Below are 111,043 nucleotides of genomic sequence, written 5' to 3' on the forward strand. Positions count from 1 at the left end.
TTCTTTCTTTCTTTCTTTCTTTCTTTCTTTCTTCTTTACCAATCGCTTGAAAACATGGCAGGTATGAATGGCATTATTTTTTCCTATTTGTAGCTACACTTCACAATGTTCACATACACCTTAAAGGAAGGATGAAAAATCTGTCCACCCTGGTGTGTATTTGTAAGTTAGCACCTAAATGTTTTCATCACAAGTTTGAGCAAGTCTAGTTCTTGGCAATAAATAAGACAAATGCACAATATTCTATAAGGTGAAGTAAGATGATGATTGATTATGATTAGAATACATGTTATGTATGTGGCTTAGTAAGTTTTAACTATTTTATTAAAGAAAGCCCACCAACTGTAACAGGAATCTCATAAAAATTTTCTCTGCACATTTTATGTAATGTAGCTTGAAGAATTTGCTCATTCCACAAAGTGTTCTGCTTACATCTAAGAATAAGTGACGATGACCTGAACTGCTTTGGCTGTTCTGTATTCAGAATATCACAATATAAGTCAAAATATGCCATTTTTAATGCCACGCTTCACCATTAACAGAAATATCAGACAGGGAAAGACAGGAAGCCCTATGGCTCAATGGTGTTCGTTTAATCATTGAAATATTCCTTTTCTATGATGCCATAGCTATATTTCAGCTGAGGGCAATGAGCCACAGTAATATTTGAAGTGGGTGAGGGACACTAATTTTTACAGGGGGAAAGACTCTTCAAATGAAGATTCACTCTCAGATAAATCTTAGGAAAGCGTACCATGTTAGCATACGTACTTTGGAACAGCTCAGAGAGCTGGATGGAGAAGCTGACTGGAGAGTGTTCTGGAGGAAATCTACATCTAAGGAAGTGAGGAAGACACCAGTGAGCAGAGGGAGAGGCTGATACTCAATGGCTATCATTGAACTGACGCGTGTTGTCCCCTTTATCCACTGCCCGGTCTAGATTCCCTCCTCCTCGGCTACAGCTCTGCTGGTATAGACAGATCGCCTGATAGAATGACCCAGATTCTCATCTCTGACGAATCTGAGTCCCTGTGTACCATACCCATTTAGGTCATGGTTTCTGTTCTTTTATCATTGGAACTGAGAGGACGAGCACTGAGAGATGCCCTACTTTGTTACCCAAGTGCCAAGCCTTTTTTTTCTATGCCCGCTGTGTAGCAGCAGCCTATCATTTCTTAAAGATCAGGACTTACCCTTGGCAGTATGACATCCCCTTTCTTTGCCTGCTCGTCCCTCGGCATAAGGAGCCTGACGTTACTTGATGGCAGCCGTAGCTTAAGTTTCAGCGAGGTTCTTCATATCCCCTGTGAAGCATTTCCCAACTCTGGGAACTTGGACCTCTAGACCCAGAAATCTTCAAACCATATGGACTTCAAAGTGCAAATTCCTTAAATGGCTCATCGGCAGTGATGGTGGGAGCAGGGCCATTTGACTCCCAACCTCTGATTCCCAGACTCAGATGTTGGACCTGTTTCAGACAGAGCACCATAGGACGGTCATTAGTTGGTGTACCACATCCTGCATGATGGCACCCTATCCCTGCCACGTGTCATCTGTACGTCAGCGGCTCAACTTTAGGAGACCATTCCACTGTCTTCCAGGCCAGTAGCTTCTGGGTGGGCGCTGTGTAGGATAGACAGCACTGCTTTTGTTTGTGATTCCTGATTTGTGGATCAAACATTCTAGAAGTACCCAGATAGTGGGTTTGGCTGGGATCCTGTGGACAAGAAAGGTGAGCCCACACTTGCAACATATATGTATGTCTAAAAAATAAATGATTGCTCATGTGCAAATATCTCCTGGAAATTTTCCCCTCTGGTTGGTTTCACCATATGGGCATGTTGCTTAAGTTCAGGCCCCTGGCTGCCTGTGGTTTTCCCAAGAGTGAGCCAGAGAAGGTTCTGGAATAGTCAATGAGGTTAATGTCTTAGATTAGCCTGCTTTCAAACGGGAGCATTTTTACTCCCAGGGCACAGAGCCCTCAACTGAGGCAACGCGAAACCACAGGGCACATTTTTTTGAAGGTCTGGGCAATCTCTAATTCTATATTTAATATAAAATAGACATCAGTATATTATGGAGTGGGACATAAAACTCCCATCAATTGTTAAGATAAATACAAGACTTCAAAGACATTCCATGATCATTATGGGGCTACTCCAAGCTATCCCTCCAGTCCCGGGTTGTCCTTTATAGTTGGAGGTACTCAGAAAATTCTGAGAAGTGCTGCCCTGTATACACCAAGGGCATTGCAAAACTTGGCCTACTGCCTGTGGTCCCTGGCTTACCCAAGTCACAGGTAGCTGGACTTATGGTGAGGTAGACATTTGGGGCACCATGGAGAGTCAGTTCAAAGTGGGGTGCAGAGTCACAGATTCTAGAACTCCTGGAGCCACCTGGGGCCCCCCGGGGGGACTTGGTCTCCAGAACCATCTGTGTTATGTAGGAGACCACTCCAGGCAAACCCTTGGTATGGACTTGCCCCTGAGGCTGAGCTCGGTGGTGGGCCTAACCTCCTGTCTGCCCGGCACCTGCCTGTGGCCCCCCGCACAGTGTGAGCACATGACCTAGGACTTCACTTTTGGCCCTCGCTACTCTAGCTGGGTCCTGAGCTCAAGCACATTTTATGCTACACACATCATCTGAATATAGTCGCAATTAGACACCTAAGCCACAACCTTAGGACAAGAGCCTGCATGAGATTTACATACGTAAAGATCTCCAAGTATGGGAAAGCGTTCCCTGACTGAGTGTTCCCTGCCAAGGCTATTTGAAAGCCAGGGCTCATGGAAGGCTGACATTGACTCATGGATCCTGCAGTGCAAACCCAAAGTTTGGCAGAGAGAAGGGAGGAGGAGACTGAGCTCAGAGATTTCAGTCGTCCAGTCTCTTTGGACAAGGAACCCCCACTTTCACACCAACCTGTCTGCCAGTGAAAACGAGAAGGCAGCAAAGAATCGGGATTGGGCTGGTATTTCCTTGAGCTCTCTTTCTGGACTTCTGGAGTCACCGCTTCCTGACTGTGTGATCTTGTGCAATCTTCCCATGTTCCCATCACCCACCCGGAGACTCCAGTGCTGCATTTGTAAAGCGGGGAACCATGAACACAAATAGCACACACCCTATATACAAGGTATCTAAGAGCTGTCATCAGAATTAATAAAACGGGTGTGTGTAAGTCCTTCTCAGGGAGTGCAGCACCTTGGAAGCGCTTAATAAATCTGAGATTTCACGTTTCACTTAGTCACATCACAGCTTCCGGCTGCTGGGATCAGAAGGTTGGCGAAAGCAAAGAAACAAGTAAGAACAAGTCCCCGACACAGGTGAGTGCCTGTGCCCACTGGCCCCTGGGGCTGCGTGGGTGCCTGGGGAGGCTGTTGGACGGGGTAGGGCCCCAAAGAAGCTTGGGTGGAAGGAAGATGAATGGTAGTTCCTGCCCTCGGGATCTCAGGTCGTGGGAGGAAAGAAACACGTTTTAAACAAGGAGCGACCGTGGCTTTGGGCATAGTCTAAGCCAGAGGCCTGTGAAAGGCACTAAGAGAGGCTGGGAGAGGAATTCGCCGCACAACCTAGGAGGCAGAAGATGACTTTGAGCGCCCGGTGAGCGAAAGCTCGGGACGGGAGAGCGGGAGGGAGGAGGGGCAGGGATGTGAGGAAAGGAAGCGAGTCACAAGAGGCACCCGAAGGGTGAGGCTGGTATGTGAAGGGGGGGCGGAGCTCTCAGCGGGCAGCCGGCTCCTTCGTGGGAGGGAGGGGCGGGAAGGGGGTGGCTGGCACAGGCAGGTGACAGAGGTGCAGGCAGCCTGGTGAGCTGACTGCTTAGGCTTTGAGCACGTGGCAGGGTTAGGACACAGCTAGAACAAAGGGCCCGATTGATTCCAGGCCCAGGGACTCAATAACATAACATAGATTATCCTAGGACCAAGGTCCTGCTGGGAGGCCCCCAGTGGCTTCATGAACCCCTGTACCCTACTTTGAACTAATCTCCATAGACCCCACGTTGCCTCCATCCAAATACTCTGTCTCGTAAATCAAGCTCTCTGGGACTTGACTAAAGCACGAAAGCTTGAGGGTGACTTTGTGATTGATAATGGTAATCCCTGGACCCAGGGAAGCAGAGTGCAAGTCACGAGCTTGGTGTAGGAGTTGAGGTGTGACGGCGATCCTGCTTGAGATGTCAGGACAGTCCACCTCCAGGAATGACACCTCACGAGCATATTGAAGTCTGGGCATGACGTTAGAGCAGATCCGCGAGCTGGAAGGCTGAACAAATAGGGCACCGACCAAGAGGGCCTTACAGCCTCACTGCCCAAAGGTAACCTGTGCCCCAGCAGCACATCCGTGGCTGGGGACTTTCAGAAACGCAGAGCTTCGGGCCAGGTTGCTGTGTCGCAGCTCTGAGAGTCTCCTCATGGTTGAAAGACGCTTCCTCTGGCTTCGAGCATCGTGTCCTCAAGGGCTCTTATAGGAGCCAGGGGGCAGGGGTTGGGGTATAGCATCCTTCGGCTGCCATGGCAAAGTTCCGCAGACTGGGGGCCGGGGCGGGGGGCGCTTAAGCAACAGAAACTTACGGTCTCACAACTCAGGGGCTGGAGGTCTGAGATCAAGAGGTCAGCAGGCAGGTTGGTTTCTGCTGAGTCTTCTCTCCTTGGCTCATCATGTTCCCTTCTCTACGTCTCATATCATCTTCTCTTTGTGTGTGTCTGCGTCCTAATCTCCTCTTAGAAGGACAGCAGTCATATTAGTCTAGGGCCACCCCAATGTCCTCATTTTAACTCGATTACCACTTTAAAGACTATACCTCCAAATGCTGTCACCTTCCATGGTAGGAGGGGGGGGGTGGGGTGGGTGGGTAGGACTACAGCATAAGAATTTGGGGGGTGGGCACGATTCAGCCCCAGACAGGTGAGCAGGGAAGGGAAAGAGTTCTCTTTGCTTCCCTCTTTTCTTCTATCAGGGAGGAAAATTCTCTCCCGGATTCCCTCGGCAGATTCCCTCGTGATACGTCTGCGTCGAATGGTCACCCTAACCGCAAGGGACTTCGAAAAAGAGCACAACTGCCTTCTTTGACCTCTATAGCGGGAGGGCTCACAGGAGGAGGGGGTCGGTAAAGGGTCTAAGAAAGGGATTCAAGCAGGTCCTGCCCTGACTCAGTTTGTGGCCTTGAGGATACCACTCAAGCTTTGTTTCTTTAACTGGGCAACGAAGGGGCCGGATTGGATGAGATTTAAGATCCCTTTCAATGCTAAGGAATTTATTCTAGAAATCCAAGCCCCGTTGGCATGCCCAACATGCATGTGCAGAAGAGTGACTGATTCGGGGCAATCTTTGGCTTGGGACTTTGCAACACCTGGGAGCTGGTTGATCTGCTTGGACGATTTCTCTTCCCCAGGGCAGTATAATCAGAAGTGCGTCCAGAGCAGTTGGGCTTGTAGGCATGCATTTCAGGGGCCAGTGATTAAAGTACCAGGTTGCACATCTGAAGTGAGTCTGGCTGCTAACGGTCAGTGGGGCTGTATTATTAACCCAGCTGCCTTGGGGAAGGTTGTGTGGGACTGGAAAAGTCAAATCGTGGGTGAGCAGAGGAAGAGACTGTGTTTAAATGGAGCTTTATGGCTTTTGGGGGAGGGTAGCATGTGGTGTATTTGCTCATGTTTTCTTTCTTTCTTTCTTTCTTTCTTTCTTTCTTTCTTCTTTCTTTCTTCTTTCTTTCTCGTCCCCTCTCCCAGTCCATTCCTAAGGTGGACGATTACATCTGCCCTGGAAGCAATGGTTTATGGGGTCAGGCTCCGGGATTAACAAACAGATTTGAATGCCAGCTCAGCTGCTTACCAGCTGGCTAACACTGGACACTTTGCTAAGTTTCAGATCCACCGTCTGTAAAATGGTGATATTTTGTAGGAGTGTTTTGATGATGCAGTTACTTGAAGTGTGTGTGGCCTAAGGCCTAAAATTAAGGCTTAATGTCATGTGCTGCCTTAAATCTGTTCAGGGGCGCCTGGGTGGCTCAATTGGTTAAAATGTCCAACTTTGGCTCAGGTCGTGATCTCACGGCTTGTGGATTCAAGCCTCGCATCGGGCTTGATCTCATGGCTTGTGGGTTCGAGCCCCGCGTCGGGCTCTGTGCTGACAGCTCGGAGCCTGGAGCCCGCTTCGGATTCTGTGTCTCCTTCTCTCTCTGCCCCTCCCCTGCTCACGGTCTGTCTCTGTCTGTCTCTCAAAAATAAAATAAACATTTAAAAAATCAGTTCAAATCAGGAGAGCCCCAAACGGCCCAATGCCTCATCATTCCTCCATTCTGTTCCTGCTGATAGGGTCGTCCTAAGCAGGTAATATTTCTTATCAAGTGGACCAGATGCAGTTTTTGCCTATCCATGAGTAGTAGGTTTCATTCAGTCGTCCACCAGCCCACCGAATTATTCAAGGAAGCCAATCACATCCTGGAGCCTTATCCACTGATGAAGGTGGGGTATAAAAGTCCCCGTTATTGTCAATTTCTTCCTTTAGGTCTGTTAATAGTTGCTTCCACGTAAGCCTCATGGTAACCACAAAGCCAAAATCTGTAGTAAATATACAGAACGTAGAGAGAAAGGAATATAAGAATACCATTAAAGAAAGTCATCAAACCACAAATGAAGAAAGCAAGAAAAAAAGGAACAGGGAGAAACTATTAAACACACACCCACACCCAGCCACCCACACACACACACACACACACACATACACACAAACACTCTTCTCTCTTGTCTTTTTAGTCTCTATTTCATTTTCTTCTGCTCTTATCATCGTTATTTACTTCCTTCTACTAACTTTGGGCTTCATTTATTCTTCTTTTTCTAGTTCCTTGAGGTGTAAAATTAGGTTGCTTATTTGAGACTTTTCTTGTTTCTATGAGCTTCCCTCTCAGAACTGCTTTTGCTGCATCTAACAAATTCTACTATGTTATGTTCCCATTTTCACTTGCGTGGAGGTATTTTTCGATTTCCTTTTTGAATTCTTCTTTGACCCTTTGTTGTTGGGTAGCATGTGGTTTCATCTCTACCTATTTGTGATTTTTCAAGTTTTCTTTGTGTAATTAATTTCTGGTTTCATATCGTTGTTGGCAGAAAAGATGTTTGATATGATTTCAATCCTCTTAAATTTATTAAGACTTACCTTGTGGCCCAACATCTGATCTATCCTGGAGTATGTCCTGTGTGCACTTGAGAAGGGTATGTATTCTGTTGCTTTGGGGTGGAACGTTCTGTATATATCTGTTAAGTCCATCTGGTCTAGTGTGCATTTAAGGCCATGTTTCCTTACTGCTTTTCTCTTTGGATGATGTCTACATTGATGTAAGTGGGGTATTAAAGTGCATAAATATTTATAAATGTTACACACTGGTGTTCGATTGACCCCTTTATCACTGTGTAACACCTAACCTTCGTCTCTTATTACAAGCTTTATTTTAAAATCTATGTAGTCTATTCAGCCTTCTTTTGGTTTCCATTTGCATGGAAAATCTTTTCCCATTCTTTCACTTTCAGACTGTGTGTCCTTTGGAGGAACATTCAGGACATTACGTTGACTGAAATAAGTTAGACAGGGAAACACAAAGACTGTACGATATCTCTCAGATGTAGAACTTTTCAAAACAAACCAAATCAAAACAAATAACAAACTCATAGATATAGAGAACAGATTGGTGGTTTCCAGAGGCAGAAACAGAGTATAGAGTGTGAGAAACAGGTGAAGAAATTAAAAAAGTATAAAACAAAACAAAACTCAGTTGATTGAAAACAGACATAGACATTTTAAATCATATTCAAAATACTGGCTTTACACACATACACATTTACATAATGAAAAAAGGAAAAGAAATTATAAGCAAGCAAACAAACAAATAAAACAAAATCTTCCCTCAACAACCTGTCCAATTCTCACCTGTTCAGCTTTCTCCGGTCTTCTTTATAGCATTAACCTCTTGAAAGTATCTACATTCATTGGTTTCATTTCCTAATCTTAACTTTCTATTCAACCCACCCCACCCATTATTTACTTTATCAAAACCGTTCTCCGGGGATCATCAGTGAGTTCCAAGAGAGTGAAGTCAATGGAAACTGTTTGACCCTCATTTTCTTGGCTTTTCAGTGGCATTTGAGACTGTTGACAGTGACCTTGGCTTCTGTGACACCACACTCTGTTTTTTTCTCCTCTTGATATTCAAACAAACAAACAAACAAACAAACAAACAAACAGTGTCTTTTTCAAGCTAAAATAAAACTGTAACTCTAATCGGGATGTCTTACTTCATCAGTTTGGTGTCTCACACTCTAGCCACGAGGGCTACCCGTGCCCAGATGAGAAAGTTCATTTTTCCCTGGCTCTTTATCTGTCTGTTTCTAGAAGGAGGGCACCAAACTCCACTCTTATCCCTTGAGGCTGAAGGACTTCACAACCTCACTAATGGCAGCTCAGAAGGAGTGCTGAAATGGTCCCAGAGCCTGACGTTAGTGCCTAATCTGGCAGGGGGCAGGGGGGATCTAAAGAGATAGCCCTTTCTTGTGGCTACCAGTAGCTCCCAGGGCCTGGCAGACTAATGGAGCATAGCCAGCTTGACCACACTCACCAGCTGTCTCCAGTGGTTGCTTTCTATGGCTGCCGAAGCAGAGTATGGTATCTGGCTGCTGAAACGCCATCAGCCTGAGAAGGTGTGGCTTGACTGTGCCTTCATCTCTGGCCTTTGCCCCAACTTTGGGTGCAGATCCCACAGTGGGCTCAGCCAAGGACGGGCCACAACAGAAGTGGATTAAATCCCAATGTGATCCCTATGTAGGCACTCACCACCCTTTCCCCAGCGTGCAAGCCTGCAACCAGTTTGCCCAGGATGATGAAGTGTCTGACACCAGCAACCTAACAGACGTAGAACATTCTCTTCCAGGATGAGTGCTGTGCCATTCAATGAACAAAAGAATATTCAGCAAAGTGCTCATTACGTAAGGCATACTTCCATAGACCCTGTGGATATAGGAGGAAAGGTAGAAGATGGAGCTAGTATTTCCAGTGTTGGTGCTATTTCCTGCCATTTGGCTTAAGCCAAGGCCAGCTTCACCTGCCCGCCATGTTTTGTGCAGAAGGAAGACTTTCCTCCTATTCTATCTATCCTATTCTCTTCCTCCCATGCAGACTCCCGGAGTTTGGACCAGCAAGCGGCAGGCTGTACCACACCAGGCAAACCGGGAAGGTTGGCGGTGGTAGTTATGTCAGAGGGATGCTGCCCCTCTACCTGCCTACACGGCCAGAGCCCCTGCTTTGTGAGAATCATGCCAAAGGCAGCTTGTAATTCACAAGAGCCAATGACCAGCAAGGCCTCTATGCCCACCTTGGCGTCTCAGTAGGCAGCTTCAGGTGAGGGCCCGGTCTACTTAGTTTGACTAGAATGGCTTCAGCTCCCTTGCTTTGCTCACGAGACCAGGAAATACAGCAAGGAAGAAGTCGTCACACCATCACGCGCCATGAGCCTGATCTGTGATGGCTCATTGAAGCCCTTCCCCTGCAACCTTATGTAAAACCCATGGCTCCATCCCCATTGGCTTTGTTCGCAAGTGACGGGGTGTGTGTGGTCTAAAATATGTTCACCAATTCTTTGACACTCTTCTGAAAATGCCACGCTTATTACCCTCTTCTTGAGTGTGGCCTGGACTTGGTGACTCACTGCTTGTGAGCGGGGAAACGAAGCACAAGTGACAGAGGGCCACGTCAGAGGCAGAGCAAGTGAAGGCATCGTGGCTTCTTGCTTGCTTTCCCTCTTGGATCACTCCCCCAGCCTCCGTGCCATGCGGGTCACTCTGCAGAGGCCCGCGTGGTGAGCGAGTGAGAACTGCAGCCAATAACCGGTGAAAACTGGAGTGCTCCCATCAACGGCATCTTCTCCAGGCCCAAATGAGCCTTCGCGTGATTGCCATTTCTGCCACTACCTTGCCCCCCAACCGCATGAGACCCTTGGAGTCAGAACCACAGAACTAAGCCACTCCCGCATTCCTGACTGTCAAACACGTTGAGGTCATAAACTCCTGTTGCTATAAACCTCCCCCTCTCAAGGTGATTTGTTATGCGACACGAGATAACTAATCGAAGGCACCAGTGCATTTTCGAAAACTTCTGAGACTCTGGCGTGACATCACCAGTTTTATTAACATCAGGGCATCGTAATGACGCATCTTAAGTCAGAAACTCAAAGGTTACAGCTTGTGTCAGGGTAGCTAACACCAGCCACCATGACAAACAAGCTTCTCCCACCCACAAATCCCAGTGACTTCTCAGAATCAAGGCTTCGTCCTCCTTTGCAAGAAGTCCAGTGTGCCTAAGCCATCTGCGGTCCCAGATCCCTGAGCAAAGAGAAGGAAGGGACAGACGAATTAACGACCTTGGTCAGAAAAGGACACACATCATTCATAATGGTACTCTGTTGGCCAGAACCAGTCACGTGTCCTCAACTCCGCTATAAAGGAGACTGAGCCATGTTGGGGAGTCCAAGGACGTTGACGACTGCTGTTGTCACTGCCGCGTGGCCCTGTTGGGGTCTTCTAATTTCAAAGCCGGAACAAATACAGTTTTAAAGAGGTATGTAATCTGTTTTTGGTCTTCAGACCCCAGCTTGGATACTGAAACGGGGACGTGGTAACCAGAAGAAACCTTGTTCTCTGATTCTCTGGATTTTGTCAGTTACTTTTATTGTTTCCTGTATAAAGTCCCCGCCACAAATTGGCATCCCCCAGGCACCTGAGACCAACTCTATCAGGTACCCAAGGAATCTGCTGTTTCCTTCCTTTCTTTTGCTGGGCGGCGTCCGGGACTTCATGATCGGCCCCGTGCCACTATAAACAGAGGTGGGCCCATTAGGGTTTGGTGAGTTACTGTGCTTCCAACAGAAGGCAGGCAGGCTGTTCCATAAGAAGGGAGACAATTGCCTCTCTCCCCTTTGTGTCTTACTCGGTCTCCTGGAACCTCAAGCTGAGCTTCAGGCGAAAAGAGCTCTCTAGGACTCGCCTGTGAGTCTTTGGTTGGAGCCACATCTCTGAAAAAAAGGGGGCGCTGCATTCCTCCTTCTCTACGCCTACCTCCTGAGACACAGTTCTCTCACCACCTCTGGTCATCCATCCGCCCCAAAGCAGCCCATAAGCAGCCCCTTTATCCCATGTCTTATAAAACAAAGAGCTTCCTGGAGAATGGTGGAGATCCATGCGGATGGGTGACGTTAGGATGCCATAGTTCTGCTCCGTTCTATTACGGCTGCGAGGGATATGCAGCCTGACAGCTGAAATCCAACACCACACTTTCCGGCCTCCCCAGAGCTTATCCTTATTGAACTTACCCACCTTCCCCTGCACTTTCCAAGGCAGTTTGGATACACTCCTTTAGCGCGTTATGACCGTGTACCGAATAGGCGTGTGATTCTGGGTCCTAGAACGGCCCGGAAGTGTGAACTTTAACCCGAACCCACATTTCCTGGCATAGCGTTTTCCCAAACTTCTCCACTGTTTCCTTTTCCTACGGAAGGTGTTTGAAAATAAAAGCTACAACGTATTTCTCAGGCTTCCGAGAAATCTTATTGAACATCTTGATGAGTGCAGTGTGAAGAAGTTGAAACATACAGATCAGATCCTCTTTAAAATACGAGAAGATGGGGCGCCTGGGTGGCGCAGTCGGTGAAGCGTCCGACTTCAGCCAGGTCACGATCTCGCGGTCCGTGAGTTCGAGCCCCGCGTCAGGCTCTGGGCTGATGGCTCGGAGCCTGGAGCCTGTTTCCGATTCTGTGTCTCCCTCTCTCTCTGCCCCTCCCTCGTTCATGCTCTGTCTCTCTCTGTCCCAAAAATAAATAAACGTTGAAAAAAAAATTTAAAAAAATAAATAAATAAAATACGAGAAGGCTCACTCAGATGAGGAGAAACAGGCTGTGCAGAACCACGGGTTTGGTTTTTCTGAACCCAAAGCACTTGAGCAAAATAGTTTGAGACATTCAGTAATTCCAAACTGTGGCTGGGCTCACCCATCCCTAATTTCAAGGGAAATTAAATCCGTGTGTTTCGCGTTCATTTACACTCAGCTCACCAAAATAACTGTTCTGTAAGAGCGACGAGACTACCAGGAAGCTGCCCAGGCTGTTTTTAAGCCGCGTCCTCAGCTGGGAGGTGGGCCTGGCCAACGTCCCCTTGGATCAGCTTCTCTGGCGGCTGATGTTCCGCTCTGTGGAACCCACAAAATCCTGACACGCTCGAAACTCTCTGAGGTAGACTTCTAGATCCCTGAGGGCTTGGAGAGGTCAGTAGTCCGGGTCCCTTCCTCAGGGAAGATCTACAGTTTGGAGTAACTTGCTAATCCGTTCTTATCATCAACAGCCTCGCCCTTCAGGAAACTCCTCCTTCCGGCTGCCCTGAAAGGCTCCCGTGCTGTCCTAGACACGGTCAATGCATCACACAGATGTCCTTGGACACCGTGCTCAGCTCCCAACTTCCGCAAGCTTTGCTGCTAGATGAGCTAGAGGCTCACCCCGGAACCTGGAACCCTCTTACCCTCAGTCCAGGAGAGAAAACCGCGTATTGTATGGAATAGTTACGTTACTTAAGACAGGTTTCTTTGGTGATGGATCTGGGTGGACACAGAATAACACAACAGAGAGGCATATGAAAGTAAACGGGATTGATTATACTTGCAGGTCCTGGAGGAGGGAGGCCTGGCGTGGCTCAGCACGCAGCAGCCACCTGGGCGGAACACCCAGGGGGTGGGCTCCACCAGGCGGGCAGGGAGCCAAGAGGGGGTGACACCACAGGCAAGTGCCTTTAGTGAAGTCGGGCAGAGTAGACCAGCAAAAAGCATGCGGGGATTTTACTGGTGCATTTGAATGTCACTAGGTCATGGTCCAAGAGGGCAAGGAGGGGAACTTGTGGCAGGGGCCAGCCTTATCACCCCGCTGCACCTGGTTGTTGGGGTGGGGTGCTTGCAGCCTACTTGTGGGGATATTGAGACAACAGGAAAATAGGAGGTTTTCAACATTTACAATCATGAGACTTCTCGGAGGATGGGTAATGAGCCCAGGGTGTCAGCTCCCGCCCTAGAAACTGACTGGATGTAACTGTTTGAGGGGTCACCGGGAAGAAATTCCAGAGGTTTCCCTGCCTTCTATCTCACTTAGGAGCTCCATTACAGCAGGGAGATCTGATCAACACTCCATTCCCTTGATAGCAGGGATCAAAAGGGTAGCCCAAGTCCCCAGAGGCTCATATCATGGCCCTCCCACAGGCTGGGCTCTGTTACGAGGAGACACTAGGGAAAAGGGTGGCACAAATTCTGCTCTGACACAACACCAAAACCAGGAGAACGGAAGGAGTGTAAGGAATGCGGTTGGCATCCTCAGCAAACTGTTCAACAAGCAGACTGCCAATGGATGCCATAACTCTGGGAGAATGTGGCAAGATTGCCGCCATCTTGTGGATAAAGCCCGACACACGGCAAGTGCTCAATAAATATTTGATGTTGAAACAATAACGCTCTCCGTAAAGAATGACAAAGTGGGAAGGTTCTTCACACAAGTCAGCAGCTCTGACTTTCTTTCAGGCCAGAACCTGTCACACTTGGGAGATGATCATTCTTCTGAGACGACACAGAGCACAATGTCACGGGGGCGATGACTAGGGCTGAGTCTGCCTCTTCTGGGCATCGGCTAATGATCTTGGGCAAGTCCTTTAGACTCTCTGTGCTTTGGTTCTGACGTTTCCTGTTATAGGATAATAATAGTACCTGCCTTGGCATTGAGGATTAAACGGGTAAATTCCTGTACAGCTCTGAGAACAGTATCCAACACTTAAGATGTGCTTCGTAAATGCCAGATGGGATTGTTATTGCCATTAGAGTCTCACAGGTTGATAAGACTGTATAGGAGAAGTTGTGGGACATACCACAGCCCTCTAAGAATGGGAGAGGTGATGTTAATCACACACGCCAGGAGGCTATAAAATTCTCCTCTGCTACATCTTCTCTAGATTAAGTCCCGTGGTCCCAGGCTCCCTAAGTGTGGAACTTGGACTAGCAGCTTGGGCATCTGCCGGGAGCTTGTGACAAACGCAGAATCTTGGCACCCATCCCAAGTCTAGGAACCAGAACTTTCATTTTAACTAGCTCCCTAGTGGTTAGCATAAACACCAATTCTTTAATCTGATTTATTGTGGTAAAATTAAGATACAATAACTGCATTCATTTAAATTGTTCTGGGTGTGTGTGTGTGTGTGTGTGTGCGCGTGTGCGTTTAGCTTGTTGAGGTATAATTGATGTACAAAAACAGAACCTATGACATGCGTACATCTTTGTGAGTTTGGACATGTGCACATACCCATGATTCCATCACCACAACCAAAGTTCTAAACATATGCATTATTTCAAAAAGTTTCCCGATGTTCTATTTCATGGAGTTTTCTTTTTTTGTAAGATCACTTAACATGAGATCTAAACTCTTAACATATTGTAGATGTTAAATGTTATGATGGTGTACTGTTAGTTACATATACTAGGTCATACGGCAGATCTCTAGGACTTAGTTTTGAGGTAGATAGACTATGCACCGTCACCAAAACAAAAATTCTGAACATGTCCATCGCCCCCAAGAGTTTCTTCATGACCGTTTACTTTCTGTTTCTCCATCCTTGACCAGGCTGGTTAGCATCGGATTAGTTTTCTGTTAATATAGATTATTTGGAATGTTTTAGAATTTGATTGGGAATAAATCAGTATGTATTCTCTTTATGTGGTTTCGTTTGCTCATTATAACATGACTTTGAGATCCAACGATATTGTCTTCATCAGTAGATCATTGATTTCTCTTGTATGCCATTGTATAGGTAGATCACATTTTGTTACCCACTCACCCATTGATGAACATTTAGGCTGTTCATGGATTTTCTGGCTATTACGAATAAAGCTGCTATTAGCAATGATGTGTGTCTTTGAGTGGATATACATTTTCGTTTTATTTGGGTAATGACTAAAAATGCAATGCCTGGGTCTTTGCTTGCTGGTACATTAGGCATTTCACATTATCCCACAGTTCCCTGGCCTATGTTAACTTTTTTTCTCTCTGTTCTTTAATTTAGATAATTCTACTGATTTATATTCAAGTTGACCCATCCTTTCCCTTTTCACTTCCATTCCACTATTGAACCCTTTAGCGAATTTGTTATTTCAGATATTTTATTTTTTCGGTTCCAAAATTTCAGATTGGCTTATATACAATTATGTATTCTATATCACTAGTGAGATTTCTCTATTTTTTCATCCATCACCATTGTATTTTCTCTACCTCATCGAGCAGTTTTAACGACTGTCATCTCGGGGTCAACCTCTGTTAATTGTCTTTTCTCTTGAGTCTAGGTCACGTTTTTCTGATTCTTCATATGTTGTTTAATTTTGGACTGTATCCTGAATATTGTCAAGGGCATATAGTAGAGACTCTGAATTCTATGTTCTTCTTATGAAGTGTGCTTATGTTTTTTCTTTTAACGGGCAATAACTTGGTTAGGGTTAAACTTCCAACTTGATCTCACCTGTGTGTGTGCGGTGCCTGTATTCTCAGTTTGGACTTTGCAGTCTGTCCTGTGTGTGAACGGTTCAGTGGTCACCCACAGATTTTTCTAGAGTTTGTGCACAGAATTAGGGATTCCCACTCCATGTTCCCTCCTTTCTTAGATTTTTGCCACCCTCCAGTAACCCTGGTTGCCCCGGGCACCTTCCCTTCTCTCCAGAGCCAGGATAATGGTGACTTTTCATTGGAGTTTTAGTTGACTTATGACACCACGACTGCAATTGCCTTAGGGCAAAGCTACAGAGAAGGGAGCCTCCCCCATGCTTGCTGCTTCCTGTGAGTTTCAATGCTTCTTAAGAGCTTACTTGCTCCTGTTCACTCTGTAGAATCCTTGCTCCTGTTCACTCTGTAGAATCTTTGGGAAGCTGATTTTATGCATTTTTTCCCAGAAGCTATATAGCTTCTATCTGTAGGAGCTTAAAATTGTGACCTCAAACAGAACTATTGTTTGTGTATTTTTTTATTTCATTGATTTCTATCTTGTTTTTGATATTTCCTTCCTTCCATTTATTCTTTCTCACTTCTTGAGGCTGGAGCTTAAATCACCGATTTTAGGCTTTTCTTCTCTAAAATAAAGACCTGAAGTTATAGATTTTCCTTTGAGCATTCTTATTGATCCTATACCTTTATTTAAATTTTTGAGAGTTTGTTCATCATGGATTTCTTGCATTGATTTCAATTTTAAAAAACACTGCTTCAAAATATTTGTCTTGATTACTTGGCTTTTTAGCACCCCTTACATTTAGTACCCAAGGCAAATGTCTCACTATCTTACCTCACACCCCACCTAGTTTTATCAGAAGAACCAGTGTTGAGTCAGTTACAGAAGTGAACCAAGGATTGGAACTGCTCATTTGCAAGGCCTGGCTCTGGAGATACAGCTGGGAAGTTGTGGACTGTTATCTAGAGGCGTTGTAAGCTCAGTCGTGCATCAGGGAAGCCTCTGGGAGGTGAGAACTATGCCTTATGGGAAGTCAATAGCGTGGTCAGGAGCCCTCATCTGAGATATCATAGATATTTTCAAGAAAGCCATTTGTACAAAGCTGTCAGCAGACCTAGCAGGACTTGGCCAGGGAAATCCCAGACGGAGGGGGAAGCATAACCCAAAGCCTAGAGGCTGGAGAAGCATTCAGGGATTTGCAAATGTTTCAGGACGTTTGAAGATAGAACCCAAAGCACAGGGATGACGAGGGAGAAGGTTATCAGGAGCCAGATCTCAGAAAGCCATCAATGCCATGTTAGGACACTTGGCCTTTTTGAAGAGTCAGGTGTGGTGTGAGGGCATAATCCCACCAGATCTTAATGTCATCAGTTCTCGACAACCACTCTGGGCACATCATGAGGGGTGGATTGGAAGGGAAGAAGACTAGAGACAGTACAGTCAGTGTGAAACTTTTCAGAAAAACCAGATAAGGGACAATGGCGGCCCAAGTGAAGGGCAGAGCAACAGAATGGGAGCCCCGTCAGGGGTCCTGTGGGCAGGGACTGGCAATGGATTAGATGCTGGTGGAGGGAAGGTGGGAGAAGCAAGGTTGGGTCTCAGGTTTCCAGTGCTGGAGGAGAGACGGCTTGGGGATGAAAACAATATACAAGAGCCTCATTCTCATAAACATGTGATGCCACCAGATTCAGCAAAATGATGCAAGTGTGGGAACCCAGCAGGCGTCCCTCAGCATCTAAAGGGCAGTCCTTGCAGAACCTCCTCCATGAAGCATGCCTTGATTAAAAGCAGAGTTTTTCCTAACCTTTGTAGTAGGAGACACAAAACGCCAAAAATGACAGACACAGAATTATGAAATGCACCTACATGTCAAGTACTTCCAAGTCTTGGGAAATCAGCAAGCTCTCTGTGATAGCAGTTGGGATGATGGGGAGCCCAGTATATGATTAACTTGTAGAGACTACAGCTAGCCTCCGACCATTTGAAAACCAGTGTCACAAAAGCCTTCCTTTGTATGAAGCAATGGAGAGAATTCTCAGGAAGAAGACTCTTGGTTCTCTGCACTGAGAACCAGAAACCCTCTCAGAAGGAGCGTCTAGGAGTGTCCCCTGCCATAGATTCCCAAATCACAAGGGAACATCTGCTAGAGGTCTGCTTTGTCTGTCCATTCTGCAGGACTGGGAAATTCAGGACAGTCACTATTACTGAAGGGAGCCTTTACCTCTTCCAAGAAGAAGGATAGGAGGAGGGTTGAGTGTGCACAAGCTGGCAATGAAGAAGGTAGGAAAGAATAGTTGTAGGGTGAATTGTCCTGTCAAAAAGCTACGTGGAGGTCCTAATTCTTGGAAGCTCAGAATGTGACCTTATTTGAAAATAAGGTCTTTACCAAAGTAATCAAATCAAGATGAGCTCATTAAGTGGTCCCTAATTCAACACGACGTGTGTGCTTAAAAGGGAAAGACACACACTAACGTGGCAATCACAGAACTCCAGAGGATGTGGCTTGGTAATCACGTGTTTATTAAAGTGTCTGGGTTGGCTGAGTAAATATTAAGCGAAGCGAGGAACCATGTTTTCTTTCAATAAACGACACACCATGTCTAGAAGGGTGTGCTTGCCTCCTGGCCTCCTAAGCTTTGCTTAGGGAGCCTGAGGCAGGAGCTCTGATTTCCAGCTCTGACTCCTACTCAGGGAAAGGAAAGAGGCAACGAGCCATTGGGTCCTCACCAAGTCCACCTCGACTTAAGTCCTGCTCACTGCGAACCCTTCTTTCCAGGGAGGAAGCCACGATATTTTGCCTGGTTCCATTCCTACCTTAGCCAGCCTCTTTGTGGTGGAGTTCCAACCTCAGGGTTGGGTTTTTTTTTTTTTCCTCCAGAAATAAGATTTGCCTTGCTTTCCTTCTTCACTGACTCCCTCCTAGGGACAGGGCTCTGCTTCTGATTTGGACTCCCTAGGACTGGAGGCCTACTCCCGAAACTTCACCTCTTTGATCTCATCCTCTGTTGTGGATTCATACTGCCCTTGCCTCCCATTTGCCCATGAAATGGTGTCGGGACCCATCCATCAGCACCGCCTTCCACAGTCAGCTTCCAGAGATTCCCTTGTGACCTTTGTCCGTGTTTCTAGCTTTTCTTGGTGGCTGGGTCTTGATCACTTCCACTCCGTCCCTGGTCACTATCACAGCAGGGTGTAGGGACCACTCGCTTGTCCTCAATAGGCCCCATAAACTTAGTATCCGGTTCCAGAGAGTTCTGCTGATTCTGTGGTGTTTGTTTCTCTCTATAAAACTCTCTTTGCCTTTTGTTTGACTGGCCAAGACCTTGAAGTGATCGCCTACCTGAGAGTTTCACTGAAGTTCCCAGTATCAATCCTTACGACTCATGTCTTCAGAGCCCAGCCAAACAATCAGTAGGAAGTGTACCGCCCCATCCCCAGCAGGCAACATTCAGGCAAAATCCATATTTGTGCTGTTGTGGCTCAGCATTAATTTTGCACTCATGGGCCAGGTCTGTGGTGACACAGCAACTCAACCATGCTTGTGTTTTCACTTGGCAAAAACACTTGAGGGCCAAGCAAATGCAGCTTTGTTTGCTCCGAGAACATCAACCACTAAATCCCTTACGCTCCTTTGGACGCCCACCTGGGATGCAGGCTAGAGCCCGGGGAAGAAGACAGACTTTCACTTGGGTCCGTCCTGGGTTTTACTCCTGGCTCTGTCACTGGCTGTGTAACTTTGGACAAGTTCCTTAATTTCTCTGAGCCTTGGTTTTGTCTTCTGTAAAATGGGGAATCCTAACAATGTTTACCTGTGTTAAGGAGAATGATGCAGTCATAATGAATGTAAGGAACTCTGAACCAAACAAGGTAGATTTGCTGGGTCACCACGACCTTCTTCCAGGATTTCTTGATCCTGGCCACCCCCCACATCTCTTCTTCGGTTGACTGCTGGTCCCTACTTAGATGAGCAGCAGCGGTGTGGATTCTGCTTCTGTCTTGGTAAGTGGCATTCGTACCGCTCTGCCCTTTCCTTCCAGGATGTTTGCTGAATGTCATTTCTGCCTTCTAGATCCTTATCCCGTGTGCTCAGCTCCTGAATCATAGGCCCCTTGCAACATGTTAAGGCCGTCATGGAATTCACCCAGACTCCCAGCCTCATGCTCGCCCTGGATGATCCCATGTTGACCTAGGTCACATAGAAATCAGCTCCATAATGACATTCCATGCTGTAAATTTAGGAGCAAAAAGGAAAAGTGTAGGTTACTGTGCTGGCCTGCGAGGTCACACAGGGTGAGACACTGAACCTCAGTGAACCGTCGAGTCTTCTGGAAAGTACAGGTAACCAGACACGTGCTACCTCCTTCCCCAGGTCTGCAGCACGCTATTAAATGTTCAAAGTTGTCGAAGTATTCAGAGCCCTACGAGTGTAGGATGGTTTCTTCTCTGCAAATTCAAGGTGTGGCCAGAAGTCCTGAGGCCTGTATGTGTGTGGTTGTACGAGCAGAAGAAGTGTGCGGGCAACATATTAGGTCAGCCATATTCATGGTGGGGGGGGGGGGGGAAAAGAAAAACATGCATTATTCTGTGTTGCTGTAAAACTGTGAGGCCGTAGTTGCAGCAGACGTGTGGAAGATCCTTTTAAAATTTTTTAAATGTTTATTTATTTTTGAAGGAAAGAGAGACAGAGCATGAATGGGGGAGGGTCAGAGAGAGAGGGAGACACAGAATCCGAAGCAGGCTCCAGGCTCTGAGCTGTCAGCACAGAGCCCAATGCGGGGCTCGAACTCGTGAACCGCGAGATCACCACCTGAGCTGAAGCTGGACGCTTAACAGAATGAGCCACCCAGGCACCCCTGTGGTAGATCTTTAAATCACACGTAAACAGAGTTTATAGGAAGGTGTACCTGCCAAGGGCAAGAGTTTGTGACAGACTCAGTAGAGGCACACCAAGAAATACAGACGGTGGCCCCTGAGACTGGTGAGAAGACCTTTGGGACACTCAAATATACTATGCACTGAGTCCTGCGATGGATATGTTAAATCCAAGCAAAGATATAGAAAATTTTGGGGAAAAATTTCAAATGAATACAAATCTCCTGAGAAGAATGTGGACTTTTGCACGGAAAATTAAACCATTAAACTTGTTGGCCTGACAGTTTTGAAGGCAGGTTACCAAAAGCAAGGATTTTTGAGAAGAGAGATCACAGCTGCCAGGAGGCCTTGTTTTCAGCCCAGGAGCAAGGCTTCCCGTGCTGCTGTGACAAATGTCTATCTTCACTGCCCCAGGGACGTGGTGTGGTGAAGGCAAAACTATCTTATGGCTTGGACACGGATAGCTCGGTTCTGGGCCAAGGTGATCCCACAAAGACAAGGAGATTCTTGAGACAAAGGGTTAGGAAAAAAAATACGTATCAGCGCAAATTAAAATTAATAAAATATTTCCTTCTCCCGAGCCTCATTACTGTGTTCCAAAATACTGTGCGCTTTCTGGAAAACATTTTGTTTTCTTTCCCAAACAGCCTTCTCAAAGTTGACTTCTTACTATATGCGCTAGTCTTTTTTTAATTTCTAAGTCACATTCTCACGCAACGAGTCTTGTCACTACTGAGGAGGTGGCGGTGAAGGAGCCAAAACTCCACAAGGGAAGGTTCCAAAAGAGACACCTGTCGCAGGCTTAGGACCGCACCTGTTCCTTCGTTGTACGTGTGCGTGGTTTCCCCAGCAAGGCACTTCCAGGAAGATGGCTTCCGTGCACGTCTCTGCCGTGTGGACTTTAAATCGTTGTGCCTTTAAGGGTTATGTAACTACGTGTTTTCTTTCTTTTAACCCATAAAAGCAGAAGAACGATGAAACATAAGGGACTTTGGTAAGGGTTGAGGTGCAGAAAGGATGTTGTTAAATAGTTACTTGATCTTTAATCATTGATGAAAACGAAATGATCACTAGAGCATCAAGGCAAAAGAAAGAGATGAGACAGACCCTTCATCTTCTTTTCTTTGAGTAAAAATGAATCAAAATACATTCTTTCAGGCCCTGGCAGATAACAACATCTTAACAAGGTCTTAGGACCCACTCCCAAATTATTGTAGTTACTATCATTGGTAGCAGCCGCTGAGCTCTCCAAGGGAATACTAGGTCCCTCTCCATCAGAGCACCCCTGTAACGCTGTTTCCATTCCAATGAAATAAAAATAATTTTTTAAAAAGCTCAAGACTATAAAATTAGGCTTATTGGATTTGCTATTGTCTCACAGACGGGAGGGATTCCACACGTAAACAGGAAGAGGAGGAGATACTTATGAAAGCAAGAAATGGCTCGACACATAGGTGTGTGGCTTTTGAGAACATAAAGGGACGTATGCCAAGAACAATTACTGATCGGTCAGAGGTTGATTGGGCTTGGTGGTCACATAGTATACCTATATTAACACCCACCAGTAGCAACCCGATCTTGGGATCGATTGGGATCTTGGGAGTCACGATGCCGCTTAGGCAAATCCAAGCACGAGAGCGGCTCCAAAGTCACTGACAAGCAAGGACAGGCGTCCTGTGGCACGGTGCAGCAGTCAGACGTAACGCCGCATGTAGCAGGACACTGAGGCCTGATCGAAATTTTGCTTCGCACACACGGCCAGGGTTTATGAGTCGTGGGACTGTTTGCTTGTAAGATCCGCAGGTCATTGGGGATTTTTGCTCTCCATAACATTCTCGTGAATTTGATTAAGCGGTGTCTTGGAATGGGTCCTTTTGGAATGGAGCTGTCTGTTTACCAGAGTGAAACACACTTTTTGTAACTTATAATTCCATGACACCCTACAGAAATAATTCTTCCAAAATAGATCCAAGTTGGCTGTCATCCTGTCTTCCTGTCCCAACTGCTATTTAATACTCTGTGTCCGCACACAAACACAGCTTCCTCTTGCGATCTGGAAGTTTGTTTTTGTAAAAAGTCCCTGATACAGTCATACTTCCTGTAATGAGTTGATTTCATACAACATCCTTAATATTAAGATTTGATTAAAGATGAAAGAATAAAGTTAAATTACAGTGAATTTTAAAAAAATCCCTCCTTTGAACTTCCCAATCACCTTCTTGGAAGCTTTTTACTTTTTCCATTATATTAAGGACATTTGCAATATAACAATAATAGTAGTTACAAGCTAAGGGGTCACATTTCTTAGTTCAGAGTCAACAACTTCTGATTTTTTTTTTTTTTTTAGGCAATAAGTACCCTTTAATCAATTGTGGTAGCTTCCTTCGAGTCTAATATTTTAAAATTTTTTTTAACGTTTTATTTATTTTTGAAAGACATAGAGTGAATAGGGGAGCGGCAGAGAGAGAGGGAGACACAGAATCCGAAGCCGGCTCCAGGCTCCAAGCTGTCAGCACAGAGCCCGACGCAGGGCTCCAGCTCATGAACCATGAGATCATGATCTGAGCCGAGGTCAGATGCTTAACCAACTGAGCCACCCAGGCGCCCCCTTTGAGTCTAACTCCGGGCGGGTTCTACCTTTACTTGAATATTTTTGAGGGATGAAATTGGGTGTCCTCAGGGTGTGGGTGTGCCTGGATGCTAGACACGGTTTGGCCTTGAATGAAGAGGAGACCATGGTGAGTGAAGACCATCATCAGGTGGGCCTGCTGAGAAAAAGCTTGGAGATGGACTTTGATGCCTACTTCCGTGTCTTTGGCTTTGCCTCCCCTCCTCCGCGCCCCCCCCCCCCCCCAGTGCTTGTTGAGAATCCACCCTAACCATAGGCCTGATTCTCTGGCATGGTCTTGGGAACTAGGATTCCTGTCCACCATGTGGCAGAGGACTTTGAAGCCATCATCCTAGGCCCTTCCTTGATAGCCTCGAAGAACATGCTGTTCTGCGCCACACGGAATGTATCACTGACCCTTTGTGTTTTGTTGAAATGTACTCTTACTAAGGGGGCAAGCCAGGGAAATACCCTTCTGGAACACTCCCTTTCTTTACTGCCTGCTGTATGAAAACCGTAGCTTCTAAGTGAAGGGCCCTTCTAGAGATGGGCATAGTTTGGGATTATATGAATACTCTCTGCAGGACTGTCAAATTTAGCAAATAAATATGCAAGACATCCAGTTGAATTTGAAATGTTTTTCTAATTGGTTGTGTGATTTTGTAAGTTTTTTGGAAAAAAGTGAATACAGGACACTTAGAGCATCTTTTTTAAAAGTTATTATTTATTTATTTATTTTGAGAGAAAGAGAGAGAGAGCATGAGTGAGGGAGGGCAGACAGAGAGGGATGGAGAGAATCCCAGGCGGGCTCTGGGCTGTCAGCACAGAGCTGCATTTGGGGCTTGAACGCAAGTACTTTGAGATCACGACCTGAATGGAAATCAAGAGTCAGATGCTTAAGTGACTGAGCTACCCAGGTGCCCCTGAACACTTAGAGCATCTTAATAAAGTCCATGCAGGATGTAGGACAAAAAAAAAAAAATCATTAAATACAAGACATGTTCTGTAGACACAGCATGCCTAGCATTCCTCACTCTGGTATGATTATTACTACTCAGAGTTCTATGGCATTTACCTATCCATACGATATCTTTGGCTTTTGTACTCCTATATCAATTATGTCCATTGACTTCCACAATCAATTATTGTAATTTAATTAGGAATTAACTATCAACTGCAATTATCAGCTGTTCCTTGGTCTTCTATTTTTTTTTAAAGTTTTATTTATTTATTTTGAGACAGAAAGAGACAGCATGAGTGGGGGAGGGGTAAAGAGCGAGGGAGAGAGAGAGTCCCAAGCAGTCGCCACACCGCCAGCACAGAGCGCGACGTGGGGCTTGAACTCATAAAACCGTGAGATCATGACCTAAGCTGAAACCGAGGGTCAGACGCTTAACTGAGTCCCCTGGGCATCCCAGTCTTCTATTTTTTATATACCAGCAAATGCCAACAGAAAAATAAAAATTCCTGTTCCCAAATTTTGGCCATCTAAATGTTCACAAATTACTAATTTGAATCAATTATTAAAAAAAATTTTTTTAATGTTTATTTTTGAGAGAGAGAAACAGAGACAGAGCGTGAGCAGGGGAGGGGGCAGAGAGAGAGGAGACAGAGAACCTGAAACAGGCTCCAGGCTCCAAGATGTCAGCACGGAGCCATACGCAGGGTTTGAACTCACGAACTGTGAGATCATGACCTGAGCCGAAGTCAGATGCTCAACTGACTGAGCCACCCAGATGCCTCCCGAATCAATTCTTTTTAACCCACAGAATAAGTTGACTTGATAGAGTAGATAGCAAAGATGAAAAACAGCCAGTGAAGCACACATTAAGTGGAAAGCAAACTGAGCTCAGCAGAACTGACAGAGGAGGAAGATGAAGTCAAGTGGCTAACACCTCATTTCCGCCTTCTGTTTCTTCTTCAGTAAGTATTTAGTGGGAAGCTTCAGGAAAGAGTTGGACTTCATTCATCAGTGTCTCTTAAAGGCTAGGAAAATCACTGCCCGCAGGCCCAAGTTGGGGTGGGCAACGGATTCTGATTCAAGATAAACTGAAGTTCACAGAGCGTTAAATGCAAATAATCAAGGAGGAGTGTGAGATGTCAAACTTTAGTCTTTCAAGTGTGTCTTCCAGGAGGAAGAAAATGAAGTGCATCTGGACTGGATCCAGAGTCAAATGCTGCAATTCAAGTGCGCACCACAGAACATGGAAATCGAGACTCGAAATGCTAGCATTTCATTTTAAAAAACACCATCCCAGAAAACTTTGATAAAATAACCTGCATTCAAAATACATGTTTCAAATATTTAACAGGCAAAGAAAAAAGTCTGACAAGAGTGAAAACCAAGACTGTCAACCACACGGTCAAATGTCAACATTTTGACCACAGTGACAAACCCAAGCCTGAGGATGATGACCTGTGACTGAGTTACCAAAGCAAAGACCTAGGGTCTTCTATGTTTTTTGTCTCTCTTTCCTTCTTTCTCCAGATGACATAAGTTCAAAGGATCCAGGCAAGGACAAAAGAATAATACAGGAGAAGTGTCACCTTTTTAATATTTCTTAATTTGCATTTAATGGCATCAAAATCACCATCAATTAAAATAGAAAATTTAATTTAAAGAAAAAGCAAATGAATCATCGTTTAATTTCATCTCAATACCTGATCCCCTTATTCATGGCATTTTTCACTTTTAGCCAGTTATTTTAGATTTCTGGAGTCTCATCTGGTGCTGTGATTTCCCCCTGAATGGGAAAGCAAACCAACGTGTGTCTCTACCCCGTCTCCAAAAGTGGCTTCTGAGGAAGGTCAGTGAGTGAATCTTGGCTCTGCTGTCTGGGACCATTGGCTACCAGGTACCAAGCAAGTACAATATATTTTCTTACTGAAATAAATCAGATTACACTGATTTGCCGCTATTGACTTTGTGGTTTTTTCAAAAGGAACGTGACAGTTTGGAATGGTCTCACCGAGAAGGCCTGATGCATTGGACGTTCCAAAGCGCAGAAGGCTTTTTGGGTCAAAAACGTTGCATTAGCTCGATTTCTTCTCAGTTGGGTGTTGAGCATGAATCTGTTTCAGTCAAAAGACCGTCCAGATATAATCAAATAAGTTTGCCACCTACATCTTTGGTTAGTTTGTTAACACCAGAGTGCTGTGCACCAAGTAATAATAAGTAAGTGTGCTTGGGAAATGCTAAGTTTCAACCAGATATAAGTATAGAACTATTTACAAAATATCGTATTACTATATGATTTATCGACTTGAACCAGTATTGGCTTTGGGGATGCTGCTTCGGGTAGTGCAAAAGATCAGATGACCAAGTCTTCCAGATTTGGATGAAATAGATAAGCCTAATGGACACACAAAAGATTTCTCCATCTCATGCTCCATCAATATGCCAAATACTATGCAAGTATGCAGGATTCCTCATCTTAATCACATTTAAATTGGCACTGATGTAAATACCATGAAGAGAACTTAATAGTGCAATAGAAAACCTGTAAACATGCCCGTGGCATTATTTTCCTGTCGATTACACCACAATATACAATAAAAAAAAACCATAAAATAACTAAAAGGGCTAATGTCTGTATATGCAATTTCGTTAAGAGAATAAAGATCTAAAACAATCTGCCATTAAATTATCAACAGAAAGAGAAAAAACAATTCCTGAATAATAAAAGAAAAGCCTCTTGTACATTGAGATTGTTCTTTAAACCCCCTCTATCACTAACTTTACCCCCGTTATTCTTACATCTGCGTTAAGTGTTCAGCCCCCAGTCAGATGTGTGAGCCACATCTTCTCTTACGTGGAAGGACATTTGAAAATGTGGTAGCCTGAAGATAGGGCCGGATTTGCTGTAATCCGTGTCGTCATTTCCCCGATAACCCGAATCCAGATTGCTTTCCCTTTTTCTTCTGAGCCCCAGTGTCCCCATCTTTATAGAATAAAACATCTATGAGCATATTTGTTGAGGACTGGCTCTCTTCATTGCAAACATCTTTCATTGATCGTTTCCACAATTATGCTTGAAAAGCCAGGATGTGCGTGCATGCGTGCGTGTGTGTGTCCGTGTGTGTACATATATGTGGGCTCGTGTGTATGTCTACACAGTGCCTCCCCACTTACAGTCACATTCTTCTTGAGGGAATACACAAATTGACCCCAGTTTGAATGAAATGAGAATTCACCTGTGGCACATTTAGCTAGTCCCGGCCCCACGTATATTCTTTGCCCCAAAGAAATGTGGTTCCTGGCCCCTAGATTCTGCCAAGAGCAAAATGTTACCCCTGTAAGACTCAGTTGCATGAGATTTATTTAAATGCTGGGGGCATTCTTTACACGTTATAAGATTACCAAAGTTCATGCCCCAAGGAGTCATCTGTATACGAATTCATTATCCTCACCCCTTGTGTTCTTCATGGCCCCATCCAACCCTGTGGACTTCAACATCTGAGCAAGTTTCCGATTGTAATGTGGCTTCATTTTATTTTGTGCTAACTAGAGTCAACAAGCATGTGCTTTAGCATGACAGCCGTTCCTCTCAAGTAATTTTTTCAATCTTGGAATATCAGTGGCACTTCCTTTGCAGATGAGGAAGGAGACGGCTGACAAAAATATTGGCCCATGATAACAAGCTGAAGAAAGAAGGACAGGTCCGGGGGCCAAATGGGTTTGGGACCCATGGGGTCCCGTGGCTTCAGAAAGTTCCCTTGAAAACTTTCAGAGTGGACATTTTTCAGACTTTCGTTTGTATACAAATCACTTGGAGGTCTTGTTAAGGGACAGCCTTTGATTCTCTAAGTCCAGATGGGGCCTGAGAGCCTATGTTGCTAATAAGCTCCCAGATGGTGCTGATGTTGCTGGTGTTGAATAGAACATAGCAGTACATTCCGACCAAAAAATTAATAGCATCAAGTCCATTTGTGTATGTTTTCTCAACTGTTTACCCCTGGTTTGATCAATTTCACTCCTACAATTCAATCCAACGAAGCAAGGCATAAACGGAACTATGATTTTTGTGAGCACAGAGTCCCTTACCCCTTTTTATGTATTATCAGTAGCTTCCATTGTATATATAGCATTTTCTCTCCTTGAAAAGAAGAGGGTGCTTTAAAGCAATGGTATAAAGGAATACCGAACCTCATTTCAACTCTCGGCCATAACGTCTTTGATAATTGTTTTGAATAAATACCTTATATGATGGCTGATATCCTGTATAGAAATGCACTTCCTTTCAATACCAGCATTGCTAACTGTCTGTCCACCCGGCAGGACATTATTTCAATTGCCCTACACCAAGTTTGTGGAAATGTAGCCCCATTTTAGGAAATACGAATTTTGGGAGTTCGCTGCAGACAAAGCATTGGAAAAGGAACTCCTCAAACGTGGCGATGATTGCTTAGGCACTAGATCCAAGGGGCGGGGGGTGATTTTGTATGTGTGTGCAGCTTTTTAGGGTGAATCCACACCTTCACGTTTTCACGGTGACCTCTGCATTCTAAGGGAGCTCGGACGCGGAAAGAGCTCCCAGGGTTCAACCCGGGGCGTTCACTGACATCAGACGTTGCTCTGTTGTAACAAAAGAGTTCTCAGCTCCCTTTCCCTCTGCTCCTCCTGCCTGTACTTCTCCTCAAGTTTCTGCTTCTCAGAATCCGCACAGTAAAAGGTGCAATCTGGGCTCTTTCGGATCTGTTCGAACTGACTGAAATCAGCCACGTACTTTCCGTTCTTGGAGAGAGAAACTACAGGCACAAATTCAAAGCCCCAGTAGATCTCCTCCGGGATATAAGACGTGCGGCTCTGGCAGACCGCGCTGGTGGATTCCACGGTGGCATTGAGGAGGACGACGAGCTCAAACTCCTTTTCCTTCAGGTTTTGGGGCGTGAGGTCTCTCAGGGGGCTCGTCTCATCCAGCACGTGGTAGAATGTCATGGGCAAAATGAGGAAGGGGCTCTCCGAAGAGGAGTCCACGTGGAATTTGACGGTGGCTTGGTTGAGCAGGATCCGCTCCCCCTCCTTGGTGACATGGGTCTGCAGGAGCTTGCCAGAGAGCTGGCATTGGATCAGGAGGCTCTTCCTCATGTTGGCCACCTGGATCACCAAACACAGCTTCCCGTTCTGCTTGGTGATGACCGCGCAGTGGCTGAACTTGATGGTCTCCGCCCGCTTTTTGGGTCTGGCAATCTTGGCCAGGAAGGTGCCTGTGATGAAGATCTCAATCAAGGTTGTGATGACCAGCTGAGCGACCAACAGGAAAATGGCATGAGGGCATTCCTCCGTGATGGAACGGACTCCGTAGCCAATGGTCGTCTGGGATTCCAGGGAAAAGAGAAACGCCCCAGTGAGAGAGTCCACCTTCATGATGCAGGGGGTGTGATTCGAAACGTCCTCGCTCGGTTCTAAGTCCCCATGAATGAACGCGATGGCGTAGTAGATCACTCCAAAAAGGAACCACGTCATCACGAACGTGGCGGCAAACAGGGTGAGCTTGTATCTCCACTTCATGTCGATGACGGTGGTCCACAAGTCTTGAAGGTACAGTAAGTATATGCCATCCACTTTGTCAATTCGCACATTGCTGTGCCCACTCTTGGACATGACTCGGGGCCTGTTGGTCTTGGGTCCACCTCCTGAAGGCTGCCTCACGAGGGGAGCGCTGGACATGCTGAGGTGAACGGCGTCCATTGTCAGGCTCTTGGGGCCACCTAAGGAGATGACGAAGAAAGATGTTCCATTACTGTCACGGGTGGTAGGACACCCAGAAAACAGACACAGGATAATCAGGTGAGATATGTAGGAATATATACGGATGTATATAAGAGAGGAGAATTTGGAAGGCAAGACTAGTCTGCTAGTTCTGGAGGAAGGCAGTAGGGTGGAGTGAGGGGCATGGGATCTGGAGATAAGCAAACCTGGGCTAAATGCTGACTCTCCAATTTATTTGCTGTGTGACCTGGGACAAGCTATGCAGTCTCTCTGGATCTCAGCTCCCTAATCTGTAAAATGGGAACATAACCTACTCCTCAGAGTTTGTGTGATGGTTAAATGAGATAGTGACCAGAAAGTTTGCCAAAACGAAGCCTCACCCTCAAAAACGACGCTGAGCTTCTCGTTGTGAAATGACACACACATGTGTCTACCCCACAGAGTATGACGAATGTTTGTGTATACTCAGCTACCACAGATTTCCAATTCTGGAAAATTTAAAAATAAGTTGACTGAGCATAGGGTCAGTACTGATATAACTAAAACATACCATCTATAAGATAGTGTTGATGCAGCAATGGAGAATATTACTCCATATTTTTAAAACTTGGGTAATATCAATAAACTTTTTAAAAACTTACCCTTTCGTGTGGCATTCTCTGCAACAGAAATTCACTCCCCCCACCCCACCCAGTGAATAATCTATAATCTATCACCTCTCCTACTTCTTTTTTCCTTTTTAATTTTTTTTAACGTTTATTTATTTTTGAGACAGAGAGAGAGACAGAGCATGAACGGGGGAGGGGCAGAGAGAGAGGGAGACACAGAATCGGAAACAGGCTCCAGGCTCTGGGCCATCAGCCCAGAGCCCGACGCGGACCGCGAGATGGTGACCTGAGCTGAAGTCGGACGCCCAACCGACTGAGCCACCCAGGCGCCCCTCACCTCTCCTACTTCTTGATTACATGGGAAAGCATTAAGTTATCAATCAACCAACACCCATCACATAATGAATAATTACACTTTCTTAATAGCTCGGTCGATACGCTGGTTATTCTTGGGAAAATGCTATAAAATCCCACGTTAGATATGACATTTAGGTATGGCCCAAAATTTCTGCATTACTCCTTTAGAACCAACTAGAACCATCATAGGAACCTCTTTTCAAAAATTAAACAAGTAAGCAAGGACAGGCATCCGACGCTGTGGCAGAACAGTCCCACCTAGAAGACACGTCAGGCTCCCGCGCTAAGTCCCAGGGAGCGCTCCCCTCTGCATCAACAGACAGGAACAGACTGGGTGTGAGGCCACACGGCATCTTATACTACCTGCATGGTGACGCGAATAAATCACCCCTACCTTCCTTGAAAAAGATGTGAGGGAGTACGGGAGAACACCACCTGGTCGGCACGGGTTTTTCCCACCTCACTGGTATTTGGAGGATAAAGGAACCCTCCCCCTGTCTAAAAAGGAACTGAATACAGTGGTCTGTGATTCACGCAGGAATCTTTGCTGTTAGAGCAGCACTGTCTCCATAGAAGTTTTGGAAGCAATCTTCTGGGCAAACCCCTTCAAGGAAAGTGAAACCATCCATTAGCAGCTAACACTTGTTGGGGATTCAGTAAGTGGTTGCACTTTTTAATTTTCCTGTTTCATGAAGAGCGTGTCACTTCCAGAGCGGCCCTCGAGATGCTTTTTTTTTTTTTTTCTCCCCCCTTGGGAAGGAAAGCTACTTTTTCATTTTCACTGCAGAGAAGGGCCCTAAGCTATTCAGAATGTCTTGTTCTTGTTGCAGCCTCTTCCTCGTATTTGGAGATCGATTTAGAAGGAAAACACAGGATGAGCTTCGACTTTATCAGCCCCTCAGCGGCATTTCTCAGTCAACTAAGAGGAAAGTGGCCCCAACGAAAGTTTGGAAACAAAACGCCATGCTGCCATGCCGGAAGGCATAGCTAGCCACGCTCAAAACATGAGCACCAGTAAGACAAATGCAGCTTTGGGGCGCCTGGGTGGCGCAGTCGGTTAAGCGTCCGACTTCAGCCAGGTCACGATCTCGCGGTCCGTGAGTTCGAGCCCCGTGTCAGGCTCTGGGCTGATGGCTCAGAGCCTGGAGCCTGTTTCCGATTCTGTGTCTCCCTCTCTCTCTGCCCCTCCCCCTTTCATGCTCTGTCTCTCTGTGTCCCAAAAATAAATAAACGTTGAAAAAAAAATTTTTTAAAAAGACAAATGCAGCTTATGTGCACGTAGACACATGCACCCCGTGCGCTTTCAAAAGAGAGAGAGAGAGAGAGAGAGAGAGAGAGAGAGAGACTGCCAGGGGAAAGTGCATGCCATTCCACCCACTGGAATAAAAACAGAGGCTTAAGTTTTCAAGAGTGAGTGACACCCGAGTGTCCTGCGGGCATGAGCGGCGCTCCAAGCTCAAGCTCAGCTGTCTGCCAGATTCTGGAGAAGTTGGCCCTGTGTACGTGAAGGCAGTGCCATGAAGCTTCTGTTTTAACCTCTCTTTAAAAGGGGCAACGGGCCAGGCTTGGGATGAGCTGGATCTTTTCCCTCTTTCTGCGGAAAGCTCTCTTTTGCTGCATTGCTGCCCATCTAGTGTTGGAGGTGACGACACCAAGAGCTATCCGAGATCGGTGGTCTTAAAAGGGGGAACGCGACTGACGGCCTCTGGGGGAGGGGGGGGGTCTTGGGTTCAGCCCCTCTGTGGGAAAGAGCAGCCGGGGGGGCCGCACTCACGGGGTAAAAGCGTTTTCCCTCCCTCTCAACACCCCGTGCCCCCAGACTGTTTACTACCTGGTCACTCCCTCAGCAGGTCAGAAGGCGTCTTCTTCGAGGCAGGTGGAAGGTGCTGGCTCCCCTTTGCCCACCTGGCTACCAGGGGATGCTGCTTCTGCCTGAAAGAGAGAGGGACGCGTGGCGTTCACAGGTGTTTACAAAGAGACTGACCCGGTGAGACTGACCCTTAACCATACCCCCCCTCCCCCCCCCCCCGCCCCAGGGCTAGGGCCCTAGCGTTCACCTTCCAATCCCTGGTATCCTGGCAAGGTGCCCAGAGTAGACCAGAGGCCGAAGGAGTGGTTTAAGAATTAAACCGAAGGCCCAACCACAGCCCTTCCTACAGAATTCCCACCCTGTGGAGGGAGCTCAATAGTAAAACACCCTGGAAAGAGGGGGTTAACTCACCCCCACTGAGGCCCACTCTCAACTGACCAGCAAACAGGGAGGCAGGAAGGGGAAGCGCAGAGGAAGTAAACACCGAGCACTGGAAGGGAAGAGTCTAGAATATTTTTACCGCCTGTGGAAATGCATTATTACTGTTGAGTCACAGAACATCAGAGCTGAAAAGATTGTCAAGCCCAAGTCGTCTGACACACATTTTTCAAACGAGGAGGCCGACCCGGGAGGTCAGAGCGACGGGTCTTCATCACACAGCTGGCTCACGGTGGAGAAAGAACAAAGTCCAAAGCCTTTAAAAACTAGACCGGAGCCCTTGTCCACACACCACAGGTGCCCCTTCAACCTCCAAAGTGTAACGTAACCTGTGCGCACTTCGAAAGGCTCTTTTGCATCCTTCTCTTCTGGATCGCTTCTTCCGAAGGTAGCTGTCTGCAGACCTCCCCACCTTTCTGTCCGTCTTACACGCAGGGACACCCATATGCCTCCCACTTCCTCTCTGGGCCGCCGGGTACTGTGAACAGTTACCAGACGTACCCTGTCCTCATGTCAGTGGCCCTCGTTACCGACCCGTACGGCCCTTTGCACGCTCGATTCTCGCTGTGTGTTTGCGGGGCTCGGCAAACGCCCTCTTCATCGCTGCCCCTATTGTCACCCGTAACCATCATCTGTGAAGATCCTGCGTCTCCTCCTTTGCACCCATCCATCTGACCCGTATGCTTCACCATTCACGTTTCATCATGCGCGCCCAACTGACAGCATTGTGTTCTGCAGCAGACGTCGTCCTCGAAACTGACTTCGGGGTCCATACACACACTCATTCCACATAATTTTATGTCACGGACTTAGGTATTTTTCCCCTAGTGGTCCTGCAATCTACCTGGCTTCACTTCTGACGCGTTAAGAAACAACAGCGGTTTCCAAAAGCTAAGGATGGAAAGAGTGATACAAGATATGCTCCCCTAACGTCCCCTCTTCTCATCCCACAAACAGGCAATATTCCATACAAACCATTAGAGTCTTCTTTAGTCTCTGGAAATTGTATATATTTCTCCGGTTTTCATTGTCTTGTTCCGACATGTGGGCTGGGAATGGAATCTTAGCAGGGTGATATCTTTATAAAGTGTAGTCCTTGAAACTACTGAATGGAGAGGTCAACATCCCTCTCTACTTCAAGCCAATAACACACACACGGAATGAAGTCATTTATTGCTTATGGTGTGTAGCGTTTGTTTTCTGGAGATAAAGGAAAGAAAAATATATTTTTGAGACAGAACTAGCCAGCGGGCACATTGAAAAAGGTATTTAGTGATATGACGAACTACACTTCCAGTCTTGAAGACGAAACAGTGAGAATGGAGAAAACTAAAGGGAGTTCCCATCACCTCCTCAGAGAGGAGAAAGTGCCAGCAGAGAAAGAGGGTCTTATAAGAATGGGTGATCAGGGGCGCCTGGGTGGCTCGGTCGGTTAAGCGTCCGACTTCGGCTCAGGTCATGATCTCACGGTCCGTGGGTTTGAGCCCTGCGTCGGGCTCTGGGCTGACGGCTCAGAGCCCGGAACCTGTTTCGGATTCTGTGTCTCCCTCTCTCTCTGCCCCTCCCCTGTTCATGCTCTGTCTCTCTCTGTCTCAAAAATAAATAAATGTTAAAAAAAATTAAAAAAAAAAAAAAAGAATGGGTGATCAAAGAGATCAGCCACAGTGAGCTGGAACACTCTGTCCTATCAGAGAGAAGTCAGTCTATAAATGACCAGAAAGCCACCGACCAAGTAGAAGAAATAGGTATGCATGTAATAAGCACGAAGAGAGTCCGAATAGAGTTAGAAGTGGTCCAACGTGGGAAAGATCCAGATGAATAATAACAAGGGCAATAATAAAATTAAGTTGCAGATAAGTTATAGACATCATCATCAACATGGATAACAGTACGGAGCCATGTGCCAGCCATCGTTCTCAGTGTTTTCCACGCGTGTACTTAACCGTCACACCAAGCCCACGAGGCAGGTGCCGTCATCAGTCCCACGAGGAGGAAACTGAGGCACAAAGAGGTTGAGCGACTCACCCAAGTTCCCAACAGCTGGCATGAGGCAGTAGGGCCCCTGTGAAGCTCCCGTGCCTGCCCTCTCTGCCACCTTGACGAAAGTGCTCCAGCTTTAGCTGCGTCAGAATCACCTGGAGGGGTCAGAGTTTCCGGTTTCAGTAGCTTTGGGATGGAGCCCGAGCATCTGCGCATCCAACAATCTCCCAGGTGACGCTGCTGTTCCAGGAGCGCACAGTTGAAAACGACCACACTGCGATATGCGGGTGGAATGAGAGCAACGGCTTTTCCCTCCTTGATGAAGACCCTTATCCCCTCACTCTCCCTGAACGTTCTAAAATAACACTTGCACACAGGCACGGAGAACATCAGGCTGTTAGTTTCCAGAGATGTCCAGTCTCCACCGTGCTCGTAGATAAGTGCCGTCCACCTCGTGGGCCGGTGATCAGTACTGATTTTTTAAAGCATGAAGGAATGATTTTCCCCCTCCTAGGTAGCCCACCACTGATTCCTTCTAAAAACGTAGCACTCCGTTGAGTCCAACTTTGAGAATTTTCAATTTGTCCGTCCTGATACTTCATTCTGTGTTCCCTGGTGGGCAGAAAAAGAGCTGATTTTCAGCCACAGAAAAGCAGCTGATAACAAAACAGGGAGGCAGCAGGGATCCCTCAACCACAACTCAAGTGATGTCGCATACCTTCAAGGGGAATGGGCCCCAAATCAAACCATAACTTCGGATTTCCAGACGAAAACTGCGATTTGAGGGGACCTGACCTTGAGTTCTATCAAGACAGGTTCCTGTTTATAGGAAAAGTTGCTTTGAAAGCTTTCTTGGATATCAAATATTTCCAACAAAACATTTCTTGGATGATCTGTCTCCTCACTACGAATCCAAAATACCTGGATTAAATTTCACTTTAAGGAACCACGGTTTTAACTAGTAAGTAGAAAAAGACATGCTCGACAAGAATGTGCTTGGGGTTCACTGAACTCAAAAGGTTTAAAAATAATTGAAAATAAAATCAGTGAGGCTTGGCTATCCTCTCTTTGGATCCTGTGACCGCGGCCACTCAAATTCATGTGCCGGGACCTTTGGTTTTGGCCTCATGCCGTATTCTTCCCAGCTCTCCAAAGCAGCCTGGGACTCGCCGTTCTCAAGTCCATCCGTGTCAGCTGAGGACACACATGGCTTCTCCCAGGTGGTCTCAGCAATAATGTCTCGGACATGTCTGCCGAGAAAGAAGAAGGTGGACAAAGTGGACTCTCAGCAGATCGCAACGGGTGGCTCTTTGGTTCTTATCTGCCGGGGAAATGACTCTTCATTCTGCAAGCCCATTTTTCCCCTCAGGCCCTTGAGAACCGAGCACGATTAGGAAGAATGATTGGTCTTTCTCCTCCATAAGAATCTGAAGTATCTGAAGGGCAGTGGCTGTTGAGACTATGGGAAATTTGCACCGAGTTTCCTCTGTCTCGATCTATATTTTGAGGATAAGAACTTGGATCCTAATTGACAAAGCTGTGGTTGACTGCTGGTTGTTGTAGCTGATTGTGGCTTCCAGTTATGTGCTGTCCCTTTTGGCTGGGTCCGTCGAGAACGAATCTTTCCCTGGGTCTGTCCCTGGGAGTAGGAAATGGAGACTCCGTTTCCATCCTTTTGTGTCAGATGCGGTCATGTGACTGCACTAGCCAATGGAGTGTGAGCCTCAGTGACTCCTGCCCGAACAGAGGCAGCCGGCGGACTCCTGGCAGGGTCTCTGGTGGGCCTCGGATGGGGCAGCTCCTTCTTCTGGAGAATCGGAGAAGGGAGACACCAGTGGCTGCGCTACAGCTACAGCTGAGCCCAGGCTAACTTGCAACAAGGGTGAGAAAAAAAACTCTTGTAGCCTAAGCCACGGGATTCTTGGAACTGATTGTTACTGAAGCAAAGTCTAGTGAAAGCCTGACCGCAGGGACGCAGCTACTGTAAGTTTTTGTGTCTTAGTATGACAGGAGGCGACAGGATTCAGTAGGCCGAGAGGGAAAGACTAGGACCTGAGGTCCCCGGGGGAAAAACACCTGTTTTGGAACAATGCTGGGAGTGTCTGACCACAGCGAGCCCCCTCAGGAGTAAGGTTCCTCTTAAGAATGGAACTCCCCCTCAGGTTTCCCTCAGGAATTTGACCAAAGACCTGAGTATGGCCATAGACCACCCCTCGTACAACGAGAGCCAATCAGGAATGGACACCCCAGCACCTAGAGCTATCAGGCCAATGAGGGAAGGAATCTGAGAAGGAACCAAGGGGAAGAACGGGGGGAGGGCTGACCAGAGCCTTACAAAACAAGGACCCTGGCCTCTAGCCCTCACACACTTTCGAACGTCGCCTCTCTGTAAAGAGAGCTTTCCTACTATTCTCCTTTCTGATCTTACATTCGAATAAACTTTTGCCCGCTGCTCATTCTGTGGCCGCCTCTTTGTTCTTCAAAGCCGCGTGAGGCTTTGAATAATCTGTGATGAGAGACACACGTTATCATTACAGACAGCTTTCACTTGGGAAAGGGACTACTTAAAAGGAACCAGGAACCTTCCAAAGCAATGGCAGACAGTACCGTACGCAATCCTTCCCTTCCTCTTGTGAAGAAAGTATTTTCTTGATTTTCTAAAGGAGGAAACGAAGCTTAGTTGAAGTAATTGACACGTGTTCACAGAGTTCATTCACGGCGGACCTCGTTGGCAAACTAGACCTGTCTCCGGAGCTATGTTCCCACGTGGCCACTGTGGCCCTCGGTCATCAAATTCAACTCACGAAGAGCATCTCTACTCATGATGAACATTCATGGAGCATAATGGAAGTTCCTGCTCACTACATGTGAGCATCCATTACAGAATACATAGCTATGGTTGATTTATTGCTGATACCCTGTCAGACCGTATAGAGGTGTCACATATTAATTTGAATTCTGTCATTGATTCTGAAAGAGGGACTGCTATTATTTGAGGGTTCCAGGTTAGGAAACTGGGATACAGCACGTGGTTTGCTTGAGCCTGTGCCCCAAGCCTCTCGTCTCTACGCCATGACGTCTCTAGCTCCTGTGGGCCTCAGATCACCCAGAGGTCTGGAAACATGGCTGCGTCCCACCCCAAGCTCCTGATTCAACGGGTCTAGAGTGGAACCTGAGAATCTGCATTTCTAATAAGTTGCCAGGTGATGCTGGCCCCACTCCTCTTGAGACTACGCTTTGAGAGCGCAACCTACACTATGCACAGCCTAATGAATTGCATAAAATATGTAGGAAATTCCCAAGCACATAAATTGGGTTGTCTCAAACGTTCGCTGCTTTCAAACAAAGGAATGGGCCCTTTGGTGTAAGAACGAAGAGAAAGTTAGTGGGGTTAAATATACAATTATGGTAGCTGCCCAGTAGAGTTTTCAATCACCAGGAGAAGGGTCCCAGGGGACGGAAGTTCAGGTACGTTGTCTTGGGGGAGGGGTGGGAATGAGAATCTGGGGGGAAGGGGAAGCAACTGATTGAAAGTTTCCCCAAAGTCTCCTCCCCGAATGGTGGGTGTCATTGTGTTCGTGGGCCAAGAACGTCGTGGGCCTAAGGAGGGAACCTAGACTCTATGGTTGAAGAGTTGGAGCTGAAAGTTCTTAGCAGTCCTTTGTTAAGCCTTCCCCCAAGCGTGTGGTGCAGGCGTGCCACAAATAAAGGGATTTGTGCTCAGATAACGAGGGGGAAGTTTTGCCTACCAAACAGCCAAACAGCTCACAATCTCTGCCCACTGGAGACGGACCCCTCATGTTTGTGTGTTACAGGGTCTGAGAAGTCCTGCTGAGCTATGCCCGGCATTTCTAGCACAGTCCGAGGAGTGCGGACTCAGTTTAAACCCTACACTTTGTATCTGGGGGAAAACAGGACGGAAGCAAGCAAGGCTTTGTGCCTGTCCAGCCATCTTACAGGCAGGTGTCTGCGTTGCCATGAGATCTCTTGCGATGCGCTGTTCACCTCAATGGACACTGAAGACTGGTACTGTAGAAGAGGGTGAATCCGCACCCCCCCCCAAAAGCTGCAGCATCAGTATCACTTGGAAGTTCATTTGAAATATCAATTAAGCGACGAATGGATAAAGAAATTGTGGTTCATATACACAATGGAATACTACTTGGCAACGAGAAAGAATGAAATCCGGCCATTTGCAGCAACGCGGGATGGAACCGGAGGGTGTTATGCTAAGTGAAATCAGTCAGGCCGGGAAAAACAGATACCATATGTTTTCACTCTTATGTGGATCCTGAGAAACTTAACAGAGAACCATGGGGGAAGGGAAGAGGGGGGAAAAGTTATAAACAGAGAGGGAGGGAAGCAAACCTTAAGAGACTTAAATACTGAGAACAAACTAAGGGTTGTTGGGGGTGGGGGAGAGGGGAAAGTGGGGGATGGGCATCGAGGAGGGCACCTATTGGGATGAGCACTGGGTGTTGTATGGAAACCAATCTGACAATAAATTATATTTAATAAAAAAATAAAAAATAAATGAAATGCCAATTAAATTTCACACTTCAGCTGCTGAATCACAATCTCTCAGGCGCTGCCCCCAAAACCTGGGTCTTAAGAAGAATCCAACTTCCCAAAGGATTATATGGCCAGAGCTTGTCAGCAATGGCTTGGTGGGTTGACGAGGTCTTTCTTGTGCCCTATTATCCATTGGAAAAGCAACAAGTACTCCTTCAAAGACAAATCCTGCATTTTGCATTGCATGTGAGTGTCTAATGATCCAGTTTGCCGCTGTGGTCAAATACTTAGCCTTTTCCCTATGTTTCCATTCCATTATTATTGTTTCAAATTCCATAAGTACTAAAAAAAAATCCTTTTCCATCTCTAAATGTGGTTTGCATAGTTATACACTTTACCCCTCAATGCAGATTCTTTTTTTAATTTTTTTTCATTCCATAGAACATCAACCTTTCTCTGTTCGGCAAAAACAAGTTTAAACAGACACAGGGTTCAACAGGAGACTCATTTTCCATTTTCCATGGCAAAGAATGTGAGCACTGGAATAAGGCAGAGGTATCATTTGCAGAATATTTTTGCAAAGACAGTTTAATTTCCAGCCCTTTATTTGTGAAAGAGCTGGCTAACCTAAATAAAACATTATACATCTGTCTGTTGTTACAAGTGACCAACTTAGCTGAACGTTATTACTTAATAACAGCTAACTTTCCTATAGAGTAAGAGAGTGCAGCAGCTAAAAAGCAAATGGAAATTTCCTTTGGTTTACCACCGTTCGTCTCTCCGTGCTCCGACATGTGAAGAACTTGGGTAATAGGCATACGCTCCCCTCTAATCACAGCATGGCTTGGATGTGCATTGTTGTGGAATGACTGGCAAAACAGGAAAATTTATGTCTGGGGGAGAAAAAAACAACCAACCAAGACGAATTGTATTGCGTTAGCCTCCCTAACGCACTGCCCCCGGTTTTCTCTTTGGGGAAGAGATTTCTTTAACTCGTGGATTCTCACTATTCTTGTCTGGATGAGCTCAAACGTAACACAGAGAAGGCGGCTCAACAGGGTCCCATTCAGATTTTAGCCAAAGAGAATAGAATGCAGAGCGTTTGGGTTTGTCTGACCGTAACCTGGAACACATTAGAATGAACGCGTCTGCTTTTGCAGACCGTACTCGTAGAGAAACAAATCTTTTATTTGGTGTATTCTGTTTAATAAAACTCAAGCTGAGCATGGCTGGAGCATTAAAAGTGGAAGGAAAAAAAAAATGGGAAGCCAGCCAGGACGGTTCGTTTTCCGTAACCTTCATCTCAGCACTGTTCGCAGAGCGCCTCGTTGTTGTTACAATGCATCATTACGTAGTTTGCAAAATTTCACGTTGATTTGCCCCTTAACGAGTCTCTCACTCCCTCAGACTCTGGATCCACCACCTTTAACCCCTCCCATTTTCCTTGCCTCACACATATAATATTTTTACTATAATAAAGGCATAGAGATATAAAAGAGCGTATCACGTTATAAATCTACATACCGATTTCAGGCTGCCTTGTTTTTCTGGCTGCACGCTGACTACTTTTTCTTCTGTTTAGAATTAATTTGGAATTGTTGGTCTCTATCAATTGATGATTAATGGCCTCGGGGGTGATTCACCTGGACACAAGAGCAGAATTCTTCTCCTTGTTGTTTTCCACGCACACCATTATCATAATTGGAATCTCGTCCCAGACAAAGGAAAGTAGGGCTTTTGCTTGATTTGGAACCTAGTTACTTAACAATGGGATCAGTGTCAAAAGATTTTGAGATTCAGTCTCACTGTCGGCTTAAACTTTGACCACGTTTCTCTGATAGAGAAACTGGATATCACAGGATCTCAGGGGAACACAGTTTATACCCAAATTCTTGGACTGTGGTCAAATGACTTGAAGGGATGGTCATATTTCTGAGCTGTCTGCCTGTTGCAAAGTTGAAAACATAGGAGTTTATGGTGACTGAGTGATAATAAGAAAATCTCAAACTTCAAAATCCCTTTCCATCCAATCAAAGTCTGAGACCCTTGGCAGTTAACTAATCTCCATCAGTAAACAGTGTAAGAAGACACTTTCTAACCATCTATAGTTAATTAGCTGGAGGACTATCAGCCCAATTTGGGTGATTTTAGGGGTTGCCAGGTAGAATAGGAGATTCCCGGTCAAAAATGAATTTCAGGCAGACCACCAATGATTTTCTACTATAACTATGTCCCATGCAATATTTGATATATACTTACACTAAAATTATTTGTTGTTTATCTGAAATCCATAAATATGTACTATATAGATATAGTACAAAGGAGACCTATATATTTTTTTTAAATTAATGTTTATTTTTGAGAGAGAGAGAGAGAGAGACAGAGCACGAGCCGGGGAGGGGCAGAGAGAGAAAGACACAGAATCCGAAGCAGGCTCCAGGCTCCGAGCTGCCAACACAGAGCCTGACACGGTGCTTGAACTCACAGACCGTGAGATCATGATCAGAGCTGAAGTCAGATACTCAACCGACTGAGCCACCCAGGTGCCCCAAGAGACCTATATTTTTATTTTCTGAATCTGGCATCTCTAGGGAAGGACAAATGTACGCTCGTGGGTAGCTCAGAAGGTCAAAAAATGTAAAGACAAGTTTACTGCACAGACGACATTCTTAGAAGAGCAGCCAGTACTGGGAACCCTGCTGACTAATGTGACCATTGTAGGATGACAGAGAGTGGGGTCATTTCATGCCTGGTTCACCAGAAAGTATCAGAAAGTCTAGCTAGCCGGTCTCAGTTTTCATCTTTCAGCTCGGGGGTCCTTAACCACTTCTGCATTAGGATCCTGGTGGTCAAACTGCCTTCCCAGAATGGGTTTACGCAGATGAAAATGAAAGAAATATGATTACAGGGGCGCCTGGGTGGCTCGGTCAGTTAAACGCCTGACTCTTGCTTTCGGCTCAGGTCATGATCTCACATTTCGTCAACTTGAGCCTCATGTCGGGCTTGACTCTGACAGCACAGAGCCTGCTTGGGATTCTCTCTCTCTTTCTCTCTCTCTTTCTGCCCCTCCCAAGCTTGTTCCCTCTGTCACTCTCAAAAAAGAAATAAATAACCATTAAGAAAAAAAAGAAATATGATTACAAATGACACCGGTGACAGTAAAAGGCACTCATTAAAGCATTTACAAAAACAAAATTGGGCTTCTTTTTCAAGCATTAATTAATAAGCGCTAATGTTTTGAAAGTGCAGTGAGCAGAAATGGCATTTTGAGTCTTGGAAACAACTGTACGTAAAGCGGAAATCCTACGATTCCCCCTGTGACCGAATCCCAGTTGGGGGTAGAAGGGTTGCAAAAAAAGTATACATTTTGCTTACAGGTGATTGAGGGTGAACCGTCCCTCCCCCGCCCCAGCCTAGGCCATGGACACTCTACCCCTAGCCTCCCCAGACTCCATGGACCTGGGTTTAAACCCTGCTGTGCATGAGGCTCCACGTGCTGGTCCTGTCGCAGAAATGAAGCCAATGTATTAAACCCTCCCCGACTGATTTCCCCAGGGACGCCCCTGACCCTTGTTACGGGATTTGCCTCTTCTAGAAGAGCAGCTGGGATTCCGAACAACCAGGAGCACAGTCCGTTCCTTGTCCGGCGGGACGTCACCGCACGGCCCGGGGTTGGCAGCGACCGGAACGATTCGTGTGACGGTCCCCGTGGGGAGACACCCCCTCACCCCTTACTAGGAAGCCACCCTACGGTATCTTCTGACGAGGAAACAAAGGGGCAAATGACAGCTCAGAAACACACAGGAGCCCCTGTCTTCAGAGCCTGACACATTGCATTTCCCAGAATTGTGAAGCTGGATTTTTACAGTAAATCTACTATTCGGGCACATGCAACTTTATGTTACCATGATTTCATCATAACCCTTGCCAGGAAGAAAGAAAGCTTACTCATCCACAGAGTAGCTGTTCTGACAACACTCCTCTTTATAAATCCTCCCTACGGCCCCCAGGATAAGTCTTGTTCACCTTTGCAAAACTAAAGACTCCAGCTTCACCTTTCTTCCCTTCAGGATGTGGCCTGGGTGCATCGTGGCCTCTTGCCCCGAGTTCAGTGCCCTCGGGGCTCCTGTCTCCCGCCTGCCACTCCTTCCTGAAGGTTCTCATTCTCCCCTTCTCAGGTTAATTTCCACCTGTTCTTTAAAAGTCAGGTTGAACATTACCTCCTCTGGGCTTAAAAAAAAAAAAAAAAGCCTTTCTTCATAAACAGCATAAAGGTTAAGAGTACAGGGTCCTGCTTCTGTTAATAGTAGCTGTGTGACTTGCGACAGCTTACTTAACCCCTCTGGGCTCAGTTTCTCATGTGCGGAATGGGGACACTGAAAATTCTTACACATGATGGGGCCGTGTGAGGTGGTAGTACATAAAGCACCATAGCGTGCTGCCTGCTCACACTAATTATTATATAAGAGCTATTATCATTAGGTGCTTGCAATAAACAAAATGTACGGAATATGACGTACCAAAAGGAAATTCTGGTTCACACAGACGACGGCGGAGGGTTCCTACTTTGATTATAGCAAGTTCTTGGCAATGAATAAAAAACCATTGTTCCCCCCCCCCCAAACAGCAACCTTTATAGACATACACTTCAAAAACATTTTAAAGGTGGAAAGTCGGAAGGTATTTCATTACTCGTTCCTTCATCTGAACGCCAAGAGATCACTGAGCACCTGTTATGTGCTAGGCTCGGCACCGGGTGCCGGAGATCCAGCAGGGAATCAGAGACCAGCATGGTTCTTGCTTCCAGGCAGTTGATGATAGAGCAGGGAAGGGAGGGATTAGATAAACCAGGAGAGGAAGGTTTAAAGGTATTTGTGGGAAGCCTTAGGGAGAAATTCAGGAACGGATGGGAGAATCGAACCCGGGCTGTGTCATACATCCTAGTCTGGGGTCCCGGGAAGGCTTCCCTGGCGTTAAGGTGGAGACATAAAGACTGAGGAGCACTCGGCAGGTAGGTAGGTGGGCTTGGAGTGAGAGGAGCGTTCTGGCCAGAGGGACACACGGTGTCTGCAAAGGCCCCGGGTGGCACGGAGCTTGCACCTTCCAGGGAGTAGGGGACTGGAGCAGAGTCAGGCAGGAGCTCGGGGCAGAGCCACACCTCGCAGGACTTGGGGGCTCCCTGAGGACATCGCCTTCATCCCAGGGGGATGAGAAGCATCTCAGGGTTTCAGTCAAGGAAGAGAGGACCACTCCGGCTTTTAAAGTCACCGTGTTTGCCGCAACATGCAGAATCAGTTGGAAGAGGCTAGCATAGATGCTGGAAGGCTGGAAAGCTGGTGCTTTCGGTAATCCAAGCTATAAATACCGGTGCGTGGACAAGGACAGCGTCAGCCAACTGAGAGGAGCGGGGGGCTCTGAGTTACCTCTTCCAGACAGGGTCAATAGGCACTTGTAACAGGTGGGGGGCAGGGAGCAGGTGAGGTCTCCAAAATGACTCCTGACCTCTGGGCATGAAGATAAGGGGGATGGGATGGGGGGGTGGTGTTAAAATGAACATACTCATTCAGAGGAGGCTGGATCTTCCACCGGAATTTAAAGATCATTCATAGATTCTCAGACACCTGTGCTGTTCAAACACTTGGATGGTATATGTGTGTGGAGCTCACCCCTGGTGACCCAGCCCCTGCAGGGGTGAGGTCTGGGCGAGCGCTCCGGGGTATGGGCAGGACAGACCTAAGCAGAGGTAAGACCTGGGGTCTGGGCTGGTGTTCACAAGAGAGGGCTGGGCAGGAGGGATGCCTTTAATATTTCATCCTGCAAATGGAATTTGAAACGTATAAGTGGATGAGATTCTCCCGGACACGGAGTGTGGGAGAAGCAGTCCCCGTCTGAGCCTTGGGCAGCCCTGGGGACTGGCAGAGTTGGAGGCATTGGCAAATGAGACCTAGAAGCCACTGGTCCAAGAAAAGTCATCACAGATTTTTAGAGACATGTCAACAGCCCATCTTGTCGCCCACGCAGAGATGAACGGCTTCATAGACGGCTTCAGACAGGTCACTCGCCGTGGCTTTTTCTGGTGGAAACTGACAAAGTTACACCCAAAGTTTAAAATCTTTATTTAGGGGCGCCTGGGTGGCTCAGTCGGTTAAGCCTCCGACTTTGGCTCAGGTCATGACCTCACGGCTTGTGCGTTCGAGCCCCTCGTCGGGCTCTGTACTGACGGCTCAGAGCCGGGAGCCCGCTTCGGATTCTGTGTCTCCCTCTCTCTCTGCCCCTCTCCTGCTCGTGCTCTGTCTCTCACTCCTTCCAAAATAAATAAACATTAAATTTGTTTTTTAAACTCTTTATTTCTACTCTTTGACCCAGTGACTTTATGTCTAAGAAGGTGCGAATTGGGATTAGGTCCAAGAATATCTTCTGCATTAGTCACAGTATTGAAACATTCAGATCGAGCCGCATCACCAAAAAGAAAGAAACGATTTTACGTGTATAAAATATGTATAGGCTAAAACAGTGTGCAGTCTTTAAAAACTATGGCAAAACACTAAACGTGTCCCGTTGAAAACAGGAAGCTGATAAAGCTGGACATACAGTGTGTTTGCTCCGTGTCTCCCTCGCTAGGTAAGATTAAAATGGAAATGCAGCTAACGTGTTAATAGCAGGTATCTCTTCAAAGGAGAACAAAATTAGGAGCGTTTGTCAACCAGACTTTCCATTTTATGGAGTTAATCTGAAAATTCAATTTCCCTAGTACAGACCATTCCCAAACATTCCAGGTTTTACTGTAAATGAGAAGTGCTCACTGCGCCCTACCGAGAAACTTTCCACACGCTGTGGTGGCCAAACCATACGAAATAATTTACTTTCAGAGACGTTTAGACTGTACCACCCCGAGGACCCAGTGTTCAGCAAGTGTCCAGGCTTATTATTTCACATCAGCTCCGGGCCTCATTTAATCGACTGGGTGGGAAGAGTTTGCATTCCACCCAACAGGTTTCCTGCCCCACGCCTTTGTTCGGGCGGGTCCCTTTACCCCGAATTCCTTTCCTGTGCCCTATGTCTGGCAAACTCCTATTCATCCCTCAAAGCCCAGCTCGAACGCCACCTCCTTCAGCTTCCAGGGAGAGTTCCCCTTGTTCCTTTCTGCTGCCTTTTGTAAGTCGTTCACACCTCACAGTAACACTTACGTGTGGCTGTACTGTTGTGTTTGGGACCCCTCTTTCTCCTTAAACCAGGCTCGGCGAGGGGGTGTTGCATTTAACTTTTTTTTTTTATTTGATGTTTATTTATATTTTGAGAGCGAGACAGAGAGACAGAGAGACAGAGCATGAGCGGGGAAGGGGCAGAGAGAGAGGGAGACACAGAATCAGAATCAGGCTCCGGGCTGTGAGCCATCAGCACAGAGCCCGATGCGGGGCTCGAACTCAAGAACCGTGAGATCGTGATCTGAGCCGAGATCGGACGCTCAACCGACTGAGCCACCTAGGCACTCCATGGGTGTTTCATTTAACTTTTAACCCCAAGGCCAACACAAGGACTGCCACATGGCAGGGACGTAATGTTGGAGGAAGAGTGGGGTGCCCGAAGATATCAGGGAAGTGAACTCCCAGCTGTCCAGACTTAGTATCTGCTGAAGCTCATGTAAAGATATGCCGTCTGATGTTCTGGGTCAGAGGGGAGGCCAGTCCAAGGCCTGGCATGTCAGAGAGAAGAGGGTACAAATATGCCAGTGACCTTGAATCACTGAACTACCAGTGAAGATTTAGACTTGAGTCATAGCTCAAAGGATAGCCTACAAGATCCTGCCTTAAAGAGAAAATGGGTCTTAGGTTTCTCACGCTGATAAAATTGACAAGCATGAGGGCATAAATATATTCAGTTGAGCCTAACCAATTTCTTTCTATGTGTTTCCTGTTCTGCACACTGGCCATCAGAGGTTGAAGGTTAAGACACCTTTGAGTGCTAGCTCTCTGTTTGAGTTCTCAGAGCAGGAGTCTCTGACGTTTTGTGCCTCAGGAATCCAAGAGCAAGGACAGAATTGAAGTATTCAAACTGAGTTTGTACTTTATTGTTTTCAACGTTTGTTTATGTGTTGTGCATTTTAAAAAATGTGCATAATATATTAGTACATACTTGTATATGTGTATTAGTACATATATGTACAAAAGTGTATGTGTTGTGCCTGTAAGTCCAAAGTGTTCGTGTATGTGTGTGTGTGTGTGTGTGTGTGTGTGTGTGTATGTGTGTATGCAGTGGGGGTGGGGGACTGTACATTTTTGAATCGAGTGCTTTATTATTATTTTTTCCTGTTTATTTATTCTTGAGAGAGAGACACAGAGAGACAGAGAGAGAGGTAGACAGAGGACCCAAAGTGGGTTCTGTGCTGACAGCAAAGAGCCCGATGCGGGGCTTGAACTCAGAAAGCAGGAGATCATGAGCTAAACCGAAGTTGGATGCTCAGAACCTCAAGACTGAGCCCCTCAGGCACCCAGAATCCGATGCTGTGGACGAGTGCTTATTAAACCTTCATGTGCAGACAGATGTCCTGAGGATCCTGTTAAAATGCAGATTCTGATTCAGAAGCTGTGTGCTGAGGTCTGAGAACGTGCATTTCCACCAGGCTCCCGGTGACGAGGCCGGCCATGAGCTTTGGTTTGCAATCAGCATTTTGCAACCCGAGTTCCTCATCGGAACTACACAACACAGAACACAGAGCAATCTGAAACGGTTTCAGTGACCCTTTTCTCTCCCATGGTGGCTGTCACCAGCTGATTTCGCTCGCAGAACTCTATGGAGAAGGAAGCCTTACCTCTGGGAGAAAGTTCAAGGTCACTAGCTGACTTCTTTTTTTTTTAAACCCTGCTTATAAATCACCGCACAGCATCACACGTCAGTCCCGTGTTTAATAATTCTTTTCCAATGTTGGTTCTCCTTTACGAGAAGCAGAGCTAGAAACCAACGTTTTGACCACTCCTGATCATCCAGGCTCCCGTGTTAAGCAGAAGAAAGCTCAGTCGGAAGTTTCTGACTAGGAAGGGCTACCTCCGTGCACCCTCACCCTGATGGGAGGCTGGTGTTGAAAGTCAGTGGGTTGCAAACGTTCTTGGTCCAAAGGAAGAGGAGAAAAGAACCCACCCACATCTGTAGCGCTCAGTGAAGATTTGTGAGTGAAAACACACGTGCACAGACGCACACGATATTGACACAACGATTCTCTTAATTCACAGAGTCTACCCGGCCATTCACGTTCGCGGGAGTTTTCAAATATCTGTGTCTTCTTGGCTGCGGGGCTGGTATCCAAGTATTTCCATTCCCTGCGGAAAAGTGACTGTGTGATTGAATTGGAACAGTGCTTCCTCCGAATCTAGGCCCACGTCCCACACAAACACAATGCAACCCACAGGATTCAGACTCCGTGCCTGCGATCACGTGTTCAGGATTAGCGAGGACAGTGGCGTGGACGAAGGAGAAGTCCTAAAGGGCCATTCCATTGGCCGTTTGACATGAGTTGGCCCCCAAATGACATCTGGTTGGCCAATTCTTATTGTTCTATCTTGGATCTGTCTTCAGCCCTGATTTCAGTCAAGAGATCCCGGTTTCAGAGGGTGGAATTGGGAGCCAGACCCTGGCTGCAAACGTTGGGCAATGCCCTTTTGTCTTTCCTGCATGCCATCTCTTGTTTATGTTTGATCGTAGGTAAATAAACCTCATGGAACAAGAAAGGCCAAATTACTGTCTTCGGGTGGTGAGGACAAAAGGTTCAGCTGAGAAGAATGTCTTGCATCACACAGCCTCGAGGGCCCCCGGTTTACATCAATATCCCTTGAAGCTGCCCCTCCCCTTCTGAGCCCCACTGCCTTGGCTTAGAGGCACATACTTTCTTTCTTCGGTGACCCCAGGAGGCTCATAACCAGGTGCCTGTCCCCAGTGGCCATCCGTGTGAGGCCTTCCCCACGGTGCAGCCTTGCCGATCTCCTGAAATCTCTCCTCCACTGCCCAGCTCAGCGGCCCCGGTTATCTACAAACCAAGGCCTGATCCCTTGACCTTATGACCATGGCGTGTGAGTCCTGTAGGAGCCGCCCCTCCTACCCCTGCCTTGGTGCGAGCTTTTCCGCGGCCTGTGCAAGCCATGCCGAATGACTCACGGTTGCCCAAATGGGTTGGTCCTCTGTTGACTGATTCGATACCTTCAAACATGCCAGGCCATCTACTAGAAAGCTCTCTCCCTTTCTTCACTCACTTCCTCCTGTCTACCTTTGAGACCTTGCTCATTCTGGGGATGTGCTTCCCTTGTTCTCACAGGTTAGGCGCTTTCCCTACCTGCCCTGTGCTTCTGTCTCTCGGAATATTTATCTCAGTGTGGTGGAACTGTTGGTGGACTTCTGAATATCTAATTGCAGTAACAACGATCAGATTAACAACAGCCATTAGCCGAGAGCATACACATGGCCAGAACTGTGTTGACAGCTCGTATTCCTGAACTCCAAACTTCAGAGTCACTCTGGCAAAACTCTGGTAAAAATAAGGGTCTCGGATGAGTCAGACAGTTCGCCTGAGGCCACACAACTGGCCAGGAGTGGTGACAATATTTAGATCCTGGTCTGACTCAAATTCCAGCTCGTGCATCATCCTCCGTTGCCTCCTGTTGGAACATAAGCTCTCATACCTTATGTTGCGTGTGCCAATGTCGAGGTTCCAACAGGCCCTTAATGTTTATGAATGAATGAATGAATGAATGAATGGGTGAATGAACGGAAGCAGAGGCATTGTGGAGTCTTCCGGTGCTGAGAAAAGCAGCCATGGGTCTCAAAATGAATGCTCCCATATACTGGTGTATTGATGAGCAAAGCAGAGGAAGAGTACTTTGCCTCGGTCCACTCACTGCTGAAAGACTCAGGGGGGACCATGCCTATGAAGCCAGCGTTCCCTGCAACGTCACGGTGCTGCCCTGCACCTGCCTGAAGCTGCTGCGATGCCTCTCTTCTTTCTTTCTATGAGTGACTCCACGGCCACCCAAGCCTGATGCCCGTCCGCCTCTCTCTCCCCACTTCCTTTACAATTACAACACATCGTCTTCGGTTCTGCCTTCAGCTAAGTCTTGTTTCCATCCCCTGCTTCTCTGCCCTTTCAAGGCTCTACCCTGCTCACTGTCCCTGACCTCCTTTCGGCCTCTCTTTACTCTGACTCCCCTTTAGAGCCCCTCTCCCTTTCAAAAATGATGACGTGTCTACGTCCGTCCCCTGAGACAGCCCTCAACCTGGTTTTCATGTCTTACGTGATATAAGGTCTAAACTTTTTACCCAATGTCCGAGTTTTCTAGGTGAGACCCCCCCTGGCTGCCATTTCGGGCACATCTCTGGACGTTCACTCCATCATCCATGCTTCAGTGATGGCGAAATGCACTTCTGCGCACACTGCGTGCTGCCCCACATCTTTCTACCTGCCTTTGCTCCCAGTGTGTCCACTACCTGAAACGCCCATGTTAGCACAGATCCCCCAGCCGAAACGCTGTGATTCCCCTGCTAACTCCTCCCACCGCAGGTTCATTTAAGACCTGCCTCTCCTTTACCGCTATAAGGTATAGTACACTCACTTCAGTATCATGACTTTCTCTGAATGTATCTGTCTCCCCTTCTGGAAGGTGAGTTCTCTGAGAGCAGGGATTGGGCCATGTTCATCTCTGTAGCCACAGAAACACAGTCCCTGGCATATAGTAGGTGCTCCAAAAAAAAAACAACAAAAACTTTTGATGACTCATCCTCAGGACTCTAAATGAGTCAACAGATTAATAACCAATCCATAAATTAAAGGATGAATGAAGGTCAAAGACATGGCCTAAAACATATGAATGGTTTCAACATACTTATCATTACATGTGAAGCTTTCTAAATTCTTTGAAGGGACTTACGGTCACGTATTGTCCTATCTCTGCGAGAAGTGAGTTTCCACTGTGCTACAGTTCACCGGGTTAAGGAATGCTTCCTTTGGTCTGTCCTGACTCAGACGCTCCCGGAAGCTGGGAGCTTCCTCCGTTGATGACCCTCACTTGGTGATTCACTGATGTCCTCAAAGAGTACATACACAGATGTTCAGATACGGCTCTTCTCCCCAAGGATGGCTTGCTTTTTTTGGGAATGATTAATCATACCTGTAGTTGCTTGAAGCATCGGAGCTTTCCACTAAAGAAGTCTAATTACGTTCGCATGTGCTTTGTTTCCTTCCTTGTTTACCCCGCTCCCCGTACACACACATACACAAAATCAGCCTGGAAACTGTGGCAGAATCCTATTTGTCTTTATTCACTTGGTGGCCTTTTTCGCAGCTTTCTCGACAACATCTTTCACAATCCCAAGGATTTCACTGGAAGATCATGGTTAAGGTCAGAAGGAAAGGAGGGAAGGCTCATGAATCCACACGGCGGGTAGGGATTTCTTCCAATCTCTCCCCTCGCCCTCCAGTCCTTCCCTCCACCCATCAAACCATCGCATTTGATCCCCAGGATTTACTTACTAAAATCAAAGGGACTAAGCCTTATTTTGAGCAGCCCATCACCGCCTTCTCAGTCGTGAGAAATGGGACCTAGTTTCTAATGCTATTTCTATTACCGTTTCGTAAAATATGCAATGAATGATTGAGGAAAACTAAAACCACACATAGCCTAGGATTAAAAATGGTGCCATGGCCTTCAAACTCCAGTGGGACAACCCCTCGCTCTGGGTCATTATTTCCTAGAAGCTGTGAGGATTCCTCAGTGTCTCCTAATCACCAATATATCATTCACTCTCACTCACTCACTCACTCACTCACTTATTCAGAAAGTAATTGACACTATTATAAGAAAAATACGGTCTTATGCCTGGTCCTGGTCCTCAAGTTTTACCATCTAATAGAGGAGATGACATATACATGAATTGTTATAACACCAGGCAGAGTAGGATCCTTTCCGGCTAACTCTTAGGGGCATGTAAAAACTCCTATAATACAACTTATGATGTTTATTGGTTCATGTGTTTCTCCCATCCCACAAGTCTGCAAGCTGCATAAATACAAGGACTGTGTCTTATTCTAATGCTCTGTATTGTCCTGATCTAACAGTGTCTTCCCAGCTGACGTGAACGAATGTACTATATAGAAACATAGGGAAAACGTCCAAGAAAGGATCGATTCTTTCCAACTGGAAGAATCACAGAAGTCTTTGTGCATTTTCTGTAGGAAGAGGAAATAGGAGAAAGGGAATTGTCTGTGAGGGGAACTTCCCAGGCAAAAGAAAAAAGGATGATGTGGTGGCAAAATACTTTCTTGAGTAGGTTCATTTGATTGGACCACAGGTTGTATCAATAATTCCCACTGTGGCTGCATGTAAGAAACATATGGAGAAGTTTTTAAGTGTCTTAATCCCTTGGCTTCTCCACACATCAGCTGAATCAGAATCTCTCATCGGAGGGAGGAAAGGAGAGACGTATTATTAGGAGCCTGAGTTTCGGTACTTTTGCAAAATTTCCCGTTTGCTTCTAATGTGTCCTGATGGTTGAGAATCACTGTGGTGCCTTAAGAGATTAAATACGAGGATGGATTAAAAGCTCAAGTGGAAATAGATTTGATCTGTCGACAGGTAAAAAGAAGCCAGGCTCATGGAGCAAGACAGATTGAGATGAAGAGAGTAGAGAGAGAGAGATGAGATAAGATGCCGTTAATGCAATAAAAATAAAGCAATACACGAGCTCCAGGGCATCACCACCTTGGCTTACCAACAGGTAACACTCACACACCTGTTAGATGTGAGGTGGCGGCAGGGGAACAGGAGCTGCCTTGTCCCCGGATGAAGAAGAAGGCTTGAACGACAGAGTATTGAAGGCAACGCCGTGAGACTGGCCCTCCTCGTTTGCTTTGCAGCGTTCTTCTCTAGGAAGTAAATTTGGGGCTGGTGATGAAGATTTGGGAATCACCACCCGGGAGCAGACGTGAACCGCATGAGTCAATGAGATCTGTACCAAGGAAAAATACCAACGGCAGAAGGAAGCTGAGGGCTGAAGCTAGGAGACGGGCCACATTGGGGAGGACTGGAGGACTTTCCGGAAATGCAGCTGGGCAAGAGCAGCCAGAGGGTTGGGCAACCGTGTAGCTCATCAGAGCGGACAACCAGGGAAATGAGATTTCAGGAAATAGGACATGATCTAGGAGTCGAAGATTTGAGGGTGGACAGGAGGCATGGCCGCTCCCAGGGGTGAGTCCTGGAAAGGAGGGGGGACCCCTGTTTCCCTAAGAAAGAAGGGAAAGAGGAAAGGTTACACCCACTGCTCATGTACTTATTGAGCACCTACTATTTTCCGGACTCTTTCAAACACTGGGGACACCACGGTACAAGCAGATGCTTGTTCTCATGAGGCTTCTGTTCCAGCTGAGGGGGAGGGGAAGGAAGGTAGGAAACGTTATGGGAAAATACTGAGCAGTGGAAGATGAACGCTGCTGAACTGTGCCCTTGGTCCAGGGAACGGACTAAGTATGGTCCTCTGGGGAAATGTGAGCAGGGCGGAAAGATGTGGAAGAAACTGGGGCTAGCTCTCGAGAAGCCAGGAGACGAGACGAGAGAGGAAGGAGTCTCAACAGCCGCAGGACCCGGTCTCTTGGCTACACCTGCTATGACTTCGCAGATGTCGATGCTGAGTACCCGGGAGCCCCGGCCGAGTACGGAAGAGGAGAGGTGCCCGGAGCCGGGGACCGGCGAGGCCTCAGCGGTAAAAGGTGACCGGGACTTGGGATTACAAATACCACGGTAGAAACATAAACATCGAAAACCCGCAGAATGTAACTTCTCAAGGTCACAGCGCGCTCATCGGCTCGTGGAATCCATACGGTAATTGAGCACATTAAGAAGCCTACTAACTCTGCTATTGAGTTTTAGAAGGGCTATAATTTAGTATCGCCAGCTATCAATTAGGCCTGTTTTCCTCATCTGTAAAATGAAAGGGTTGGGCGAAATGGCCTCCAAGCTCTCTCCGGCATGGGCAGCCGGTGAACAGCAGAGAAAATGCGAAAACCTGAAACTCGGTTTACTTCTTTAACGTGTACATTGAATGTGTGACTCTCGTGTCAGCTGCACAGCTAACACGGCTCTGGGCTGACTAGGCCCTTGGTCTCCAGGACCATCGTGGTTTTAAAGATTAATCGCCCTGTGATCATACACAGCCTAAGGTCTGCTGGGAGAAATCTCAGGTGTCACGGGTAATTGACAAGTTGTTGATAGGACATTGGAACAGATTGACAAGAAAATTCTTAGAGACCAAGGGGTTCTAGTTATTTGCAAGCTGGGGAAATTGATTTGTCAATATCGGGGAAAGGGGGGAGACGCTGGTTAAAAGATGCCAAGGAAGGAAAGAAGGAAGGAAGGAAGGAAGGAAGGAAGGAAGGAAGGAAGGAAGGAAAGAAAAGGAAGGAATGGAAAGGAAAGGAAGGGAAGAAGCTTTGCAAATATTAGAATGAATAGGTAGGTCTATGAAATAGAGTTATACACATATGAGTCATCTCTCAGAGCTAAGATGAATTTACAGCAGTCTATGTAGGATCTTTCTCACTCCCCAAAATTGTGACTTAGAGTTAACCAGGCCTTAAGCAGATCCTAAAAGCCTAAGGTAAAATGCTATCATTTGGGCAGTCGGTAAGGATAACTAGACTACTAGCTAGCTATCATCACTTAATATTTTAAATACCTTCCCCCTCTTCACAAGCCATGCGGTTTGTGGATAATACAATACACGATATTGGAAGAAGTAAGCCTCCGTATGTGCTTGTTCAAACAGCTGCATTTGTTAGACACCTTGCCATTGAAATCAAGGTCTTTAAGGCTCAAACATCAGTGCTAATGCTGCAAGTTATTTATTTGTGAATTTAATCTGAATTAAGAGCTAATTGCTATTTTTAGAGGCATGCCTGTTCTTTACTAATAGTTGTATACCCAAAGCCTTCGTTCAGGAAAATAAACTGGGGCTTCAGTCTCTACAGCACAGGGTACAAGTATTCATCACTCTTTTTCCTCACGAGGTTAAATACTGTCTTTTATTTGCGGTCCCATAGCGTAGTGCCTACTCACATTTAAGCACTAGAAGTTTCAAACACGGGAGTTTTCTTCAAATCAGTAAGATACATATTAGTTGAAATGAAAAAGAGTGGAGAGCAGGGGAAAAAAAAAATCATGCCTGAGGTCACGATGAATCATTTTGGTCGGACCTTCCAGAAATTCCCTAGTCTTTTGAGGTTTGGATGTTTTATTTTTCCCTTCCCTCCGTGGCACCCTGGGTGGCCAGCGGGAAGCACTCTGGGGGCCTTACCTTGAGTCCAGGTGCTGGGACCCAGCTCAATCGAAGGTCCTGGAGATCTGGGGCCGTGACCAGGGGGCCCGGTTCTGCAGGAAGGACCTGGGACCGGGTGTGCAGTCCAACCTTGGGCCGCATGCTCACAGGATGGCCAAAGCTGGGTAATGGAGCCTTCCTCACCCACTTCCATGGTGGATGAACAGCAGAGACTTTGGCCCACGAGAAATTCCAGCCCGGGACTTTGGACTTTATGGGTGAACAACAGCCCCCTTGCAAAAAAAGAAAAAAAGGTACTTGTATCTGACCTGGCTCCAGATTCTTTTATATGCTGTTTGACAGTAGAAACTGCCAAGCAGAACGACCGCCTGGAAGGAGGCACAGCATTTTCTCATGCTTCATGGGTGCTGGGGACGCTAGCAATTCTCCCTCTCGCCTGGATTCTCTCCCACGGGGCTCTGGAGCCATGGGAGGTTATCTGATCAAGAATCACATTTCAATCACTCTCAAAGCTGTCGTGGGCCTCACACTCTCGGTCACGGGCCCGATCGCGGTGCTCGGTCACAGGTTGCGTGGTTGGTTTTCAAGACACCAAGCTACTGGGGCACCTCGGTCAGTTAAGCATCTGACTTCAGCTCAGGTCCTGATCTTGTGGTTTGTGAGTTCGAGCCCTGCGTTGGGCTCTGTGCTGACAGCTCAGAGCCTGGAGCCTGCTTCAGAGTCTGTGTCTCCCTCACTCCCTGCCCCTCCCCCAATCTCTCTCTCTCTCTCTCTCTCTCTCTCTGTCTCAAAAATAAATAAACATTAAAACGCCAAGCTACCAAGCAGCCCCTTGTGGTGGAGAATTATTGTCAACAGATGAGAACACGCTAGAAATTTCCCGTGACTTTGGATGGCTCTCATGTGCCATCATTTTCGATGACCTCCGTATGCATTTCTCCAGATGTTTCTTCTCTGCCAGTCTGTTCCCATAATGACCTCTGGACAGGATGTGGAGTACCTGCCCGGAATAATAACGACCAGGCCTGCAGCCAGGTTGTGGACAGTTGTATCGGGGAAGCATTCTAGTGCACAGGCTCACTGCTTCCTGACTAGAAAATACTGACATGGTGATCAGCTCAGTCCTCGGAACATTCTTTATAGGACCATCCCTGGGAATGACAGTGTTCAGGGAAGGAACTATTAACAAATGTCAACAGTTTAGGGACAGCAGGGATTGTTTTCCTGTGATCAACCTGTCTTCTCTCTCTCTGTCTCTCTCTCTGTCTCTCTCCCCACCCCACACACACACCCTGGTCCAATTTACAGTGTTTGGCCAAATCGGATGAATCATCACATATTCAGTCAATATTATTCCATGCTCAGCTTTGTCTCGAGCATTTTGGTGATAGAGATGCAACATGAAATAGTGAAAAAATATGGGGTTGGAGCCAGACAGACTTGGGTTCAAATGTCAGGTCTTCTGATATGACAGTGGGGGGAGAGGGGAGGCCCTTAAAGCCTGGAAGCTTGTGCCAAGCTCAGGAGGGACTCATCCCGAGGACAAAGGGAGATGCCCTGTGGAAAGTACTTGGGAAAGTGACCTAGGACAAGTATTCAGTCTCCCTGATTGTCAGATTCCTCCTTTCAAAAAAGGGGCGCCTGGGTGGCTCAGTCAGTAGAGTGTCAGACTCTTGATTTCGGCTCAGGTCACGGCCCCAGGGTCATGGGATTGAGCCCTGTATTTGACTCTGTGCTTAATGTAGAGCCTGCTGAAAAGTCTCTCTCTTTTCCTTTGCCCCTCTCTCCTCACACTCTCTAAATAAATAAATAAATAAATAAATAAGGGAGATAATAAGGCTCACCTCGCATTAGGATCACAAACAGCCAGCTGAATGCACCCAACACAGGGTGCAAAGCAGGACCCTGAGAAGCATGGCTGGCTGCCACTCGGTCAAGGGTGAGAGGCCCCCAGCCATCAGGGGCTTGTCATCTGATTGGGGTGGGAGGCAGCACCTGTGCCCAACAAACAGTCACTCGGGGACCCAACATATGAAAAGGGCTTCATTGCCCAGAGACATTCTGGGTTGGGTTCATCCCAGAGAGAAGGAAATTCAGGGAGTCCAGAAGTGATGAGGCCCCTGTGGAAGGGACAACCGAGCCTCGTGGGCCTTGAAGGGAGGGTGTTGAAGGCGGATAACAAGACCGGAAGCGTAAGGAAAGAACGGCGGCCTTGGGGAAAGAGGCCACACCGGCAAAGCCAACAAGGTGAGGTTGAATGCTGAGCAACTGAACAGAGGGCCTGGGTGAGGAGGGGAGCTTGGGAAACGGAGGTCAAGTGGCAGCGTTGGCGATAAGCAGGTCGGCTAACGGACGCCCTGGTCTGTGCTCGTGACCGTCCGATTCCGGAAATCTGGGTAAGATGCTGCCAACCGCACACGTCCCCAAGTCCTAGGGACACCTGGTGTTTCGGTGCCAACCTTCCTCTCTGTCTCCTTTTCCCTGATTTTAGAGAGCACTGTGGTTTCTTTCCCGACCAGGCTGTGCAGTATGTACTCGATTTATAGTTTACAGGGATTTCTCACACACCCATGTATGTTTTCCACTGAAGTCTGTACTTTTTCCTAGACCCGCCCAAATTCCAGAGCGTGGCTCATTTGTGCGCCAAGTTCGTAGTATTTCTCTTTGTCACTCTCCTCTTCTTCTAAAACCTAGGAGAAAGTTACCTTTTTAATGTTTCTGCGTGTTTTTAACAGCAAAAAAAAAAAAAAAAAAAAAAAAAAAATGAAGGATGTCAAAAAAATAATTACAAGGGTAATTTCTGATTCAGTCTGCCTTGAGAGCAACCCCGTCAACGGGCTTCTGCCAAGTCTAAAATCTTGTTCGTCAGATTTTGAGTAGCTACAGAGGCATGATCCCTTTTATAAGTAAAAGAATAATAATAATAAAAAAAATCTGGTTGAAGATTTTGTAAGAGTGGTGACCTAGCCTCTGGAATTCTGGGCTCCTTTACAAAGTCAGGAAAACAGAACCATGTAAAAAGGGAATTAGGTCCTCGGGGAGGAAAGTCAGCTCACGTGGGTCATTTTGAGAGTGGTTCTATCTACTGATGCCTAGAAGACAGAAGAGCCTTCCCTGACACGTTCGTCCAAAGCGTCTTCTCTGACTCCCTGGTGTCTCTATGGCAGGCATTCCTCCAAGTTCACGGATGAGAAACAGGGAAGTGGGGGACGAGGCAGAGGCTCACACAGCCCGGAGGTGGGGGCTCCAGCCCAGGGTTTTCACCTCCTTTCACTACCCTTCTTCTTGCCAGCCATCCTAAGGAAGTGTGCTCACCTCGGGTTGGGCAGAAGGGGGTGCTGAAGAATCTGTTCGGGAAGTGGGGCCCTGGGGTGGAGACAGAAGGAACCAGTCTCTGTTGTTTGATGGCTTCCCGTGTGCCCCAAATATGCGAAGACACCGGGGCTCATAACACCAGTGCACGTTACCCTAGGGCTCCATGGCTGGGAGTTCGCACACTTGGATTTCACATCCGGAATGTCTGCTTCCAGAATCCAAAGTCTCTCGTCGTGAGAGCATCCTGCCTCTTTCTTTTTGAAAAATTTGTTTTTAATGTGTATTTATTTTTGACAGAGAGAGAGAGACAGAGAGAGAGAGAGAGACAGAGCATGAGCGGGGGAGGGGCAGAGAGAGAGGGAGACACAGAATCCGAAGGAGGCTCCAGGCTCTGAGCTGTCAGCACAGAGCCCGACGCGGAGCTCGGACTCACAAACTGGGAGATCACGACCTGAGCCGAAGTCAGACGCTCAACCGACGGAGCCACCCAGGCGCCCCTTGCCTCTTTCTTGACAGAGTGAACTTCTTTTTGTCAAGCTTCCACCATTACCTGCCAGGGGCTTTTTCTCTCTCATGTTTTGTTTCTTTAAGGCTTCAAGAATTCTTATCACATGTGTATATTCTCCTTTCCAGAAGTTTCTGAAAGATTACTCATTTGACTTTTGCTGAGAAAAATTAAGGCTTCCACTCTTTGAATCCACGTATGCATTTTTCAAAAGGGCTATAATACTGCACTTTGTGTTTTGCTGAAGTTTTGTTTAATCACAGCACGGCACCAAACACCCAGAAAGTATTCGCCGCAAAATAAACTTCAAGCTGTAGGTTCAGTGCCAACAGCAGCTAATTGTTCTGAGGGAACTGGCATTGCTTGCTCGTTCTCTCTCCCTCGTTATGACTGTCTTTGTCAGATCCTGCTTGTGTTCACAAGGTCGCTGATCTTAAGAAAGAACAAACTTGAAAAGTCTTGCTTTAATCATGGCAGTAATTAGCAAATTTGGACACTGCATTATCTTTCCCTTTTTACTGGAAACACATTCAAGCATGGGCTTGTCGCTTTTCCAGGGCGTCTCAGGAAGACCGAAGCTCATAACTTGCAAAAACCAAGTATCCATCCAGGTACGAAGGAGCCTGAGTTGCTGGAAACTTCCTTCAGGAGCACATGTCAGTGCCCCTCCCCATGAAACCTATACGTTTACAATCGTGATAGAGGTCGATTTATTGGATCACTTGGTTGACTTTCAGGAGGAGAAGGACCGGGCTCGCCACCCTTAGAACGCAGACTGGAAGAGAAGAGACTTTCGCCATCGACGGGCTCAGAAGGGGCCATCTCGCGCTCCTGAGGACTCCGATTTGCCAGCCGCAATAATCTCTCGGTCCTCTGAGCTTTTACCTGGAGTGTGAGTTGGGAAGAGGCTACCGAGCCCTCTCCACCACCTTGTCTTGTTGGCATTGTCAGACCACCTGCTGCTTCTTCCCCTCAACTTCCAGACCCGCTTCCTGCCCGCTCTGATAAATGAGTCAAGGCGGTATCAGTAAGAGCATCTCCAGAACGTTCCTACCGTCTTTTGCTACTTTGGTCTTCCGTCTGCTTCTCTGCTGAGTCCTTCTCTTTCATTCTCTTCCCGTGCGGTGGACTTTTCCTCTAGTCCGCGTCCGCCCCCGCCCCCCACTGGTTATGGTCCCCAAGGTCCTACGCTCACCCTCCTGTACTGCTCTTTATAGCACGTCTCGTGTCCTCTACCTGACGCTCTTGACCACGCCTGGTCCTCTTATGTTAACTGTTGTTGACCGACAGCACCTCCTCTGAGAACAACTCTGTCTTTCCCTGGGACGCCCCTCCTAGAGAAGTGCCCAGAACTGACTTGTCCCAAACAGAAATCATATTATTTATCTTCCCCAAATGCAGTTACTCCTCCCGGTGTTTGGTCCCAACAACGGCATCCTCGTTCTGCCACCTGTGAAATCCTTCCCTCCTGACTAATGTAGTGCGAGCCCTTCTAATGGACCCTGCCAGTGCCTCCCTTTCCCCTTCTATTACCATGCCGGGCCCCAGGTCTTCAGGCTCTCTACTGGCCTCTCAACACCCCGTTCCGGCAAGTCACGTGGCCTGCTCGGCCAGCCTGATAGCCCTAGAGCGCAGCTCAGAACCAAAGCTTTCGGTGACCCCTCACTGCTTACCAAACCGGACCCCAGACGGTCCTTGGCAACCCGCCTGCCCCTGAGTCTCATCTCCGGAGGCTTGGTGCTTAAGGCTCTGGCCTCTAGAGGTCAATGACCTTGCATCAGAGCTGGCTTCACCCCTTCTGAAGCAAGCTACATACCCTCTGCACCCTGTTTTCCTCCTCTCGAAAACAAGGCTGATAGCAAAGCCCCCCAGGTAGGATAGACAGTTGTTGTGAGGATTAAGGTGGACCTAGAACCAAGTTGTCTTTAGTGAGCTCTCAGCATCGCCTTGACCGTTGCCATCACTCCCCACCCCCACCCCCCTCCTCCCTGGTGCACCTGCCAGTCTGCTCGCTCTGATGGCTCCTCCCATCCTGCCTTTCAAAGTCCTGTCCACTCGCCTACACTCTCTCAGATTCCCCAAGGCCTTTCCCGACCGTCCCAAACAGATCTGGTCTTCTCTCTTGACTATCCCTGACCGCTAGCCGGGCTCCTTTTGCGATTCTGTTCTGCCTGACGCCACAGACATTCTACTGCACGAGTGGTTTCTACTATTTCTTCTCTTCTGTTCCCACCTGTACGTCATCACAGAAGCCGACTGGGGGGATCCCTGCGATCAAGGACTGCGTCTTCTCCCGCGACCACCCAGCCTCCTGCCCAGCTGGCCAGCAGCACACACGCACTGGGCGAAGGGGCTTGGGGCCAGAGCCCAACTCTCCAAACTCCTAATAGGAGTTGATTACAAACTCATTCAATATACATTCCCACCAACTTTGGGTTAGTGCCTCATAGACCATTTCTTCAGCTATCAAAAATTAAACAAAGGGTGCTGCAAAAAAGCGAAGTTTAGAGAACATTCCCAGGAGGCTGGGCTGGACAGGCCAATATCCATCATTATAAAATTTATTTTTAATTTTTTCATGTTTAGTTTTGAGAGACAGAGAGAGACAGAGAGAGAGAGAGAGAGAGAGTCTGGGAGGGAGGGAGAGGGGTAGAGAGAGAGAGAGACACAGAATCCGAAGCAGGCTCCAGGCTCCGAGCTGTCAGCACAGAGCCTGACGTGGGGCTCGAACTCACGGACCGCGAGATCATGACCTGAGCCGAAGCCAGATGCTTAGCCAACTGAGCTACCCAGGTGCCCCTACAAAATTTATTTTTTTCAATATACATACCCTCACACAGCCTCACACTCCAAAATGCCATGTACTGGCATAGGCTGCTTCCAGTCGGAGTGAGATGCATTTGATTAAAATCACAGCAAAGAGTCTCTTCTAAGGTTTAGTCCCGTAATATTTCATCCTCAAAATGGAGAAATCTTAGAAAATTCTCTTCGACTTAAAATTTAAAACACACTGAGAGCCAAATACCCTGATTGCCACAGGTACACTAATACAGGCCTTAACTAAACATAGCACTTGATGGAGACTAGAAACGACGTGGGATTGGCCGCACCCTGGGTCAAATCCCCCTCTGCCTCCCAGGATTGCAGCCACTTCCTCCTCTTTCTTTCTTTCCCTTGTTTTCATCCCCAGGATCCAACTTTCAGTGCACGCTCCCATGCCAAAGCCATGGAGTTTTATTTCAGTGTCCTTCTTTCCAAAATCCTCTGCGTGCTGCTCGCTTTCCCCGCATGGGGTTTATTCAGCTACTTTGTGGTAGGTGCGTGGTGCCCCATTTAAGCACTTCTAGCAGCCGGTCTATCACGTCGAAACGTTCACCGAGGGAAAAAAATACACCAGGTAGTAGTTTTCAGATACATGCTATTTTAAAACACTTTGGATAAAAAGTTCTCTGTTGGCGTAAACGCAGGCCACGGTTCGGGTGAGGATGTAATTATAGCAAAAATCCCACCTTCGTGTCAATGCCTGTTGACTCAATGAGGATCGCCCAAGGAATGATCCGGACCAAGCTCTGGGAGCGCCGAGAAAGCATCAGGTAAGTCTCCATTGTCCCAGAGCTTACAACTAGTCGGTAGGTGAGACAGACACATAGGTTGCCTTGTAACGTAGGGTCGAGTGGGGTGAGCCAGCTCGTCCGGGAGGGGGAGGGACGTCTACAGAGGGTTCCTGGCCCAGGCGTGGCCGGTCATAGATGGCCTCCTGGCAATGGTGCCAGACCCGAGTCTAAACCGGTGGAGAACATTTATCACCTCACTTATGGACAAGCAAATTATACACATAGTGACAATTAAATTATAGACAGTGATTTTAAAAAGAAAGATCTGAAGAGCCAGGATAGACATTATCTTTCAAAAGATTCATAAAAAACGATGCCTATAAAACTCAACACTGCAAGGGCCTGATTGATTCCCAGTTTCAAACACGAAGTGTATTTAAAACTCACATTTAATTCTGAGGCCCCAAACGAGATTCTGCCACTGTGGGCCTGTCTACGTTCAGTTTGCGGTTTTCAAAAAGCAGATAAAACTCGGGACCAAATCAGGTCGATCAGGTGAGCATCTGACTCTTGGTTTCGGCTCCGGTCATGATCTCACGGTTTGTGAGTTTGGGATCCTCTGACTTCCTCTCTCTCTGCCCCTCAAAACTCATATAAAGTGAGCAAGTGATTTACTCTAACTACCTCTCTGAGGCGTACTCCTATTTTCCCTTCGCATCTACTTTTTATGTCATGTTACATTTTACGTGAGGGGCTGTGAGTGTCTTTGGAAACTCACTTAAATCCTTAGGGAATAAGATGGAGATATATATATATAAAGAAACAAAGAGGCAAAAAGTAAACACATTCTTAGGAGCTGACTATCTGTAGCCATTTCGCGGTCCCAAAGGCCGGACAGTCACCTGTAGGGATAGCGCAGGTCCCGAAGGTATAACTCAGAGCCAGGACAAACACGAACACTGTAACATGTTCTTGGAGCGAATGACACCTTGCCATCCCACGCCAACAGTAGTCTGCAGAGGTGGCCCCAGTGCGGCCGGATGACATATTCATTGGAGGAGCGAACGATAGCTATAAGGAAGCAGGAGGTGGGAAGCAGTTCTGTCGCCCAACATGGTCATACAACACGTGACTCCCAGTTAAAGCCTGGCTCTGCCGCAGGACTTCTCAGAGCTTTAGGATGCTGACGATGACTGTGGGGTTCCAAGGGGGGCCTATAGACCGCGGTAGCTTCCTATCTAAGCACAAACCTTATTTTTTGCAGGGCGAGAGTTATGTGGAACCCTCTTCAGGACTCTGCTTGCCACAGAACTTCCCAGGATGGACGATGCTTTACTGTCTAGCTTGACTGAGGTTCAGGATATGCCCTCCTGCCTTTGGGCTGGGAGAACCGCTCTTGCCCCAGAAGCCGGAGCCGGGAAGTATAGGGCCAACGACTAGGTGGTCTCCCCCAGTTCCCAGGAGATCGAGTCATGGAGGCGCTGGAGTGGCACCCTCACTGCCCCCCTCTTACCTCCTGCTGCAGCTCTGGCCTGCCTGGGAGAAGCCAGTTCTGCCCATAGGGACCAGGTGGGTTGTGGTATCAGGAACTAGAACCCTGAGCATTTCTTGATCAGATCATCCCCGCATTCGTATTGATAAGAATCGAATCATGCGACCTAACACCCAACTCCTTTGTTAAAGACTGTTGTTAAGACCAGCATCCCTATGATGGCACTTTTTTTTTTTTTTTTGACACTGTTTAGAGGGCAATTTGAGGGATGTTTCATCTTTAATACGGACCTCGGGTGGAAATGATGGATTTGAAACTTATGAAACAAGACAAGGTGTCGAAAATAAAGCCCCACTGTATGTTGTTAGCATTGGAATACTCTGTCTACACCTGCAGTTTCATTATTTTTTTTTTAAGAATAATTTTATTTATTATTTTTTTAAAGTTTTATTTTTCAACGTTTTTTTTTTTTTTTATTTATTTTTGGGACAGAGAGAGACAGAGCATGAACGGGGGAGGGGCAGAGAGAGAGGGAGACACAGAATCGGAAACAGGCTCCAGGCTCTGAGCCATCAGCCCAGAGCCTGACGCGGGGCTCGAACTCACAGACCGCGAGATCGTGACGTGGCTGAAGTCGGACGCTCAACCGACTGCGCCACCCAGGCGCCCCATCATTATTAATGTGTGGGCTAAATACACACCCATGTGGCGTTTGTGACCTGCACTTATATGTCTGTGCATCATGTCGCTCACAGTTTGTTATATAAAGATCCCTTCCATGGACTTTGGAAGATCTAAAGAAGACAGGGCAGATTCTCATTCTTTAGCATTTAAAGAATTGTAGACAAAGGAACCAGGCGCTCCAAGGCTTGTCCATTTCCTTCAGTTCCTGGCGGGTATGTGGGGAGGGCGTTTTTAGGAAGAGTACAGATGATGTCAAAGGTCGAGGTGTTTCAAAACAAAGGATAAAGTTTTCCAACGTGTTCTCCAAAGGTAGGAATACAGGGCACCTCAGGAAGTGAGAAAGCCAGAACTGGGGAGCTGATCTTGTATTCTTTGGCACGGCGGAGTAGGATAGAACAAGATACGGATGCGCCAACATTTGCAGGCACAAGCATCGCTGAGTGGAGCGTTGTCTGCCTGGTAGGCATGGGTTTTGCAAGCATTCATACGGAGAAATGGCACTGTTAACTTCTGGCAGAACTGGGAACAGCATTAACAGAAACCGAGGGAAGAGGCTTTCCCTTGCCGGACACGGGGACATTTCATGGCCATTTCGGGAGGGACACCCCCCAGCCTGTTGGAAGAGAAGCACTTTTTTTTTTTTAATTTTAAGTTTATTTATTTATTTATTTAGAGAGACAGAGAGAGAAAGGGAAAGCAAGAGCACGAGTGGGGTTGGGGTAGAGAGAGAAGTAGAGAGAGAGAATCCCAAGCAGGCTCATGCTGTCAGGACAGAGCCCCTGCGGGGCTTGAACTCACGAACTGTGTGATCGTGACCTGAGCCAAAATCAAGAGTCAGACGCTTAACCGACCGAGCCACCCAGGCGCCCCGACAGGCACACTCTTGATGCCTTTAATATCATGCTAGGTTCTAGGCTCACGACTAGCGTGGTATTCTTTGAGTTTTGACGTGAGCACAGCATGAATTTCAGCGCCCACACCCTCTGCTGTAGGAAAAGCAGCATTTTGATAGCAGCTTGCCCTTGGGCCTAATTATGGCCTAAAGGTTTGGCCACGGCACAAGGATCTACATTTCACGGCAACCCGCCAGTGACATGAGGAACATTCTACAGATCTCCCGGATCAATTTCCCATATATCACCGATCATTAGATATGCGTAAGCACAATGGTATTTTCGCTTATCTTTTTCCAGTTACTTAGAGGGCAGCCAGCAGTTAAAATTTACATAAGCGAATGCAACCGATCCCTCAGAGATACTAAGTATCAGGCCTTTATTATGTACAACAGGGTGGATTTATCCTGAAGGTAATGACATTAGCTTCAAGATGCCTCACTTGTGCTGAACCTTTGTACCTAGTTTTCTAGTCACGTTTTTCCTTAAAGAGCGCCCCGACATTGAATATTCTTCAAGCTCCATATGACCTTGATGAGCCTCTGGTGCCGGTACTCGAGAAAACACACAAGAATTTCATAGTCATCAGCCCGACACTAGGAAGCAACTTCAGCTGAAATACAATGTGGATTGAAACCCAAATCTGACTACCTGGGTCCTCCAAACAGCCTGAGAACTGGATCCCAACTCAGAGGCGTCCCCTGTGTCCCCCATCGGCCCCATGCTGATCTGTGATCCCAGGGGCATGGTCAGGTTGAGAACCCAGACCCTGGGGGTTGATGGGGGTTGGTCAGCGGCCAGGGCAGGCACACTGGCTCTTGGCCAGCGCCGCAGCCCCCGCCCCCCAAGGAACTGCTTACTTCTCCTTTTACTGTGGATCAACACGTATTCAGATTGCTCTGAATTTGAGCCACTGAGTGGTGGGAAAGAATGAAATGAAACTGTTGCTAAATCTTTGCAACATTTCCTCCTGGCCTCAGCCCCCAGGCAGCACAGACGTGCTTTTCCACTGTAATTGCCAATTGCTTCCTGTGGACATGTGTGTTTTTGTATCAAATATCAACACCTTGTCCTTCTCGTGTCCCGCCCGTCTGATGCTGTGAGCATGATCAGGCATCCCTGGTTCATGACCGTATCATGACTAAAACACCTGGCATTGTGTGCTCTAGAATTTTAGGTCTAGAACCACAGACTGTATTCTGGAATCAGGCTGTATGTGACCTTCTAGAGTCAAATTGGATGGTGCTGACTATGGGTTTACCGATCTTTCCACCTGTTAAGGCATCCTGCCAACTGAAGGGAACACAGGTACACAGACCCCTCACGAGTTCTGATGACCTTTCTTTAAGAGAAGCGTTTGGGCTAAAATGCCCTGGAATATGGTCAGCATTTCCACGTGGACTCCAGCTGCACCCTGCTGAGCGGAGAAGCCCTCACCACTGTCTGCATTAAACCCACAGAACATTTTGTGACATTCGTCAGATTCCAGTTTCTTGCCTTTTTTACGCAGGAATGTGGATTTTGCTCATTCCCCCCCCCTTCATCTCAACAAAGTAACACTTACAAGATAAAACTTTTTTCCCCCAGAACATATTTTTTAGATTATAAATTATTTCCTTCCTTCTCTGCCCTCAACCCTCCCTGTCAAGGTGGGGAAGCAGGATGTCCTCTTGTCCTTTAGTTGAGGGAAGGCTTGGCATTTCTAGAACTGCTCACTTCTGGCCACAGGGTTCCCTTCACCTGCCTGTAAAAGGAGCGACGGGGGAAAGCTACCTGAACGGCAGCAGAGGGCCAGGCGTGCTGGGTCAGAGCTGTCTGCTTCCCGGGCACTGCATCCTTGAGGGGCACAGAGCAAGGCTATCCCACCACCCAGGGCTGCCGCACCCCACTCTCCAGCTGCCCCCACAGCCCCGCGGCCAAGGTGGATCCATGACACGGAGGCGAAGGGCAGAGGAAACCGAAGGATGGATAATAACCTCAGTCCGATATGCCCCTTGCATCTGTCCATGAATACGCAACACCTTCTTTGCAAGCATCCAAACTAACACTAACTCTCGCCATAGCTTCCTAATTATTTTTGAAGTCGAGCTACTTTGACTTGAAGGACGAATTCAAACACATTTGGAGATACCCGATTTTGTCCAGTGTGAGGCGCTTAATAAAATTGCGGCGGGCAGGGGGAGTGGGGAGGGGCGCGTGGGTGGCTCAGTCGGCTGAGCGTCCGACTTCGGCTCAGGTCATGATCTCACGGTCCGTGAGTTCGAGCCCCGCCTCGGGCTCTGTGCTGACAGCTCGGGGCCTGGAGCCTGCTTCAGAGTCTATGTCTCCTTCTCTCTCTCTGCCCCTCTCCTGCTTGCACGCTGTCTCTCTCTCTCTCTAAAGTAACATTAAAATTTTTTTTTAAAAAACTTGCGAAAAGACAGTAGCTGAATCACCTATGTATTAAAGACTGCAGGAAATGATTAGGGAGATTTATATGCCTTGAACAGGGGATGATAGTCGTCTGTGCCCTATCATGCTTACGGCTCTGTCTGTGGACTGCTTGTGTCGCTTCTAAGGTTCTGATGCGGCCAGCAGGCAAATACAGTCCACGAGCAGCTCAGGACTCTGACGCGAGGCATGCGAGGAAGTCAGCGGATGACTCCGTGCCTCTCTCCGGGGAGGGGGTGCAGCAGGAAAGGCAATTTCGAGTGTTAGACGTTCACTGATTAGGTCCGAAAAGGGTTGCCTCTGTGCAGCCGCTGCCCCACATGGGTGGGTTTTCTTGTGCTGAGCATGTTGCTGTCTCTCAGGTATATAATTACACACACATGCGCGCACACACGCACACACCCCGAAACAAGAAAGCGCAGCCCTTTGGAGATCTCCTGCACGCCAGGGCAGAGCCGGGGTGTGCTGAGCCCTGTGTGAAGAAACCCGCAGACCCGATTTTACTGGCCGGCACGGCCGCTGGCGTGGGAAGCCTGGGGTCTCGCTCTCCTTCCCTGCAAACACGGGCCGTCTGCACTGGCTTGAAGTGTGATGAGAGGAAACTGGGGGAACAGCACTTTCCGTAAAATGACCACAACTGCTGGTGGAGGAAGGAGTGGTAGGAGGGTGCGAGGGCTTTTTAAAAATGTGTTTTCCTTAAGCTCCCAGAATCACAACACTCAACCTAGTCTATTCCTGCAAACCCCCAACGATTTACGCGTTGATTTAACTCGGTGAAGACCCTTCAGCTCCGTTATTTGAGCATTTCTGGGATACGGATGACCCCGGTCTGGTTAAAGTCTTCTAATTTGCAACCTTTAGGGGAGACTTGCCATGTTACCTCTGGGTGGCTCCCCGCATGCTCATTGATTACATTTGCAGCTAGAAAAGAAGGAAAACTGCTCAAAACAAAAACAAAAACAAAAACAAACCAAAAAAGCCCCGGGGAAGGAAGAGTGGAGGAGGGAGCCCTGCATGAGGTAAGTAAGTGCCGACTTGCACGGCCAGCGTCCTGATACTTTCCACCAGCGGCTGGTGTTTGAATTGAACACGAGTGGTGGCCGCAGTTGACTCTCTCCTTTGGATCCTTAGGACAAGTTTAAGGCGAGAGAATCCGTCACCTCAGGCTATGGCTGCTCCTTACACAGGTGTGTAAACATTTACAAAGACAGGACCCAATAGGGTAAGATCTGGGATGGCGGTCGACTGTGCGTAAGTGTGAGCGGGGTTCTGAGGTTTCAAAGAAAGGACTTGACAAATCCTTTGTCATTTTCTTTTTTTTTCAAAACGCTTCCTTTAGGTAAACACACACACACACACACACACACACACACACACGAAACAAAACAAAGATTAAACTATTTTCCGCTCGGAAGAAATAAACCCACGCACGTGTGAATCGAGCGGGGCACACGATTCGGGTCTTGGATTCCGTCCAGTTGAACATCGCGTTGTGGGGTCAGTTTCCCGACCCGCGGCACAGAGAAGCTGGGAGGTCAAGAAACACCGCCTCGGACGGCAGGTTCTCATATCCTCCAGGCGACACCACGCGGAAGTGCAGGCAGGAGACACAACACCGGTTTCACGGGAGCGGCGTGGAAATTCCACGCCGAGTGACATTGCTCAGCTGAGAGCAGCGGGAACTCACAGGAAATCACACACGGGTTCTAAGGCAGACGCCTTCCCCCGCCGGGTTGTGAACAGGGTTCCTAATGTTTCCGAAGCCAGAATTGTTTACCTACCGTGGAAAACTTACGTAACTTTCTCCCTCTCTCTCTCTCTCTCCCTCTCTCTCTCTCTCATGAGGATAGGTAACAGATTTTAAACTATTCCGGTGAGGTTTCGCCTTACGGCAGCCCACCCTGACTTCTCCCCGGACAAAGGAAGCTCACGGCCAGAGAACGACCCAAGAACTATCTCATCCCTGCAAATCAGTACCAAACCCGCTCCGACAGACACCGTGAGAGAAAACACTAGCAAGGAGAAGCCGGAGTCATTCCGTCCCTCCACCTAGATCACTTACACCCACAGCAAACAAGACCACATCTGGATATGGTTTCCCAGGCAGGAATAAAGCGCTTTTTTTTTCTTTTTGCCCCATCATTAAGTAAAAACCCGCTTTCCACATGCAAACGGCACTTGTAAATCTCCCCCAGATAAGCTAGGAAGTTTTGAATGATTTAAGTGAGTTTTAAGAGACTCACCAACCCCCTTCATTGCCTTGGAGTAAAGTTTTCCAGAAAACCCTGCAGCCGGCTGAGGGCTCCGGTATTGACCGAGGCGCGTACCTCTTACCTGCAGGGATGCACCGGGCTCCTGGCTAGAAGGCAGGCGGTGACCTGGCAAAGAAATGGTCCTGGTGATACAGGTCGCCTTGGGAAAGATCGGTGTTTGGGTCGGTTCTCTCAGAGTGAAGAAAAGTCTCTCGCTGCTCGCTGTCAGTCAAAAACTAGTTGGTACAAGTTTCAGGAGGATTTACCTGAAGGAACTGAAGAGAGGAGGAAAGAGATTGGGAGAGATTGAGCGGAGGGAGGAGGGACCTGGAGGGAGGAGGGCGGGGGGGGGTGGGGGGGAGGGAGAGAGAGGGAGAGAGAGCGAGGGAGAGGGAGAGAGGGCTCCATGATGTCAGCAGTGTGCCTTAAGGAAACCTACAGACCAGCAAAACATTCTAGTGGACACCAGCCCTGAGGTCCCTGAACACCTGTAGGAGAGAAAGCTGATGTCCTTTTCAAGAAAAGGGCCATTTAGCCGTTGAGGAAACTCGGGCCACTCAAAGCCTGTTTTTAGGCCCTTTTGCCCGAATAAACCATAAATAAATAACCAGACGCTCTCTTGTAGCCAGCTCCCCTATACCTCCTGTTCCCTCCTCCTCACCCTGTCCCCACTGCAGCTGAATGTTAACAGAACCTCCTGCCTCTTGGGAAAAGCAGAGGGAACCTGTACCGATGACTCATGTGGTGACTATATACATAAAAGCAAAATATCACCGAGAAAAACTGTGCTTTCCGCTCGATCCCCTTACGGCCATGTTGATTTTTCCTGCAGCCTCTGTGTTCTCTGATCAGGAAGCATAAAGAAGTTGGACGGATATGGGTAAAGTCAGGTTCTTCTGGGTCGCGGAAGCTGGGGTTGAGGTTCCCTGTTGGAATCTGGCTTCCAGCGTTTGTGTGCAGAGTCTGGGGCCTTTATGACTTCCGTCCTCGAAGCAGGAGGCTCAGGGGGAAGCCTCAGTCTCTGGACATGGAGGCAGAGTTTGTTTCTGGGGCACAGTGGTAAGTCCTCCCTCTACCAAGCCGTTTCTTGCGGCCATGACCCATCCAGGGGAGGCCCGTCCAAGGCCTGTGTGGGTCTCCAGGCTCCCCGTGGCCAGAGTGCACAGGGGCCCCAGCAAACTCCGAGGCGATGACTTTCCCACAGGCGCCTGCCCCAGTGAGACCTCCTGCACGGGCCCAAAGGCAAGGCCAAGGGAAGCGAAGGCCGTCTGTCACAAAGGTGACGACGGCACCCTCACACCCACCCTGTGCAGGCGCCTCGGAGGGCTCAGGGCTCTGCGGCTGCTTTATGCTGAATGATTTGTTGGAAGCAAATGATACGTCCCCTCCCCTGATTTTTGGGGTCCGCGCTGCTGTGCATTATCCCCTCGGCTCCACGCTGGGCGCCGCTGTGGCTTTTCAGGCGGCTGGAACTCAATGGGGGCAGGAAGGGGTGGGGGGTTATTCTCCTTTTTAAGGGGGGATGTCTGAAAGTCCCTATTTTGTCCCACCCCCTCCCTTGACTCCAAGGACTGGCGTAAATCATTCCCTTTTTTCCGGTTCCCCAGTGGGAACAGTGCACCCTTCCCTTTTGCTCTTCTCTTTCCCGGGAAGCAAGGGCTTCCTCTTCTGCCCGCGAGAGTATGGTGGCCCCTCCGAGAAGATGCTGGGCTCCCCGGGGGCTCAGGGCTTGAGAGGATGAAGACGACACGGAAGGTGCAGACACCTTCCAGCTGGTGATCTTACTCCAGATCGTAGAATCAGACGGACATCATAGGAGGCTCGTAAGGAAGCCCCATATAAAACAGGTAGGGGCGCCTGGGTGGCTCAGCCAGTTGAACGTCCGACTTCAGCTCGGGTCATGATCTCACGGTTCGTGGGTTCGAGCCCTGCATTGGGCTCTGTGCTGATGGCTCAGAGCCTGGAGCCTGCTTCCGATTCTGTGTGTCTCTCTCTCTGCCCCTCCCCTGCTCATGCTCTCTCTCTCTCTCTTTCTCTCTCTCTCAAATAAACATTAAAAAATTAAAAAAAAAATAAAACAGGTAAACACAGAGGTGGAGAATAACAAGAAAGGAGAAACCCAACTTCAAGGTCTGTCTATATCCTACCTCAGATGATGGGCACAGGCTGCCCTACCAGCCCAGAAGCTTCTCCATCAGATCTGCATTTACCCAATTGACCCCATTCAGGACTCAGCCCAATGGCACCTGCTCAGGGGGGCTGGGCCCCTCATCTCATGGGACCCCAACCCAACTCGCTTCCTAGGTCTCCCTTTTACTCTGCATGTCCCTGAGCACTGCCTGAATTGTGCTGGTTCTTTATCGTTTCTCGCTGGTTTCATTTAGACTCAACCGCACCAGTCTTGTTCGCTGCGTGCCCCTGGCACGTCGGAGTCCCTAAAATAATCAGTTGTCACGTAGATTTGTAAACGGACACTACAGTTTGTGACAATAGAAATTTAATTCTTATTTTCTTACTTTTTGATGAATATTTCCGGTCTCCGCTTTAATTAATAAACTAACATTTGAATACTCGTTCTCAACTTACTCTCAGGATCTTTCAGGGATGTTACCAATTTGATACTCAGGCTAAAAAGACACGATTAGTTGCATTGAAGGGCGAGGGAGGCAGAGAGGTTAAGTGATTTGCTCAGAATCCTAGAGCTGGAAGGGGGTCAGGGGTGAGGCTCAAAACAGTTCTGTCTCTCGGCCCATGCATTTTTCATTAGGCTACATTTTTCTCAAATTAGTCTATGGTGGGCATACATATGCATGTGTCGATTCCTTTGAATATACTACATGAATATGTAGTCATACACTACATGAATGATAATCACGGTCTAGTATTCTGGCTTTCGTTCTTGCGGGGCCATACAAAGTAGAGCTCATGTTCATTCATCACACACTCTTAAACGTGATGAAAGAAGGAAATGAGCTCAAAATAGTGTGAATACATGAAATAATTTAGAGGTTAAGACAATTAGGTGCTGAGGTTGTAGGTAAACAAAAGGTGGCGAGGCATGAAAAATGCAAGGCAAAGTGTGGGGAGGTGAGTAGGAAAGTTCTAGAAAAGTATCTATATGAGATTTCGGTCCCACGGGGACAGACTTTCCTTAGCATGTTTTGATAACCGAATGAGCTAATTATTTCGGATGCTAAGTGAGAAAACCAGGGTAAATTATTAATCTTGACCGAAAACATTTTGGGTCACCCAATCTCTCTCCTATCCAGTGAATGAAATCTGCTTTACAAGCCACTTCTAGAGAGGAGGGTCTGGAATCTACGATCAGATTTCTTCAAAACACATAGCATATCATCTTGTAATTGAAGAGGGTTAATGTTATTAGTCTATTAGCTTAAAATAAAAAATAAACATGAATGAGTATTCAGTAAATCTTTCTTTCTCCCTTCTTTCCTTCCTTCCTTCCTTCCCTCGCTCCCTTCTTCCTTCCTTCCTGATTAATTGAAAGCAAGACTCTTACATGTGTCAAATTTGAATAGAGTACACATCTAAAGTCTGCATTTTTATCCAAAGTTCTAAAATGATGTCTTAAAACTGGACAGAAAAGGTCACAAGACCTAGGCCTTTCAGGAGAGCCATTTCCCAAGAATAATTTCCAAAAAAAGAAAATGCTGTCGTGCTTCCAATTCTCATCTTGGCTTAAATGGAGACATAAAAAAAACCTTCATTCTCTCAAACACCTTAAGTGTTTTAAGAGGAAAAAAGTACATTTTTACCTTTGAGCAGATCTATTTAAGTTGCTTCAGATATGGGACTGTTGATGGAGTGTTATGTCAGTGTTATGTTAGAACTTCCTGGAAGCTGCCTATGACCCCACAGCTCCAAGTCCCTGCACAGGCTCAGCAGGATGTGGCCGGGTGCCTCATTTGCTCCCACAGCTCCTGTCCCGGAGGCCTGTAGAGCACTCCTCCTTCCCCCGAATGTAGGTGAGCCGTGGGGAATGAAGAATGTCCGTTTCAATCCTCACAAGACTCTGCAGACCAGAGCTGGGGCGCTGCTTGCCTTTGACCTTGTCAATGGGAGGCTTGCCCCAGGAAGCCACAGAGCTGAACTCGTCTGGGAGTGGCTTTCTAGAAGCAGGTGTTGCAACAAGGATGCACTTGAGATTTATTCAAGTGCTCCTGGAATCGCTCTGACGGAGAGAAAGGGAGGCAGGCAGGGGAGGGATGAAGTTAAGGAAGGGGACAATTTTAGGCTCAGGCCTGAATCTGGAGAGGGTTCTGGAGTGAAAGTAGCATCGTAGAGAAGGGATCTGGACTTTCCTGCTCTTGCCCCACCCACTATTACTAAGAGAAGGGCTGATGGGACATCCAACCTCCCCGGTGCTCTGGCTTTCTGCCTCTGCCAGGAAGTGGCCAAGCGTGGCCTTAAGGAGGTGGTGGACAGGGATGAAATATTCACACCGAGAAGCAGGGAAGGGGGTCCGAGGGGATCTGGGCAGGCCACCAGGGGCATGGGCTCATCCTGTGAATGCTGGAAGTGATCCCTTCCACTGGTACAGGCCCCCCCCCCCTTACGGTGAACCCTCACCCCCTCAGCATCCGCCACCCCACTCCTCTGCTACATCAATTTCCCAATCAAAATAAAATTGGGGATGTCAGCACTAAAATTTGGAATTTCCCTTCAGACGCACATGGTCAGTTCCTCAAAGTGCCAGGCAGATCCCAGCAGGGCCTAGCACCAATGGAACACTTTGCTATTGAGGCCGTGTCAATTTAATTTGATTAATAACTGAACCGGGTGTCTTCTCTTTGCTGGGTGACAACGACCCCACGGTCCCAGGCCTGGAGGAGAGTGCAAGATCGGGAAGTAGCTGACTATAAACTGGGTGATAAATGCTACGTGACCAAAATATTCTAGAAGCCCATAGGAAGGGCAATGGACTGTGCCCTGGGAGTTTGAAGGTAGGCTTCCAGAGGAGGGGACGATCGAGTTCAACTGGTAAGTTTTTCATAGGCAGGGATACTGAAGGGCTGTAGGCATTATAGAAAAAATAAATAGAACAAATGATGGTGAACATGGGAAGAGCCAAGCGATCTCACCTGTGGGGCAACTTGCCAAGGTGGCTCTAACCTGAGCCTTACGGGATCTTGTTTCGATGGCAAGAATCACAAAAACAAAAATGGATCCAGCTATAGAACCATTAAGGGTATTTCATTAAGTACGAAAGTAGATAGGTCACACTGGCCTTAGCATGAACCTCAAGAGCCTGAAAGGTGCCCTTCTCTTAGTAACACCAGAAGAACATAGAGGCTGGGGCGCCTGGGTGGCTCCATTGGTTAAGCATCTGACTTCAGCTCGGGTCATGATCTCTCAATTCATGAGTTTGAGCCCCACATCGGGCTCTGTGCTGACCGCGCAGAGCCTGCTTGGGATTCTCTCCCGCTCCCTCTCTGCCCTTCCCCCACTTCCTCTCTCTCAAAATAAATAAACTTAAAAAAAATAAAGGCCACATTTTTATTTATTAATGTTTTCATTTTATGAATATTAACTTTGTAACGAAGAGATCAAAGCTCATAATTGTTCTCTATCATTTCTGCCTTCCATTTAGACATTCCAGTCACCAAGCAGAAGTGAGCTTGCCCCAAACCCCCAAGAATGCCATTTTGTCAGGGCATCTCGCCAGCTCTCCAAGCCATCCCGTTCATGTAAACACCTCATCTCCCACTTTTGCCGTCCTGCCTCTCCCACCGGACATCTCTCCCTGGAGTGGCTCTGAGGGAGAGGGAATCACTTACTGATGGTTATGTCCCAGAAAGGAAGCAAGGAGAAGAATCAGCAAGGCTTAGTCATAGCTCGAGGGAGCCTACAGGTCATTCTGTCCAGTTTCTTGATATTTTGAGTTAGACTCCAAAGACCAGAGAATTTCCTTCACAGTGTCCACAGAGCCTGAAACCCAGGATCTACACCAGCATCCCACTGTAGCTTCTCATACCCTGCGCTGTACTATGTTAGTCCCTACTTTTACACGTTTGTACCCATATAATTTATTCGAGTGGCAGAAACCCATGTCAAAGCTCGAATTGGTGTAAAAAGAGCTGTGGGTCTCAGTGTGAGGCTGTCAGGACACGAGGACAAGCTATTGGACTCATTCTCTCCCCAGATTTGCCTGATGGGCTTGGAGCTTGAAGCTGATAAAGTGTTAATAGAACAATAAGAATAATTTCTCCAAAGGCTCAAGCCTTCGAAGGAGGCTCTCCTGGTGGATACTACACCAGATCAGGCTAGAAACAAAATGGCGCCCCCAGGCATCGAACTCAATGTGGAAGCAGGCACCAGCTCGCATTCCCAGAGCTCACCCTTCGCTTTTGGAGTTTCAGTGACTGATCGTTGACAATACGTTCAACATCTCTGTAGACTACAGGGGTCTCTCAGAACAGTATCGTGTTGCCTTTCAAGGATTGTGACCAGTTCTAGCATTCCCTCTCTCTTTGCTCCTCCTTCCCATAACATGGCGTATGGTCCAAACAAGATCCCTGTTGCATTAACTTCTTGTGGCCAGCTCGCCTCAACCCAGAACTCACAAGCCACTCCATTTTTTTTTTTTTTCTTGATTGAGGTTGAGACCGACGGGGAAACAGATAAATACATGTTTGGGCCTCTTCTGTTGAAAACAATCATGATCAAACACGCCAAGTTTGAGGGCATCATTTAGGGTGAGGAGTGTGGCTGTTTTGTGTTCCATGAAGGACCTGAGAGAATTTTCGAAATTATCAACAGCAGCAAATTCTGAAAAGGAGCTAAACAAGCCAACTACTCAAGGCCTAGGGGCTACCAACTGAAAGAGTAGGTAAGGTGAAGTAACGGTATTTCTATAAACCTAATAGAAAAGCTGGCCTCATAGGTAAGCTCGCCCAACTTTTGTCACAAGGCCAGTTACACCTGAACACTGTGAAGGATGATCCCTTGCACAGAACAGGTGAACGGCCCTCACTGAATTACTTACAAGGTCATCTGTTCTTGAACTTGATTTCATCTATTGGTTTTTAAACCATCCCATAGGACACAGCCCCTGGACTAGTAAATCATGTGCCCTGTTCAGAAAAAGAGGCACCTGGGTAGTTCATTTGGTTAAGTGTATGACTCTTAGTTTCGACTCACATCAAGATCTCACAGTTTGTGAGTTCGAGCCTCACGTCGAGCTCTGCACTGCCAATGAGGAGTCTGTTTGGGATTCTCTCTCCCTCTCTCTCTCTCTCTGTCTCTCACACACACACACTCAGAATAAATTTACAAAATTATAATGGGATGGCACAGAGATTACCCCAAAATTCAAAAGTTCCTTAACAGCAATGAACCTCCGAGTTATTCCTCTGGAGGGTAAGGAACCATCTTCTGGTTTTCCCATGATTCTCCCTGTTTTAGCCCTGGCAGTGTCATGTCCCGGAAAATCCCTTAGATCTTTTGTAGTCAACTGCTAAATTTTCAAAACTTAATTTGGAAATAAAAGTGTTAGCATAGGCATGCTATCCTAATTTTTTAGCACCAAACAGACCTTTGCTAGGGCATTTGTATGATACAATTTTGTCAAGTGGGAAAATGTACGCTTAAAAAGTTAGACACAGAAATGATCACCACTCTTCATGGGGCGTGGACACCTTCCTTTAAACCTCTGCTGGAGCTAGTTGTTGATTCCAGGTCCCCACCTACAGCACGGCTCGGGTGTCGGTGACGTACGAAGCACCACTGACGTGAACCCAATGGTGATCCAGTTTCCCCTTGCCTTTTTCAAGTCGGACTTTGTTGCTTTAGCTAGTGTTGGTGCCACCTTATATCTCATGTTAAATATGCACAATTTGTTTCCGGTTCACCTGACATCCACTCTTACTAGGTGGATGGTGGCGAGTCCCATCAATGAAAGGTAGACGGTATTGTCTGTTTTTCAGTGTTGACAGCGTGGGCTGGGAAGCAGGAAAGCAACATCCACAGGGTAGAGTTCCCATTTCCAGGTCATTGCAACCAATGGGATGCCACCTTCCTTTCAGAGCCCGGCCATATCACTGATCCGGCAACGTGTTACAGGCATCGACTCACATCTTCTGTTGCCATCTTACTGTTTAATCTTGAACCAACTGTATAGGTAATAGGCTAGGCCAGACAGTGAACTATCGGTGGCCATGGACCCTATCTCTACCAGATAGGCAAATGCAGTATTTTGCACCCAGTAGACTGAGTCTGTGTTGGAGAATCCAAGATTTACATTTAGAATATTTAAAATAGAGTCGTACAGAAAATGGTATTATCACCCTGAATAATTTCAGTGATCACTTGGGGAAGACAAAAGCAGTGAATATTTTAGTGCTTGCTCCTTGGTTAGTGATAAAAAGTCACCAAGTCGGAGTGCCTGGGTGGTTCAGTCAGTGGAGCATCCGACTCTTGATTTTGGCTCAGGTCATGATCCCAGGGTTGTGGGACTGAGTCCCACATTGGGCTCTATGCTGAGTGTTATGCCTGCTTGGGATTCTCTCTCCCTGTTTCTCCTTCCTTCTCTCTCTCTCTCTCTGCCTCTGACTCTCTCCCCTCCTTGCATACTCACGCTCTAAAATAAAATAAATCACCAAGTCAGTGGGGCATCTTTCTTTTTAGGCTGGAAATATCAAAGGGCAAGCAAGGTGTGTGACTCCATCTGGTGATGTGGACACTACCCTTCATCAGCACATCGCATCCAACGGTCCCCTCCCTCCCTTCAGGCCTCGCTTGTCCTGACACTTGTTGCCCTGAGGTTTTGGTTCCTGAACATACACAGAGCCTCGTATCCACTTCTCCCAAGTTCAGCCCCTGGCCTCTGGCACAGCCCCCTGGGGGCGCATTGCATGTTTTCCGGCTCTTTTTATTTCGATTTACCAGTTATTGAAATGATTAGGCTGTACCTCTTTCTTTTGTAGTATCCTGAATCACTTCCCTATGAGCCCATATAGCTCCCATCTCCGAGAGCCACATGGAAGAATGTCCTAAAACATCCTGATTCTCCATCAGTACCCCTATTTCTACAGGACGTAAATGCACCTAGGACTCATTTCAGGCATTTATTATTAGCAAAATTGGGTAAACAACTGGGGTCTTTGCTTTTGGATCTTTCCCATTGCGGGATTGTGCCTGTGGCCAAATATTCTAGTTATTGTGGAAAAACTGAGTGATGCAATTTGGCTAAATTGTGCAAAGTGAAAGATCCCAGCCAAGTTGTCATAAACTCTAAAGGACTTCACGCCAAAGACAGAGCAGGAGTGCAGAAAGAGGGTACCAGGCACTCTTAAAATATCAGCCGTGAACCCCTTCTATTCCTTGTCAACCTAAGCAGAGGGTCCACACTGCTTAGGGAAACACTGCCTCGCGCCGATCTACCCAAAGGTACACACATGTGTTCAACGAAAAATGGGCTCAAGGGGAAGACTGTCCATGGCCACTCTTGTCCTCGCATGGCATTTCCCCTTGTCAAGGGCACTTGTAGACGCTGCCGAGTCATCAGCAGGGCAGAGAGATGATAAAGAATGCCAGTAAAAGGAGGCCTTTTTCTTTCTTTCTTCTCCTTGACGGTCCGGCCCGAATAAGAGGATCTGGAGAATTCCGAGGCAAGCTTGGGCTCCTGAAAGCCAGGCTGTGCCTCCTTCAACTCCCTCAGTGGCTGACAGCACATATCCAGGCTGGAAACGGCGTACTGGATTGGCTTTACTCCCCCACTAAGAAATATCCCTCGGGTTACTCCCCCTTTGTGCATTTATTTTTGGCCACGTGCTGGAGGACATTTTCTTTTCTTTTTTCTTTTTTTTCTTCTTATTATTTTTAATTTCTTTCATATTTATTTTTTTTAGAGAGAGAGACAGACAGAGTGCAAGCAGGGGAGGGGCAGAGAGAGAGGGAGACACAGAGTCCGAAGCAGGCTCCAGGTTCCGAGCTGTCAGCACAGAGCCCGACGTGGGGCTCGAACCCACGAGCTGTGAGATCGTGACCTGAGCCAAAGTTGGACGCTTAACCTACTGAGCCACCCAGGTGCCCCAACGTTTTCTATCTCCATCATCTGTTGTGTCCCAACTGCTTTGGTTCACCACGGTGGTCACCCCCGTCCGGAGCGAGCATTGACTAACAACTTGTAAGTTGTCACCCTACTCCCATTGTCGAATTTCTGCTAATCACTGAACACTTGCCTTCGCTCACTTCCCTTCTGAAATCTGTGTGTACTTACTAGGCGGCGGTGATTCCAAAGGCACGGCATTACGGTTTGTCAGTCAATAAATAGCCCTTATCCCCCAGTGGAGCATGTGCACCAACAGGAACCCTCGGGTTATCGGCTTAGACTCGCAGCGATCTCTTGGGCAAACAGCGTCATGTTTTGCTTTTCAAATTGTTTAATGGTATATCTTATCTCACCCGTCAGCTCTCGCTCCATAGTGTGGAGACCAACAGAGAAAAAAAAAAATGAACCCAAAATGTAATCCTTGCCTCGGAATGCTGAACTGTGATATGATTTCTTTCTGGCAAAACAGTATGCTGGAACGGGGAGGCGGGGGGGGGGGGGGACGTATAGGTTTAGTCTCAGACAGGCATGGAGTTGATTCTAGAATGTACTGACTGCATGACCGGGGGGAAGTTCACTGAATCCTCTGAGCCGGTTTGTGCACTAGTGAACTAAAGGAAGGAAATTTATCTCCCAGGTTCCCGCGCAGTTTAGACGAGGGTGAGGGATGTGTCTGGTTCCATGAGCGCTCTGTCAGAGGACCCCGGCGAGCAGGGTTCCGTGGGGCAGGGGGCTGGTGCCAAGACACTCTTCCTGCCCATGGCGCTCGGCCACTGTGACAGGACACTCGCTTGTTTTGCCTGAACCCACACCCCCCACTAATGATCCCGTGCAAAGCCCCGTTCTAATACCTAGATGCTCTTTTCTTCTGTGTTTGCAATGAATCGGGGGACAGCTCAATTGTGGGAGACTTGGATTCCTCCAAGATCTGCTGTTTTTACCGGTCCTCACGCAGAGACCGTGAGCCGGCCTAAAATATCTCCCATGATTTCATTCCCCAGAAGTCCTGCTTCTTCTTCCAAGGACGGCAACATAGGTCTAAGGGCTTCCGAGGGTTTTCTGAGTATTGCTCTATTTTTTTCTTTATCGAAAACCACTTGGGTAGTCAAAGAGTTCAGATTGCTTGAATAAATAGGACCTAATTAGCTCGTTCCTAGGAAACGAGTTTGATCGTGCCAGTTTTCCTGAAGTGCCTTGCATTGCAGTGATAAGCTAGAAGGTTTATACCACTGAGTTAAGCATTATTTCTTGACTTTTATGGGACATTAGCATTCCCAGAAATCAAGCTTGACAATCTATCTCCAATCTTGGTGATAGAACCTAAAACAATATTTGACGTTGCACAAACACCCCTCCGGTTTCTTGTTTGCTACTGACGTGTTGACTCTGCCTGATACTGAATCAAATACAGATACAACTAACTTGGTGATGTGTGCGAACAGAGATACGGGGTGGGAGTGCGCTGATGGTTCACGGTTCCTGGTGAGGCAACGCGCTCCTACCAGCGGTAAGTGTACAGTGAAAACCTGGGGGTGTGGAAACCACTTGGGCGGGGTCAGCAGGGGCCAAATGTGGAAGTAGCGACGCTGGTCAGTTCACTGTGTCCCAGAGATGGAATTTCAGTTAAGAGGGAAGCCTGCGTCAGCAAGGTCCCGTCTGGTTTTGTTAGGGGAGCGGCGAGGAGTGGAAAGCTTGTCTACAGTGGTACACAAAAAACTGTGTGTGTGTGTGTGTGTGTGTGTGTGTGTGTGTGTTCCTGGTGCACACGGGGAAGCCTGGGGGGAAACCGGCACGGGATGAAACATGCAGGGGAGACGCAGGGGCCGACTTTGCTATGTGCAAACAGGGTCGTTGGACCTTGAGTTTTGAAAATTGTTTTCTGCTTTTTAGGTTTGTTTTCTGAGGACCTGTAATGAACAAATGTCAGGATGCCCAATGCCAGATAGTGATGTTATGTTTATTTTTTAAAAAGGGGCACCTCGGGGCACCTGGGTGGCTCAGTCGGTGAAGCGTCCGACTTCAGCTCAGGTCATCTCAAGGTACGTGGGTTCGAGCCCCGCGTCGGCCTCTGTGCTGACAGCTCAGAGCCTGGAGCCTGCTTCGGATTCTGTGTCTCACTCTCTTTCTGCCCCGCCCCCATTCATGGTCTGTCTCTGTGTCTCAAAAATAAATAAAACAGGGGCGCCTGGGTGGCGCAGTCGGTTAAGCGTCCGACTTCAGCCAGGTCACGATCTCGCGGTCCAGGAGGTCGAGCCCCGTGTCGGGCTCTGGGTTGATGGCTCGGAGCCTGGAGCCTGTTTCCGATTCTCTGTCTCCCTCTCTCTCTGCCCCTCCCCCGTTCATGCTCTGTCTCTCTCTGTCCCAAAAATAAATAAACGTTGAAAAAAAAATTAAAAAAATAAAATAAATAAAACATTTTAAAAAAATGGGGGGGGCACTTGGGTGGCTCAGTCGGTTGAGGGTCTGACTCTTGATTTCAGCTCAGGTCATGATCTCACAGTCTTGGAATCAAACTCTGTGTCAGGCTCTGTACTGACAGCACAGAGCCTGCTTGGGTTTCTCTCTCTCACCCTCTCTCTCTCTGCCCCTCCCCCACTCTCTCTAAATAAATAAACATTAAAAAAACTCATTTATTTAAAAGAAAAACTCTGTCACCAACCTGACAACAGTGATACCATCTGTCTATCTGGAGGCTAAGTGTGGAGTGGCCTTGGGAGCTTTGGGGGACAGACTAACAGCCATTTCTTTTCATTCCAGGGCTTTATTAAATCTATCATCTATCTATCTACCCAACCATCCACCCACCTGTCCTTCATTTTCTGACTTTCTGCTGAAACTTTCTGTTTTTCTTTGAAGTGAAGGTCAGGATAGCCTCCGATTTAAAATGTCTCCTGTCAGAAAGACGAGGTTCAAGTTTGGCTCTCAAACATGCATTTATACTATCGTGAAGAGCAAGTTCTAGAAATTTTGTGGAGTAGGACTGGTTCTACCAGTCTGATAGACAACTAGGTAAATACTTGGCCCTTACACACACACACACACACACACACACACACACACACACCATATTGGCCAGGTAGCCAATATTGTGGTCACAAGGTAGGGTGACATGAAACTTAATTTACCTCCTAAAGATTATGTTAGAACTCTACTTGCTTTGTGGTATATTTCTACTTGTTTTTTTTTTTTTTTAATTGAAATCAAGCACTGGAGATGTTCATACTTTGCCTAAGTGATTAACACTCATTTCAACCAAGATTATAGAAACACTCCCTTCAGGTTACTATACGTCATCTCTTAACCTCCAGCAGATAGTAGGGAATATGGAAATATCCTCATCCCTCACATGAGTTTCTGTGCATTCAAAGAAAATCAAAGGCGGCCCTGGAATTTTTATTTTCGGCCTGTTTCTGCAGAAAGTTTCCTCCAAACGTTTGTCCGCCGACAGCAACCAATACCCTTGGATCTGATTGTACTTGGCAACATAAGAAAACTTTAGTGAGCGCACTGCTCAAGAAAAATCAAGAGTTTCTTCATGGGCTTGAGTCTTACTCTTGAACCATTATCCCTTGAGAAAAGAAATTGAGACTCTGGCCCAGACACACCATTCATTTTGGTTTTAATGATAAAAACCATCATTGGTTGAAGTCTTACCATGGAGCAGGAATTTGATTTAGGTGTTTTATATCCACTGCCTTGTTTAATTATTATTATCTATCAAGTTATTTATTCTAAGAGTGTACTTACTATCATATTAACAAATCAGGGGTGCCTGGGTGGCTCAGTGTGTTAAGCATCTGTCTCTTGGTTTTGGCTCAGGTCATGATCTCACAGTTCGTGAGTTCAAGCTCTGTGTCAGATTCCGTGCTGATGGTGCAGAGCCTGCTTAGGATTCTCTCTCTCCCTCTCTCTCTGCCTCCCCCCTCTGCAAACAAATCTTTGAGATAAGGATTATTCTTTCCACTTTATAGGTGAGAAAACTAAGCTTTAGGTTAAGTCATGTGCCCAAGACCAAAGAGCTAGTAATTTGAGGCACAGAGATTCAAACCCAGGTCTCACTTCAAAGCTCACACTCTGAATCACGGTATTTTACAGCCACCCATGTGGGTCACCTCGGGGTTAACTGAGCTGCAGTAACAGGTCACACCATGACGAACAGAAATGGCCAAAACTGAACACATGACATCACACTGGAGTCCCGTTTGATTTCTAGTTGTAGACATCCTTCATCTTTTAAGTTTTATTTTATTTATTTTTTATGGTTTATTTTTGAGACAGAAACAGACAGCCAGACAGACAGAGCACCAGCGGGGACGGGTCAGAGAGAGAGGGAGACGCAGAAGCCGAAGCAGGCTCCAGGCTCCGAGCCATCAGCACAGAGCCCGACGCGGGGCTCGAACTCATGGACCCCGAGATCATGACCTCAGCTGAAGTCAGATGCTTAACCTACTGAGCCACCCAGGTGCCCCTATTTACTGATTTTTTAAGTTTATTTATTTACTTTGTGAGAGAGAGGGGTGGGGGAGAGAGACAGAATCCCAAACAGGCTTTACGCTATCAGTGCAGAAACCAACATGGGGTTCAAACTCATGAACGGTGAGATCGTGACCTGAGCTGAAATCAAGAGTCAGGCTCTTAACCAACTTGAGCTACCCAGATGCCCCCTCCTTCATCTTTGGAAAAGAATATATAAGTGGAATCATTTACAAGGTGACCTCACAGCCTAGTTTCAGATGAGGAGGATCTCAAGGGAGGGACCGGTGGGGAGACTGGTAACCTTTAGTAACTTCCTTCCGATAGTGTTTTCAGCACTGTGACAGTAATGAAGTGGAATGCTGTTCCCCAACCCCAACTACACATTAGAATCACCCAGAGAAACTTTGTAAACAGCCAAGGGATTGTGATTTAGTTAGTCTGGGGTGAGGCCTGGACGTCAATATTGTGTTTCCCATCCTGAGATGATGGGTTTGAAACCAAGGCTGAGAATCCCTTCCGTGGCCACAGAGAGGGCTGCCTGTACATTTCCCCATCCTGAAAAGAGCATCTTGGACCCACCGTGTCCATGCGGTCATCTGCCTTTGGTTGTGTCCACGGCCCCTGGTTGGCCCTTTGCTCTGTTTCCAGTCCAGCCCTCTGGTGACTTTGACAACCTCTTCTTAAGAAGAAAAGAGGCTGTTCTCAGTCTGGAGTACCTACTGGTTCCCATTAGTTCTGCATACTAAATACCTTAAAGGTTACAAGACAAATCCCCACTGTCTCATTAGCCACCGGTGCCATTGTCCCCAGGGCCTGGGATAAGACACAGCTTTTCCAGGAGTCAAAAGAAAAAGTTCCCTCTCTCCCACTTCCCTAGGTCATTTTGAACTCTGGGTTGAGGTGGAACCAGAGATAAAGATTTTTTTTTTGGCTGGGCTTAGATCTCTTTAGAGGGGGCACTTGGAGACCCAGGGGCCTGGGGAGTCAAAAGTTCTACAGACGATCTCCAATCTGTTCCAGATCAGACCGAGGCAAAGTGGAAGGCACAGCTATGCAGAGGGGTTTTGGTAACCACCAGACGAGGAAAGGCAGTGGCCCACGGTCAATTCCTAGGGCTCGGTTCCGTTTGGGTTTCTGTACCAAGCCTGGAATGTCAACGCATCTCTGCTCTCCTCGCATTTTTAGGGTCGCAACTAAGGGACCAAAGCCCATCCCTTTGTCCTCCCTTGTGTACAATTTGTATATGGGAATTAGCTGTTGTTAGACCCAGGGAGAATGAAGGAGGTACAGTCTGGTGTATATTACATACTGATCCCTCCTCAAAACACATCTAATCTGGTACAGTCCTCTCTTTCTCTCTCCCGGAGTCTGGTGGGTGAGAAACCAGTTTGACCACAAAGAGCTTAGTGAGCCGGCGCTAGGAGCTTTGTCTCAGGTTCAGTTTGTGTCAACAGGATAGTCACAAAAATGAGGTATTATTTAAAAGAAAAAGGAAGAGAAAAAAAGAAGGCAGTGCCTCGGTACGTTTCTTAAGTGGGTCAAGTTTCATACCTTCTGAAAAGGGAATAAAGAAGGACTCAAGCTTGGGAGTCACTGAGCAAGTCTTCATTCAAGTAACAAATGAATAACACTAGGAATGCAAATGAAAATGATCTCACATAGTTTACGTCCAATTCAACACGAGAGAAACAAACAGTTCACTTTAGGAATGGTTATTTTACGGTAAGAATAGTCTAGCACAGGAGAAAGCAAACTATAGCCCAAAGGTCAAATGCGGCCCACAACCTGTTTTTATAAATAAAGATTTATTGCAACGCAGCCATGCCCATTTGTGTACGAGATTGTTTATGGCTACTTTCATGCTAAAACAGTGGTGTGACAGAATTGTGACGAGGAAGTATGGCTCGCAAAATGCGCAATGTTTACTGTCTGGTCTTTTTGAGGAAAAAAGAAATTGCCGATCCTCGATTCGGCAGATAAAACAGTATGAAGTGTATCATTCGAAACAGACTTCCTGGTCACAAGAAGTACAGGAAATCTCCAGAAATAAAGGGGTTCTTTCCAATAAGGAATTATCGAGCTCCAGGCGCAAGGTTTGTCCTGGGAATATAAGAGAATGAAGAGATGCTCACTTTATAACCCTGCCCTTCAGAAGATTACAGCCCAGTAGAAAAAGTCAGAAAGAAGATAAATACTCCCCGAACGTTGTGGCTTGAAAACCCATTCAAAATCTTAACTTCCGAAAAATCTAGCCCAAGTCTCACTGATGGCGCAGACAAGGGCGAGAGGCGTTCAGTGCTTAGGAATTAGACGTAAGCTATGTCCCATCTTTTAACCACATTTCGATTGTTGGCCATTTGTTACTTAAATAAAGACTTGCTCGGTGACTCTCAGGCTTGGGTCCTTCTCTCTTTCTAGACCGTGCTGAGGTCACAGCGCCGGGTGGAGAGGCAGGGAGTCGAACCTCCAGCATTTGTTTCCTCCTTGTACACTGCACCATTTGGCTTGACAACTTTGTTTATGTGACATTCACCAAGTTGAACCAAGTGCGATGGGTCAGGCGACTTCCTACCAGCTAGGAAGACAGCGGTAAACAGAGCAGACCCTCCGCACGGTCCCACTTTCTTTCCTCTTCACCATCAGCTTCTAAGTAAACATACAAAAGCCTCATTCGTCGGGAGGTAAAGAAGACAAGCAGGGCAGTCATGGGGGTCATGGGGGTCATGGGAGTCATGACGGGGGTCATGGGGGTCATGGGGGTCAGTGAGGTGGCCGGGAGGCCGGGCATGTGCCGCTGAAGAGGCTCGTCTGGCGCTGAGATGGGAGGAATCGGCCAAGCAGGTCGAGTCCTAGAGGGGAGGCCGGAGAAGGGAGGCTTTGGGGGTGTGCAGGGGAACAAGGGTGCCAGTGCAGTAGGTGAGGCGTGGGGCAGGCTGGGGAGGAAACCTTGCAGAGCTTGCGGGCATGGTAAGAATTTGAAACAAAGCTCCTTGGACATCGATAACACATATTGCACGGGCCTCCGTTTTTAAACTCCTTGTCCTGGGTGTTTGTTCGGTTTGGCTCAAAGGGCGCATGTTCGTGTATGTGTGTGTGCGTGTGTGTGTTTGCAGGGCAGGGATCTTTTCTGTGTGGAGACCCGCGTGAAACCCTGGTGCTCGGGCATCCCCAGAGCACTGTCGGTGGGGCAGAAATAAGCAGCAGAGAAGCAGCAGAGGGAACGGCATGTATCTAGAAGCAACTTTGGGTCGATCCGGGAAGCTCATAACCACAGTAGGCCCGGCTCCCTATGTTTTCTGTTTGGGTAAAGAACCAAGAAAGAGCATGAAAAATGCACCATTTGGGTCTTGCCTGAACAAAACAAGATGACCTGGGAGCACAGCGTCGGGTAGAGGTGCCCAGAGCCCAGGGAGGGAGGCAGCCATGACGGCCGGTACTCTTGCATCTGTTGAGGATAATCCCTCCCTGGACAGAAGAATGCGGTTTGGGGGCGCCTGGGGGGCTCAGTCAATTAAGTGTCCGACTTCAGCTCAGGTCATGATCTCACGGTCCGTGAGTTCGAGCCCCGCGTCAGGCTCTGCACTGACAGCTCGGAGCCTGGAGCCTGCTTGGGATTCTGGGTCTCCCCTCTCTCTCTGCCCCTCCCCCACTTGTTTTCTCTCTCTCTCTCTCTCTCTCTCTCTCTCATAAAGAAATAACATTTTTTTAATTAAAAAAGAAAGAAAGAAAAGGGCAAGTCATTCTTGAAAAGTTTAGGCTAAAAAAACCCTAGGATAATCCACGGAGGGTGAAAATCTCATATCGCTTTGCCCAGATTGACTTAGGTAGTTGCCTCAAAGGCACACATTGTCATGAATTTGCTGTTTGTAGCACAGAGTCTGGATCTGGAGAGCGAGTGCCTTTGTACACGTTGGAAATGCCGGTGGGTCACCCCCATCCTTGCCGTTTGCCAGGGACAAGGAGGTGACCGGCCGGCCTCGCCACAGAGGCTGTAGGTTCCTGGGGTCCACCGGTGACCTGAGCTCCCGTACCCCAGCCTTCGATGAGACACCCGGCACGAAGGGCAGTGCCCCAGCGCACAGGAAGGTGACCTAGCTGCCTTGCACTTAGGGAAACTGCAGACCTGAAAATTCTCAGCAAGAAAAACATGTCTCACCAAAACGCAAACCAGTCACTTGGCATCCAGTCTCTGACGCAGGGCTCCCCGACCGGCAGGAAAACCACAGTAAAGAACTGATTAGGCTGTTAGAACACATTCCACGGGCTGTCCAAGGCTATTTTTATTTTACAATAAGGTACAATATGTTCCATGATGCTGTCTCTCCCGGCTTTTTTTTATTTATTATTATTATATTTGCATCCTCATCGAATCCAGTAAATCACAGAGAATCTTTCAATGATTTGAACAAATTAGCAATTTGGGGGTATGTTTATTTGATTCAACAGCAATAATAATGCCCACGTGCCACTTTTATTGTGAGTAATACACTGATGGCTGGTACCACCTGTTGACCACAGAAGCCTTTCATGGGAGGTGGGCCTTTCTAGAAACTAAGCCCCAGGAGGGGCGCCTGGGTGGCTCAGTCAGTTGGGCATCTGACTTCAGCTCAGGTCATGATCTCACGGTTTGTGAGTTCGAGCCCCGAGTTGGGCTCTGGGCTGACAGCTTGGAGCCTAAAGCCTGCTTTGGATTCTCTCTCTCTCTCTCTCTCTCTCTCTCTCTCTCCTCTCTTTCTCTAAAAATAAATAAACATTAAAAAAAATAAATCTTTTTTTTTTTCTTTTAAGAGAAGTCAATTGTGAAAGCAATGTCTGGTTAAGTGTTATTTGGTCAAGAAATGTACTCACTCCTTGTCATATTCCAAGAACTTTACCCCTAAGAAAGCAAATGTTCCTGTTTTCACTTAGACTCCATAAAAATTAGCATTGTTTTGGAAGAAGGAATAGGCCCCTGTAACATAATGGATATTCAACAACCCAGATGCATTGGGGGAACGACTTCCCACCCACCTCTGAAAGGAAAACAGACAACCGGTGTAAGATTACTGGCAAAGCCCAGACCACGCATCAAGACTCACACTCAAGAAAAACTTCCTTGCTAATGCTTAACTTGTTATCATAACCGCGGTTGATTTTTCAGAACTTCCTAGCGACTTTTTAACCGTTTTCAATCGGGAAAACTGGACAGAGTGCCTCCGATCCAGCCATCGGGCTCTCTGAAGACCGTCTCGTCCCGATGACCTTTGAGAACTCCCCATCGTTTTAACTTGTTGCCGACTTTGGAAAGTCTAGAGGCCACAAGAGGTTGACCATCCGCAGTGCCGTGGTGGGAGTCTACATTTCTTGATGGTCGTCAAAAAAGAGGGCGGGAAACAGCCATCACTGTGATAACGTGTGTTTCACTACAGGGGTCCCTGGAGCTACAAGGGTGAGGGGAGGTAGAAATGACTAGTAAACCCGAGGGCTGTATCTAGTTGTTCATAACGAGCAGAAAGACTAGGGAATGGACCCCAGAACTCGAAGCCCTGCAAGGGGGTGGCAGTTAAATCGGTGCCTGTATGTGCAAATTTGCACCTCATAGGAAAGCATACGTAAACCGAGACTCTTGTTCTAACGCTTCAGTGTCAATTTTGCTGACAAGATCAGGAGACGGGAGCCAAACTCCTGCATGAAATGATACAGTCGTGGCAAAAATGTCCTTTTTCTGCTGTCGGGCCATCACAGCAAAGCAGATGCGCAGGATGTTTGCTGTTCCCATTTCAAGGTGAGGTGAGAAGCCGGGGATGCTCCTGTGCCCTGGGCGGAGGTGCTGGTCTTTCCCTCGTGACTCTAATTTGTATTTTGAGATAAGGTTGGAGGAGCTGATGGGTTTTTTTTCCCCCTATCGTTGGTTTGCTCATGAGCCTGCCAAGATCTTGCACATCTATGCAGTACCTCGTCCATTGTTGGACTGTTATTTTTTATTCAGCTTTTATAGGGTACCAAAAATGTGGCTGGAGTTAAGTACCTTTTCTACTTTTCCAGCTACAGTGGAAATTATTTTTGTTTGAAGCTCTTCAAAAGAAGAAAGGCGGGGCCGGTTGGGGGGGGGGCGGGGGGCATTTTAAAATGAATCAGGACCCAGAAGAGGTTTTTCAGAACTCCTGTGTTCAGATTCCCTGCCAAGGGAGTCCTGTGAGTTGCCCATGGGTTCTCTGGGGAAGCAGGATAAGTGCCCTAGGTGGCTATTAAATTTGGTGTATTTTCTGGCTTGGCTCTGTGACCTTGGGCCGTTCAGATAGCAATCTCGTGGGAACTGAGGATTGGTTACAAATATCAAAGTTGTAACGTAAATGTGACATCAAAGAGATTTCTGGTTGAATTCTTAGCGGCAAGTGTGAACATGCCTCCAGGAACATCTGGCTCCTTGAAGTATTGAAAATGCGCAAAAAAAAAAAAAGTAAATAAAAACGAGTTCTGAATCCTTCTCCATCCATCCATGCCATGTGGATAGACCTTCTCTTCCTCCTGTATCAGCAAGCCAGGCACCATAGCTTCTATGGTTCAGTGGGAAATGGCTTATTTCTGCAAGTTCACCTCCATCCAGAAACACCCTAGATGTCCACTGTCACGGCTGCCAACCTACTGGTAGGATTTGAACTTACAGACCTTCCCAAGGGACCTGTCTTCCAATTGCAGGGCTGTCTTTAACCAGGGAGTGAGCTCTGAGTCCAAAAATGCTTCATAAGGGAAGGACAGGTAAAGAGATTTAGAGCCCAAGGGAGAAACGTTCTTCTCCTACACTCTTGTTTTTCCATGCCAAACCCTGGACAATACAGTATTGAAAAATACTTTTATCTAATTATTCTATTTTTGTCCTCTTGTCCTTCCACTGGGAAAAATTTCTTCCTTTTATGAATAATCTTTCAGAGGACTTCTCCCTCAGAGAATTACAGCCTTTGGGGCGCCTGGGTGGCGCAGTCGGTTGAGCGTCCGACTTCAGCCAGGTCACGATCTCGTGGTCCGTGAGTTCGAGCCCCGCGTCGGGCTCTGGGCTGATGGCTCGGAGCCTGGAGCCTGTTTCTGGTTCTGTGTCTCCCTCTCTCTCTGCCCCTCCCCCATTCATGATCTGTCTCTCTCTGTCCCAAAAATAAATAAACGTTGAAAAAAAAAAAAAGATAAAGAATTACAGCCTTCGACCTGGAAGTCAGAATTAGGCTGATTTTTAAATAATGTGCGTTTGTTTTGTCTTTGCAATTAACAACAAGAGGTGTCGCCGTGATCGAGCTTTAAGACGCCTGCATTCGCACGCTTGTGTTTATATCGAGCACACACTGTGGGTCCTGCTCTGGCCCAAAGGGTGGCTGCTAGCCCCTTCTCGGAGTCGCCTTGTTGATCCTCTGAGCCCTGGGAAAGCTCACATTGCTACAGTTCGCTGGACCTGGTCACCTGCCCAAAATGAGCAGAGCGCCTGAACCGCCACTGATCTTGATGGACAGCCAAGATCACTTTTCACGTCCAAATGAGGAACACCGGGAGGAACTATTGCAATAGTTGCTGAGTGAGGACAGTACGAAGGAAGAGGCTGGGACTTGCCTAACTCACCAGGACGAACTCTTTCTGCGCGAACAGTCAGGCCTCTTCGGTGGCGGTTAAACCCTACACTTCTCAGCGGCTTACGAGAGATAAGCAGGAGACTACAAGACGGTGTGATAGAGTCTGACTCCATTTCTGATCTCTGACTGCTTGTAAGCCCCACCTCCCTCCCTCTTTTGCCCCACATCTAGGAAGCTGAGAACCAAGCCTGGGTGCTCCTTCCTTTGCCGGTGGTGGAAAGTTTCGACCCCACAAGCTCCGACCCACATGTAGCAACTCTCCCCCTGGCCTCCTCTCCTACTCTCAGTAACGTACAAGGCAGGCTCCTTTCTCTGCTGTCTTAAGATATTTGGGGATCATCCTGGGATGATCCGCCCTGCTCACCCCATAAAGCCTCACTATATCGGTAGCAAACCTTTCCATACCTTCTGGATGGATGCAGTTATGGTATTATCAGCATCAGCACCTAAACTCAATTTTGGGCAAGGGGGCCCCCGCCTCTGGAAGACATCTTCACAAGAGTTTACTTAACTGGCCGTGTCAATGTCACCCTTCACTTTTTCCCTATTCCTGCTGGTGGCATAACAGCCGGCCCCCTTGCGGTGTGGAGACTCAAACCTGTACTGAGTAGAAAGAAAGAGGGAACCTGGGTCCCTGTGACGTTGTGAGTTACCCCCACCCCCAATCCCTACACCACCTGCTTCTGGGACTCTCGAGGCTTGAAAAACAAGCCGAATTTATTCCGCTGTTTCTAGCTCAAGACAGCTCCAAGTACAGAACTGTGACTGAGTTGTGTCTTGACCTCATAAGTAGAATTTAGTGCCGGGATGTGAACAGGTGAACATCAAAGTACTTGAGACACGCCTAGGACTAAGTCACTCTCAGTGCAGTGTCCCTGCAACTAAGAGAAGTCCCTGGATATTTTCTGGGCCAGACTCCTTTGGGGAGAAGCGAGCCTACATAAGTTCCCAGACAGAGCCTGCTTTCACAGCTGGAAAATGGTCTGGAGATTGGTCCCCAGTAGAATTTGGAGAGAGGTTCAGAACCAAGCGTTTTGGGTGGGGAGCCACGCATATATCTAAGTCATACTGCGAAGGTGCCTGAGAGAACCCATGTGTCAGGAAGAAAGGGGACTGTTAACTGAGCACGATTCTTCCATTGGTAACGTGCTAGATGTGCAGAGAGAAGAGAATATAGGCTTCCTTCCCTTAACACCTGGTGGAGGAGTGAGCGCAAGGATGCTAAGAAGTCATGAAGGGAATGACAATGGGCTTCTTCAAATATAATTAGAATTTTATTTGCATAAATCGACACTAGAAGCCAGGGCAAGCGATGATGAAGGCAATCGTGTTAGCCAGGTACAGGCAACTGACCAAAGCTAAAACCCCCATCACTGCCCTCAGTAAGCTGAACAGAAGGTCCCCTCCTGACCTGGAAGATAATGTAGAAAGTGGGAAGAGCCGGAAGCAGGCCCCCTGATGGTGTGGCCTTTCCATACAAGCACTTTGATGAAACGACATGGTATTTGTTTTATTTTACATTAAAAAAGTTTTTTTAATGTTTATTTTTAAGAAAGAGAGAGAGAGAGAGAGGAGAGAGACACAGAGCATGAGCAGGGGAGAGGCAGAGAGAGAGGGAGACCCAGAATCCAAAACAGGCTCCAGGCCCTGAGCTGTCAGCACAGAGCCCAACACGGGGCTCGAACCCACGAACCGTGAGATCATGACCTGAGCGACGAAGGATGCTTAAACGACTGAGCCACCCAGGTGCTCCCACAGTTATTTATTTTTTGAAGAAATGAATGCGTACAAAGGAAAGCAAAAGGAAGTAACAACACAATTGCAGAATAGAAATGTTAGCATAGTCTAAATGGCCTATGTTTAGAAAAACTACATACTTATTCTAGAGAAATCATCTCTGACTGGAGCTCATCAGAGATCCAAGCATTTTACCTCCACATTTCTCTTTGTTGTCGGTAGAAGTTAACAGACAACTTCCAGAGGGCTTCACAGACCAACAGACGCTGACTTGAAGCGGTTTTTTAGAGTAGTTGTAAGTACTCAGTATCTTAGTATTTTTAATAGTCCATATGTCAAAGACAAAATGCTAAACATTCATGCTGTTGAGTGAGCACACAGTCAGAGAGAAGAAGGAGGACAAATCCCCCTCACGGGGCTCCCATCACAGCCCTGCGTGGGGTTGTAGTGGGAGCGTCTACACCTTCTTTTCAAGGAGTAACAAATATGCTCAAATTCCAGCTCATCTCTTTGGGCAAAAGAAGAGGGAGTTTAGTCAAAACCTGAAGCAGTTTGGTGACAGATTTTCTAACAAGCAAAGGCAAAAGGAAAAAGGAGGAAACTTCTTAAACTACTTCAAGAAAAGCTCCAGGGGCACCTGGGTGGCTCAGTTGGTTAAGCGTCCAGTTTCAGCTCAGGTCATGGTCTCACGGCTCTTGAGTTTGAGCCCCACGTCAAGCTCTGTGCTGACAACTCAGAATCCGGAGTCTGCTTCGGATTCTGTGTCTCCCTCTCTCTCTGCCCTTCCCCTGCTCGCACACACACTCTCTCTCTCTCTTTCAAAAATAAATAAACATTCAAAGAAAGAAAGAAAGAGAAAGAAAGATAGAAAGAAAGAAAGAAAGAAAGAGAAAGAGAAAGAAGGAAAGAAAGAAAGAAAGAAAGAAAGAAAGAAAGAAAGACAGACAAGACCCAAACTAGAGTCTCCGTGTCCAAAAACCTGTTAAATCTACTGAAACCGTTCACTGACCATATTGATTTTTTGGGAAAGCGAAGTTCTCAGCTGAACTCCCAGCATTTCTTGATTTTAGCAGGAAACTACTTTATGTGGGTGCCTGGACATCACCCTCCGCTGAAGCATGGAGAAAGTGATCTAGTAACACACCCAACCTGCCCGACAGGTATTGCCTCTACCTGGATGGCTTATTCATGAGTCAGAAAACACCTCTGTTGCCAGCCTGGCCTTTCATTTCATTCTTGAACTTGTCAGACTTGGGATGCTGAACAAATTTTAAAATTCAGAAATATGGAACATCGCAAAAACAAGTCTCTCACTACTCAGCTTTCCAAAAGAGCAGATGTCCTTGTGCATAAACTCGTATGTATTGAAATGTTTATATAGGCAAGAAGGAACTCTATAATAATATGACACCACTCAAGCTGGGTCTGTATAACCACAGGAAAATCAGACATTGAAGCAGCTGTGAGGGTTTCAGAGCATCACTGGCCAGTTCAAAACAAGTTCCCAGTTGTGAAGTACTCTTTCATGAATTAGAGATCTTTAGACCCAGCCTTAGTCAGTCTGTCAAAGAGATCACAAAGTCAGGATGTCCCTTAAGCTTGCCATTGTTATATCTTGCTGAAAATAAGTCGTTTCATTTGCGTATTTCTCTTTGGTCTACATGAAACCCAGGACTACAATAACTAATCACTTCACACCATGTTGTGTAGAACTTTTAGTCAAAATATGGTTCAGGGCTTATAACGTATGTGAATGTAATATATATGACCATGATAGCATAAAGGAGGTGGAAAGGAACAAAGCTATGGTTACCCAGATGGTAACTGGAATCTACAGGAACAAATGTAGCGAACAAGAAATGAAACATACAAAAAAAATCGATCACAACAAAGCCTTGAGATATATAGTCTCTGTCCTTTCTGATCTTAGCTTCCTTAAAACAGATGAAATTATATAAAGTCAAAATTGCAGCAATTTACTGTTGGGCTTATAACATACAGAAAATAATATGTATAACAATAATATTACAAAACAAGGGAAGAGGTTGGAGCTTTGTAAGAAAAAAGTTACTATATCTCACTGGTATTAAGTTAGCATGTCTAAAGTCGATTTCAATAAGTTAAGGCATGTACCATAAACCCTAGACAATAACTTACTCTAAGCCTAAGAAAATTACTCAAAAACAAAGGAAAAAAGTCACTGGAGAAATTAAAGTCTTACGCTAAAAATATGCATTTAATGCAAAGGAAAGTAGTGAAGAGAAATAGAGGAACGAAATGTGACAAGAGATATGTAGAAAGCAAAAAGTCCAATGGAAGCTACACATCCAACCATACCAATAACAATAATAAATGTGAAAGGATTAAACAGTCTAATCAAAAAGGCAGAAACTGTTAGATCGGAGAAGAAAACATGATTCAGCTCTACGCTGTCGACAGGATGCGAACTTTAGATTCAATGATACAAATAGGTTGATGGGGCGCCTGGGTGGTTCAGTCAGTTAAGCGTCCGACTCTTGATTTTGGCTCAGGTCATGTTCTTATGGTTGTGAGATCGAGCCCCCTGTCAGGCACTGGGTGTGGAGCCTGCTTAAGATTCTCCCTCTCCCTCTGCTCCTCCCCAGCTCACGCACGTGCATGCATGCATGCTTTCTCTCCCTCTCTCTCTTTCTCTAAAAACAAAACAAAACAAAACAAGGCAAAACAAACAGGTTGAAAATCAGAAGGCTGGAAAAAGATATCCCATCCTAACAGCAACCAGAAAAGAAACTACTAATATCAGGCAAGGTAGATTTTAAGACCCCCCCCCCACAAAAAAAATGTTACTAGAGATAAACAGGATATTTTATAATGATGAAAAGCATCAACTGATCAGAAAAATATAGTTGAAAACATATATGCAACTAAAAACAGTGGCCCAAAACAGATGAAGCAAAAAACTGACAGAATCGAAGAAGAAATAGACAATTCAACAATAACAGCTGAAGACTTCCATATCCCACTTTCCGTAACGTATAGAACAATTAGGAAGTAGGTTAAAAGGATATAAGACTTGAAAAACACTACAAACAAACAAGAACAAACAAACATTTATAAGCCACTCTACTCAACAATAGAACAGATATTTTTCTCAAGTGTACATGGAACGTTTCCCCAGATAGACCATATGCTAGGCTTAGTAAACTTCAAAGGTTTGAAATCATGTAAAGTATATTCTCTGAACTACAATGGAGTGAGATTAGACATCTATAATAAAAAGTAGTTTGGGAAATTAGCAAATATGGGGAAATACACAGTACATTCCTAAATAACCAATCAAAGAATACATCACAAAGGAAATTAGGCAATACTCTGAGATGAATAACAACTAAACACAACATATCAAAACATATAGGATACAAGTAAAGCAATGGTTCTAAGGAAAAGCACATCCATAAACACCTACATTAAAAAGGAAAAATGATCTCAAATCAATAACCCAAACTTCCACCTTAAGACACTGGAAAAATAAGAGAAAACTAAAGCTAAAGTAATCGTAGGGAGTAAATATTAAAAACTTCAGCAGAAATTAATGAAAACAGAGATCAGAAAGACCATGGAAGAAATTAATTAAATCAAAAGTTTATTCCTTGAAAAGATCAACGAAATTGACAAAGCTTTGGCTAGACCAAGAAAAAAATCAGAAACTCAAGTTATTAAAATCATTAATAGGGGCGCCTGGGTGGCGCAGTCGGTTAAGCGTCCGACTTCAGCCAGGTCACGATCTCGCGGTCCGTGAGTTCGAGCCCCGCGTCAAGCTCTGGGCTGATGGCTCAGAGCCTGGAGCCTGTTTCCGATCCTGTGTCTCCCTCTCTCTCTGCCCCTCCCTGGTTCATGCTCTGTCTCTCTCTGTCCCCAAAATAAATAAACGTTGAAAAAAAAAATTTAAAAAAAAAATCATTAATAAAAGACCAGAGCAGTCATCACTGCTAATCTATAGAAATAAAAAAAAAAAGAATAATAAGGGAATAGTATGAACAGCCCTGTGCCACGGACACACGTTACATGGACAAGTTCTTAGAAAGACACAAACTATCGCGAGGGTGCCTCGGTGGCTCAGTCAGTTGAGCATCCGACTTGATTTCAGCTCAGGTCATGATCCCAGGGTGATTGGATCAATCCCCACACAGGGCTCTGTACCGGGCATGGAGTCTGCTTAAGATTGTCTCTCTCTCTCTTTCCCTTTGCCCCTCTCCATGCTCTCTCTCGCTCTCTCTGTCAAATGAAAATTTAAAAAAAAAATTAAAAGAAGGACAGGAACTACTACAACAGACTCAAGAAGGAACAAAACTGGAAAGGACATGTAATAAGTAAAAAGATTAAATTACTAACTTAAAAACTTCTTGTAAAGAAAAACCCAGGCCCAGATGACTCAATGATTACATTTGACCAAACATTTAAACATAAATTAATAGCAACTGTTCACAAAGCATTTGAATAGAAAAGGAAGGAACAATTTTCAGGTCATTCTATGAGGCCAACATCACACAGACACGAAAAGCAAACAAATATATCGTAAGAAAACTCTCCAAACTACAGACCAATATGTTTTCTGAATATAGACCCAAAAATCCCTCAGCTAAATACTAGCAAACTGAATCCAGGAATATATAAAAAGGATTATCCACTATGACCAAGTTGAATATATCCCCCAAATGTAAGGCTGGTTTAACATCCAACAATCAATTAATGTAATACACCATATCAATACAATAAGGACAAAACCACCCATCATTTTAAGTTTTTTTTTTTCAACGTTTATTTATTTTTGGGACAGAGAGAGACAGAGCATGAACGGGAGAGGGTCAGAGAGAGAGGGAGACTCAGAATCGGAAACAGGCTCCAGGCTCTGAGCCATCAGCCCAGAGCCCGACGCGGGGCTCGAACTCACGGACCGCGAGATCGTGACCTGGCTGAAGTCGGACGCTTAACCGACTGCGCCACCCAGGCGCCCCATCATCATTTTAAAAGAACAGAAAAGGCATTTGACAAAATCTAACACCCGTTCATGATAAAAAATATATTCAACAAACTAGGAAGAAAATAAACTCTCTTCAACCTGGTAAAGGACATCTACAAAAATATCTAGACAACATTATACTTAACGACGAAAGATTGAATGCTTCTTCCCTAAGATGGGGAACAATACAAACATGTCCGCTCTTTTTTAAAAATGTTTTTAAATGTTTATTTATTTTTGAGAGAGAGAGAGAATCAGAGCATGAGTGGGGGATGGACAGAGAGAGAGGGAGACGCAGAATCCGAGGCAGGCTCCGGGCTCTGAGCTGTCAGCACAGAGCCCAAGGCGGGGCTTGAACTCACGGACAGTGAGATCATGACCTGAGTTGAAATCGGATGCTTAACCGACTGAGCCACCCGGGCGCCCCAAACATGCCCATTCTTGATACATGTATTTAACACTATGTTGGAAGGTCTAGCCTGGGAAATTAGGGAAATAAAAGGAAGAAAATCCATCTAGATTATAAAGGAAGAAGGAAAATTATCTCTATTTGCGTATGGCATTGTCTTATTTATAGGAAACCCTAATGAATCCACTAAAAAATTACAAGTTCAGCAAGGTTGCAGGATATGAGACCAATTTACAAAAATCAATTATATTGCTATATGTTAGCAATGAACAATCTGAAAATGACATTAAGAAAACAATTCCACTTATAACGATATCCCAAAAATGTTTGGGAGTAAACTTGACAAAAGTAATGTAAGACCCGTACACTGAAAACTGCACAAAGTTGTCGAAAAGAATGAAAGGAAAGCAAAATAAACGAGAAAGCATTTCATGTTTGTGGACTGGAAGACTTAATATTGTTAAAATGGCAATATTCTTCAAACTGATCTACAGATTCAATGCAATGCCTATTAAAATCTCAGTTGGGGGGGTGCCTGGGGGGCCCAGTCAGTTAAGTGTCCGACTTGGGCTCAGGTCATGATCTCGCGGTCCGTGGGTTCGAGCCCCGCATCCGGGTCTGTGCTGACAGCTCGGAGCCTGGAGCCTGCTTCCGATTCTGTGTCTCCCTCTCTCTCTGCCCCTCCCCTGCTCATGCGCTCTCTCTCTCTCTCTCTCAAAAATAAACATGAAAAAGAAAAGCTCAGCTAGCTGTTTCTCAGAAATTGTCAGTTTCTATGAAAGTCCAAAGGATCCAAATAGCTAAACCAAGATTGGAAAAGAATAAAGCTGAGAAGCTCAGGCTTCCTGATTTCCAAACTTATCACAAAACTACAATAAACAAGAGCATGTAGAACTGGCATAAGGACAGACAGATCAATAAAATAGAATTGAGGCCCCAAATAAACTTTCACATTTGTGATCAATTAATTTCAACAAGGGTGCCAAGGCAATTCAATAAGGACAGAAAAGTCTTCTCAATAAGTGAGGCCGGCACAACTGGATGCCCGCTTGCGGAAGAACGAAGTTGGATGCCTTCGTTACATTATACAAAAAAATTAACTCACAATAGACTATAGAGCTAAATGTAGGAGCTAAAATTATACAGCTCCTGAGAGGAAACATGAAAGCAATCCTTTGCGACCTAAGGTTAGGCAAAGCCACGAATATGACTTTAAAAACACAAGTAATAAAAGGAAAAAAAATAGATGAATTGGAGCCCAATCAAAATTGAAAACTTTTAAGTTGTAAACCACACTGGCAACAGAGTGAAAAGCCAACCCACAAAATGGGAGAAAACATTTGCAAATCATATACCTGATAAGGGACTTGCGTCTATATAAAGTCTTTTTAACAACTTAATAATAAAAATTAAAAAAAAAAATTCCTGATTGATCTGAATGGACATTTCTTCAAAGATAAGCAGCTGGTCAACCAGCACATTGAAAAGATGCTCGCTGTCATTAGTCATTAGGGAAATGCAAATGAAAACCACAATAAGATGCTACCTGCCACCCACGAGGATAATTATAATGAAAAAGACATGGAAGGGAGAAATTGGAACCTCATACATTACTAGGAGTGATGCAAAGTGGTTGCACTAGTTCGGAAAACAGTTTGGCTGTTCCCCGAAACGGGAAACTTGGAAGTAGATGATGGAGTAATTCTACTCCTGGGTCTGTGCCCAAGAGAACGAAAACATACATTCCCACGAAAACTTGTACGTGAATGTTCAAGCAACACTATTCAAAATAGCTGAATGCCATCTACTGATGAATGCATAAGGAGATATAGTTTATTTACACACCACACCATTTGTCACTAAAAAGGGATAAAGTATTGATACATGCTACAACATGTATGAACCTTGGTAACATGATGCTGAAAGAAACCAGGCACAAAAGGTGACCTGTCGTATAATTGCGTGGATATGAAAGCCGCACAGTAAGGACAATTCTATACAGATAGCAGGCGTATCTGTGGCTGTCGAAGGCTTGGGGGGCGGAGACGGTGGGGGCGAAATGACTAAAGTGGATTAAAATGTGACATTTGGAGGGTGAGAAAAGTGTAAACTTGATTGTGGTGATTGCACAAGCCCGAACAAACTAGAAGTCATTGAATTACACTCTCCAAAGAGGTGCATTTTTTTGGTATGTGAATTACACCTTAATAAAGGTGCTAAAAAGTCTAATCCATGTAAATCAGTCATGTAGTATGAGTTTTGGTTTCCTTGGAGGAATCATTCATTATGGTAGCGTTTTTCAGTGTTTCCACTTGTGATATTTTGAGCTAAATCATTATTTGTTGTTGGGGAGTGTCCCTTTGTCCTGTGCATCCCAGGATGTTTAGCGGTATCTTTTGCCTCTACGCACTAGAAGACAGCAGCGTCCCGTGGGGGGGGGGCCGCGGCGCGACGACGGCCCAAACTATCTCCAGACATTGGCCAATGTCCCTTGGGGGTGCAAAATAGCTCCCGGTTGAACCACTGTATACAGTGCTTAGTAGCAGTAATTGTACAAAATCAACACTTCAGCTTTTATTAATCCGTTAGGCTGATAGAAGCTTACATAGTTGCCCCTTATTTCTCACAATAAAACTAAGGAATAGAATGTTTTTGCTACTTTCAACTTTTGTCCTGGAGCTCCAGGGGCATCCAGTTAGGAAAATGGTCTAGGTGCAAAATTATAACTTGCCACAGATTAGTGCCCGCACCGTGCCTCTATTTAACTACCATACTTGGTATTGTAATTTAGCAGGGTCTCATGCAGTGTTGAATTTGCTTGCCACCTATTTAATAGACAGTCTTCTTAAAGAAGAAAGGATCTGGAGAAGTGAAATGCCTTTGTTTTTATGCTATTATTGGTAATAGAATAAATATCATTGCTATCTATGCAGAGTAAGAAAAAAAACCAAGCAGGACTCCGTGGAGATTTTACTTAAAATGTTCCACTTAGGGGCGCCTGGGTGGCGCAGTCGGTTAAGCGTCCGACTTCAGCCAGGTCACGATCTCGCGGTCCGTGAGTTCGAGCCCCGCGTCGGGCTCTGGGCTGATGGCTCAGAGCCTGGAGCCTGTTTCCGATTCTGTGTCTCCCTCTCTCTCTGCCCCTCCCCCGTTCATGCTCTGTCTCTCTCTATCCCAAAAATAAATAAACGTTGAAAAAAAAATTAAAAAAAATAAAAAATAAATAAAAAATAAAAAATAAAATGTTCCACTTGAATTTACTTGTTTTTGGTAACTAAGCTAAGGGAACCTCTCAATCGGTATTCAAGGAGTGCCACCGAAAGCCCAGTGATCGGAAAACATGAAAGTTGATTTCAAGGGACGCCACAAGGCATGTGATCGATTCTACCGCTGCTTCACACAAAGCTAAAAAGGAACGGATGAGAAAAATAACTATCTTGAAACCCCAGGAGAGGCCAGAAGCAAAACTGTGAGTCCTGGAGAAAAAAAAAAAAATGAGAAAAGTGTGATGAATGTGACAAGAGGGTGTTGAATCAGTCACCAAGAAAAGGGAACGTGTCACTTTCTCACAGAGTTGCAGCAATAGAAGCAAACAAGGAAAGCCGTGAGCCAATGCGATGGGGAAACGTCCCGGGTTTTATGCTCATATCCTCATAAACACATTATTCGCCACTGAGCAGCAATGCCATTGTCATGTACTCACTTTATGCTATGAAAATCGGAGGTCTCACATTGGCTGACTTTCCCTCCACAGCAAAATCATGTAGTCTTTCCATAACTGAGCCCTATGCTAATGAAAGACCTCCCCCCGCCCTGCCCCCACCACCGAGTCCTCTGGAACATCTACAAAGGACGTTAAGATGGGGGGGGGGGGTGGGAGGTGGTCTGAGAATTGCGTTCCGCCTTTCCACGTTGCCCCAGATCAGCAGGGAGCACAGCCAGGATTTTCCAGCTCGTTTGTTTCATAGGGATTTCTCGCCTTATCCTGTGCTTACTTCTTTCAGTCTGACCAATTCAAAGAAATGGACAGCACCAAAGTCATGCTCCTGTCCTTCCCTTGACACTCACAGTCTGATCTGAATATTTGGCAACACCTTTTAACCTCTCTTGTGACTAAATACTACCCTGGGCTTTTCACCTTCAAGTCCTGCCCGGTCTCTCCTGCTGTGAGCCTCCAGTTCCAAAACTCCAGACGATCTTGGCCACGTGTTAGGAGAACAGGAGGCATCCAGCCACCAAGCTGCCTGTTGTGAAAAGCCATTCTGCACCCTTTTCTGCTTGGACACTTACCACTCCAACTGGTCCTGTTCTGTTCCTCTGGGAAGTCCCGGACTCCAGTGCTGAGGGAAGGACAGGATGAGGAAGGCTTCCACGGAGAGTGTGTGTGCACGCTGGATGTGTGTGCGCTTTCACCTGGCCGTGTGGCTCTCTGTCACTACGTGTGGAGTGTGACGTAGAATGAGAACTTAGATTCGTCTAAGTGAAGGCACCAGGGTTCTGGGTTTTAAACATCTCCGCAGACTCGCTTGTCTCACACGAAATTTCTTCCACATCCTTGGAGTTGACAGGAATTGGACAAGCCTTGGTCTTACCACAACCCAGCGCATTGGGCAATCCAAGGGCGGGACTCTCTCTCCCTCAACATTGGGTTGCCAGTTCAGGAGGGCCTGAAGTTCCTTTTCTGAAAAGGAAAGTCCATGCTGTGGCAAAACCCAGTGAACATGGTTTTTTGTTTCTTATGTTTTGTATTTTGGGGGGAAAAGAGGGAGGGTCAGTTTTAATCAACCCAACTGAGCAAAGAAAAAAAAAATAGGGTTTTACCATCAAAGAAAGAACCACCTGGTGAAAAGGTCCCATAAAACACAGGCTTTGCCCCACTTTGGATATCTCCCTGTCTTTGTCCTCTTTTCTTTTGTTCGGACAATCACTTTTCCTTTTTCTTTTCTCTTTTTTCTTGTTTTTCTTTTGAGAAAGTTGAACAAAATTTAAATAGAGTCGTGTTGGCAGACATTTTCCGATGTCGTTTGGGAGAGATTAAGGTATCAGCTTCCCTGACCGTCTCAAACTTGAGACAGCCCCACCTCTCCGTCAAAACTCTCCTTTTAATGATAAACGGTTCTTCTCTTCCTTCTGATTCTGTGCCACACGCAGGCCATTCCCTGGAACCTGGTTGTATTTACGCCATCTACTGGGTGTTGGTGGAACTGCATTTGCTGGGCACAGTATCCTGGTTCTGTATCCACAGCTTCCAAGAAAATGTAGGTCTCGGCCATGATGAACGCTTTAGGAGACACAAATACGTAATTCGTCATTTAAAACATCAAGAGGGACACCTGAGATGTTCACTGTTTTAAGTTTATTTACTCTGAGAGAAACAGAGACAGTGTGAGTGGGGGATGGGCAGAGAGCAAGGGAGCCCGAGAGAATCCGAAGCAGGTTCCATGCTGTCAGCACAGAGCCTGATGTGGGGCTGGGGCTCATGAAACTGTGAGATCATGACCTGAGCCGAAACCAAGAGTCCGACGCTTAACCGGCTGAACCACCTGGGCGCCCCGAGATGTTAATTTGATTTTTAGAAGTATTTTTTCAGAAGAGGATGTGTTCCGTATTTTAACACGTTAGTTCTTCTGAGTGTCGAATCAAAGGAAACATCCCTGAGATCAGCTTGGATAATAACTAGGTCAGCTTTTAAATGCGGGTCTTAGGGGCGCCTGGGTGGCGCAGTCGGTTAAGCGTCCGACTTCAGCCAGGTCATGATCTCGCGGTCCGGGAGTTCGAGCCCCGCGTCAGGCTCTGGGCTGATGGCTCAGAGCCTGGACCCTGTTTCCGATTCTGTGTCTCCCTCTCTCTCTGCCCCTCCCCCGTTCATGCTCTGTCTCTCTCTGTCCCAAAAATAAATAAACGTTGAAAAAAAAAATTAAAAAAAAATAAAAAAATAAAATAAATAAATGCGGGTCTTAAAAGATCAGGGTGTGTGGCCAGCACTGTGACAGTCTGGATAACCGGAAAAGCCTTGGGCTGCAAATATTTAAAAACACTACATAGCATTAAAACCAAAGAAGAAGACGCGAGTAGAGGTACGAGAAGCATGTGACCTGATGCTGAAGCAGTTGGGCGTAGAATGGATTTTGGTTTTGGAAATGTAGGAGGCTAAGGTTTCAATACCCAGACAGGGACAGACGTTGAGGTCCTGGAGCCAGACAAAGCAAGAGTGGGAACTGAGACTACCCCCCATTAGGGCCGGATCCTGAAAGCTGACCAGAAAATCACCTACCCGTTAGTACAGGGTTACAACAAGGGTTACGACTATCTCCTTCCACCCGGATTTGGGTGTAAAGGTAGAAATACCCTTAAGAATCCAGTAGCATAGCCCTTTCCTATCACAAAGTTAGGGTTCCAATTTGCATCCCCCCACTTTGTCCAGGAATTCCCTGGCAAGAAATAAGCATAAAACGTGTCCCAAACCAGTGTGCCCCTCTGGAATCTTAGGAGATAAACAAAGATCAAAACCTCTTTTGAGAAGCACTCGGACAACCCAGACCACATAGAAAGAAAGGAAATTCCAGGCACACCTGGATGGCTGAGTTGGTTGAGTATCCAACTTCGGCTCAGGTCATGATCTCACAGTTCATGGATTCAAGCCCCGTGTCAGGCTCTGTGCTGACAGCTCAGAGCCTGGAGCCTGCTCTGGATTCTGTATCTCCCTCTCTCTCTGCCCCTCCCCTGATCCTGCTCTGTCTCTCTCTCCCTCTCTCTCAAAAATAAATAAACATTAAAAAAATTTTTTTAAAAAGAAAAAAGAAAGTAAACGCCAATGAAGATTAGTTCCCATTAAAAAAAATTAAAATATACAAGGACATCGTACACTCCACAAGAGGGCCAGCAGGCACATAGTAAATAGGAAATTAGAATTCCATTACCTGGGATATAAGAAAACAATTGAAAGAGAATATAAAATGAGTGTGTTTAAAATGATGAAAGATACAGGTTTAAAAATGCTAGTAAAAAGGAATAAAAAGAGTTAATGTTTATTTATTTTTGAGAGGGAGGAAGGGAGGGACACAAAGAGAGAGAGAGACAGCATGAGTACCAGTGAGCAAAAATGCAGGAGGGTCAGAGAGAGAGGGAGACAGAGGATCTGAAGTAGGCTCCACGCTGTCTGCACAAAGTCCCACATGGGGCTTGAATCCATGAGCCATGAGATCATGACCTGAGCCACAGTCGGACAGTTAACCAACTGAGCCCCCCAGACACCCCAGAAAAAAACCGTTTAAAAAACAAGTTATATCTTTGAGACATAAAATATAATTACTGAATTTAAAATCTTAGTTGGCAGGCAGCACAACAGAAGAGATATGGCTGAAGAAAATATTCGTGAACTGGAAGACAGATATGAGAAAATTACGACCAATGCAGCAGAGACATAAAGAAATGGAAAATGTGAGAAGATAAATAACTGTAACACATGTTCTACAGGTGTTCCAGAAAGAAAATAGAAAAAATAAGGAAGATGCAAAATTCGAGGAAATAATTACCGAGAATTTTCTAAAGCAGAAGAGAAAGACAAATCCCATAGGGTTTCGCTTATTGTGGAATCCAACCAAACAACCCCACAAACACAAACAGAATCGAACACAAAGAACAAACTGGTGGTTGCCAGTTCAGAAAAGCCCCAAAGTGGAAACAACCCAAATGTCCAATCAACCCAGATGTATTGATGAATGGATCAATAAAATGTGGTCTACTCATGCAACGGAATATTATTTAGTCTTAAAAACAGACGCAGCACCACTACATGACATGACGTGGGTGGACTTGGAGAACATTGCGCTAAGTGGAAGAAGCCAATCACAAAAAGCTACACAACGTACGGTTCCATTTGTATGAAATGTCCAGAATAGGCAGATCCAGAGGAACAGAAAGCAGATTCGTGTTGTTCTAGGGGGTGAGGGGAGGGGAAAATGGGGAGTGACTGCTAATGGCGTCAGAGTTTTGGGGAGAGAGATGAAAATGTCCTAAAATTAAATAGTGCAACAGTTGGCTGTACAACTCAGTGAATGTAATTAAAACCACAAAAGCATATGCTTTAAAAGGGTGAATTTTATGGTATGTGAATAAAGTTCAATAAAGCTGTCATTTTATTTATTTTATTTATTTTTTATTTTTTACATTTTTTGAAATTTTATTTATTTTTGAGAGGCAGAGAGAGTGCAATCAGGGGAGGGGCAGAGAGAGAGGGAGACACAGAATCTGAAGCTGGTTCCAGGCTCCGAGCTGTCAGCACAGAGCCCGGCACAGGGCTCGAACCCACGAACCGTGAGATCATGACCTGAGCCGAAATCAGACTCTCAACCGACTGAGCCACCCAGACGCCCCAGAGCTGTCATTTTAAACAATCTGGAAAGGTAGACAAACTTTCCCTACATTTTCAGGTTTCCAAGTTGCTCATCTGGGATTCACCTGTAACTTTCTGACATTTCTCCTCCTCTAGTTGATTTGAGGTTGTTTACTTACCATCTGGTGGAGCGAATATTAACGCCCCTCCCTCTTCTGGCCTCTGCTCTTTTGCTCTCCTCCTTCCTCTATAAAACGGTCTTGAGGGGCGCCTGGGTGGCTCAGTCGGTTAAGCGTCCGACTTCAGCTCAGGTCACGGTCTCGGGGTCCGTGAGTTCGAGCCCCGCGTCAGGCTCTGGGCTGATGGCTCGGAGCCTGGAGCCTGTTTCCGATTCTGTGTCTCCCTCTCTCTCTGCCCCTCCCCCGTTCATGCTCTGTCTCTCTCTGTCCCAAAAATAAATAAACGTTGAAAAAAAAAATTAAAAAAAAAAAAACGGTCTTGATAACTCCTGATCTCTCCCAGAGGAACATAGAGACCAGCTGGCCATTTTCCACACACACACACACACACACACACACACACACACACACACACACAAAAGCCCTGGTTGGATTTTGTCTGAAATTAGATTAAATTCATAGATCAACACGAGAATGCTCACCTTTGAGAAATGAAGTCTTGCCATTTGTGAACACGACATGTGTCCCCACCCAGAACTCCTGTGTACAGCTTCGGTAGTTTCTTGTTTGTTTTTTACTTTTTCCACAAGGGCCTCCATGCTTCGATGTCTTTTATTGCATACATATATTCTATCGATACATATACATATATTATACATACTGTGTTTGTATGTATAGGTATATGTAGGCACATGTATATGCATATATACAGAATTGATCCTCATTATTCACAGATGCCATATTTGTAAAATTTCCTACTTTCTAAAATGCATTTGTCACCCCCAATCTAGACTGGTGATGCTTTGTCTGTCATTTGCAGACATGCACGCACAAATCGGTGAAAATTTTGGGACGTCCAGTTTTGATCTTCTCAGGGGAGGTTAAGGGGGGTAACACCCTGCCTTTTTGCCTCAGCTTTTGCACTATAAACAAGTGTCCCTCTTTCAGTCTATTTAGTGTGACATTTTCCACACTTTTGTACTTTTCGTGGGCAACGTCATTGTTTAAAATACCTCCCACCCCCAGCATGGTGCTGAAGTGCCCGCGGTGTTCCTACGCCCAAGAAGGCCATAACGTGCCTTACAGGGAGGGTATGTGAGTTAGATAAACTTGGTCCAGATAAGAGTTACGGTGCTGTTGGCCATGAGTCAATGTTTAATGAAATGATATATGCTAAACAAATATGAAATCATGTATCTTTAAACAGAAACGCACATGAAACAAGTTTATGCATTCACCTACTGATGACATCATTGTGATCAGAGGCTTGCGGGACTCATCTTGTATTTCTCTAGAAGCGATGGCTCAGGATGCGCTAATTTGGTGTTCATGGTGATTTCGAAGGACATGAGGACTGTGAACAACTAGAATCAACTGTGTGTGGGAGGATACTTAAATACGTACATATGTATAATTTGAAACATGTATAATAAAAAACAGGGGAATCTTACCGTCTTGTAAAAGGAATATTTTGATTCATTTAAATGAAATCTTTTAGGGGCACCTGGGTGGCTGAGTGGGTTAAGCGTCCAACTTCAGCTCAGGTCATGATCTCATGGTTCGTGGGTTCGAACCAGCATCAGGCTCTGTGTTGACAGCTGAGAGCCTGGAGCCTGCTTCCGATTCTGTGTCTCCCTCTCTCTCTATTCCTCCCCCACTCACACTCGGTCTCTCTCTCAAAAATACATAAACATTAAAAAAATAATAATAATAAATGAAATCTTTTAATTATTTCTTGTAATTTTTGTTTTCTATGTAAAGGGATGTAAGTTACTTTTTTTTTATTTTTTTTATTTAAAAAAAATTTTTTTTTTCAACGTTTATTCATTTTTGGGACAGAGAGAGACAGAGCATGAACGGGCGAGGAGCAGAGAGAGAGGGAGACACAGAATCGGAAACAGGCTCCAGGCTCTGAGCCATCAGCCCAGAGCCCGACGCGGGGCTCGAACTCACGGACCGTGAGATCGTGACCTGGCTGAAGTCGGACGCTTAACCGACTGCGCCACCCAGGCGCCCCAGTTACTTTTTTGTAGGAGTCATCTCCCCGGCAAGATTGCTGAGATACATTTTCTCTAAAATCTTCCATGGAATATTGAACAGAAGAGTCAGAACCCTTCCTGGTTTTATAGGAAATGCCTACGAAATTTCACTACGAAGTATCATATTTGCTTATGATCAGTATCAGATATTTGTTAGATACATCCTATCATTTCAACTTCATTAGTAGATTTTCTTATGAAGGAGCACTAGATTTTTTGTTGAATTAATTTTCTACATCTATTAAATGATCATGTTTTTCTTCCTAAATCTGATAATGTGGTGAATAGATAATAGATTTTCTTTTTTTTTTTTAAATTTTT

General features: G+C 46.5%; 1 protein-coding gene across 5 annotated transcripts; it reads right to left on the reverse strand.

Annotated features, from left to right (window-relative positions):
- Positions 1-25,272: 25,272 nt before the first annotated feature.
- On the reverse strand, positions 25,273-104,751 carry KCNJ15 (potassium inwardly rectifying channel subfamily J member 15). Of its 5 annotated transcripts, XM_040483921.1 has the most exons (4): positions 104,460-104,751; positions 70,964-71,156; positions 32,540-32,640; positions 25,273-29,742 (listed from the first exon to the last, which is right to left on the reverse strand). In XM_040483921.1, the coding sequence occupies exon 4, from the start codon at positions 29,720-29,722 to the stop codon at positions 28,595-28,597; it is 1,128 nt and encodes a 375-aa protein (XP_040339855.1). In that variant the 5' UTR covers positions 29,723-29,742; positions 32,540-32,640; positions 70,964-71,156; positions 104,460-104,751; the 3' UTR covers positions 25,273-28,594. The 5 variants fall into 5 exon arrangements, with proteins under 5 accessions (XP_040339855.1, XP_040339859.1, XP_040339858.1 ...); XM_040483925.1 differs by lacking the exons at positions 70,964-71,156; positions 104,460-104,751 and adding an exon at positions 55,775-56,030; XM_040483924.1 differs by lacking the exons at positions 70,964-71,156; positions 104,460-104,751 and adding an exon at positions 43,504-43,629.
- Positions 104,752-111,043: the final 6,292 nt, after the last annotated feature.

The sequence above is a fragment of the Herpailurus yagouaroundi genome, unplaced genomic scaffold (genome assembly GCF_014898765.1).
Source record: "Herpailurus yagouaroundi ecotype Mexico unplaced genomic scaffold, PumYag 162, whole genome shotgun sequence".
NCBI classification, from domain to species: domain Eukaryota; kingdom Metazoa; phylum Chordata; class Mammalia; order Carnivora; family Felidae; genus Herpailurus; species Herpailurus yagouaroundi.

What these genes read in the sequence shown, in the direction of transcription:
- KCNJ15 (XM_040483921.1), bottom strand. Translation starts at nt 29,722, where the DNA reads ATGGACGCCGTTCACCTCAGCATGTCCAGCGCTCCCCTCGTGAGGCAG.